The 131,449-nt window shown below is 44.9% G+C and overlaps 1 protein-coding gene across 4 annotated transcripts; it reads right to left on the minus strand.

The window, feature by feature from the left end:
* Nucleotides 1-10,582: 10,582 nt before the first annotated feature.
* psda (pleckstrin and Sec7 domain containing a) lies at nucleotides 10,583-84,358 on the minus strand. Of its 4 annotated transcripts, none has more exons than XM_015945991.3 (18): nucleotides 84,230-84,358; nucleotides 58,636-58,744; nucleotides 51,888-52,162; nucleotides 46,838-47,097; nucleotides 46,401-46,638; nucleotides 46,070-46,332; nucleotides 28,369-28,566; nucleotides 28,080-28,160; nucleotides 26,940-27,052; nucleotides 26,810-26,868; nucleotides 25,969-26,058; nucleotides 18,568-18,611; nucleotides 17,769-17,959; nucleotides 17,037-17,107; nucleotides 16,211-16,368; nucleotides 15,799-15,943; nucleotides 15,584-15,727; nucleotides 10,583-11,033 (listed from the first exon to the last, which is right to left on the minus strand). In XM_015945991.3, the coding sequence occupies exons 1-18, from the start codon at nucleotides 84,341-84,343 to the stop codon at nucleotides 10,740-10,742; spliced, it is 2,847 nt and encodes a 948-aa protein (XP_015801477.3). In that variant the 5' UTR covers nucleotides 84,344-84,358; the 3' UTR covers nucleotides 10,583-10,739. The 4 variants fall into 4 exon arrangements, with proteins under 4 accessions (XP_015801477.3, XP_054606416.2, XP_070398750.1 ...); XM_054750441.2 differs by lacking the exon at nucleotides 84,230-84,358 and adding an exon at nucleotides 83,947-84,035; XM_070542649.1 differs by lacking the exon at nucleotides 84,230-84,358 and adding an exon at nucleotides 64,517-66,981.
* Nucleotides 84,359-131,449: the final 47,091 nt, after the last annotated feature.

Raw genomic sequence — 131,449 nt, forward strand, 5'->3', positions numbered from 1 at the left:
AGTAATGTCTGAGGGGCTTTTACAAACACTGCATAACTAACACTACTGGAGAGGGTATGAATTACACAAAGGCTTCTGGGGAACCCGGTTATGGGGGGGGGTCATTTTGCCTTGGCCCCCAAAATGTCTTGAAACGGCCCTGGGTGTGTGACTGAGCTTTGAATGTGATCAGATGTATAAATATTACATGTGTGTAACTTATTGTTTTATACTGGTAAAAACGTGTAGTGGAGATAAATCTACCTACATTTTACTTTTTGTTTTGTTTTCTTGTTTTTATTTAACTATTTTCCTGTCCTGTCTGTCTCTCATCTTCCTGCATCTCCTCTAAACTCTCCAGAAAAACTGCTGCCTGGATTCTTACTTTTTCACCTCATCAGTTACTTCTGAGCAGATCAAAGGCATCTCCTGACCGCAAAGCGGAGTGCGCGATTCGATGCGTCAGTGATGTGGAGTCACCGCAGCACAGGTGATGAGCTCCGCAGTAGCAGAGCGCTTCAGGCACAAATAAGACAGAAAATAGAGAACATGTGTGGACATGAACGATCGTGTGTTAATTATAGTTTTTTGGTTGCGCCACTTTGAGAATGGACCATGCCCTGGACGCAGCAGCCTGGAGCGCTGTGTTACAACGCGCTGTGCCGCTCTCTGTGCTCTCAGCTCAGAAGAGTCCATAAATGATGTAATATAGGTAGAAAACGTTTTTTCCGGCTCCCCTGGATGTGTAGGATATCCAGCTCCCCCATAATTCGATCCCTGCTCCTGGATGAAAAACCGGACATTTTCATCAATACAAGAACCCCCAGTCCGGACGCCCGGACAGAGAGTGAAAAGAGGACGTATGGTCACCATAGTTTAATATAAAGTGGGAGATTACAGATACAGTATTTTGCTCGTGCCCTTGCTGCCCTGGGCCCTTTAGAGTTTGTGGGCTCTGGGCAATTGCCCAGTTGCCCATATGGTTAATCCGGCCTTGGGCTGAACCCATCTATAAATGTGATTGTTCTGAACCTAACCAACACCTGTGTCAGTACAACATGTTGCCAGTGAAAGATGCAGAAACACTCCCTACTAACACAGAAAGGAACCACAACGTCACCATTGCGACGTTTTGTTTGCAAAGTTGTGACAACTTACCTGCTACGTATAACGTAACACGTTGGTGGTACATTGTTAAAGGTTTCAGCACAACGTCTTCCTACCGTAATTTTACGAGCTCTGTTCAACGTCTCCTCTGTAACGCATCATGCACTGTGAATAAAAACGTTGCTTCTACGTTGTTACAAGGTGATAACTGTATAATTCCAGCTGAATAAATAATTAGAAAATGTTGTCTGATCAGACTAGATTTAGAGCTTCCATATTGATTGTCTTACATGTGTGTTTTGTTTAGATAAAACAAGTTTCACACTTGAACACACACAAAATAAAACACAAAGATTAAATTGGGACACAGACCAGACATTTTTTGGATCCTTTGCCCATGATCGTAGTGTCGCCATGCAGCGCACAGAGAACACGAGAAGGTATTGGGCTTTTATTTGGAGCAATAAAATGTTAAATGCTGAAGCAAATTGTGAATCTTTCTTATCGCAACTCATTAAAGGGGAGAAGGGCAGGATACATGCTAAACAGACTTTGATTGTCTGGCTGAATCTAAACAGAGGACCTTTAGCAGATTCACACGCCACGGTTGCATTTACAGCGATGGATCCTAACAGTTGGTGTAAAGCTGCTATTCAGGTGAAGAGAACGGTTCTTACTCACAGTCTTCTTCAGCTGAATGAAGATAAGACTGAGATCCTCATCTGTGCCCCAGACAAGCTGGTTCCCAAAGTCAGAGACTCTCTTGGTCAGCTTGCTTCCCACACCAAACCTTCTGTCAGGAATCTTGGCCTGACCTTTGACCCAGATCTCACCCTATATTCTCATGTCAGTTCTCTTGTTCGCTCTTCCTTCTTTCATCTCAGGAACATTGCTAAGCTGAGTCCCATTCTGTCCCGATCTGAACTTGAGACAGTTATCCACACCTTCATCTCCTCACGCTTAGACTGCTGTAACTCTCTTTTCACGTGTCTGAACAGAACCTCCCTGAACCGTCTACAGGTGGTTCAGAATGTCTGTGCTCGGCTTCTGACCAAGTCCTCCAAACACACCCACATCATCCCGCTTCTCCTCCAGCTTCACTGGCTGCCAGTCAACTTCAGGGTTCATTTCAAGGTGATCTTCTTAGTCCCTACACCCCCAGCAGGTCCCTGAGGTCCAGTGATCAAAGCCTACTGGTTGTGCAGCGCACCAGGCTAAAGACCAAAGGTGACAGATCATTTGCTGCTGTGGCCCCCAGACTCTGGAACTCTCTCCCCCTGAGCCTGAGATCAGTGGACTCAGTGGACTCCTTTAAAAAGCAGCTGAAGACTCACTTGTTCAAGCTGGCTTTTGTATGACCATCTTCACCACTCTATTCTGCTCTCCCCACCTATTCCACCTTCCTCAGGATCCACTGATTTCCCTCTTTCCTATTCACTCTCTCTCTTTCTTTACATTTTCCATCACAATTGTCTATTTTTTGCTCATTTTAAATATATTTTAATCATTTTCTAAATTCTTTTTTATATTTTTACATTTTTTGTTTTTGTGAAGCGCCTCGTGATTTTTATCTTGAGAGGCGCTATAGAAATTATATTTTCTTCTTCTTCTTCTTCTTCTTCTTCTTCTTCTTCTTCTTCTTCTTCTTCTTCTTCTTCTTCAACTGTCCAGCTAAAGTTCTGCAAAGGAATGTGCTTCATTTTGAAAAGCCTATGCGTGTGGGATTCATGCAGAAGTTTTTATTCACACACACAAAATAGAAATGGGCAAAAATTATTCTACAAATTTTGGTAATGTTGGTAGGTGTTAGGTGGCTGAGTTAGGACCAGACTCTCCGGGAGATCGAGATGACGTGCCATGAGCCGCTGTGTGCGTCTTATCGCCTCCAGCTGCAGCTTACTAGCTGCAGCAGCTAAACCACTGCTCAGCAGCAGCACAGGTTGCTTTTGGCGCTCCCTCAGCCGCCACCTGCTCAGCACGGATGAAGTCATCCAGCACATCCTGTCGCCGGGTTCTTCTCATACGGGGGGTGGTGATGCTAAAATAACAAGATAGAACCCATATTAACTAAAGTCAAATACAGCATTGCATGATTTTTCTAGTGAGGCATCACACATGCAGTTTAGAAACAAATTTAAATTTTACCTACCTGTTCCCTGTGCTCCCGAGCCTTCCACGTCCTCCACCAATGACTGGTCCATCTCGTGCAGATGCTGCTGCATCATCTGGTGGAGGACAGGATGGTGTCTCTGGACTCTCAGCACAATCGGATTAGCAGTGTGACTCAGATGTGCAGTGCCATGCCACTGCACAGGTCCAAATAGGGCCAGTCGAGCAAGCTGTAACCACTCCACTTGATGTAGTTGTGGACTTCGTAGAACTTCTTTTAAATCCTTTTTGTTTTAAAGTAACTTGTTTATAGTCCCTGTTGAAGCCGCGTTCCTGAAGTTCTTGAGACATTCACTCAAAAAGGTGGTGATCCCTCACGGTTCCTGATAACTGCTTGGAAATTTCAACTTCAGCTGTCAAAGCCAGTAGCTCCCGAATCGCTCTGTCCCTCCAATTTGCCATCTCAGTGGTTTGCCAATTAATACGGTCCCATGTTTACCTGCTTTTATTTACTCCATCCAGTTCGGGGTCGCGAAGCCTTTGCCACGTCATTAACACCGCCCTCTGTTGCGGCAAGGCATAATATGCGTTTACAATTCAAACGTTGCGGCATTATTACGGCAGAGAGTGGCAGAATGAATGCCGCAAAATTCCCACATTGCCATGGTGCGTTTATAAGAAACAACGTGGCGGCAGTGTTACATTGAATTGCCGGCATGGTTTGTCCCCTAAACTAGGCTTTTGACACAGATACAGATTCTTTGATGTATTTGCCGTAGTCAACCTTATCACAGGTGAAGATTACTCAGAGTGCAGGCAGTGAACACATGATGTTCTGTACAGGAAGGGTCAGAAAAGAGTAACTGCTGTGGAAACTGTTGTCTTCTGGAGACTTTTTTGACTCACAGGTGGCATCAGACATGTTCTATGGTGTAGTTTGTTTGAGCAGCAGCTCATTTTCAATTCAATTCAAGTTTATTTATATAGCGCCAAATCACGACAAGAGTCGTCTCAAGGACCTTCACATAGTAAACATTCCAATACAGGTCAGTTCAATAAGCCAATCAGAAAAAAGTTTCCTATATAAGGAACCCAGCAGGTTGGATCGAGTCACTGACTAGTGTCAGAGTCTTTACAGCAATCCTCATACTAAGCAAGCATGCAGCGACAGTGGAGAGGAAAACTCCCTTTTAACAGGAAGAAACCTCCAGAGGATCCTGGCTCAGTATAAGCAGCCATCCACCATGACTCACTGGGGATCAAGAAGACAGAAAACACACACACACACACACACACACACACACACACACACACACACACACACACACACACACACACACACGCACGCACGCACACGCACACACACACACACACACACAACATATATACCAAGTAATGTGTCTATAGTTATATTGTGATTTCTTAGTAAATATTTTGTTTGGTGAGAGATAAACTTTATTGTATTTATCCTAGTGGATCTATAATTAAATGGGTAAACTAGTAGTAGCACATCCAACGTCAAGGAAAGCAAAAAGCCATTATCAGGAGAGGGAGAATGTTTAAGTGGTTAGCATCAGTGTTCAAGCCGATGGCCCCCTCCATGAGGCCACCACAGCTCAGCAGAACATAATTGTAGCTTCTTCTGGGGAGAAAAGCACTTACAGAAAAAATAAAGTTAACAGCTGAAATAGCAGGAAATAATACATTTAAAGAGCAGATTGTAGAAGAAAGTAGTCGAGTGTGGAAAGTGGTCAGTATGTCCTCCAGCAGTCTAAGCCTATAGCAGCATAACTACAGAGATAACCAATTGGAACCATAGATATTGTAAAAAGAATTAGGAAACTCCTGCCGTATCCTGAGGACAACCATAGACGGCAGGACGACCCAAACTCTGAGACCCAGATACCATCAGTACCGGGACGCAAAGCATACTTTGTTTCTTTATATTAATATACAAACTGACAATCAAAAAATCACTGATTGTACATTTTCTCTTAGATGTAATGGTCCAAACTTAGCCTAGAAGACATTTATTGCATCCTGTAGGGAAATACACAGAACAGGCTCAGATCCAGGATTTTCCAGCATGCTTTTCCTCCATTCTGGCTTTCACCTAATGTATTTATTTAGAATGCAGGTAAGATTTAACTAGATTTGTTAACAAAGCAGACTGATACTGAGAATTTCTCTGCAGCACTGATTGCAACCTATGTGTACATGTTAGAGATACTACCACAGTTATAGCTAAACACATAGATGTAGGCTACGCATAGCAAACAAAACACGTAAAGTTGTAAGCATTAGAATTGTAGTGATGACTGTAGCAGAAGCAATTGTAGTATTTATTTGATATTCTGTATAAATATAAAATATTACCTTGCTTGATCTTTATTGTAAATATCAGAAGATTATAGAAGTTTTGCTTTATTAGGTAATTATACACAGGGGCGCTGTAAAGCGGTGAAAGATTAGGAAGATTCTAAGGGCCCACAGCTGTCAGGGGCCCAAAAATGTTTCAAAGTTGAATAAAAAAATATTAAGTTTAAAAATCACAAGTACTTAACTTTGCAGTATTTTTTCTCATTTAAGACATTAAACAAACAATATTTTAGTCTTCATGAAATGTATATTTATTCAGAGGTCCCTACTTTATTTTGACTAATTAATTTGATTTTCACAAATCAGAGAAATGTTTCACAAATCCCAAGCAAGGTTGTATGAAACTGCTATTATTGTAGAATAATCTAGAACAGGTTTGAACAGTGTGGGTGTTGTAGTTTTTGAGCTAGAGCAGATTAAAGATGGTCAGAGTAGAGGAAAATTGGGTGTAATGGCCCTTTAGCCGTTTCCTGAATACTCCAGCCTTGTTGCAGCAGGCTGCTGTAAGACTATAATGGGCTCACTTCTGGCTGGCTGCTGTTATTCCAATCCGTCCTTCTGTGACTGCGTTGATGTTGACGGCGTTGGCGCCACAGCAGGGGCCTGGCCTCTGGCTCTGCTGACTCGAGCAGGTTCACAGCTGTCGGACGGCTCCCCGAATAGCCCGACAGAAACTTCTGACGTTGATACTTGATTTTTTGGGTTAGGGTTAGGTTTGTGTCATGTAAAACACCGTAGAATTATCCTACGGGTAGGACATTTTGCCAATGTAGGATGTTTTGTCAGAACACCGGCTTTTTGAAGGCACCATACAAGAAAAAAAAAACCTCTTCATCTACTAAATACCTTGAAATGAAATGTTTTGAATCTGACTGAATTATGGGAGGTTTTACAAGATGTAATTTGTTTATGTAGCTTTTAGAACACAAACCAAAAATCAGTCATTTCCAAATAATTCATCAGAGAGCAAAAATGAAAAAAAAGCTATTGATAATTGTAATAAATAAACTTAATATAACATTGAACACAATAAAATATGATATCTAGTATTGATCGTTATCGAGCATCGTTAATTATATCACTGTAAATAATAAATCTTGCTGTGTACAATCAAGGCTGAATATATTTTAAGCTGTTTTTTTGTTGTTGAGAAAAATGGGTTAAACTTATATACGTATTCATGCAAAGTTGTCCAACTTTAAAATTTTATGTAACCCTAACTGACTCCGGTTTGAACTGTGTGCTTATGCATTTTGTGTAAATGATGAAGCTGTGGAGACTTAATAAAGAAGTCACCTTGTCAGCAGTGAATCCTTAATTTTTGTCAGTCATACAGAAATACTTGATTTCAAGAGGAAAGACAGCTGAAAATGTAGTTATGTAAAGCTTTGACACAACATGGAAATTTAATTAGATATCCAAATTTGAATTTTATCATCAAATAAAATTTTAGAATAAAAACACAAATTTTAAGGGAGTAAAAGGGAAAAGGAGATTAACACCTTTCAGCATGTGCATTTCCTGCTTTTTCCAGCAGTGATATTGCTAATTATGTTGAAGGAAATTCACTGTTTAAAGAGAGCCAGCTGGTGAAAATGATATGTAAATAAGTAAGAATGCATGTAGACCTACGTAATTAAGCAAAGCTGAAACACTAATATAAAGTATATATATATATATATATATATATATATATATATATATATATATATATATATATATATATTCTCCCTTTGAATCTGGGAGGGTGGAACCCCAGCTCCAGCTATGGACGAGCCCCCAGGGGGCCCAACTTGATATTTTTTCTTGGGGCCCAAAATCTCTGGCAGCCCCCCTGATTATACACACCGTTTTTATTCAGAAAAGAGTCAGGTTTATAAAGTAAGAATTTATTTTATAACCATTAAAACACGACAAGTGAACTAAGCATTTACTGTGAGTGGATGAAGCTAAATGTGATGTAGGAACCTATGTGTGAATGCGGTGTTGGTCAGAACTTCCTTATCTCGGAAAGCGACATCTCCTGATGAAAAAGAATTTGGATTGCTTAAGCTATGAAGCTGTTATCGTCAGAAGCACATCAGATGTTGTTGTAGTCTTAACTTAACCATACTTGTAATTGTGTGGATGCAGGTGTGGGACCTTGTCGTCAAAACATGGTGAACACATTGCAGGTTCTATTAGACAACATGATATAACATCCATTCAGCGTGCACAGATTAATGAAGCATTTCATTATACTATAATTATTATAAGTAGCAATAAACAAATGTTTATTTAATGATTATCTAGATTATAAGTCATCGAAGAAGTTCATATTGATTCATTAAATCATTAGCAACTGATTCGAGCTGGAGTTGGAGTCGTCTGTGGAGGCAGACAGACGGGACCTTGTGGAAAGAAAGTTATTGTTTATCTTTCAGACTAGCAGAGTCTGTGAATCCCAGCTGGTATGAAGCAGACTCATTTAAAGGGAACACAAGCAATGTCATGTCTCCTTTCTGACCAGATGTTAAATAGATGGTGAAAGGTCAAACAGTGCCAAAACTGGCCATTGCTGGACGCTACATGGCATATCAAAAACATGGGGAGAAATGTAGTACTTTATTTGTGACTAGAATTTCAGTGTTATGACTTGTAGGAGGTGTCTAACCCAAGACATGCAGAATCAACACGACGACCAGCGTGAGTAAAATAAAAAACAATTTATTATCAAACGGGAACTAAGGGGGCACTGGGAAGTCCAGTGAGTGGATCGCCGACAGGTGTAGGTCCAGAGCCAGAGTCCAGAGAACCAAGGGGAAGGTAGCGAGCCAAGGTGACTGTGGGGTGTAGCGCCATGTTTCGTTCTTACAGGGTATTTGAATCGAATCGGTCTGTAATAAACAATATCATTTTTAAATTGAATCATAAGCTGTGAGTCTAGATTCATATCAAATCATTTATCACAGAGATGTGCAACCCTAATCCTTTGTTTTAGTGAACTTTCATTCCACCCACCTCCTCCTTTCGTGTTTATCTCTGTGTCTGTTGGGGTTTAAAACAACTGAAACCATTTCTACTAAAGTTTTCGTGCCAGGCGTGGTGTTATGGCTAACCACACTGCTCTATCGCTGAGTAAACTGTACTGCTGTCATTTTTATGATAAATTGTGAATTGTATTTAAATCATTATAAAACATTTATTTCTAGGGTCAAAGGTCAGCTTAACAAAGCGTGTTCCGACATTAGGATGTAGAAGTCCATCTGATCAAAGACCAACACTCTGAATTTGGGGATGATTTTATTTTTGCTTCTAAACCTCCAGAACAAAAACCAATTGTGTCACTACAGCAAACCTCACAGGAAGTGACATATGTACAGCAAACCTCACAGGAAGTGACATATGTATAGCAAGGATCGGACATTCCGGCCGCAGCAAAGCCTAACAAACAAAAAAACTAATGTTCACAGGAAGGAGCTTGTCCTGAATAAATTAAGGTCTAAAAGCAAAGTGCAGCTGTATGGCTTCTTCTGCAGATCCAACTTTATTTACAGCAGATGAAGAGATGGAGGACAAAGCTGATAATATGTCGTTTCCATGGAAACGTACCTCAAGAGTTCTTAATTACTCCAGTCTGATTAAATGGAACAGGTTCTGACCCAGAACCTGAAGAGTTCATGTTCTGCCACAGAGCTGCTGTTTCAGGGGGCGGAGCTTCTCTGTCAGGTCGAAGGTTAAAACGACGGGGTCCACTCCGAACCTCACAGGGGTTAGGACCAGAACCAACAGTGAGCTCACGAAGCCAGTGAAACATTACAGGTTCTGATGAAGATGAGGAACGGGTCAGTCACAGCTCTTTAGCTGCAGACACGAGCAGAACCACAGTCGGACCTGAACATGAGGTAGAGCAAGACGGGTGGAGTTAATGGGTCAGAGCCGCCTGCTGCAGCTGGACTTCATAACACATCCTTCTGAGTTTGGCCCTCGGTTCTGTTGGTACCTTTGGGTCTGGGTCTCTGTACTTGGTGCTGGGGGACCGGGTCAGAAACAATCCCTCAGAACCAGCAGAACATGTTATCCTAACCTGAACCCGCTGTTGTCTGCAGATGCTCAGAACTCTCTGCTGTGCCCTGGGGCCGACTGAAGGCCTAACACACCTGGTTCAGCAGGTGGTTCCATCCCGTGTGTCGGAGCAGGAACACAGCTGGAAGGAGGGTTTAGGTGTGAGTTGGGTTGGACCTGCAGGGTTCTCTTACTTCAGCACCAGAGCAGAGCTTTCGCCAGATAGTTTCCACAATTTTCTGACATTTCATGAGAAACAAAAATGAAAACCTGAGGACAGATTTCTGAATGTTCAACTCTGGCGCCCCCACGTGGCTGGAGGAGGAAACAGCACCTTCTTAAACCACAGCATCAGACCCTGATCGTTGCAGCTGCTGGTTTCCATGTACACACACACACACACACACACACACACACACACACATGAACACATGAACACACACACACACACCCACACACGCGCACACAAACACACACACACGCGCACACGAACACACACCCACACCCACACACACATACACCCACCCACCCCCACACACGAACACACACCCACACCCACACACACACACACAGATGTAACTACAGAAGCTCACTTGGGACCAAAAACCTAACACATTATTTATCCAACATTTAGGTTGAGTCTGGTTATTTACTCGCTAACATTTCCCTGGACTCCGGGGTTAGGGTTGGGGGTGGGGGTGGGGGGATGTGGAGGTATCGGTGGTTTAGTCCCGAGATTTCATACCTCCACATATAAAGTGCCTTCCCTTTCGTCTCTTAGCTCCGTCACTATGGCAACACTCCCACACACCTGTGGTCGCCATGGGGACAGGCAGGTAGAAGCAGAATGGTGGCGGTGCAGAAAGTCAGTCTGAGTGGATGAAAATAAAAAATCCTATGATATGTACGGACCACTGCAGGTGACCATTTCCTGTCCACCTTTTCACAATAAAGTGCTTCCATTCACAGCACCTGAACTAACAGGAAATAAAGCTCTCATTGTGAAGGCTGGTAGCTGAGACCGCTTTCTGGAGGAGTCGTCCGTCTGAAGAGCGTCTCCTTTCCTGATGATTCCAAATGTCTCACTGGCGTAAAAGTTTCTTAGCTAATCAGAATTAGCGTTACGCCTCCTCCTGCTTGCTGCTCTGCTTCTGAAGCTCTGCCCTCTGGTTGTTTCCACCGCTGTTCTTCCTGCTGCCGCTCTTTGTTCCCGAGGTCGATGAGGATGTGACCTTTAGGCTCTTGGATGTTTTGGTCCCACGGGCCTTCTCCTTATCCTGAGCTAGCGAAGGGCTGGAGTGTGCCCTCTGCAGGCCGCTGTCGCTAAAAAGCCGAGACTCGAAGGCCGAAAGATCCTCATCTCCGTTTGCCATCTTAGCCCGCAGCAGCATGGCGTACGTACCATAGCGCGTTTTCTAGAAGAAAGGAGACGGGAGGAGGTTAGCCAGATCTCCTGAGCTGATGAACTAGAGGAACCTTCTGACAGACCATCAAACAGCAGAAAAGTCCTGAATAAAAATAAAACGGGAGTGAGTCTAAGAGCTGATCTGAGGACAGAAACCGGCAGCAAACAGCAGCCGGAGCTGAGCAGATCTCCGTGTTCTTGACACATCATGATGAAGAGGAGACAGAAGGAGCTGCAGACCTCACAGACACTTCACACAGCAGGTGACAAGAAGTCATGTGACCAAACACACGGGCCGAATGCAGCTGACAGCAGAAAGCCTTCAGTCTGCTGTTCTGGGCTCCACATTTGTGTGACTCAGCCATTATTTATGATGTTATCAGTGAGACTGTGTCTGAGTGGCGCTCACTTCACCCTGCAGCAGCAGGTCGTTTCCATGGATTCATGCTGTTGGAGCTGAGCGACCATCTGCACGACACCAGCGCTGCACATGTCCATCAGCCCAGAGCTCACAGAGCAGCTCTTCAGTCGGGACAAAACAGCCACATTTTTATTTATTCATCTGTACTAGAGTACAGTGTTGTTTTCGTTAACGGAAACAAGATGCTGACGAGCTAAAAATAGCTCTTTGGTGATTAAAACATGACAAGATTGACGGGAGTTTTTGTTAAAGAGCCGAGAGTAGACGTAAACTACTCTCAAAATGCTAATATGTCCGTCTCTCAGAAGGTAAAGCAACAGCTGCTGACTGCCCTTCACTCAGACCAGCCCAGCAGCTGAGTGAAGCTGGCTCCCACCCATATCAGACAGCTCTAACCACTCTAGAAATGGAAGTCTGATGAGGGTTGGAAGCCAACTTCAGTCAACTAAATCTAAAGCTAAAACTAAAACTAAGACTAAGACTAAAACTAAGGCTAAAACTGAGACTAAGACTGAACTAAAACTAAGGCAAAGACTAAGGCTAAGATTAAGGCTAAAACTAAGGCTAAGACTAAAACTAAGGCAAAGACCAAGGCTAAGATTAAGGCTAAAACTAAGACTAAGGTTAAAAATAAAACTAAGACTAAGGCTAAAACTAAAACTAAGGCAAAGACTAAGGCTAAAACTAAAACTAAGGCTAAAACTAAGACTAAGGCTAAAACTAAAACTAAGGCTAAAACTAAGACTAAGGCTAAGACTAAAACTAAAACCAAGGCAAAGACTAAGGCTAAGATTAAGGCTAAAACTAAGACTAAGGCTAAAACTAAAGCCAAAACTAAGGCTAAGACTAAGGCTAAGATTTAGGCTAAAACTAAGACTAAGGCTAAAACTAAGGCTAAAACTAAAACTAAGGCTAAAACTAAGGCTAAGACTAAAACTAAGGCAAAGACTAAGGCTAAGATTTAGGCTAAAACTAAGGCTAAAACAAAGACTAAGGCTAAGACTAAGGCTAAGATTAAGGCTAAAACTAAGACTAAGGCTAAAACTAAAACTAAGGCTAAGACTAAGGCTAAAACTAAGACTAAGGCTAAAACTAAGGCTAAAACTAAAACTAAGGCAAAGGAGAGGGTGCTCGCTGCAGAACTACAAAGGCGGAGCTGCACCATAAGGTGGAGCTGCACCAGAGTCAGCCCCGCCCATTCACACAAACTCAGCCTAGCCCACTGACTTCTTCTGTTTTTGTTTTTCAACTTTATCGCAAACTAACATGACCCACATGAATTACGGCTGTTACTAGTTTACAATTGTTAATGCTATGTTCTATGCTCCAATTAAGCAAGATAAATATAACTTGCTACATGAGAAAGCCTGAATATATCCCGAAATGAAAAGATTTCTTTTAGCAAATATTTGCCCACAACTGCTTCTACAAAATCAATAAGAATGTTGATGGTTCTGGTAGTCCAGTGGCAAGATCGCTTCACTTAAGTTTTGCTTTCCCCTCTGCTGATGCTGGTTCGATTCTCGGTGGGGTGGGCAGAAATCTATTTAGCCAGCTGAAACATTTAATTTGTTTATAATTTAGTTGTAATGTTTATTTTCTGCAAAATATTTATGTCTCTAAAAGTTCTTTGAATTTGGTCGTTCCTAAACAGCATTTTGGTAGAAACTCTGCTCACAAATGGACTCACACTGGCTAAATAAACTAATAAATTAATAAAAAAACACATTAGTGATTATATTTTAAACGGTATACCAATAAATTGTTGTAAACATAGTACTGGCAAGTGTAGCTAGAAAATAAGAAAAAGGGTTTTTAATTACCTCATGTTTCCGCTACTAGGAGGCGAACCTGCGCAAAACTGCATGTTAAGCTAACTGCATAACCACTTCTCCACTACATCTGATAAAAAGCAGGTGGCGTTACATGTAATTCTGCCATCCAGCGTGTCTTTGTAGATGGGGATGTATGGTTTTTCCGCCAGTGTCTCAGTAGAAGCCATTTCAGAAATAATTTGTCAGAAAATTCACAGAATATCCAGATTTGAGAACCAAGACCAGACCCACTTCGGGGGAGAGGACCAAATTGAAGCTGAGATGGGAGGAAAATGCATGAATGAGGCCAAAAATGGCTTTGGCGTGTTTCTTATGAGGAAATGACAATATAACATGGTAAAAAGTTCCAAAAGTTACATTTTAATTATATGGAACCTTTACAAAAACTGTTCAATTCACTTCTCAACTCCGTCGTCAATCTTGCATTTTAGATTATATTAGCTATAACACCCTCTTTGGTTCCAGAATGCTATCAAGTCTGACAACTGGAAGGAATTGGACTGACTCTGATGGAATGGGCGGGGCTGACTCAGGGCTGACTCTGGTGCAGCTCCACCTTTTGGTGCAACTCCGCCTTTGTGGTTCTGCAGCGAGCACCACTTGGGGCAAAGCCTAAGGCTAAGATTAAGGCTAAGACTAAGGCTAAGGCTAAAACTAAAACTAAGGCTGAAACTAAAACTAAGACTAAGGCTACAACTAAAACTAAGACTAAAGCTAAATCTAAAACTAAGGCAAAGACTAAGGCTAAGGCTAAGGCTAAAACAAAGACTAAGGCTAAAACTAAGGCTAGGGCTAAAACCTACTAAAACTAAGGCTAAGACTGGGGCTAAAACTAAGGCTAAGGCTAAAACCTACTAAAACTAAGGCTAAGACTAAGGCTAAGACTAAAACTAAGACTAAGGCTAAAACTAAGGCTAAGGCTAAAACCTACTAAAACTAAGGCTAAGACTGAGGCTAAAACTAAGGCTAAGGCTAAAACCTACTAAAACTAGGGCTAAGACCAGGGCAAAGACTAAGGCTAAAACTAAAACTAAGACTAAAGCTAAGACTAAGGCTAAGGCTAAAACTAAGGCTAAGACTAAGGCGAAGACTAAAACTTAGACTAAGGCTAAGGCTAAAACTAAAACTAAGGCCAAGGCTAAAACCTACTAAAACTAAGGCTAAAGCCTAATTTATGCTTCTCCGTCTGCGTCAGTGCGGAGACACGCAACGCCATTATCCGTCCTTGCATAGGGCTCCGGCAGGCATGCAAGTACGTACGGAGTCGAGCCCACTTTTTTAAACATCCGTCGAACGAAACGGATTACTCAAGCTTGTGATTGGTCAGGACGCCACTGTTGTTTACAGCGCCGCCATTGCAAAGAGAGCCTAGGATAACTAGCGGCAGACACGGAAAAGCTTGAAGAATACCTCGCAAAAAAACTCTAAAAATATGAACGTTTAATCCTCCTGTGACTGGAGGAGTGAAAAGATGCGCAGCAAGCGTTTTATTTGTGGAAGGAAATGACAGGAAACGTGGGTTTAGAGGTGGGGAGCACATGAAGCGGTGGGAGAATGAGAGACAAATATGTCCGTGTTAAAAGTCTCTTGTATACACAAAAAACACAATATAAACACACGATCTTGGACCGATACATGACAGGATACCACAGAACAGTGCTACGCCCTCTGTTGTCCTGCCGGGCAACTGCTTTGCAACGCTCTCCAGGAGACGGAGAAGTAAAAGAGCAAAACGCTTCCCTCAATCTGTGCGTGTCTGTCCCTTGCGGAGCTGACGGAGAAGCATAAACCAAGGCTTAAGGCTAAGGCTAAAGCTAAAACCTACTAAAACTTAGACTAAGGCTAAGGCTAAAACTAAGGCTAAGGCTAAAACCTACTAAAACTTAGACTAAGGCTAAGGCTAAAACTAAGGCTAAGGCTAAAACCTACTAAAACTTAGACTAAGGCTAAGGCTAAAACTAAAACTAAAACTAAGGCTAAAACTAAAACTAAGGCTAAAACTAAAACTAAGACTAAGGCTAAAATTAAAACTAAGGCTAAGGCTAAGACTAAGGCTAAAATTAAAACTAAGGCTAAAACTAAGGCTAAGGCTAAGACTAAAACTAAGGTTAAGGCTAAAACTAAGGCTAAGGCTAAGCTTAAACCTAAGACTAAAACTAAGACGCTGGCCAAAACCAACGTTCGTTGAGTGTGTGGATTATTTATGAAGTTGGATCAACCCAATTGTATCTTTGAATCTGTCCAATGTAAGGACCTGGGTGCTGCTTCTTCTGAGGTGGAGAACAAGCTGATCCTGGGACTCACCTCAAACTCCAAGTACTCCTTCCTGAACTTCTGCTCCTCCAGCTCACGACCCTTGACCTTTCGGTCGGGCGTGGAAGCCGTGAGTTCCACCAGCTCAGAGGAAACCGCCCTGAACCGGTTCTCATGAGATTTGAGCTGCTCCTCCTGTCAACAATGAAATCCATGAAGCTCGGGGTGCAAAACGATGGAACCCTGCAGAAGGTTTGTGTTTGTACCTGAGACAGTTTGGTATTGGATCCTGGCAGCAGAGGACGGCTGAAACGTTTCTGGGAACCAATCGCTGCAGGGAATGGGGGGGCTGAAAACATGGCTGCCACCACGTTGATCCGTGTGATCCATGACTGCATCTGCTCGGTGTTCCTGCAGAAACACAGAAGCTGCTGTTCAGAGATGAAGACCGGCCAGCTTCAGCCCTACATTCATAGCTGGTTCTGGACCACCTAACCTTCAGGAGAAGGCTGCAGAGGACCCAACTGATACAAGTTAGTGGAAACCCTTAAACTAAAGGCAGAATGAACTGAACTCAATGCACTGATGAGTCGGATCAACTGGAACGTTTCCTCTGAAAAGCCTTCAGACGCCTCTTTATGGAGAAACCCAAGTGAACAAAGACAGGAGGCTTCTTACGGAGCTTGGAACAGAAAGACCCTCCAGTCAGCCGTTCGCAGGTAGAAGACGTTGGGTCTCTTGCTGTAGTCTGCTGCTCTCATGGCCAGAGAGTGATGGATGGACACGGCGTTCCTCACGTCCTCCTCCTTCAGCTCTCGCTCTGAACGGTACTCGTCCTGCAGACGGAGACAAAGACAGTGCAGGAACCCATACGTGCAGTGGTCTCTGGTATAAAGGTATGCCCTGTGAGTTGATCTCCAAAAGGAGAGCATCTGTCCACATGAACATCCAGGAGCTTTTGGCTGAACGGCTTTCCATGGCGAGTCATGTCTGCCTCAGTGATCTCTGGGAATGTAGGGTCAGGTTCTACAGAGCCGAGCAGGTTCTGGTAGCTCTCTGCGTGTTCGCTAGCTAGGATGGATCTCCCTTTCCTTCGCGTAGCTCGGCCTTCTGCTTGGCCGTCTTTGTAAATAAGAACTGTGTTCTGGTTAAACGAAGGTCCAATTAAACAAACGATCCAGTTGGTTGCAACCTTCAGTTTGACCACTAGATGTCAGTACAAATTATTACTGACAAGAAATCTGAAAGTTCCAGTAATCCTGCAGGCGGTCTGTAGGACTGTTGATGCAAACCAGATGAAGTCTGGATCGGGGAGTTTAGGTACTGATGAAACAGCAAGGCAGGTGCTGCACAGACGAGGTAAATCCACGACAGAGAAAACAGGTATAAAAACTACAAAAGTAAAAAAAAGGGAATCGATACACACTAGAGAATATTCATAAAATACAAAAAAATTTAAGTTTAAAGCCCAGAGGAAGAAGATAAACATTGTCAGCTGTCTCACCTTCTGCAGGTAGAGCACCAGACCCTTTAGCATGGCGTAGAACGACTTCCAGCCTCTTTTGCCTCTCGGTGCTACAACAAACAAAGCATCATGGGAAATCAGACATCAGGACACAAACTGTGGATGTCCTGTACAGCAACACTAAGGAGGTTAGGGTTAGTTAGTTGGGCTGCTGCTCACACTAGTGGAAGGTCTCTACTGCTTTACAGCAGTAGCTGTGCCATTGTCTAATATAAAGGCTAGCAGTTAGCCTTATCAGTTTGCAGAAAGTCAGAGGTATTTAGCTTTTTCTGTTGGCATCAGAGCCTGGAAGCTAAAACCAGAGTGAACGTCAGCGCAGCCTACGCTAGTCTGAGGGAGTTGAAGGAGGCTACAAAATCAAAGACTAATGGTGACCTGGCTTTGTTGCTACGGGACTTGTAAGTAATAATATTTGGGTCCAACAGTGTGAATCTTTATACTTGGTGGTTTATCTTGTATCTGCTGCCCGTGCTAGCGTTGTTAGCGCTAGCTACAGCAGGCTGTGGCAGGGTTGTAAACCACTTCCAACCAGTAGGAGGGAGAAGTGGGAAACGTGGGTTTAAAACCATAATAATGAACCTCATGAGGGTTTGTCATCCTAAGGATGCATGATTTAGTTTGTATTTTTTACTATCATCAGTGCCTTGTTCCTCCTGCTGACACCAGAAGTTTAAAACTCAAGAAGAAGACCGTTGCTCATGCGACACATACTTCTCTTCCCATCAGGATCGGCGTGGACTTTGCGAACCAAAAAGCCGCTTTTGTAAAGCTCGCCGTCGGCCTGCTGAGCCACGCCCACCAGTGGGTTGCCACTGCTCCCAAGCCTCTTCATGGTGTGGGAGGCGGAGTCTGTTCGGACTTCGGCCAGCTCTGACATGGACTTCCTCAACTCCTCTTCATCACTTCCAGAGAAACAACAGATTAATAACAAGCCTGCATGAAGATGCTCCATGTTCAGATGGTTTTTATTTTGGTCAGATCAGTTTTTATCAGAATGTCTAATGATCTAAATGAGCATGAAGGTGTGTGTGCTCATCGGCCATTTTGGCATCACGCAGTTTCTGGTTGCTGTTGTTTATCAGAATAAATAACAGATTCCCATCCAATCAGCTTCCAACCCCAAAAATCGTAACAGTCTGTAAACATCCTGGCCCTGCCCACTTGTGGAGGTTCCATCAGTGTTTGTTTCTAACTGTAACCATGACAACTAAAATGCATAAACCTGTACAAAAGCACTGCTTTCAACCAAAACCCTGACTCAGATGTCTCAATGTCACTCTAAACTCCGTCTGGTTGCTGGTTCGTTCAGACTCTAGCTCCTATCGCTGAAGAAAAGCAGGATGTTTGAGCTCCACCAACATTAAAACATCCAGACAGCAGCTGCACACACATCATGCATGGGCGTTGAGAAGCTGACCTGTAATTACTGTGAGAAGTGGTTACCACGGTAACACAAGCTTAAATAAGGGAGACACACTCTTCATGCGCTGACATGCATGTTCACACTTACATGGTCCACTGCAGCTTCTCGTTCTTGATGGAGCTGTACAGAGTCTGCAGAGAGATAACACACACACACACACACACACACACACACACACACACACACACACACACACACACACACACACATGGTTAGGTGAAGGATATGCTGCTGGGTATGAATCAGACTGGCACAGTCTACAGAAACTTTAAAGAGCAAGTCACCCCCTACCAGAGCATTACTCCACTCCCACTTCCTGTTTGAAAAATGCAACAAATGCTGTTGCCTGACAGATCACGAGGGCGGAGTCGTCAAAAAAACACAAACAGGCTCACAGCCACATTGTGGCATCATAGAGTATCAGCTGACATCATAGGGTACCTCTTAGCCAATAGCAATGGCAGATTTAAATTCTAATGCAGTGAAGAGTTTTACCTGAAGAGGACGCAACACTGACAGTTTTAGACAGAATTTTAATTAAGATGCACTAAAGATACACTAAATCTTCTTCCGGCTCTTGGAGAGTACAGACGCTTTTTTTTCCTCCTCTCCCTCCCTCCTCGTCCCAAGGCTCTTTGTCCTGTCTTTGCGTACATGGCGCTTCTGCATTTTTTCTGGAAACTGGAAATTATTAAAAATGGATCTGGTCAGTTGGTCTCTCAACGCGATTGGCAAATTTTTTTCAACGATGAGAACAGGAGACAGATCCAGCTGGGTATATCATGGACTCCTGGAAAAAGTAGAACCTGATATGCCTCTCTCAACTGTCTGTAGAGGATTCTGAAGATGTTTGGATATTTGTCGTCTTGGTGTCAGGATCCCTACTGTTTGGCCTGAGCGGTTACCTGGCTTACCGGAAAATTAACGAGCTTTCGAGGAATATTGGCTCAATCCCGGAGCTCAGGGATGGAATGCATCGTGCTGTGAATGCACAAACTCATATAATTGTCGAGATGAGTCGTAAGCTTGGAACTTTGGCTGAGATTCAGGCTCTGGCACAGAAGGTGGATTCCATCAAGGAGCGAGTTGACAGATCAGCACGGATTGGGATAGATTAATTACGCCATTATTGGATCTAGAGAGGTTGAAGACCAACAGAACTCTAAGGCAGAGAGGAAATTATCTCGGTCTGTCCCCAAACAAGTTCTTATCTGAATCTGGTGCCCTTGGAGCCTGTGAGGCTGAAGTGTAAACTCCCCTCAGAAGAAATGTGGAATGCTGCCGTCGCTATGGAAACTCTTTCTCCCTATCCCAGCCTGGGCGGGACTGCGACCGGTGAAGGCCGTGGAACCGTATCTAGAAGTCAATGTGCCCTCTAACCCATTATCTCCCTCCCCCTTCCAGACGGAGGTGATGAGCGCTGCTCCATGCGGCTGCACGCACAGAAGTGAGGAGAGTCCCAACCCTACCTCCCCACCTAGTGGACACTTATGTTGTGTAATGTCTGAAGTCGGTGTGCATATCTGTCTGAGGTGTGTTTTTGCATAGCAAAGCTGCCCTCTCTGTTGAGGGTAACTCTGAAGGGCCTTTTTTCCCTCCTCCTCACTCTATCCTCATATAAACCCTCTTGATCTATAACGGTAGCACGACTCGGGTTGTGAATGACCACAGTCACCAATTCTTGTCATGTGTCTATGTATGTATGTCTGATCTCAGAATTGTGTGTACTGAAACTCTAATTTCCCTCTGGGATTAATAAAGTATCTTTGATTTGATTTGATTGATAAAGTACCAAACTATTGACTACACGTGTCTACAGCACCGTTAGACACTCTTATTTTGTTTAGCAGCAAAAAGAGTTGATTTGGGGTGACTTGCTCTTTAAATGGGAAGCATCCCTTTACAAAGCTTTTATTTTGAAACACAAACAGGAAGCGCTTCCATCATAAAAAAACAATTGTGTGACATGAGATTGTCCCCAGGTCCTCATCAGACTTAGACTGGATAAAAGTCCAAGTAGGACCACCGCCCCACCCCCAGTGACCTTGGGGGCAAACACTGCTGTTCCACCCTCGGCCGTTGGGGGCTGGCTCCAGAAAACAGCAAGTTCCAATGTAAAAACAGCCGACCTCAGCAGAAATTAACATGTACAGGTGCTGGCCAGTAAATTAGAATATCATCAAAAGGTTGAAGATATTTCAGTAATTCTATTCAAAACGTGAAACTTGTACATTATATTCATGCAATGCACACAGACCAATGTATTTCCAATGTTCATTACATTTAAATTTGATATTCATAAGTGACAACTAATGAAAACTCCAAATTTGGTATCTCAAAAAATTAGAATATTCTGAAAAGGCTGAATATAGAAGACACCTGCTGCCACTCTAATCAGCTGATTTACTCAAAACACCTGCAAAGGCCTTTAAAAGGTCCCTCAGTCTTGTTTTGAAGGCACCACAATCATGGGGAAGACTTCTGACTTAACAGCTGTCCAAAAGACAATCATTGACACCTTGCACAAGGAGGGCAAGACACAAAAGGTGATTGCTAAAGAAGCTGGCTGTTCGCAGAGCTGTGTCCAAGCACATTAACAGACAGGCGAAGGGACGGAAAAAATGTGGTAGAAAAAAGTGTACAAGCTCTAGGGATAACCGCACCCTGCAGAGAATTGTGACGACAAACCCATTCAAAAATGTGGGGGAGATCCACAAAGAGTGGACTGCAGCTGGAGTCAGCGCTTCAAGAACCACCACGAGGAGACTCATGAAAGACATGGGATTCAGGTGTCGCATTCCGTGTGTCAAGCCACTCTTGAACAAGAAACAGCGCAAGAAGCGTCTCGCCTGGGCCAAGGACAAAAAGGACTGGACTGATGCTGAGTGGTCCAAAGTTATGTTTTCTGATGAAAGCAAGTTCTGCATTTCCTTTGGAAATCAAGGACCCAGAGTCTGGAGGAAGAGCGGAGAAGCACAGAATCCACGTTGCATGAGGTCCAGTGTAAAGTTTCCACCGTCAGTGATGGTGTGGGGTGCCATGTCATCTGCCGGTGTTGGCCCACTCTGTTTCCTGAGGTCCAGGGTCAATGCAGCCGTCTACCAGGAAGTTTTAGAGCACTTCATGCTTCCTGCTGCTGACCAACTTTATGGGGATGCAGACTTCACCTTTCAACAGGACTTGGCACCTGCACACAGTGCCAAAACCACCAGCACCTGGTTCAAGGACCATGGTATCCCTGTCCTTGATTGGCCCGCAAACTCGCCTGACCTTAACCCCATAGAAAATCTATGGGGTATTGTGAAGCGGAGGATGCAATACGCTAGACCCAACAATGCAGAGGAGCTGAAGACGACTATCAGAGCAACCTGGGCTCTCATAACACCTGAGCAGTGCCACAGACTGATCGAGTCCATGCCACGCCGCATTACTGCAGTTATTGAGGCAAAAGGAGCCCCGACTAAGTATTGAGTGCTATACATGCACATTCTTTTCATGTTCATTCTTTTCAGTTGGCCAACATTAGAGAAACAAACATTTTTTCATTGGCCTTTAGAATATTCTAATTTTCTGAGATACCAGATTTGATGTTTTCATTGGTTGTCACCTATAAATATCAAAATTAAACGTAATAAACATTGGAAATACATTGGTCTGTGTGCATTGCATGAATATAATGTACAAGTTTCACGTTTTGAATGGAATTACTGAAATATTTTCAACCTTTTGATGATATTCTAATTTACTGGCCAGCACCTGTATACAGGCTGGTTCAAAACCATTCTAGGTTTAATAGATCTAGTTTACAGTCAGGACAACTCTGAGGGGGTGAATGTTTTGTACCTCTTCTGTTTAGATGTAATTATGAATAATTAGGGACGTTTCCTTTTGACTGACAGGTAGCAGATGAGCCGTCAGTGCCAGCGTTAGCAGCTACCATCCTGCTCGCTCCAGGGAAGGCCTCAGCCTCGCTTCATGTTAAGGGTTGCAGGCTAGAAGGCAGAGGGTGGCAGAGCGGCTCAACCTCCTCATTTCTGTATTTTATGGGAGTGATAAAACGACGGTGGTGGTGGGTACTGTCCACTGGACCTCGACTCAGCTCTTCAGAAACCCTCAAATTTAAAAGGCTTAAACTTGTCTCCATAAAAAACCACAGATGGCTGAGGTTTACAGAGATTTCAAGTCTGCTCTGGGTTTATTGCACGCTCTAAGGTCTGATGTTTAATGGAAAGTGCGGTCTGGGGCCGATGGCGACCCTGGAACAGCAGGTCTGAGGGCTCCGGTTGCTTTTCTACTGAAGATTGTTGATGGAGTGATACTTTGTGAAATTTTTATGTTCAGATTTTGATAAAACACCTATGTTGGATGTACTTTGAGGTATATGAAATGTATTTTCGCATAAAACCCCCGCTGTGGCCCGTGAGGACTACCAACGTAACCATATTGTCTCTTGTTCAGAAACTTTTGGACACCACTGATGTAAAGGTTCTGACACAGGGAGCTAAACAAAAGTCCATATTGCTTTCAGGTTCTACCTTCTTCTTCCGGTTCTGCAGGTGGTGCTGCCCATCCTGACTTTTGCCCAAAAGGTCCGGAAAGGCCAGCGGCTTCAGGGAGCGGGACCTGGGAGCTCTGGGGTACCTGAAGGCGTCCGAACCCCTGGTGTCCCGCCCACTTCGGACCGAACACAGGGACCGCGAGCGCACGCGTCCTGACGAGTGTATGCTGTTCACACCGATCATTGTGGTCAGTCAGAACCACTAAGGTCAAAGGTCAGCAAACAACGTGACTGGAGCTGCAGCTTTAACAGGTGGATCAGAACCAGCTGGTTCTGGCCTGGCTGATGGACTCCTGCGAAGAGTCGGAGCGGATGCCTTTGGGTCTCGTCCAGACAGACCCAGAATATTCTGAACTTCAATAGTCTCAGTAGATGTTCAGATGGATGTGTCTGCTGGTTTCTGGTTCGACAACATCCTGGGATTTAAACCCTCTGCAGTAAAAACGGGATTTTAAAAACAAACATCCATTGTGAGTGCTCTCCTTCTTCTCTGCTGAAATGACAAACTACAAACTGTAACAATAAAGCATTTATAGTCTAACTAGTTCAGCTTTAAACAATCCTTAAATGTAAAGATTTTATTGCTTAATTCTTTTCTGACGGATTCAAAGTGTCATCAGACTCTGTGAAGAAGCTTTAAAGGTTTTATCCGTTTGCTGTTGTGCCAATCTGTAGAGTCGACCTTCTCCTCCTCTTCACGTCTCGTTAAACTCCAAAGCATCCCGGTGGAGAATTGCAGTCGATCTCTCTCACCATCCTCGCTCTTCTTCTGATCGAGCAGACAAAAATCACCCTAAAACATGAAGTGGAGCTGCTGCTCCTGACGCAGCGACCAGGAGAATCCCTGCACTGCAAATAAATCTGCGTGACGAAGGAGACGCAGCTCCCTCTCACATCCAGAAAAGAAAAGCGGGGAAGGGTGGGATCACACCCACACAAGCAGACAGGGAGGCAGAGGTGGAGAAAGGGAAAGTTTATCCTGTTGAATCCTAAAAACAGGACCTGTCCCTCCTCTTCCTCAGCTCCTGTCTGTTGTCATCTTCGTCCAGCAGGAGAATCCCCGTCTGGTCAGGTGAGCTCTTCCCCCTCCTCAGACTAACTGTTGAGGACTGTTGGCCCTCCCTCCCTCCTTCGTTGCTCATCTCTCGCAATGCGCATTTTCTCTGAGCTGCAGCAGCCAATCACTGTGCAGCAACAGGAGCCAGAGCCCGCCTCCTGCTCCTGCTGTCAGTCATGAACTGAGAGATGAAGAGCAGTGTGACCAGATGGATGGACACCGTCAGCGCCAACTCAGACGGGTCAAAATGAAAACTCATAACAAATGATTAGTTTTTATTTTGTTATTTGGCTAAACAGAAAAACGAGACCATGCGACTTTTCCATTCATTTTATTGTTTCAATACTTACATTTGAACAGTGAATAATGTTGGTTAGAATGCTTCATGTTTCTCTGGAACATCCATTTAATGTGTTTAATTACTTAAAATAAATAAATCCTTTAGAGGAATAATCTGATCATGTAGGTCTCCATGCCCCCCCCCCCCCCCCCCCCCCCCCCGCTCCTTTTACTAAAAAACACCCCCAGAGCATTTCTTTGGGCTCGTGCATGCGTCTTCTGTCTCAGCTGAACATCCCCTGCTGGCTTGCTAAGCTACTACAAATGGCTGGATGCACCGCTCCTCCCCATCCAGGTGGGGTTGAATCTGGATCCCTCTTCCCCAGGTCCTCATTCACCAAACGTTGATAGAAACCGTCCTAAATTCCTACCAACTGAGTTTAGAATGTTTGTACCAAAATCCTGATTTATGAACCACGCAGTGGCATCTCCCACACGTTCTTCTGCAGTCGACTGATGATGAATCCCACCTGTGCTCATGTCTGTTCAGTCATTTACATACAGACACGCCCTCAATTACCCATATTTGGTCACACCACATCCTCCCCAAAAACGAGATAAGCGAGATGGGGTCCCGAGCAGAAATAAAGAAAAATGGTTCCACGTAAAACTAACCCTAAACCTTCTGTTGTCATTTACAGTTTACATTTAAGGAGTTGAAAATGTTTGTTGCCTGGCAGTCAGCCAGGCTGGTTAGCTAGGCAATGTGTGTGTGATGGGGAGCAGAGAGGGAGGAGGTTCTGGGGGTTTTGTGAAGGCTTGTTTGGACACTGAGCTGTTTGTAAAATATTTTTATTAATAATGTTATAACACTGCTCAGTGATGGTTGTGAGATGCCCCGCCTGTCTGCTATCTCACGTTGGAAGGTCCAGCTGCCAGAAAATCCTTAAGTTCTCAACTATTTAACACAGACTGGGATCAGGACCCCTTCAGAAAGCTAGCCTGGCAAGCAATCCCATACAGAGACGAAACTGTTGTCACCCGAAGCAGAAACCCACAATGGTCACAGGAATAACGTGAGTCTGACAAAAGTCTATACTGATATCCGTCTGAAACAGTTTTTCTGTGGTGTCACGTGTACATGAGCAACAGGTTCTGTTTTGTTTTTGGTTTCCGTTACATAAGGAGATGTTCTTGGAGGTGGTTCTGTTTCTGTTGATAAACACTCAGGTGACAGATCTGCTGTCTGAAGAGCTGCAGAGCATCAGATCCCTTGACAACACGCGGTTCGGTGTGGATTCTGAAAGTTTTGACTTGTAATTTGTGGGTTTTCCAGTGTTGATGGTAATAAGCTGCTGTTATGTTGACGAATGAACCGAGAATAATTGAGGCTGACTACTATTACACATCAATATAAATAAACATGTTAAACACGTGTGAGGGTTTTTGTATGTGGCTGATCACAGCACCCCCTTAGGAAAATATGTTCCCACAGCAATGTATAGCAATGAGGAGCATTCCAGCCTCTCATCTTTGTACGTGGGAGGCTGACTGAATATTTTTGCTCCACTGTGTTTACGAGAGACAGTCGTACCTTCAGCAGATCTTTGGGAAAGTCGTTTCCATCGTTGAGTCCTTCAAGGTTGGAGATGAACTGACTGCAAGACATTCTCTTCCCCACATTCTACACAAAAAGAACACCATTAGACTCTGAAGCAGGTCTTCAGACTGAAGTGTGCTGTCAGACACGATCATCAGGTCTGCTGGGGTGTGTGTGTGCTCGATTTTACTGGTGCCATGGTAAAGATGTTTATGTTTATTCATTTGGCAGATGCTTTTATCCAAAGCGACTTACAATTTATAACCTATAGGGCATGTTGTGATGTCAAAGATGTCACATCACCAACATATCTGTATAAAACCTGAAGGTTTAAGGGACAATTTGCAATGTTTTCTTATTTTTAAATGATCTTCTTGAGCCAGTACGTTTTACAGGGTTAATGAAAGGCTCCCAGCTCCATCGCCGGTCCGGTCTGCTGGGAAATAGAGCTGAGGTACCTGGCGCTGCTGTCTGGCTCCAGCATGTTTTAGATCATGAACACATCTGATTTGGTTCATTTAGTGATGAATCCCTCCTGTAGACACTTAGGAACGCTGGGAGACGTTTCAGCTGGTAGATTCAGGTGTTAAAAGGATGAACCCACAGCGAGTAGACGGTTTCAGTTCTACACACGGACTCTAGCGGGTGCTAAAAGCAAGCTAAACTGCCCAGTATGGCTGTAACCCATTAGCATTCCAGCGTCCCGCTCAAAGTCCCATTGCATCATTTAAGGGGTTAAAGACATTATTCACAGATCTTCTGATCTCACCTGTGGTGAGCATTAGTGAGGTCACGTCTCACAAAAACTAAATATAAATAAATAAGAAGGACTTACGTTTCCATGGAGATCTGTGTTCAGCAACATGACAGCACATGTCAAAGTGTGGACACTATCTAAGGGACAGAGATGTGCAGGTGAGAAACAGGTGAGACCTAACCAGGTGAGAGACTAGTGAAACTGATACCTTCGGTGGACACGCCTTCAGGGTTACACTGTCTGTATCTCCTGGAGAAATGAGCGAGGACTCGTTCTCTCTCCTGGGTTTCTCCCATCAGAGCAAACTGAGTCAAAAACATCCTGGAAAACATCCGATTCAGTTTATTCAAACAAAACAAGTCAAATGTAGGGCTGTGCTGGTACGGACCGAATCCTAACGCAGGACTCGTAGCAGGCTGAGACAACTGTCAAAATAAAAGCTTTTCAAATATCTTCAATTCAATTCAATTCAATTTTATTTATATAGCGCCAAATCACGACAAGAGTCGTCTCAAGGCACTTCACATAATAAAAATTCCAATTCAGGTCAGTTCATTAAGCCAATCAGAAAAAATTTTTCCTATATAAGTAACTCAGCAAATTGCATCAAGTCACTGACTAGTGTCAGTGACTATACAGCAATCCTCATACCAAGCAAGCATAAAGCGACTGTGGAGAGGAAAACTCCCTTTTAACAGGAAGAAACCTCCAGAGAATCCTGGCTCAGTATAAGCAGCCATCCTCCACGACTCACTGGGGATCGAGAAGACAGAGCAGGTAGACACACACACACACGCACGCACGCACACACGCACACACACACACACACACACACACACACACATCTTCCAGGTAACAAGTTGAGAAAAAGTAGAAAGGTCCAGAAGAAACTCTGGTGGGGCCACTGGCATTGGTTAGGAGGCCGGACATGTGGGACACAACCTTATGGAGCCATAAACACACTAATTATTCCATTAGTTTGAAAGCAGAAAGCTCAGAACATCAGAGAGGTGAGGGGGAGGAGCAAAAACATAAAGTTATTAACCCTCCCACTGCAGGGGCGGAGCTATGGGTGGGCCTGGGTGGGCACAGAGTGGCCTACACTCGTTTGAGAGAGCAGAAGGGAAACTCATGGACCGATGGTGACCTGGACTTGTAACTAACATTATGTTTTATCCAACAGAGTGGATTTTTAACTTTGAGGTTTATTCCAGTATTAGTTAGCTCATGTTAGCATTAGCTTGTTGTTAGCTTGTTAGAACAGCTGTACTTCTGCTTTCAACCAGTAGGGGAGAGCAGGAAATGTATCTACAACAAACACAGGTTTAATTTAAGGACCAGAACCGACCTGAGTGCCTGGTCGATGGTCAGGCCGCTGAAGTTAAAGTAGCAGAGATATTCTTGCGCCACCATCTGGCTGAACTCGTTACTGCAGACACGAGAAAAAGAAGAAGGAATAAGAGATGTGAAATAAAACCAGAGCTCAGTAAGTTATTCGGGACATGTAAAGGTGATGATTGTCCTGGTTTTTTAAACATGAACACATACTGGACCATCACTGTCCAAATAAACTAAAATAACAAAATGATCCTTCGCTTAGAAGATGAGCAGAAGGGAAGCTCAGCAGACACACTGACTTCTTGCCGAGGTGTGGAGCGACGTCGGACTTCCTGAACCCATCCAGGTTGTACAGACGTTTGGCGAGACGTTTGGCTGCCTGCAAGTCTGGCTTCATGCCATTGGTCAGCGCGTCGTGGATGCTGCCAAGTGCCAGACGCTCCGCCACATCAGCCTGCGGGTACAGCAGCTCAGGCGGGCGGTTCTCCGAACACTCCCTGAAACACACAACAGGAAGGTGAGTGGAAACTTTCAGATCCGTTTCAATGAAAACTCACCGCTTCCTACTGTCAGAGTTCCTTCTGAAACTCAAAGGTGAATGATTGTTAAAGCACAGGGTGAGAAATCAGGAACAGAAACACAGATCAGAGTAGTAAGTGAAGTTAGAGATCCAGAAACACCGACCAATCTAAAGAACTCTGGTCTTCAGGTTCCTGACCCGTCTGCATCCTGCGCGCAACACACAGATGCATTTATCAGCATCGCCATGGAGACAGGACAAACAGACTGCAGGCAGCTAGTGCAACACCACATTTAACCGGTCGAGATGTTTTAATGGATTTTTCTGGAAACTGAAAGGTTGTTTCAACCTTTAAAATCACTTTTAGTCCTGAAACAAAAACATTAAAGGAATCCAATCCTCCATGGCAACAGAGTCCGCTGACAGGGTCAGTCTCATGACCCTTCGATCCTTCAGACCTCAGGACAAACTGTTAGGATCACATGGTCTGAGACTCCAGATGAAAGGCTCAACGACGTTCCTGAACACTCCCACATACTGCCCGTTAGTAACAAGAAAACCTTCAGACTCCCAACATCGACCAGCCAGATGGTCCGGTCCCATAACACCGTCAACAGCTGCTGATCAGCAGACATGCTCACCATCTCCAGAACCGGTCTGGGTTTAATGCACCGATCTGAAACCAGCTCCGTCTCCATCACCACCGCTCTGTTCTCAAACTGACTTTCAGATTAAAACCCAGAGATTCAGCAGGAAGTGGAAGTGGTTCGGACTGGACCCACTTCCTTTAATGAAGTCCAGCATCTGCCCAGAGCACCGCTGCGGCCAGCTGGGCAAAGACTAAAAGAACTTCTACTTTTCAGATGGAGCTGCTAATAGCCAGTATTAAGGTCAGAACCAGAACCCAAAGAGGCATCTGCATCAGTTCTACAGAACTCGGGATGTTTCTTACTGCACCAAAGCTGAGTTTGTCATTCAGACGACTCAGAGATGGTGGAAGTGTTTCCTGAAGCTTAGAGAAGCACAAGAACTTCTGGATGTTGGTGTTTCCTGCTACAACATCACTGACCCATTCACCCTGGACAGGAATAATCAGCAGCAAAGGATGCCAGCCTCAGCCTGCAGCTGAAAACAGGTGGGGTTCTACACATTTGACCCGTTCTGATCGTATTTCAGCTGGTCAGTAACCACATCAAACTTTCATAAACAATAAAAAGTTCCCCGATGATTCGGTTAGCTAACAGAACCGGGTCGGAATGATCCACCGCCCTCCATCTTTCTCTCCACCAAACTTTCGTTGACGTTAAAGAGCAAGTAACGCCTAAATGAACTTATTTTGCTGATAACCTGTATAGACGAGTGTCTAATAGTGCTGTACACATGTGTAATCATTAGTGTGGCAGTTTTGTGCAACTTACTTTACATTTAATATTTCAGCCCAAAACCATAATTATAACTCCATCTTCAGGTTAAAACTCTGCTCCACATTTATGCAGAACCAGCTGTGGCTGATGGCTAAGCTGAAAAACGGTGTCAGCAGGTTACTACGTGGCTGCACTGCACTGGTCTCCAGGTGAGGCAGCGGCACCTCCTCCTGGCTCAGCCACTCACCTGCTGATATGATACATTAGCGCTCGGAGCCGCTTGCCTCCGTGAAAAAAATGCCCTCCTCCCCCTTTCATCTAATGATCGTGGTTAACATGAAATCCTCCAGAATGCTGCAGAATCTGTGTCTGCTCTTCTCCTGAGCGGTAAGTCTTGTGTGAGTGCGTGCATGGTCGAGTGCGCACGTTAACAACTAGTTTTTAGATTGAGAAACTGACAGCGCACGTGGGGGGTGCGGTCTATCACTGCCTCAGTGCCGCTTTCTCGGCCGGCCCGGCCACGCCTCTTTTGGAAGCATTTTCCCAACAGGAAGTGTGGATGAAACACGTCTCCACCCAGGCCTCGGCCTTCACGTTAAAGAAGAGAAGAAAACCACCAGCAACAGTTATGAAGACTACCAGAGAAATGTAGAAAACGTCTTACACAACCAGCAGGACTACTGGAATTCCACCTCTGGTTGATAACAGATGTTGATTTTAGGGATGTTCTGACCCAAATGGGCCGAGCTTTGATGTTTTACATCTGTTAGATTGTCTCTGACAGCAGCTCAACTGTTTCAGATTTGCTTAGATCGAACTGCTGCTGCAGCACAGTCATCCTGAGAGGTTTACATGAAGACTGATCTTAAAAACGTCTTGCCTCCCATCCCAGACACTCCTTCAGTTCCAAACCTCGGGTTAGGACTGACTGTCCTGCAAGTCTTTTCGCATCTTTTTGTTTAGAAAAAGTTAAAACAAGGTTTTGTCTGAATTAAGACGATGTTATGGTTCCTTTTGTCCCCACCACACACACATTCCTTAGAAATGACTCGGTCCGCTGAAGTCCATCCCACCTGATTCGTTAGAAATGACTCGGTCCGCTGAAGTCCGTTCCAAGTTTTCCTGGTTACGTTGCTATTCTGCACACATGGCGGAAGTGACTGATGGGGTTGCCAAAGTTAAAACATACATAAAAAAACGAACCAAAGTGAAATTTCAGCGCAGACTTGTCAAAGCTAGAAGAGAAGTCTCTATTCTATAAGAAGTTGTTTCCATGTCTGGTATGCCCACAGACAGAAGGAGCAGGTTTTAACTGGCTAGTCCGTGTTTATGAGGCAGACTGGACATGTGGTTCTGATCCAGTCTGTTGCTCCAAAAAACAATAGCTAAACTGAACTCTCACTTTAAACACCTATAATTTAGCTGTTACCAATAAAATGTCTTCTTTTAAAAACATACAGTATCAGTAATTTATCTGAACTTACTAGAACTATTTTTATTTCAGACAGGCAGAAGTTGAGTCTTGTGCTGCAAACCCAACACACATGAATGGGGAATGTGACATCATCTGTCCTAAGAAGAATTACATTCCACTGTTGTTTCTACTGTACATGCACCCTCTTGTAAAGATAATTGATTCTTTTCATAATGTCTCTTATCACCTACATCCATGCCTTTATCTCCTCCCATCTAGAGAACTGACATGAGAATCCAGGGTGAGAGCTCGGTCAAAGGTCACACCAAGATTCCTGACAGAGGGTTTGGTGTGAGAAGCAAGCTGACCAAGAGAGTCTCTGACTTTGGGAACCAGCTTGTCTGGGGCACAGATGAGGATCTCAGTCTGATCTTCATTCAGCTGTAGAAAGCTCCCAGCCATCCAGGTTTTGATAGAGGCTAAGCAGGTGTGTAACAGCTGCAGCTTAGACATCTCATGGGGCTTAAAGGAGATGTACAGTTGGATGTCATCTGCATAAAGATGGTAGGAGATTCCTTTGAAGGAGCTCAGGATGTGCTGAAGAGGAAGCAGATAGAGGAGGAAGAGCAGAGGCACCAGCACAGAACCTTGTGGGACACCATGGGAAAGAGAGGTGGTGGAGGACCTAAACTGGAGACGGCCACAGAAAAGGAACATTCAGACAGATGAGAGGAGAACCACTCCAGAGCCATTCCTGGCAGGCCTACCCAGTCTCTCAGCCTCTCCAGTAGCAGGTGATGGTCAACAGTGTCAAAGGCTGCAGTCAGGTCCAGCAGGACCAGAACAGAACAGTCCCCTGTATCACTGTGGGTCAGAAGGTCATTAGAGACCCTAAGAAGAGCTGTTTCAGTAGAATGAGCTCTACGACAACCTGACTGGAAGCTATCATAGATGTTATGTTCATCAAGAGCAGCTGAGCGAAAGGACCGTCTGTGTTTACAGACTGACTTGATATTAGGTTAGGACTTGTTGGGATGGACTCTTTAGGTCTCTGATGATCTAACATCTCACAACTGGTCTGATGATAATCCAACAAGGACCTACCACATCCTGGATGACTGTGAACCCTCACCAGCAGCACAGGTTCTAATGTACCTTCAGCAGATTGATGATGGAATTAACTTCTTCTAAACGCAACCTCAGAGCCAGAAAGAAACATTTTATCCCAGTTCAAAACAAAACTGGTGTTTTTAAAAGGAAACCAAAAGTAATTCTCAGAATACTGAGTTTTAATCCTCTTTGTTGTTGGGATGCAGCGGTCTACACTTTAATCTAATGACACACCCACACACACCTCTGGGGTGTTTGATCCTGCAGATGAAACCGATTTTAAACAGGTGTCACTGATCAGCAACAAGAAAAATATAAAAGCAAAGATCAAAAATGACCAAACACAAAAGAGAGGTGTGGAGTTCAACAGGGCATGTCATCATGAGAGCAACAACAACCAGTAAAACACAGACATAAAACAGCCAAACTGATTTCTCCACCAGACAAAAATACCTGTTTCTGTCAACAACAAACTACACATTCATGTTCTCTGCTTCAGCAGCAGACTCGCCAGCCAGGATGCTGCTAGGGTTAGGAGGGTCCAACGCAGCGTTCCTAGACCAAACTTTGCAAAGCAAGATTGTGGTCTAGTTCACCAGGCTGACATAACCCAGCAATACTCTAACAATTTCTCACTGTCTACTTAGGACTTAAGTACATCCATGTACTCTTGCAATAGGATCTCGGTAACCCCCAAATTCCACTACCTCCGCTCCGACACGAACGCCGGAGAAAAATCGGTCCCGTTGTAGTCAATCAGAGCAATTCCACTACTGCGGCCGTGCTCCGGCCGTGCTCCGGCAGTGCGGCGCCGTGCGCCGCCCTCTGTTCCGGCGTCCGGCAAAAATAGAATCGATCCTATTTTCGCCGGACGCCTGAGCACCTCCGCAGTAAATGGACAGAAATCACAACCGCCCAACAGGAAAAGGAGCGAGCACAACTTCCGTTTTTCACAATAAATCGATAAACAAAAGGCGTTTTTTGTTTCATATGCACAGGTTTAACAACTTTTAACAACTATCAATGGTGGCTGAAGTTAAATGTACAAAAGTAAGCCATAAATACAGTTTCCACTATCAAAGTAGTCGCACTTTGTTGATCCAAACACTGCTGATCTCTCAACACAAATGATGGGCAGATTAAACAGTTCATGCCGATGCTTCTCCCACACAACGGGTGTTTGGATCTAACTTCCGCGTTTATTGCTCGGACTGCATCGCAAGATCTCGAAAGTCCCGCGCATGCTTGTTTGCCCATTTCAGGTCTCCGCACCGGAGCGGAGCCGTTGTAGAGCGGGTACCAAGAAAAATTGAGTTCGGAAGCGAGCAGCTGCAGAAGGCGGGGGCGGACCGGAGCGGAGCGGAGGTAGTGGAATTTGGGGGTAACACTTTAGTTTAGGGAACACAAATGAACCATTAATTAGCTGCCAATTAATATGCATATTAGTGGACTACTAAGTCTGAACTAGTCATTATTAAGCACTTATTAACAACTTATTACTAAGGCCATAATTCTAACATTAACAGGTCATAAATAAAGAGTCTTATCAAAATAAGCCATTCATAATGGTTAGTGAACTGAAAGTAACTAATCACTAATGTAACTAATAAAACATCATAATTTTAACTTGTAATAATTATTCATTTTAACCAGTATTAATAATCTTTATTACAACATATTATATATATTAATTGTATGCTTCCACTTGGTTATCTTTTATCAGTGTGTTTTACTTAGATTTTTATTTATCAGGTGTTTATGTTTAATTTGATTCTTAATTTATCAGTGTTTCCTCTGTAGAGCTGGCTGTCCCGGGGGCAGCGGCTGGCTGTGGCTGCTGGGGTGCTTCTCATGCCTCCTCTTGCCCGGGCTGCTGCTGCTGGTCCAGTCAGCTCCTTCGATGGGGTTTCCATCTTCTTTGTGCCTACTACATCTGCGCTCAGCCAGCTGTCCTTTCTCTTTTACTTTGTGTGTGTGTGTGTGCGTGCGTGCGTGCGTGCGTGCGTGCGTGCGTGTGTGTGTGTGTGTGTGTGTGTGTGTGTGTGTATCTGCTTGGGATTGAGGGTGGGAGGAGGGAGATACAAAGGGGATCTCGTATGTGAATCTGTGTGGGAGGGGTGGGAAACTGACTGCTGCCTGGTTGTTTTTAATATTGTAAAGCGCTTTGAGCTGCACTTGTATGAAAAGCGCTCCATAAATAAATTTGATTTGAAATAATTGTTGATTGAAATAAAGGATGGTTCATATGCTGCTAAAATGATTCCACTGAAAAATCTGGTTGGATTCCCCATAGGATGGTCATTTAGCATGAGCTGTGAGCTTTGGCAGGACTGGGAAAATAGAAGTGAGTTCATTTTTAATGAGGTGGTTGTTTATAAACTTTGACCAACCAGATGTGTGTAGGTGTTTACCAAGACCCTCAGCCACTCCCCTTTCTGTAACGCTTAGAAAGCTGACTTCATTTATTATATGGATTAATCTGTTAAACATTCATTAGTTAATACACTGACATTATTATGTGGATGTAAATGATAATTAATCATTATTAAATCATCAAGTAGACTCATTTAGTGGATTTAAGATCTGAAATAAGTCATGAAATAAAAAAATTTATGTTGATTAATTAATAATTAAATCTCTTTAGATAGCACAGTCATTGTAGATGATTGTAATCAAATTAAATAAAAATTACAATAAGTCATGAAATAATTCATAATAATAATTTCATAATAATTTTACTCAAGGATTACAGTCTCGTCTTCTGCACTTTGAAGTTACAGCTTCTTGCAAGCGTGGGAGATGACTTTGGCTTAGTTTCCAGATGGTGCCGCTATGGACGGTAGACATGGAACTGTTTTGGTACAGGGAAGAACACACACACACACACACACACACGCACACACACACACACACACACACACACACACACACACACACACACACACACACACAGTACTTGTCATGTTCTGTGTCCCTCTGTCCCCAGCCTCCTCCTGTTCTCCTCCAGCTTCTGCACCTGCCTTCCCTCCAGATCTCACGCACACCTGTCACCTGTTCCTCTGATCACCTGCCTCTGTGTTTGAAAGCCCCGTCTTGTCCCTCAGTGTTTGTCGGTCCATTGTTGTGAGTCAGCGTTGTTTTGTCCCCTCGTCATGTTCTAGTCTTTGTGCTCATAACTGAGCTTTTGTTTTTTGGCTTCCTGATTTTCCGTTTCCTGGATAATACTCTTGCATCTCTAAGTGATTTTGTGTTGCCACCTTAATAAAAGGATTTTAACTTTTTTCAACTGCTCTAGCCTCGAGTCATTCTGGGCTTCTGCATTTTGGGTCCTACCTCCTCCTGCTCAGCGTGACAGTACTTTAGAATTTTTAAGTGGCCTTTGGACAAATATTCTTGAGGACCCCTGCCTTAAACGATGGATAATGACTGATAGTTCCTCCAGCGAGACTGGTTGAAACTGGAACTAACCCTAACCCTAACTCAAGAGGGAAAGGAACTAGGATCTAAAATAGACAATACAGAAATAAAATATTTGATCTGTGTAATTTTATCCAAGAAAAAGATCAAAGAGCGTCACATAGCTGCTGAGACGGTATAATGCTACTGCCATTGCTAGGGTTATGGTAAAATTGTAACTGGCCTGTATTTGTATGGCGCCTTCTTAGAGTTCTACGACTCCCCAAGGCGCATCACAACACAATCAGTCATTCATCCAATCACACACACATTCACACGCTGGTGGTGATGAGCTAGGATGTAGCCACAGCTGCCCTGGGGAGCACTGACAGAGGTGCCACCGGCCCCTCCGACCACCACCAGCAGGCAAGGCAGGTAAAGTGTCTTGCCCAAGGACACAACAGCAGAATTCTCTGGTCAGAGCTGGGATCAAACCTGCAACCTTCTGATTGTTGGACAACCCGCTCTACCTCCTGTGCTGCTGCTGGGTTTACAACACTGGTAAAAGCTCCTACAGTACCTGGGGTCTGTGGCCATTTGTGGAGACCAGACTGCACATGAAGTCAGATTTGGCCAGTTTGACAGAACTCTGATAAACACCCCCGCAGTGAAAGCAGAGATACATGCAGCTGTCCTTTTCCCACTTCCTTTTGGCATGTCTGCAATCACGTCTACAGGCACGTGTGCTGTCATTCAGACAGGACAGACAGTCCAGACTCTTTTCATGTGTCCTTCCACAAATGTGGAATGACCTACCAAGCACTACCAGAACAGTGGCTTCCTTGTTGATTGTCAAGGAACTCCTGAAGACCCAGCTCTTCAGAGATCATCTTCTAAAGTAGCACCTTCCCAGCACCCGTCCCCCCTCTACTGCACACTCCTTGTTAACTTTCCTCTATGATTGATCATGCTGCCTCACTGCCACCTAGGCTTGACTGAACAGTGTTTGTTGTTGGCCTCAAGGGCAACCTGCTGGCTTCATTGTCACCTGTAAAGCGCCTGCTAAAGTGTCACCTGTAAAGCGTCTGCTAAATACATAAACTCAGCCATGGCTCTGGATTTTTCTTAGAGTGCATAGCTTTTCTAGAGGTCACAGCGTCCAGGATGTCCAAACACGTAGAGTTAAAAGAGTCTTCTAGGTCATCATCACAGTCTGAGTCCATAATTCCAGAGGTCAAAAACGCAGCAGAGAAGGCAAAGACAGTCGCTTCATTAAAACATTTTCTCCGTGCTGGGCTTTTCCACAGGGTCGTGTAGATCCAAGGTAAGAAGCACAGAAATGCCCTGGTCCATTATATCAGAAATACTTATATGTAAACCATGTGATGGCCTTTTTCATGAGTTGGGTTAGGGTTAGTAACCCAGTAACCCACTGGGCTAGGTTAAAAGAGTCAGTGATGTTTTAAAACTCCTTAACCAAGAGTCTGGCATTACAGCAGAAATGAATATGCAAATCTCCAATAATCAAAAATGCATCATAGTTAAGAGCAACTCCAGCCATGAAATCAGAGAACTCCTTAATGAAGTTTTTATTCATTTTAGGGTGACGGTAAATTAGAGCGCAGAGCACAGTTGGAGGCAGATGATGCTCAAAGTTGGAGTTCAAAGCTAGAAAACTGCCCAGATTGGAGTGATCTGTGGCAGCGAAAACCTTTTTTTATTGACCGTGGCCAGCCCTCCTCCCTGCCAGAAGTCAGAGGGTATTAAATCATGAGAAGTTAGGAGGAACAGGTTCAGAGAAGAGCATGGTCTCGTCTTGAACCCATGTCTCACACAGAAACATAAAGTCCAGCTGACGCGTTTAAAACAATCATTTAGAATAAGTTTTATTTACCAGCTATCTGGAATTGAGTAGAGCCATCTTGGTCGAAGAGTCCGTATTTATTGCCCGATTTTGGGGCAAGGAGCGGAGATTTGAAAAGACAACGCCACGTCTACCATGGTGCGAGCTCTTTAACCGGAAGGTTGAAATCCACCAGGCCAGATAATCCACCGATTGCCCGCTGGTGAGCTCTAACCTGACGACCACGCCCGAGCACCATCCTCTTTTCTGAGGCCTCTGCCACAGAGCCTACGATCAGATGCAGTGAGGTGGGACTGGCTGAGATGACAAGTGGAGGGGGAATGTTTGAAGACCGTCCTCCCGATGAAAAACCATTCAAAAAAAGATCGTAGGAGTCCTTGATCTCAAAAGGTGACTGGCGATCATAGACAAGAAGGCCAGAAACGTCACGAAATACATTTAAAACATCTAGAAACAGGAAACATCTAAGAGATGAGAGACGTGTTGCCGTTCCCACTGCTGGCACCACCAGCAGACAAGGGGGTCACACGTGTTGCCCAAGGACAAAACAGCAGCATTCTCTGGCAGGAGTGGGGATTGAACCTGCAACCTTCCGACAACCTGCCCTACCTCCTGAGCTACTGCTGCAACACAGATGCAACACCAGCCTGCTACACCTGAATACAGGCATGCCAACAACAGATTAGCGTTGGGACTAACGGATCGGTCACCTCCATACGGAAGAACTCATCTCCAAACAGAATTCCGTTGTCGTATTTTGATCTCGTCGGTTTTATCTCACCTGTTGTCCTCTGGTGTAAAGCTAACTGGTCTGCTGGGCCAGATCATCGTTGGAAATGAGAACCAGTTCTCAATCCACTCATCTGGTTTAATAAAGGTTAAATAAAATAACATTACGGAAGCACTCACCTGTACACTGCCGGGTAGGGCGGGGCATACATGTACCTGTCCTCCAGAGCCCCGCCCCCCCAGCACAACAGGTAGCTGCCCATAATGTTGTGGACCCACCCACTATTGTAGCCTGCCAGGGGTGTCAGGGACCGAATTCAGCCACCAATCATATCACGCCGACATGCCTGAATGGAGAGGAGCGTTGATTTCATCCTAGTATGACATCATCTCCTGAGAGTTTCAGTGGTCCAGAGGTCCTCCCTCCTCCTCGGTCTCCTCTTCCTCTCAGCTTTGTTTTTCCGCTCTTTAAGTGTTTCTCCGTCGGCGTCCCCCAAACACTTCATAAGAACTTTGTCTCACAGCTCAGCGTCCGATCTTCTCCCTCTTGTCCATCAACTGGTTCTGTTCCCCCTCTGAGAGGACGGAGGTATGCGTTTCCTCCTTCAGCTGACCCAGAACACTCCTCCTCCTCCAGGGCCCAGCCCCCTCTGTCCCCTTCTTCCTCTCTTTGTCTCATCTTACCTTCCTTTCACTGCGTTGACCTTCCTGAAGTTCTTTGTGAGGCTTGATAAACATCAGTTACTTTAAAACAAAAAACCAGACCCACTCTACCATTAAAAGCTAACTCAACACAAAAATCTCAGATCCCCAGAGTTGGTTTGAGCTCGTTTTCCTCTTGTATTCCCAGGAAGTTTTTATTACGATCTACAGGTTTCGTTTTTCTCTCTGAGTTTATCCAACAGTTCTCCTCTCTCTTCTTTAGGTTTATCCACAGCTCTGCATCGGCAGCGTGTTTGGTTCAGGGTAAATAAAAAGTGAAGGGTCCCCACCAACTGAGTGAAATCAGGTCAGAGGTCAGAGCAGCGAGACAACAGATGGAAAAGATCCACATGAATGACAGCAAGGAGGAGGAGGGGTGAGAGAGGACAGGACTGGGAGGTCGCTCTCTTTATCTAGTCTCCAAGATGCTGTCTGGATGAACCCAGCTGGAATTTCCCTCCACAGGGCGGTACAATGCACGTGAGCGTGCACGAGTGTGTTGGAGAGAAACTTCAACTGAATCTGGAATGAATTTAACATTCCTCAGATCCTGGGAAGGCAGGACGTCCTCAGTGTGTGTGTGATCCTGTTTTGGGTATCCAGACTCTGCAGCTTGTTCCATTTCCTCCAGCAGACAAAAAAAGCTGCTCTGTGTTTGAGTGAAGGTCCACACCCAGTGGAGGGGTGGAACCAGGCCAGAACCCTCCCTGCAGCTTGTCTGGGTTTCTTCATGAGCTCCACCACCGATTTTAAATCCCTACAGAAGAAATCTTAAAACGATGTCAGAACTGGATCCAGTAGATCAGACTATTGCACCCTTTAACGAATGCCTTTTCCTGTTCAGTTAGCTTTAAACTGTTGTTTCATTGATTGTTTTCTATAAATGATTCACAGGAACCTTGACATTAGTTGGTAAAATAAAGGACTTAATGCTGAATATTTGACACTAAAAACGCTAAATGACTCACGTATCTTAGGTTGAGAGGTGGCCAAACGCTTTACAAAATTGTTACTGTTTAAAGAGTCGGCCTACATCAACAAACAGCTGAAGAAACATAAGTCAACCTTTCTAGAAATGCAGCTGGGACCAAACAACATCACTCAGAAGGTTACAAGCAGCCTTGTAGCTTTGGACTTCTGTGCTCGTCATGAATCGTCCATAAAGATGTTAATGATGATGAAGGTGTCCGCGTGCTCCATGACCGACTTTGTTGTCGTTTCATCTGATCTGCGGGTGAAATGAGGGCCGGTGGTGAGTTGGCTTCCATGATGGGGAGGATGCCGGTCAGACCTGGCAGGCCCAAATGTGTTGTGAGGGTCTGCTGGGAACATCTGGCAGTATCTTTTCAGAAGAAGTTTGAATTCCCACTTCTGTCAGAACTTTGAACGCATCCAAGAGGAGGCGGAGACAGTGAGTCCGAGTGGGCCGTGTCTCCATTATCAAGGCAGCTGACCGGAGCTGTGGCCGCATGATCATCGCTGCCTTCTGTGGCAGCAACCCCCAAAATTGCTGTTTGACACCGATGGGGAGGGATGCTGTCAGGCTGAAGAAAAAGTCCGAACAAGTCCTGTTGGCCTGTGGGACTCTGGAGGCAGCTGACAGGTACCAGCAGTCCAAGCAGAATGTGGTTGGGGTGGATGAGAAAAGTTTGGTCAGCTCATGAAAAAGGACTTCTGTAAGGCTTTGAGGAATTTCTGATCCATCATCTAACATGCTAGGAAAGGGAAGCGATGCAGTACCGACCTGCTGATCTCAACGGGGAGTACTTCAAAGACCTGCTCAAGGCCACCTTCCAGTGAGGAAGCCGGTGTTTTTGCAGATGAAAATGAAGCCAAAATTAAAAACGATCACCTTTTTATCTGAAATCATGAGAATTATATATTGAGATTTTCACTCACAAATTAAAGATGACAACAAAAAATTAGCAGTAACTAAAACCCTATCAGAAAACGGGAATGATGAGAGCCAGACAAAAGAACCAATCAGCAAATGGAACAGGCAAGACTAGACGAGAGCAGAACCAATCAAAGTCCAGAGTCGGCTGCCGTTAGAAGAAGCTCGCGGTTAGTGTTACCATGTTGGTGAGCGTTGCCGAGTCAAGGCGTCGCTGCTGCTGCCAACCTGAACTCACGCAGCGGAGGTTCGTCGTTTTCACGGCGCTGAGTTCTAGCCGTGTTTTTGAGAGCGTTATAGATTCAGCTGTAATCCTACACCTGGCATCTAAAATCTGTTAGAGACGCTGTTGGTTGTTTTTGACTGTGGATCAAAATTAAAAATATTTTTGAATAATGACGACCTTTGACCTTCAACAAACTAATAAAACATTGAGCAGTGATGATTAGAGGTTAATAACTAAGGATCAGACGAAATAAAAGTGCCCATGAAACATGTGAAGTAAATTAATTACTTCAGAATATTCCTTTTCATAACACACACCTGTGTTAATGCTGCCCCAATGTGGCTTACATGTGCCACTGCACCAGGTTTAAGCACAGTTCTGATCAGGTCTTGCTGCTTGTGTGTGTGTGTGTGTGTGTGTGTGTGTGTGTGTGTGTGTGCGTGTGTGTGTGTGTGTGTGTGTGTGTGTGTGTGTGTGTGTGTGTGTGTGTGTGTGTGTGTGTGTGTGTGTGCGTGTGTGTGCGTGTGTGTGTGTGTGTGTGTGTGTGTGTGTGTGTGTGTGTGTGTGTGTGTGTGTGCGTGTGTGTGTGTGTGTGTGTGTGTGTGTGTGTGTGTGTGTGTGTGTGTGTGTGTGTGTGTGTGCGTGTGCGTGTGCGTGTGCGTGTGTGTGTGTGTGTGTGTGTGTGGTGGGGTCAGTGTGTCAGCTGAATGGGGAACACTACTTTAGGCATCCTGGACCCTAGGACTTGGTTCTTTAGCACTGTATAGCCTGCAGACAATGTGGATCAGAACTTAAAATGGCTCCCAGAGATTTCAACAGCAAGATCCAGCTGAACCACAACCGGAACAGCTCCAGTAGAACTGGGCGTGCAGATCTGATGATCAGAACTCTTTTGTGATGATCTGAAAACAGCATCTGTGTGCTCAGCCTCTTAGTATTCAAACCGGGTCACTTGGTTGGGGCAGACACACAGAGGCTTGTTCATGCCGACACGTTGACCCCCTCATTCAGGATTAGAACTTTGGATTGGGGCTGACCAATTTATCACTTGGCTGATTAATCGGGCCGTTATTTAGCATCGGTCGAAGGAAGGCAGGCAATTCCACAGGCAGCCCGCTGCTTGGGATAAGGACCCTGATCCAAAACATCGGGATTATTTTTAGTAAGTAGGTGGATTTTATTTCTATAGCACTCATCACAGACATAGAATCACACATTGCTTCACATTGATCAAAGCAAAATAAAACAAAGTCATAAAATAATAATGAAATAGATTAACATCAGAAAAAATAAAGTCAGAAAATTATAAACTTTCATAAACAGATGAATGATAATTACAAATTTGAGTTAAAAATCAGAAAATAAAAGATTTAGATAAGAGAAGCTTTAAATAAAAGGGTCTTCAGCTGTTTTTTAAAAGTGTCCAGACTGCCAGTGCTTCGAAAGGATAAAGGAAGATCATTCCAAGGTCGGGGTGCAACAGTCTGGAAGGAGCGATCACCTCGACTTTTATATCCGATCTTTGGAACTTTTAGAAGGTTCTGGTGTGTGGACCTGAGGGCTCGGGTTGGAGCATAAGGCTTTAACAGTTCAGTAATATAGGGAGGAGCTTGTAGAGCCCTGAAAGTTCTACTCAGGATTCTAAAATGAACTCTAAAGTTACGGTAACCAGTGCAGAGACATTAGAATAGGAGTGATGTGTGCTCTTCTGTTTGCTCCAGTTAGAAGCCTTGCTGCAGAGTTCTGGACCAACTGAAGGCGGTCAAGGGCTTTTTGTTACAACGTGAAGAGTGTGTTACAGTAATCTAGACGGGAGGAGATAAAGGCATGGAGAACCATTTCAAGTTCATGCTTTGACACCAACCTTCGCAGTTGGAGATATTTCTTAAATGATAAAAACAGTTTCAGACCGATGTTTTTGAGTGACCTTCAAGAGACATTGATTGGTCAAAAACACCCAAATTCCTTAAGTTCGTCTTGATAGCAGAAGATAAATGACCAAGTTGTTGACTAATGAGGTAAACCATGCTTTCAGGGGCAATGATCAGACATTCAGTCTTTTCAGAGTTTAACTGAAGGAAGTTATCTTTTAGCCAGCTGGTGAGAGCTGAAAGACTCTAGTAATTCAGGCAGTTTGTACTCAGAGTCCTTAAAGGAGCAGTACAGCTGAATGTCATCTGCATATACAGTAGGTGATAAGAGACATTATGAAGAGGGTGTATGTACAGAAGAAACAACAATGGACCCAAAACAGAGCCTTGGGGTACCCCACAGAACAGATCGGTAGAATGTGACATCATTTGGTTTCTACAGACACTGTAACTTCTGTTAGAAAGGTAGGATCTAAACCAGTCTAGAACAGTTCCAGAGATCCCCACCGGCTGAGTCACCAAGTCTGCTAATTAAGGTGTTGTGTTCAACAGGGTCAAAAGCTGCAGAAAGATCTAACAATACTAAGAGTGTGAATTCCCCGTTGTCTGCAGCCATCATGTCTTCACTGGAAACTTAAAGCAAAGCTGTTTCTGTTGAACGCTTTTTACCAAAACCAGACTGGAATTTCCTCTGAGTAAAAATCTTTGGTGTTTCTAAACCATACAGCTGTGTATTTAGTGTGAATTAAAAGTAAAATATGAAAAAATACTTAGCTGAGTGAAAGAAAAACGAGCCATTAGAAATGATGGTAACCGACAGAACGCTAGCAAGATGCTTGTTGCCAACTTTACAGACTGTCTGAAACTATTAACTGCTTGTTTGCTTAACATATTAGCTCTAGTGTTATACGTTAAATTGTTCTTTTGTGTAGGAGTCGAGCGCGGAGGAGAGGAGAGACTCGGCAGCTGTTAGCTTGTAGCTCTCTCCTCCTTCCCTGCAGAGTGAGTTCTGAGTTCGGGAATCGGGACTTTTCTCATGTGGGTCGGAGCATGATCATCCGTTTCTGCAGATCTTACGTGGATGACACAGAAAAAGATCGCTATATAAATGCAGCTCGTTTTTCTGTTTAGCGTGTAATCTGTGATCAGAAACAGAGAGACGTGTTCTGACTAAAGACTAGTTTTAATTTGTACATAAAATCTAACATCAGCAATCAGTAGCACTAGTGAATAGTTAGGGTTATTAACAGATGAGTGTTTCTCTGATAAAGAAAACTTCCTTCAGACTCAACTGAAGATGGATGCTCTACACCAGGGTTTCTCAACGGGGGCTGTAGCGCCCCCCAGTGGGCGTTCAGACTACATAAGGGGGCGGTGAAAGTTTTTTGCCACTGAAGGGGGCGCTGAGATGCTAATGGTGGGCGCTAGCAGTACAGAACATTCATAACAGACAATGGCTCAGAATAAAAAGAAGTGTCGACAGTACAATGTGCACTACCTTCGGTATGGACGTATTCCTTCACCCACGAATCCACAACTCCCCATGTGCCTGCTTTGTGAAAAGTTTTTTGAAACGAAACGATGAAATCCTCCCGGCTTAAGGAGTCCAAAATGCATCCAGACAAAGCTTTAAAGGAACTGAACTATTTTCAGGTAATTAAAGAGAGACACTCTAAAAGAGGTAGCATTAGCAGTATGTTTGCTCGAAGCTCAAATTTACTGGACCGAGGATTATTAGCTTCCTACAATATCTTGTTGCTAATAGCTAAAAACACTTTTTATGATACTTTTTTATGACATATTTGTATGAAACAGTTTCAAACTCAAGGCTGAATTGTTTATTTATTTATTTTTTTATTATGATTTTTATTTAAAAAAACTTTCCATTTCTCTGCATGGGACATTGGTGGGCAGTAAGGGATTTCAGCATGACTTGGGGGGGCGTTTAGCTGAAAAAGGTTGAGAAACCATGCTCTACACAAACACTAACAACTGTTTCTCCTGTTTAGTTTCTGTCTGATGTTCTCAATCAAAGTCAGATCCAGCATGGTAGCAAGTCATGGAGCCAAACCAAGGAAAGGAGGTGTGATATCAGCAGGAGGCTGGTGAGCTGGGAGCTGAAGAAGGTAAAAACACAACCTGAAGGTTCCCCATCTCCAGGCTAACACAGAAGCTGCTGCTGAGTCAAGAGCACCAAGGTTAGTTAATACTGCAGCTGTTTTACATGAAGATGTTATTAAACAGTCAGTTAAAAAGACTGGATGAACTTCAGATGTTGCTGGTGTGCCGGTATTATTTATTATTAAATCCTTATATTACACACTGTTTCAGTCATTCTAAAGTTGTATTTATTTATACTTACATGTGAATGTGTACATCCCTATAAAACACCTGCTTAATAAATGCTCTGAAACATTATCGCTGGCATTTCCTTTTGCCTGTGTTGTATATTTAATACTTCATCAGTTTATTGTTATTTTTTATCAGTGCATGGGGTGCAGTTGTTAGCACTGTTGCCTCGCAGCAAGAAGGTTGCAGGTTCGAAACCCGGCTGCAGCCTTTCTGCGTGGGTTTCCTTTGGGTACTCCGGTTTCCCCCACAGATCACAACACGCCCTATAGGTTAACTATTGTACGCCGCTTTGGATGAAAGCGTCTGCCACATAAATAAACATAAACAAAATTAAGATTCAACAGTTGGTTAAATTAAAAACAGATTAAGCCCAGAAATGTTGTGCATCCACAGTTATTGGTGATAATTAAGCATTCAGATAAGGTGCTAAACACCAAGATATCGGCCATCGGCTGACCACGACCGCCTCATATCGGTATTGGCAAAAAACAAAAAAAAAAAAAACATATCAGTCAACCTCTACTTTGAATCTGACCAGAGCTTTGAAATGGGACTCACCTAGTGTAGACGCCGTCTAGAGACGGAACCGAACTAGCCTTCCTGAAACCCTCCTTCAAGATGGAGTGACGCCACGTCTCTCTCACTGAGCGTGACCGGACCGGAGGACCGGACTCATCCTTGGAAACTTCTTGGAACCCTGTCCCCAAGGTGCTGAGGCTGATTTCAGACCGGGACGTCTCAGACCGAGAGGATGTATCCGAGCAGGCCAGTGGAGCAAAGCTCAGCTCCATGATCTGCTTGGCGCTCTCACAGATCTGACTCTAAACACAGAAATGAAGACATCACCTTTTGGACTCAACCTGTCACACATGGTGGATCTATGTCTCACCTGGATCTCTGGAGTCAGAGTAGGCAGGTCAAAGGTGAACACAGATGTTGACCCACAGGTCAGCAGGTCGACGCTGTCCAGGCTGCTGTAGGAAGTGCCTTTGGCCCGGTGAGACTCCATGATGGTCTCAAAGTGTCGGCTAAAGGTGTCCAGGTTGTTGTCTGAGGGCCGGCGGGGGCTACCGATGGAAATCGGGGACTTAAGACCGCCATGGACGTCTGACGATGCCTCCAAGGTTCTGTTCAGGAGGAACACATCGTGTTTCAACAAGGCGTTGTTCTGACCCATCAAACCCCTAACCTCTAAATTAGCCCCGCCCCTTCTCTGTGATTATGATCCTGGGACTTTCACTACTCTAGCTCTTAGATCAAATGGACTACAAAAGAAATTAGAACCTTGGAATTGGACCAGAACTCTGAGACAAAGTATTTTCTCACCCCTTCAGCAACAGACTCAAAACATCCTCTTCCTCCTTGGCTGCTCGCTGTCTTCGTTTATCTCCATGCATCCGGACACTAGCCCAACTCGCCACTCCTTCCTCCTCATCATTAAACTCCTCTCCATTCTCCTCCTTTCCTGCACTTGTCCGAAGTTTGGGAACAGAGTCTTCAGGGCTGATGCTGTTTTCTAAAACGCTGCGATTGCTTCCAAAGGCCGAGTCCACCTCCTCTGCCGACTCAGACTCCGCTCGCATTACCTAAAACGCATCATCATCATCATTATCGTCATCATCATCATCACCACCACCACAATTAATCAATCAAATTTGATTTGTAGAGCCTTCCACTGCCTTTACAGAAGCCCAAGGCGCTGAACATGACATAAAAACAGTAAGAGACAAAAAAGACAGATTAAAAACCGCACAAAAAATGACTAAAATCATAAGTCAGATATGATAAAAGACAAAAAAATCTAAATTCCATATTATTTAAAAGTCAAATGATACAAACGAGTCTCTTGAAGACCAGCAGTGATGGGGACTGTTTGACAGCAAGTGGAAGCTCATTCCATAGTGTTGGAGCAAGGACCGAAAAGGCCCAATCATCTCTTGTTTTGAACCTTGTTCGTGGGACAATGAGCAAATCCTGATCAGCTGAGCAAAGGGAGCATGGAGGGGCATGCATCTGTAACAACTGTAGCGTCCAGCATGGGTCAGTTTGGGTACAGTCTGACCTTTCACCATCTATTCAACATCTGGTCAGAAAGGAGACACAACATTGCATGTGTGTTCCCTTTAAATGAGCCTTCACACCAGCTGGGATTCAGACTCTGCAAGTCTGAATCATAAACAATAACTTTCTTTCCCAAGGTCTCATCTGTCTGCCTCCAGAAGAAATCATCGACAATAAAATCACAGGAGGCAGAAAAATTATTGGAGGGATCTTTCTAAAAACTTCCAGAAAACCAGCAGCCACTTTAGGGGTTAGATGGCATTTCATTACAGTTCTGACAGAGGTCTCCCGCTGAATAAAACTGGTGATGTTAAAAAACACACAATAATGGTCAGACACAGCCAGGTCCACAACAGAAGACAAACTGGTGGACAGGCCGTACGTGATGACCAAGTCCAGGGTGAGTTCTCTGTTGTGAGTCGGTTGCGTGATGTTGAGTAAAATCCATAAAATTCAAGATATTTTAAAAATCTGAGGCTAGAGGATCTAAAAGGTTATCTATGTGTGGATTAAAATCACCCGCTAAAATAATCCTATCAAAGGAGTTGAGTAGAATAGATAAAAACTCTGAAAAATCTTGAATAAAAAGTCCAGTCTGCTTCAGAGGCCTATAAACTGTGACGCATAAAATCTGAGGCATACTAAAAACAGCTGCAGTACACTCAAAAGCGGTAAAATTGTCAAATAAAGCAAATTTAGCAGTAAAGTAATGAAGAAGATATAACAGCTGTTCCGCCTCTCTTTTTTCCATTCCTGCTTGAATAAATAAAACTGAAGTTTGGTGGGGAGGCCTCTGTAAGAACAACAGGAGCATCTGAACTCAACCGTGTTTCAGTTCAAACGAAACATTGAAGATTATTGTCTAAAATCTGATCATTTATAATAAAAGTTTTGTTCAGCAGAGAGTGAATTTAAAAGAGCCATATTAATAGTGGCTATAGATGGAGTAACTGTGACTTACTGAACGTGGGACTCTTGATAACTGTGTGAGATGATTAAGGTTGGGTCGGTTAGATTTCGGTTTGTGTGATCGCTCTCTGCTGATAACAGTGGGTTAGGGTTAGGGTGTGTGAGTAGTTTGGCAAGGTCCAAGTCCAGTATGTGAGTTACTGTTAAAACCAGGACTGGGTTCATAGGTGCCTAGACCGGGGAGGATCAAGACGCGAGGGCAGGAGGTTGGGGTGGGGGTGAGGCTGGAGCTGGTGTGGTGGACAGAGGTGGATGTGGCTCATTCAAAGGTTCCTTTATTGTTTAAATGAAGCCCGTCTGGCCCGAACAGATGCCTTCAGCCCCAAAAAATGTAAAAATCAGCCATAAAACCAAGATGGTGCTGCACAGTGACAGAGGAGAGCCAGGTGTTCAGAGATAAAAGCCTGATAAAACATCAGATTCCTCTGTCGACGGCGGGAATGGGGCCAGAGACAAAAATACACAAGTGTGTGTTTTTTAAAAGACTTACAAGGTGAATAAAACCACGCTTGAGAAGTTGGGACTGCTGCTTGTGAATGTCATTGGTACCGGCATGGATTATGGTTTTACTTCACTGTAGGGTGATGCTGAAAGGTCAGAGATTTGCTCTGCGATGTCCATAAATGTTGTTCCAGAAAAACAGTGAGTGAGGGCTCCTCTCATCCTGACGTGTCTGATGGAGTCTCCAATGGTGGTGTGTGGCGGGTCGGCTGGTTTTGGGTTTTCCAGGACCTGCTGGATGTCGGGCAGTGTTTCCCCGGGACAGCAGCTGTGGGTCATCTGTGCCATGGGCTCCTTTCGTGGGTTTGGTGTGAAGTTCACCACTCCTCGGCAAGATCGAGCTGCTGCCCAGAGTTTGGTGGGACATGGAAGGCCGTTGCCATTCGACTGCTGCTCCTGCGGCGGCTGGGTGGAATGAGAGAACGGTCCCACGATGCGGGGCCCAGACACCATCAGCGAAGGGAAATCCTGCTCTAGGGGCTCGAAACGGTTAGCCAGCGGTAGGCAAAGTGGAGGAGATTGATGGCCAAAGCTCCGAGCCTCCCCGCGTGGCTGGGGCCAACTGTTGACCAGGCACCCTGGAGCGCTGGAGTGGAGCAGAGGGGGACTTATGGCTTAGCTCCCAACTGGAACCAGCACCCCTCCTCCGCAGATGATGTTACACAGACCTCCAGTGCCCCAAGGCCGCTTGAAGACCCAGCGGTGGATCCACCGTCCATAGCTCTGGCGGGCTGACAGGGGATGGTCTCAGCCAGTTGTGTGCTGCCGGCAGCGGTGAAGGTGCGGCCAAAGATGTTGTCCATGTCCGGCTCATGGTCCTGCATATGATGTAGTATGGAGATCCTCTGCTCGAGCTCTACAACCTTCTGAGAGACTTTTTGACAACTGTCACATCCAGGGCTGCAGGTGAGTGGAGGCATGAGGAAGTAAAAAGCAGTCCGAACTAAAGACGGAAGTTATTAAAATTTTACCGGGGTAAAATCGGTTAAAACTAGAGTCCTTTTAAAAGGCAATTAAAAAGAAAAAAGAAATAAAAAGGCAAAAAACCTTTAAAAACTGTTTAAAAACTGTGTTCACTTGGACATCGATCCGACAGGTCTCACAGACGCAGCAACCCAGGTGCAGCCACTCAGTTCACTTTGGTCGATGGTGTTGTGTAGAAAGTGCTATAGAAATAAAACTGGATTGATTGGACTCTGCCATTAATGGGAAATGAGCTAGTCCAGGTTGTTGTAGTTTTATAATAAAAACAGATTAAAGATTCTCTGGGAGGGAAACATTGGTTGGAATTACTAAAAGTACCAGTGATATTTTTGGATTTATGTGTTTTTACCTAATTTTACACCAATATCAACATCCCACTGAAAACCGTTGCCATACTCGGTTTGCAAAAAAAATTTTCTCCCTAATTTTAAAACCAAATAGAAACAAAAGAAAGTTTTTTTTTCAAAAATGTCAACAAATCATAGTAGATATGTAGGGAAGATGCAGAAGGTGATCACTGACTATATCCTTAGATCTAATGTTGGAGCTCTGACATTTTTCTCAGAATTCTAAAAAGAAAAAAAAATATCAATGATTCTATAAAATTTGAACTTTTCTTTAATGTGAAGGGTTTGATTTTCATGTATCTGAAACAACCACTTCAGCACCGTGTCTGTTAAAATCTTCTTTGGGCTTTAGCATGAAGAACCTGTCTAATTACTGGATCAACGTGGTATCTTACCGTGAGACTGGGAACAATGACTGAGAAAGATCACACACACTGTCAGAGACACCCTGAAAGCTTAAATTCACAAGCCTTTTTCTCCACCATGCTCATCGGTCTTACCGCCACAAGCTCTCCAGACCTGGATAAAGCCCCGCCTCCTTGATGGATTGGCAGCCACGGCTTTCTCCTCACAAACTGTTTATGTGAAATTTAAACATGAAACAGAAAACTGTACAGCGCCAGCATATCAGCCACTCAAGGAAGGTGGCAGTCAGAGGCTCATAGCCTGACTCTGAGAAAGGTGAATTGGATCAAACCACTTTTGAGGTGTGTGTGTGTGGGGGGGGGGGGGGATGCTGCATTTTGTTGTTGAAACGTAACGCTTCAACCAAGCACTGTTTGCTTTTTATATTTTACAATTGTCTATAAAAACATATTAAAAATAAACGGTATTAATTGTTACATTTTAGGGGTGCCTGGAGTTTATTTAGGGGTGCTTCGGCACCCCCAGAATGGGCTAAAATCGCTCAATGATTGTCCTGTTTTTATGAAGCAAAGAGCAAGTAGTCACATGAGAGCAGAGAGAGATGACAACAAAAACGGGGTTGGTCTATTTCGGCTGTGTTGTTACGGTAATTTAGGTCTTTCGGCCGAAAACTGAAAATGCACTTTTGATTCATTTTTGGCCAAAGATTTTCGGTGTATCCTTAGTCACCACCACATTCATCATAGCCATCATTACCATCACTATCATCCTTATCCCCATTACCAGCTCTGTGGCCTAGTGGGAGAGTGTCCACCCTGGGGGTTCGGGGTTCAAATTCCGGTCGGGTCATACCAAAGTTTTTAACAATGGGACCCAATGCCTCCCCTGCTTGGCACTCAGCTTTAAGGGTTTTGGATTGGGGGGTTAAACCACCAAATGGTTCCAAGGTGCAGCCACAGCTGCAGCTCCCCGCTCCCTAAGGGGATGGGTCAGATGTGGAGATGTATTTCACCAGTGTGTGATGATGACTATCAGACTTTAACTTTATTACACAAACATCACCATTATCACCATCACTACAACTATCATCAATCCCATGATTATAGTGTTAAAACATGAGGTCAGAAGATTAAAGAGAAACTGCTAACCTCGTCCAGGTCGGTCTCACGGTAGCAGCGCAGTGGCACGGCATCCAGGTCCGTTTCAGAATACTTGATGGATCGACGGATAATGCCAGTTTCGGGGGCAGGGCCTCGGGTAAATGGTGTAACCAGCTCAACCTCAATCTGTCGAACTTCGTGATGTGATGACCTCCTACATTTGCTGTCCCATCCCCTCCTCTGACTGGCTGGCAGCAGGCGGACAGAGGAGGAAAGTGCGGGGCTTGGCAAGCAGCTTGTTGGAGGAGGTGCGGCTGGAGCTTCTGCAGGTAGATGTAAACCATTAGTCAGGACGGACAAAAAGAACTAAACTGACTGCATGTTTATTGAGTGTTAAATATAATGAAATTATAAAAACCAGGGATGAATTGATTCTGATTGTGGAAATAAAACTGAACTAACACAATCAGAAATAAATCGGATGAAGGTAAAATTCATGATTGTGCACGTATCTGCAGCTGCATGCAGCAACTGCTGTAAGCTAGGGCTAAGTTGGACTATTGGTTTCCCAACAAACACTACAAGGACTAGTGAATCTCTTAAATGATCAAAGGTCATTGCAACAACATGCAATCTGCTCTCTACTTGTAAAAACAACTAAATCAATGCTCGGAACATCCATGTTTTCATCCTGCTGATGATAATCAGCCATTTATTATTCAGCAGGTGATGAACTCCATTTTAAAGTTTACATACTGAGCGTTAGAGAAAATATGTGTGACCTGGGAAAAAGATAAAATAAGTAGTAATTTATCAATTGAGATAAATTTCTTCATTACATAAAATGTTTTTTCTTTAAAGGGACTTTACAGAGTTTTGAATTTTTATGCTCGCGATTGCCCCCTCAGGCCAAAAGCGTAACGGCAGCTTCAATGGTAGGCTCGAGCACAAGGCGCGCATGCTGTATGTGCACACTCCTTAACGAAAATAACAGCTGAGACAGTCCCTTGTGTGTGTGTGTGTGGCCTGGGGGACAGAGGACAGGAGAACGCGCAGCTAATTAACTCATTCACTGCCAATGACGACTAAAGTCGTCATTTGCATTTTTTTACTGTTTGAGCATCGGAACGAGCCCCCGCGCTGAGAGAACAAACATCTCAGCCCTGAAGCCGATCTTCATCCGCATACGTCACAGATCACATGATCAGGAAGCAGACCATCCATGTGTTTGGAGATCGTTTTGGGCCGTTCCTGTAAAAAAAGTGAGGAGCGAACCGGAGAAGCGTCTGCCGATCACAATTCGACAACGGATTATGAAAGAACGGATAATGCTCGAAACACACGGCTTCTTCCTGATGTTAGAGGTGAGTCTCCTCTTTGTTTAGGTTGTTTTGGCATCGACATCATGCTAGCGCGCAACGTTCTGTGACTCTTAAAAAAACAGTAAAAACGGTGAAAAACGCTGGCAGCGAAGGCCGTTAGTGATCAGGAAACGGCTGGCAGTGAATGACTTAATTAAATAATTTGGTTCTGTGCTTTCTCTTCAGCACAGCCGACAAAGGTTTAAGATGGGTCAGTCCATCAGCTTCACAGAGCTTCCCTTCCCTTGCTTGAAAAATTGTTCCAAAATGAAAGTTGAACCCACATCTTTGTTATCTGTGAATTCAATGCCGTTCGGCGAGTCTCAAATAAAAATTTGGGCATCTTACTGTAAAAAAATATACCAATAATGTAAAAAATAAATTCTAAATAAATTATGGACACATCCAGAATCGAACCCAGGTCTTCTGCAGGAGAGTAACTTCTTACAAGGTGAGCTAAAGCGCCAGTAACGTATTTCGTGTCTGTAACATTTATATTCTTGATGACACCTGAAACAACGTTCAAAGAGCGGTTCGGAGCGAAAATGGTTATTTTGTTGCTAATTTGCAGGAAATATTTAGAAGAAAGTTGCTTTGGGTCTTCAGAAATGTAGCTAGGTTCATCACTAGGCGTTAGGAACAGCGACAAAGTCGCTGAGTTGAAATTACCTCACTCTCTGCTGCTAAAGCTACTGACAGCAAATGCTACGGGCTATGCCTGAGCGTGAAGCAGCCTGCTCGACCCGAGCAGCTCTCTTTTTCTGTGATTTTACAGAAAAACAGGCAATCACAGTAAAAATGCCAGGGCTCATTCTACAGGACCAGGGCATTGCAGGAGAATGTATGAAGAAGACATTTATTATTTCTATACATGTTTTGGCTGTCAAACTTCCATAATGCCCCTTTAATGATAACAAATAGTTTCACCACTGGCACGTTGATGAACTGAAAGAAAAACATTTTTGATTTAGGATCAGTCAGTCACTAAATCAGAGCAGATACAGTGGGTACGGAAAGATTTTTCACACTCTGTTATACTGCAGCCATTTGCTAAAATCAATTAAAGTTGTTGTTTTCATCATTAATGTGCACACAGCACCCCATATTGTCAGAAAAACTGAATTTTAGAAATTTCTGCAAATTTATTTAAAAAGACAAACTGAAGTATCACATGGTCCTAAGTATTCAGACCATTAGCTGTGACATTCATATTCAACTCCGGTGCTTTCCATTTCTTCTGATTATCCTTGAGATGGTCCTACACCTTCATTGGAGTCCATCTGTGTTTGATTCTTCTTCACGTCAAAATTGACCCTATGATAATGAAACGCCCCGTGTATGTTTCTGACTTTGGTTCCATTCCTTTGATCCTTGGTAACAATCTATTATAGCGCTTTGTCCCTGTTGTCGATCTGGGGTGGGGGAAACTTTGGGTGTGTGTTGAAAACCCCTTGCCCGTTGAGCTCTCTCCTGAACTTTGATCTAAAACTAGTACAAAGTCCTCCAACTCACAAAGCTGGAAAAACACTTGACCTCATTTTCACCAGAAACTGTGCCATTGACACAATCTCTGTCACACACTGCATCTTTCCCATCATTACTTCATCCATTTCAGCACGACTCTACAAGGGAGGTCCACTGCTTCCTCCCCAATGGTCTCATTCAGCCGCAACCTCCGCAATCTGGCACCCAACCACTTCTCCTCTCTTGTTGCCTCCACCCTTCCATCTCCCAGCACATTCTATGCAGTCACTCAGCTCCACACACTGCTCTTGTCTTAACAACTTGTGCCATTTAGCCACTCCAAGTTAACTGCTAGATCCTCTCAGTTGCACCCTTGGCTAAATGATACCCTCCGGTCTCTACGCACCAATCTTAGAGCTGCGGAACGGAAATGGCGGCGGCGCAAAACAAAAGATGCTGGTGATCTATTGAAATTTCAGGAATTACTGTCCTCATTCTCTGCCAGCATCACTGATGCAAAGCAGGCTTTCTACACTGACAAAATTTTCAGCTCTACTGACTCTCAGAAACTATTTTCAACATTCAAAACTCTGCTCGCCCCTCCATCTCCACCTCCTACCAACAATCTATCAGCTGACACCTTTGCCTCATTCTTCACTGACAAAGTGGCAGCTGTAAGCGAACAGTTTACTCAACTGGCCACTCCTGAACATTCATTACCACAAACTCCTTCAAGCCCAACCATCTCAGGCCCTACTGCTTCATTTTCCTCTTTTTCCCCTCTCACTGAGAACTGTGTGTCCAAGCTTCTCACGTGCAGCTGCCCAACTACATGCCCACTGGACCCTATTCCGACTAAGCTGCTCCAAGCTATTGCTCCTACAGTAGCCGCAGCAGTCACACATGTGATCAACGCATCACTGGCATCTGGTACATTTCCCACCTCTCTCAAGCATGCTCAGGTTAAACCGCTGCAAAAAAAAAAAAACATCTCTTCCTCCAAATCATGTGGAGAACTACCGACCTATCTCTCTCCTCCCTTTTCTGTCCAAAATCATTGAAAGGGTGGCTTTCAAGCAGATCAAAGAATACCTCTCACAAAACTGTCTGCTTGACCCTTACCAATCTGGGTTCAAAATGGGCCACTCCACTGAAACTGCTCTGTTAGCAGTGACTGAATCCTTAAAAGAAGCTAGAGTGACAGGAAAATCGTCAGTGCTTATCCTGCTCGACTTATCGGCTGCATTTGACACTGTCAACCATGGCTTCCTTTTGTCCACACTCTCTAGCATGGGCATCACAGAGAAAGCACACGCCTGGTTTGAATCATACCTCACAGGGCAATCATTCAGTGTATCTTGGCTTGGACAATCCTCTACCATGCACCATCTTGCCACAGGAGTCCCCCAGGGCTCTGTACTAGGACCTCTTCTCTTTGCCATATACACCACCTCACTGGGTGAGATCATTCGATCACATGGCTTCTCCTACCACTGCTATGCAGACGACACCCAGCTCTATCTGTCAATTCCACCGGACGACCACACTGTCTCTGCATGAATATCAAACTGTCTCTCTGACTTATCAAAATGGATGAAATCCCACCATCTCCACTCAACCTCTCTAAAACTGAACTACTTGTCCTCCCAGCAAAACCATCCATACAGCACAATATCTCATTCCAAAATGACTTCCTATCTCTGGCTCCTTCAAAGGTAGTTCGAAATCTGGGTGTTGTGATTGATGAACACCTGACCTTTAAAGATCATGTTGCCTCCGTTGCTCGTTCATGCCGCTTTGTGCTGTATAACATACAAAAGATCAGACCATACCTAACACAACATGCCACCCAGCTCCTGGTGCAATCTACTGTCATCTCCCGCCTCGATTACTGCAATGCCCTTCTAACTGGTCTTTCAGCCTGTACTGTGAGACCTCTTCAAATAGTCCAGAACGCAGCGGTGCATCTGGTCTTCAATCAGCCAAAAAGAGCACACGTCACCCCTCTGCTCATTGAGCTCCACTGGCTACCGCTAGCAGCACGTATCAAATTCAAATTGCTAACACTAGCATACAAAGTCCGAGATGGTACGGCTCCCGTCTACCTGAATCCTCTTGCAAAGGCTTACGTCTCGGCCCGGCCGCTCCGGTCATCACAGGATTGTCGGCTAGCAGTGCCTACCCCACGCTCAGGACAATCCAGACTTTTCTCATGCATCGTTCCACAAATGTGGAATGACCTTCCAAGCACTTCTAGAACCGCGGCTTCCTTTTCAATTTTCAAGAAACTCCTGAAGACCCTGCTCTTCAGAGAGCATCTTCTTAACTAGCACCTTGCCTGCACCCGTCCCCCCTCTCTACCGTCCACACCTTGCTCCCTACTTTCCATGACTGATGTCAATGTTGTTGTTGTTATTGTTGTTGTAAGCCTCAAGGGCAATATGCCGATTATCACTTGTAAGTTGCTTTGGACAAAAGCGTCTGCTAAATACATAAACATAAACATATGCAGGTAGCGGCGCTGCGGCTGCTTTATATAGCGACTAGTTGCATTCTCCCTCAAACCAAATCCTCGGATCACGTATTTTAGCTAAAACGCTAACGTTAGCTTGCCTTGCGTTGACTGTAGAGTTGTGGGTGATGGTCCCGCAGATGTGTCATGAGATTTGAAGCGTCGCTGCCTTTCACAGACACTTTTTCTGCACGTGCTGCAAACAGGATAGCAGTCTTCTATCAACTGTCCCTCGGCATTCTTCAAATATCTAAAAAATGCCCATACTTCCGACTTTGTCTTCTTTGAGGGATAAAAATGTCCACCTGAGCACTGCCGTCTCCTCCTTTGGCCATTATTTCAACTTTAACTTCAAGAAAGTTTTGGTTGTAAACAACAAAGCGCGCATGTGCCGCCAGCAACTTCAGCAGATGATACGGTGGCTGGTAAGGGTCACCGCGCCTACACCGCAGCCACGGTAAACCCACCGAGATAATATAGTTTTTTTTAAAAACAAGACAGTTATTATTATTGTCAACTTTTTTACTGGGGTATATCACTACACCGGTTACCGTGACAACCCTATATGAATGCATACAATTTTTATAGCCACTTTTACCATCTGACTTTTTTGTCCTCTAAGGTCACAAGAGTATAGTAAATTAAAGGGACACCTTAGGGTTAAACCCAATTGAGTATCTCAAGGCAGACCTAAAAATCACTGTCCAACAATATTTACCATCCAACCTGACAGAAATAGAGAGGATCCGCAAGGAAGAATGTCAGAGGATCCTCAAATCCATGTGTGAGAAACTTGTTGCATCTACCAAGAAGACTCATGGCTGTATTAGCTCAAAAGTGTGCTTCTACTAAATACTGAGCAAAGGGTCTGAATACTTAGGACCATGTGATATTTCAGTTTTTCTTTTGTAATAAATCTGCTTACATTTCTAAAATTCTGTGATTTTCTGTCAATAAGTGTGTCTGCAATTTAACAAAGAGTGAAAAATGGACTGAGGTCTGGATACTTTTTGTACCTACTATGAGTTGAATATTGGATAGTATCAATCATCAGCTGATTATTTGGTGAATCTCTAAAAAATACTTTACGGAAAATGTTTCAGGTCATGTTTTTCCTCAGCTATCATGAAACCAACACCTTGAGGTTAGTGGGTCTCTCCAGAAACAGGCAGAAAAACACTCAAAAGACAAATAGGAAGTGGTGCTGCACTCTGTAGGAGCCCATCTTATGTCTGCTAAGCTTCAGCTAATTGGCTCACAGAAAGCTGCAGAAGGCTGAAGCTGCTTGTTTACTTCAGTTTAACCAAACTGTCTAAGCTTTAAAGGCTTTGTAAGTTACTACAGCAATAAGGGAACTGCAGTTCTGTTATTGCAGTCATTTGGCTGAAAAAAATCCCAAATTGTGCCAAACTCTTTATCTAAACATGACTGAATCGTGTCTGAACACAGTCATCCGTACCTTTACTACGAGGGACGTCCTCCACCTGGCTGCCAAACAGGAAGTCCCACTTTGCTTGTGCTATCTTCTGTGATCGCGATGATGGAGTCGATGTTGAGCTGCTGTCCAACTAAATAACAAAATAAAATAATTAACCAATGTCACTGTAAAATCCAAAAGTACTCATCACTTGATCTAGACAAGTTACCAGTACTACATTGTACTACAAACTAGATTTTATAAAGTAAGCATTAATTGAATATCAAACAAGTACATTCCACTATTTATTCTGAGTAACTATGGCATGGTGTGAGTTTCTTCTACTAGCACATTCAAGTTAATTGACCTTCACAGTGTATAAGTTATTGTTACACAGGGTTAGTTTTAGTTACCTGCTAAAAGCAAGTACCAAAAACTTTAAAGTGCATGCTGCCCTCACTTACATTATACACATTTAAAAGTGTGAATTTTGGGGTGTTGGTCAAATTTAACATTGAGAATAGTTAACTTAACACTAAAAAAGTTATATAGTTGATATGTAACACTGACATAAGAGTTAAGCCAGAAACACTGTAGGGGTCAGTTTGGAAAAAATAACTCCTGAAAATCCAACTCTTAACTCCCACAGCAGCTATAACACCTGCAGACTCCACCCCTTTATTCTAAAAGTTGGACTGGTAGCAACTGATTGGTTGCAGAGAGCTACAGTGGGCAAGGTGCATTGTGGGTAGTCATGTTTTTAGTTAGTTCTATTTTTGGGGGTTGTTATTCGTGTTTATTTTGGGGGGATTGTGATGTTCTTAGTTATTACTTAGTCCACTGTTGCAAATGTGGCTTTACTTGTTGTGTCATGTTGGTACCATAAGTGAGGAGGCTGGTCACAGGAATAGGGCTGCTGTGCCGCTGTTACAATAAAAACGTGACGCATGGTTCACAGTAAACGCTCACTTTTTGTGTCCCTCTCACTGGCTGTCCACAGTCATGAGAGGTACAAGGCATGCGCTAGCTGGTGTTTTTCAGTGTGGCTGTTACACAGCGTACTCAGCTTAGGCTACTTTTGTCAAGTAAGTGGGACTAAGTTCTAACTTGAAAAAAGCATACAAACCGACTGCACTTAAAATAATAAGTACATGGTACTAGATAATTTTGTTTTGACGCTCCTTATGTATACAAAGTAAAACATACTTAAATGCAATGAACTATTACTAAGACAAACAAGTTCAGTGTACTGACATTTTTGCTTGCAGTTTATTAAAGCTTAAGTATATACAACTAAGAAAAACTAGTTCAGTAAAAAGTCTAATGAGCTTTGAAAGAAAAGCGTCTGGACTTCTTTGAGTTGCTTGAAGACGTTTCACCTCTCATCCGAGAGGCTTCTTCAGTTCTAAGGTCAAATGGTGGAGAGTCCCAGATTTAAACCCAGTGGGAGTTTACCCCCGAAGAGGGAACAGAAGACCCCCTGATGATCTTCTACATAAACACATGAGCCAAGGTGTGAGGGTGGGTGTGGGTCCTATTCAGCCAGAGTTTCGGGTGAGCTCATTGTGAAGCCTGGCCCCACCCTATCATGTGAATTCCTGAGGTCAGGTGGCCCAGGATATGCATGGGCGTTGAGGCATCTGGGAAGGGATCTCAAAGCAGGTCTTCAAGCAACTCAAAGAAGTCCAGACGCTTTTCTTTCAAAGCTCATTAGACTACAATGGCCTGGATGACTGAGAACCTTCACAGACATATTGCCGTACATTTTGGGAGGAACACCCTTCAACTGGTGCGGGAATATGAAAGGGAATCTAGAAAACTAGCGGATTACAGGAACCACGTCCGTTTCAACCTGAGATGCAGACAAAGCAGAGTTGTTCCTAAGAGCCTGCATCTAGGATCCACTGTCAGAGGACACAGAGCAGACTTAATTCTACAAAGAGCACAAAATCAGCTTCTACGTGAAAGGATAAGACAGGTCCATTTCACTATAGATGCCCTCCAAAGCAAGATTAGCGAGACTCTGCAGGAACTGGAAACCCTTCTACCCTCTCCAATCTTAGAAGAGGTTTACAAGTTTGTGGAGAAGGCTCAGTGGGCCCAACACTCCAAAGGAAATGAAAGACAATGCAGGAAATTCCACACCCTGCTTTCAAAAACACTCACTCCTCAGTCTGAATCTACACAACGCAGAGAAGAACTTACACCAGAGGACAGTCGAAGAAAATGGGTGAAGAACTTTTCAGACCGGAATCTCACTGAACCTGAAATGAATGTATTAGCCAAAGGACTCAATTTTGCCATTGTTCCGCAACAGTTGCCCATAGTGGACCTCATCACAGCCACTGAAACTGCCATACGGATCAAAAAATTATCTCAGACAGAAGCAGAACAGATCAGGATGAAAGTCTCAGCCACCCTCTCCAGTGCCAAAGTCCCTCCGCCTAACCTCACGTTACAAGAAAAGAAGGTAGTTGCATCACTGAGCAAAGACCACACCATCACTATCTTGCCAGCTGATAAGGGAAGGTGCACCGTGGTCCTAAACACAACAGATTACCACGCAAAGATCACTACTCTCCTCAGTGACAACAACACCTATGAAGCCTTAAAGCGAGACCCCCACAAGCAGCTACAAAAAGAAAGTTATAGGTTGCCTTCAATGCCTTGAAAGGGACAAAACCATCAACCGCCTGACATATCACCGCCTTTATCCAGGAGATGCCATACACTGCATCTACGGACTTCCCAAGATCCACAAGGAAGGTATCCCTCTCAGACCCATTGTCAGTAGCATAAATTCAGTCACCTACAACATTGCGAAACACCTTGCTACTATCCTTGCACCTCTGGTGGGGAACACCCCACACCACATCAAGAACTCCACCGACTTCACTGACAAGGTCCAGAAACTTACCCTGGATCCAGATGAAACCATGGTGTCCTTTGACGTAGTCTCCCTCTTCACTTGCATACTCACTAGAGGCAGTGGAGACTGTCAGAAAACAACTACAAGAAGACAGCACCTTGGAGGACAGGACCAACTTCACACCCGATCAGATTTGCACACTGTTAGACCTCTGCCTCACCACTACATATTTCAAATACAACGAAGGTTTCTACAGACAAAAACATGGCTGCGCCATGGGCTCCCCCGTGTCACCTATTGTAGCCAACCTTTACATGGAGGAAGTGGAAAGAAAGGCTCTTGGCTCTTCTAAAGGGAGAGCACCCAGCCACTGGTACAATATGTGGATGACACCTGGGTCAAAATCAAAACAAAAGAAGTGGAATCCTTCACTACGCACATCAACGCCGTGGACAAAAACATCAAGTTCACCAGGGAAAACATAAAGGACAACTGCTTGCCTTTCCTGGACTGCGCTGTGCATTTTGAAGAAAATGGCAACCTCAACACTGAAGTGTACCGGAAGCCCACACACATGGACAAGTACCTCCTCTTCGACTCACATCACCCTCTGGAACACAAACTTGAGCCCCCTTCAGACAGGCCATGAAAAACGGAAATGTTCCGGAATCTGTCCGTAAGACCTTTCTGTCTGAATACAAACATCCGGATAACGTGTTCCGGAATTTATCCGGACGAAGCCCCTAGTAACAGGTCCGGACTTGTTACGGATAGGGTGGCTGCTTCAGACTGGTGAGGTTAAGTTCCGGACAAGAGGGAGGGGGAGGAGGAGGGGACCGGGGGACGCTGTGCGCACCTATATAGCTCGCTGCTGTAGCATGCGGCAAACCACGGCAGCTCGCCTCCTACGGTACCGTCTAGACGTGCGACGGAGCGCTTCACACCGCTTGTGATTCCTTTAACCATTGAGCTTCATCATCCAGGTCTCTTATGCGTCTTCGTGTGCGCAGAATTATGCTTAAGCGCCTCGTGATTTTTATCTTGAGAGGCGCTATAGAAATGATATTTTCTTCTTCTTCTTCTTAACATAAGTCCGATCCCCCCCACCCCCCGCCGCCGTCAGACATCTGGAACGTTTCCCTGCTGTGTGAACGCAGCCGAAAGGATAAGTTCCAGTACAAAAGTGGTGTGTCTGAAAACACAGTTCCGGTTAAAAACCGGATTGAATTGTCCGCAAATGTTCCAGAATGTCTGTCTGAAAAGGGCTTTGGAGTAATCAAGACCTTACACCACCGGGCAGAACATGTTCCCTCTAAGCCGGAAGGGAAAAAGAAGGAACACACACACATAAAGGAATCACTTAAAACATGTAGCTATCCTAATTGGGCGTTTATAAAGTCAGCAAAGATGCACAGAAAAGAAGACCAGACACCAGCGAGGGAGGATAAGAAATACCGACGCAACAACCTTGTCATCCCCTATGTAGCCGGTGTATCAGAGAAACTCAGGAGGGTTTTCTCCAAACACAACATACCAGTGTACTTCAGGCCCAGCAACATACTCAGACAGAAACTGGTTCACCCGAAAGACAAAACTCCTAAACACAAACTGAAGTATGTGGTGGATGCTGTACAGTGCAGCGAGGAATGCCCAGACCTCTACATCGGAGAAACCAAACAGCCACTTCACAAGCGCATGGCACAACATGTAAGAGCCACCTCCACGGGACAGGACTCAGCAGTTCATTTGCATCTAAAGGACAAAGGTCACTCTTTCGAGGATGCCAACGTTCACATTTTGGACAGAGAGGACAGATGGTTTGAAAGAGGAGTAAAGGAAGCCATTTGTGTCCACTGTGAGCAACCATCTTTGAACAGAGGCGGTGGTTTACGACACCAACTGTCTGCCATCTATAATCCAGTTTTGAGATCCCTTCCCAGATGCCTCAACGCCCACACATATCCTGGGCCACCTGACCTCAGGAATTCACATGATAGGGTGGGGCCTGGCTTCACAATGAGCTCACCCGAAACTCTGGCTGAATAGGACCCACACCCACTCTCACACCTTGGCTCATGTGTTTATGTAGAAGATCATCAGGGTGTCTTCTGTTCCCTCTTCGGGGGTAAACTCCCACTGGGTTTAAATCTGGGACTCTCCACCATTTGACCTTAGAACTGAAGAAGCCTCTCGGATGAGAGGTGAAACGTCTTCAAGCAACTCAAAGAAGTCCAGACGCTTTTCTTTCAAAGTTCATTAGACTACAATGACCTGGATGACTGAGAACCTTCACAGACATAGTTCAGTAAACAGATTTCCAAATACTAGTTTGACTTAATGTAACTTGTAACATTTAATTTTACTTATAAGTATTAGTAGCTCCAACACATAATTACCTAGTCCCGTGTACTTAGTATTTTAAGTGTAATTGGTTTGCATGTTTTTTTTTCCAATTAAGTAGAACTAATCAGATTTAACAGTGTACTGAGGGGCAAAAACAACCAAAATGTGTTCCTGCCACCTCATTTTCTTCAGGTGGAGAAAAATAAATGGAAACTTCATACGTTTCCTAAATCTGTGGGCCTTTGAGTAAATTCCAAGAGGAAACAAATGGGTTTGCGAGGACATTAGTTGTTTAGGTGTTGGCTGCTATTGGAGACTCCCAGGTTTTGGTGCTACAGAACTTCCTGAAGGTTCTAGATTTTTCTTGGGGATTTAGTTTGTTGTAAGAAGATAACAGAAGAAACTTTAGAATGCTGCCAAGTTCCTTTATGGAATGTTGTGATTGAAATATCTAATTTAAAGAAAATACAATAAAATATGTGCATGATGCTCAACTTTAACATTTTTATTTTTGAAAAAATAAAATAATAATAACAACAGGGTTCTGAACACATCAGCAGTTCAATGTGATTCTCAAAGACATGAAGACATGCAAGTAGAGGTTTTTTTTTAAACTACAGATTAATTCTAATCAATGGTCATGTGGTTTGTGACATATTCATAGGACTATTCATCTCAGCCCACAGTAGCATTCCTGTAAAACCAGCCAACCTGAATCCCAGAACTGCCATCCGCGGTACCATGGCTTGACTGGCTTGAGGTCTCCAAGGACAGACTTTCATTTTTGTCCAGCTGCAAACTGATATCCAGACTGCCTGTTACCCCAGTGAAGCTCTGGGAGGTAGACCCAGAGCTCCCACTAGGATCCTGGACCTTGCTCTTATCTGTGGACTTTTCCAAACCCAGAGTCTGGTACTCTGGCGCTGAATGTTTTTGAACTTCTTTGCTTCGTGCATCCCTTTTGCTTTGAATGTTAACTCTGGCAGATGTCTGACGGCAGGTTCCTTCACACGTTTGGCCTCTGTCCTGGACTGGTCCAACCTCTTTCCACTCCCACTGCTTGGAGGTCCAGCCAACAGGCAGATCTTCAGAATTTTGGCTGGATGAGCATTTTTTGTTAACCTCAGGGCTGGACCTTGGTGATCTGTCAAACAGATGATTGTGTTTCCTGTGCTCCAAGTCAGGTAATTTATGGTCTCCACTGTACTGTAATGGCTGGTAGCTGTGCAGTGTGTTGTTAGAAGGTGAAGAGTTTCTTTTGTTTTGGGGGTCTAGGACAGGGAAAGGAGAGGCAGGCACATGCCTAGCTGATACAGCAGGAGATGCTGGCGCAGAGGGGCTTTTCTGATACATTAGAGGAGAAATGCGTCCAGGTCTGGTCTGAGTTATTGGTTTATCAATTGTCCTGTGGTTCTGGTTTTCTACCTGCAAGGGATCAGTGGAGCTTTCCCAATGAAGAGATTTCTTTGGAAAAGAGCCCGAGCTCTTTGGACTCTCAGACCTCAGAGATTCTGCATGAGAAGGACTTGGAGACGGAGTATGGCTGCGTGGTAAACAGCTGTACATCTTGTTTGACTCTGCAGATACCTTGCAGTCTAATTCAGACATTACAGATGGGGAGATACTTCTGCTTCTGCTGATAATGCTGTCAGCATCACTAGTTCTGCTACTGCAACGTGATGATGGGTAGTGACTCTGAGTGTTCAGGTACTCATTAGAACTGAAGCCTGAATAGTCTGTGGTGTTAATGCTATTAACACTTACAGGACCAGTCTCAATTTGATACTCAGGCCTTGAAGAGAAAGTTCTTGTTGGAATCTGGTGCTGGATGTCGGTGGGTCTCCCCGCAGGTAATGCAGGGTGGAGCTTGTTTGACAAGCTGGAGCTGTCTTCAGCCACCCAGTGCCTCTGTTGGTTTTGAGTTGGGCTATGGGGGAGGGGCGCTGATGTTGAAAAAAATGAGTGGGGTGAGTCTCCAACTTGGGCACATAGGTGATCAGAAGCAGGACTTCTGGGTAATCCATTAATTGAACTATTCCATACATTTCTGTTCACTTGTAAGAGTTCAGTCTTAGATGGCAGAGTGTGAGTGCTGCAAGGTGGGACGGGTGATCCACCCCACGACCGGCAGTGAGAAGATTGAGAGTGGTGAGGTAAAGTTGGACTGCAGCTCTGTGAACTGTGACCTGTAAATCTTCGCCTAAGTTCCGGAGATCCAAACTCCTCCAAGGCTCGGTGGGTGGCATTTCTAGCAACTGCATCCATGGTGGCCCTTGATAAATAAGGTGAGCCTCTAGGGGTATCTGTTCTGGATTGGTGGGGGTGATGATTGAAATTTTCATCAATTGTTGGACCATTATTGTATGACACTGGATCACTCATCCTTTTCTGTAGATGAGCAGGTAGCCCCTCAAATCTGCTAGTGTCATTGTGCTGTCTAGCCATGCTGCTGACACTGCCTTTCTCTATGTACCCAAAGGAAACCACTGATGTCCTCCCCTTCTCGTCAACCATCTCTGGGTCCTCATAAAAGCTGCAGTTGCTGTTGGTTGGAGAGGGGACTGTCAGCCAACGGCAGGATGAGGAAGATTGAGATATAGGAGCCTTTCCATGGTAAACATCCATTTCAGGGGAAGTAGTGCATCTATCTGAGCCTTGATGACTGGAATTGGATGCACTGGGAGCTAAGGCTTCAAGTAATTGACCAAAGCCATCGTACAACACATCTTGCTGCTGGAAATGGGATGGAGACCCTGAAGTTTGAGGGGTTTGATGTTGAAAGCTAACTGATTGCCTTGAGGACAAATTTGAGGGAGGTAAGCTGTGTTTTCTGCTTCCTGAATGACAGGTCATCACCGGGGAAAGATTTGGTCTGTGGTTAGGACAGGAGTGGAATGAGTTTCTCTGAGTGTTTGTGAGGACTTCTGAACACTGTAGCATCAACTGATTAGTCCCATTATCTCCTTGACTCGGCAACTTCCCATCATCCTCAGAAACAGCCCTCACCTCCATGTACAGGTGGAGGACTTTCCCTGGCTGAGACATGGCTGTTCTTTAAAGGACTTTCTTTCTGTTTCAGTAGTTTTCACAGTCCATCTCAACTTCCTGGTTCTCAACCTTACTCATTAAACAATTGTGATGATGATCTGAGGCAAAACAAGAGCAACAGGTCTATCCTCAATCGATTTGTGACTTCTTAAACCTGTGACAAGAAGCAGAAACAAAGACAAAGTCACCACAAAAGTCGACAATATAGTAGAGCTTTTAATTCTACATAAAAATTCATACCACATTCAGCTCAGTCACACGCAAACACACATAGATTGTGTGTGGGGTCAGAAAACCAAAAATATGGGGAAGCAGGGTTTCCCCCAGCGCTTTATAAGCCTGGCGGCTAGAGCCCTCCATCAGCAGATACTGGTGAGAAACAGCAGCGGAACGTGTGCAACTACGCCACCCCCACCCCCGCCCTCACAGAGGAGTGCTGCGGGATGCCCCCCCCACGACCTAAGCCGCCAGACTTAACTCATTTTCTGGGGGAAACCCTGGGGAAGTGTACTTTTTTCCCAGCACTGGCATGCCCTTGTTTTTTTATATGACTCTAAACCACCACCCATTTCATAATTTTTTCTGATGTTAATCTATTTCAGTTTTGACATCATGATGATTTTATGACTGTTTTATTTTGTTTTGATCTTTGAGAAGCACTTTGTGATTCCATGTCTGTGATAAGTGCTACATAAATAAAATGTACTTACAAATTTGATTAATTACACAGCCTTAGTACAGCAGAAGGTGGGGATAATAAGGTTTAATGATCTGAAGCATGATTAAAAGGTTTTCTACCCTACTAACCAAACACCTTCAGGCTGGTGATCGTGTTTGACCTTTTACACTTCACCAATTTCCTCAGAGTCTAACATGTAGGTCAGTGAATGTGCTGAAGCTAACTGGATCAGAAACCAAAGACCTTTTTTGTTTTATTCATGACCGAAGACAATTCACTTCATAATATGAAGCAGTACAAAGAGCTGAACTCTGCTCAGGCTTTCACAACCTGCAGTATCACACGAAGAACCCTATTGTAGTGAAATTCTAAGGACATTGAGTTCTACCTGTCATTGTTTCATTGCTTTAGTCCAAAGCTGGGGTTCAGTCACATTTATTGTGAGTGTATAAATCACCAGACTTAAAACACTTAAAGTGACTACATTAAAAGACAATTCAAGTAAACAAGCATCAATTAACATTCCAGTGAGAATTCTGATCTGGGGTTTGTTGAACAGAGTTACACAGACAAGTACCAGCCACAATGCACAGACAAGTACCTCAACACAAGTACCTCAACGCACAGACAAGTACCACAATACACAGACAAGTACCACAATGCACAGACAAGTACCACAATACACAGACAAGTACCACAATACACAGACAAGTACCAGCCACAATACACAGACAAGTACCACAACACATCCTGTTTATCTTGAAAACGTTTAACCTCTCATCCAAGAGACATTTTCAGCTCTGAACCCTGGGTTGTGAGCAGGAGGCTTAGAAATTGTGGTCAAAAACAAACACACTGATTATGCTGCAAGTCATTTTTTTCTCTTTAAAAAGTAAAAAAAAATGTTGTCTAATTTAATACAGGCCCTTTAAGGTGATGTTATTGTTCTTTTATTCCCGGATCATGTGCCCTGTAGCACTCATTAAAACGTCATAGAAAATGTATGGCCAATCCATGTGATTGGTATCGGTGTTCAGCACTTTTGGAAATCAGTATTGGTGATCGGAAGCAAAAATCTGATTGGAGCATGCCTAGTTAATCCTGTAGAGATGTCCCAATCAGGTTTTTTGCCCTCGAGTCTGAGTCATTTGATTTTGAGAATCTGCCAATACAGCGTCCAGATCCGATACTTTCGATACATAAAAAAAAGAATACAGAAAGTGAAGAAACAGATCCAGAGTGTTCCTCATTCTTTATTTAATTAACTTTATTTTGAAATTTAACAACTCTGTTAACAAACAGATCACTTCTGTGAGATAACGTGAACAATCAAGTAATATATAAATTCTTCACTTTTACACTTTATTGCGAATACAAAAAGTCTCATATAAAACAAATAGCACCTTAACTTAAAATACCAGGCAGGGGTCTATTTTGCCTCAGCCCCCAAAAAGCCTTGATACGGCCCTGGGTGTGGGACTGAGTTTTGAAGGCTATCAGAATTGTATCAAATATATAAACATTACATGCTGGTAAATTATTGCTTTAAAAACGTTAAACATGTAGTGGCATAAATCTACCTACATTTGACTTTTCAATGACTGTTTTGTTTTCGTGGTTTTTATTTTCCTATTTTCCTGTCGTGTCTGTCTCTGAATTTTCTGCATCTCCTCTGTCCTCCAGAAAAGCTGCTGTCTGCCTCCTCCTTGATCACCACATGAGTTACTCTTGAACTAAGCAGATAAACTGGACCTACTGACACAAAAATAGCAGAGTGTGCGCTGTGCTGACTGGCTAGGCCAGTGACTTGGAGTCACTGGACCACTATGGAGAGTGATTTCTGCCATGGATTACCAGCCTAAGGAGAACAACGTCATACATCAACATCTGAGAAGCGCTGGGAATAGCACGTTGCCTCTGTAACGTGTGGAGAAGTGCGTCTTCGGCAAGCTGTAACGAATATTTGCCACTAGGGGTCAACATCGGGCATTTCAGTGGGTTTTTGCAATCTTCTGTTTATTTGTAACAACATAAAATAAACTAAGAAATACCCTCATGGAATTAACCTGTTCTTTACATACATGATATATTTTCACCTGGGTTTTTCCTGGCTCAAACTGAGGCAGAGGTGGTACCATCCTGACCGTGCGCCAGCACATGCATACTCTGTGCATTCAACTGCCTCACTTTTTTAAAGGCAAAATAATTTTTCATTAAGTGTTATAATCTAAGCTTCTGTTGATTAATTGAATATTCCACTGAGGGACTGTCTCAGCTGTTATTTTCCTTAAGGAGTGTGCACGTACAGCATGCGCGCCTCATGCACGAGCCTACTATTGAAGCTGCCGTTACACTTTTGGCCTGAGGGGGCAATCGCGAGCATAAAAATTCAAAACTCTGTAAAGTCCCTTTAAGTATTTGACCTGCATTTCAGTAACATTTTAGGTTTGTATTAATAACACTCATCTTAGTCAAAACAACACATAAATATATCCAGTAAAATATAATGCATTTCATTAACGTGCATTTGTATTGAAAATGGTAATAACATTTAATTTCTGCTGCTAACAATGTAATGGTGGCATGTATATTAAGTACAGGTTGGCAATAATCCAGTTTAAATTATGTTCAAAGATAGAAGCGTTTGTGAATTATATACTACAACAGCTTGCCATACTTCCTGCTCCTGTGTGTGGAGCAGACTTGTAGCAGTAATGTGACTCGTATCTGTAGCAGTTCTGATCCATAGCACTGCAGGATGCAGAATTAACAGGATGGTGGGGACTTTTCATCCGCTTGTAGAGTTTAGTCTCTTACCCCCAAATTCCACTACCTCCGCTCCGGCACGAATGCCGGAGCAAAATCGGTCCCGTTGTAGTCAATCAGAGCAATTCCACTACTGCGGCCGTGCTCCGGCAGTGCGGCGCCCTCTGTTCCGGCGTCCGGCAAAAATAGAATCGATCCTATTTTCGCCGGACGCCGGAGCACCTCCGCAGTAAATGGACAGAAATCACAACGGCCCAACAGGAAAAGGAGCAAGCACAATTTCCGTTTTTCACAATAAATCGATAAACAAAAGGCGTTTTTTGTTTCATATGCACAGGTTTAACAACTTTTAACAACTATCAATGGCGGCTGAACTTTAAATGCACAAAAGTAAGCCATAAATACAGTTTCTACTATCAAAGTAGTCACACTTTGTTGATCCAAACACTGCTGATCTCTCAACACAAATGATGGGCAGATTAAACAGCTCATGCCGATGCTTCTCCCACACAACGGGTGTTTGGATCTAACTTCCACGTTTATTGCTCGGACTGTATCGCAAGATCTCTAAAATCCTGCGCATGCTTGTTTGCCCACCTCAGGTCTCCGCACCGGAGCGGAGCCGTTGTAGAGCGGGTACCAGTAAAAATTGAGTTCGAAAGCGAGCGGCTGCGGAAGGCGGGGGCGGACCGGAGCGGAGGTAGTGGAATTTGGGGGTTAGTTTTACGATCATCATATATTTTTCTGTGCGCCACTTGCTCGTGAGACTGCTACCCGTTAGCTTTAGCATTAGCCAATCTGTGTGTAGCTGCACTTTTGATCCCAAACTTTGGACCGGTTCAGCCTTTGTGCCTTTGCCGTTTCTTTTATTTTCCTCCACTGCTGCCAGATGACCACACTGTGCGCCAGTAAAAAGCGTTTTTCTTACACGTAACTTACTTTGGTTCAATTAAGTTCTGGGGAAAATAGTAATTCAAAGATGTAGCACCGGTGATACGTTTAAAAATAGACAGAGACGCACAGACAGTTTTCATCGTCGCACTGTACAGCCCTGCTCTGATATATATATGGAAGAGCCTGGGGGAAAATCAGGACGTCAATAGCACCAACCATAGCCGTACCAACTAGCGAGAAAAGCAATATTTCATATTCTTTTTCTGAAGTGGTTTTAGCGCTTTTCGGTGCACCGCTGCTGATACAGCACCCCTGTAGTGGTGCAACGCTACAAATGCAGTTAAAATAACATCAATATAGCTGGGGGCAGAGTGAAATTAGGCTGGGACAGCACAAAATTAGCTGGAGGCGGGCGCCACGCAAATTTGAACGCAGGAAAAACCCTGATTTTCACATCAGAAATACTTTTCAGATTGAAGACCATCCAACCACAAAACTGCTGAAAAGGCTGCATCACCATCATTTGTGGAAATTAAGATTCAGCCATGTCTCTTAGAGTTAGTTCTTATACTCTATGGTCCAAAAGTGATAGAAATGATCAGTGGGCTATTCTGTGATGACACATTTTTGTTTTCTCTCTCTTTAAAAGTTTTTAGGTTTCAAAAAGGGGCAACCAGTCACCTGCTTAAAACATTCGAATCGGGTGAACCATTTTTCTGGAGCTGGTGGTGAACAGAGGAGCTTGCTTTGAACATGTGCTCTGGCTGAGCAGTTGGTGTGCTCTTGTAACAGCGTTCACACTCCTGTTATAATATTCAAACATGTTCATAATCATAAGTTAAGCACATATTGTATAGTTTTTATTTCTATCAACAGACTCCAGCAGTGCTAGGAACCTCAAAGGTGTCTGGCATGGCTGTTGACTATGTCTTTCTGTTGGAGATATCTCTGGCAAAGACTTGTACTGGCCGCATGTGCCTCTTTGTCCTTTGACTTTTTGCCACAACAGAACCCACACAGTTTAAGCTCAAGTGAAATATCCAAAGAGGTTCGAATGAAGGCACTGGATGACGAAGAACTTTCAGCTCAAGTGAAATAATTTCATAATAAACTAAATCTATAAGGGAACAGTTTGTTCATTTGTGTTCAGTAGATAAAAATGAATTTAAGATTTAAGGGATAGAAGAAAAAAGTGTCATTGGAATTTATACTTATTTGTAACAAATAAACTAGAGATTGCAAAACCCACTGAAAAAAACGTAACGACCTTTACCATGTACAACGAGACCAAAGCTAAAGTAGAGAACACATTACTGCCTGTGGAATGAGTGGGAATAACTCGTGATGGGTGGACTTGGGGGGCCAAAGTGCACTTTATTAACAATGAGTGGGAATTGAGAGTCAAAACTGGAGTGAATGCTCCTCTTTGAACCACCACCTTATCGTGGTGGAGGAGTTTGAGTGCCCTAAAGATCCTAGGAGCTATGTTGTCTGGGGCACTTTGTGCCCTTGGTAAGGTCACCCATAGCAAATTGGTCCTAGGTGAAGAGTGAGACAAAGTGCAGTTCAGATGACTCTTCATGGAAGTGAGATCAAAGAGCCAGAGTACTTGGCCCGGAGGGTTACCGGGTCTCACCCTGGAGCCAGGCCTGGGGTTGGGGCCCATGAGCGAGTGCCTGGTGGTTGGGCTTTCTTCCATGGGGCCAGGCCCGGTGGCTGGGCTTTCTTCCATGGGGCCCGGCCGGGCCCAGTCCAAAACAGATACATGGGCACATCCACCTTTGGACCCACCACCTGCAGGAGGAACGTGAAGGGTCCGGTGTAATGTAGATCGGGCAGCTGACCAAGGCGTGAGCTTTGGCGGTCCGATCCCCGGACACAAAAACTGGCTATTGGGACATGGAACATTATCTCTCAGGCGGGGAAGGAGCTGGAGCTTGTGGATGAGGTTGAGCGGAACCGGCTAGATATAGTCAGGCTCACCTCCACACTTAGCATTGACTCTGGAACCCAGGCCCTTGAGAGGGGTTGATCTCTTTTTTACGCTGGAGTTGCTCAGGGTGAGAGGCAGAGGGCTGGATGTGCTTTCTATTAGCCTTAAAACTCTCTGCCTGTATGTTGGGGTTTTCTCCGGGGGACAAAGGGGTAGCTTCCCTGTGCCTTTGGGTCGGGAAACGGGTCCTGACTGTTGCTTGTGCTTATGCACCAAACAGCAGTTCAGAGTGCCCACCCTTTTTGAAGTCCCTGGGATGAGTACTAGGTGGTGCTCCGACTGGGGACTCCATTGTCCTGCTGGGGGACTTCAGTACTCACGTTGGCACTGATAGCGTGACCTGGAGTGGCGTGATTGTGAGGAATGTCCCACCCAATCTGAACTCGAGTGGTGTTCTGTTATTGGACTTCTGCGCAAGTCGCCGTTTGGTCATAACAAACACCATGTTCAAACATAAGGATGCCCATCGGTATGACTGGTACCAGGGCAGCCTAGGTCAGGCTGTTAGCTTTGGCTGTTTTCATCCTAGCTGTTGAAACTGTGGACCAACTCTACCCTTGCTAGGGTGATGGAGGGGTCATGGGAGTTTGCCCAACCAATCCAAGTGTTTTGTGGATTTGGAGAAGGCTTATGACCATGTCCCCAGAGACACCCTGTGGAGGGCACTCCAGGAGTATGGGGTGGATGGTCTTTTGCTAAAGCTGGGCGGACACTGTGCGACTTTTTCACTCGTAGCACTCAGCTTCAGCTCAAACTGTACGACTTCCTCGCAGGGCAGATCTTACGAGTCATGTGCTCACACTGTACGACCAAGTTCTCGGATGCGACCTGACTGCTCACACTGTACGTCTGGTAGCAACACGTTGGACCTAAAAAAATATGCTAAAAATAGCCGTTTTTACAAAACACGTTAGATTTTTTTGTCTTGTTTTGCCTGTTGTCCTTTGGGAGTGCTGCAGGAAGACACACAAGGATTTATGGGGGTTGGATGGGGAAAACATGAGGATCAGCACCTCCAAGTCTGAGACCATGGTTCTCGACCGGAAAAGGCGGCTTGCCAACTCCAGGTCGGGAGAGAGGTCCTGCCTCAAGTGGAGGAGTTCAAGTATCTCGGGGTCTTGTTCACGAGTGAGGGAAGGAGGGAGCAGGAGATCAACAGGCGGATTGGGACAGCATCTGCAGTGATGCGGACGCTGAACCGGTTTGTTGTGGTGAAGAAGGAGCTGAGCCGGAAAGCAAGGCTCTCGATTTACCAGTCGATCTACCGCCCAGTCCTCACCTATGGTCATGAGCTTTGGGTAGTGACCGAAAGAACAAGATCACGGATACAAGCGGCCGAAATGAGTTTTCTCCGCAGGGTGGCTGGGCTCAGCCTTAGAGATAGGTTGCGGTGCTCGAACATTTGGGAGAGTCAGAGTAGAGCTGCTGCTCCTCCATATTGAGAGGAGTCAGTTGAGGTGGTTTGGGCATCTTGTTAGGATGCCTCCTGGACACCTCCCCAGGGAGATGTTTCAGGCATGTCCTGCTGGCAGGAGGCCCCTTGGTCGACGCAGGACACGTTGGAGAAGGTATGTCTCCAAACTGGCCCAGGAATGCTTTGGGGTCCTGCCGGAGGAGATGGTGGAGGTGGCCGGGGAGAGGACGGTCTGAAACTCCCTAGTTGGGATGCTGCCCCCGCAACCTGGACCCGGATAGGCAGAAGAAGACGAGACAGGAGAGACTGGAGTGAATATAGCTGAAGCGCTTAAGAGGGTAGTGAATGAATGAAAACTTGAAAACAAGAAGCCAGTGGTTGTCACTGATAATGCCTCAAACATGAGCTTAGCGATTCAGCTAACTGGCTACCAGCATGTATGATGCTTCGCTCACATTCTGTACCTTGCATCACAGCGTGCTCTGAAAGTTCCTACTCTTGCCAGGCTGCTTGCAAAAGTGAGGAGAATCACCATCTTCTTTCACAGAAGTACAGTCAGGGCAGAATCACTCATGAAAAACCAGAGTCTCTTCTGTCTTCTTGCTCACAAGCTCATGGTAGACGTGCCAGTTCGTTGAAACAGTGCCTACTAGATAGTCTCCAGGTTCTTAGAACAACATCCAGTCTCCAGGTTCTTAGAACAACATCCAGCAATCTGTGCAACACCTGAAGTGTTGTTTCTACAGATGCTCCGATCCGATCACGTGATCGGACATTGGGCCAGATCACGTGTTTTTGGAAAGGATGGGAATCTGGAGAAATAAATCAGATTTAACCTTTTAAAACAAAAAACTTGACTTTTCATCCTGAGATAGAGCTGTTCAGATTGAATAATTCAATATTTGTTTCTTGGAGGAAAACAACACAGTAACAACACACAGTTTACGGCAGGCAAGGACTCTGATCGAGGTTTCTAGTTTTCCTACAGCACCGAAGCTTTATACGCCCTGCGGCTGGCTGGACCCTGCTTCCGGCGCTGCAGCTACAGGTGTTATGCAGAGAATGGTAAAATGGCCTGTATTTGTATAATGCCTTCTTAGGGTTCTACAATCCCACAAGGCACTTAACAACACAATTAGTCATTCACACCCTGATGGTAGGGATGAGGTACGATGTAGCCACAGCTGCCCTAGGACGCTCTGACAGAGGCGAGGTTGCCATACACAGGTGCCACTGGTCCCTCCGACCACCACCATCAAGCAAGGTGGGTTAAGTGTCTTGACCAATGACAAAACAACAGCATTCTCTGGTCAGAGTTGGGATCGAACCAGCAACCTTCCGATTATTGGACAATCTGAGCTACAGCCGTCATGAAAAGTTACACTGCCTGCCTGCCGAAGGCTCCGCCTGCCTGCTCCGTCACATGAACACAGCTCACAGCTGCATATTGAAGGAGTAAACAACTTGAAATAAGAGCAATGCTGCTACTGTTAAGTATATTCACAATATAAACAAGTTTTAATTTAGTGTACTTCCCAAATTCAATTCAAAGATACTTTATTAATCCCAGAGGGAAATTAGAGTGCAACTTAAATGAAAGTGAAACTTAAAGGACAGTTGGGATGTTTTCTTCTTATTTTAATGCTATCCTGGCAACTAGATTTCTTTGGTTTCTTGAAGACCTTTCGCTTCTCATCTGAGGAGCTTTGTGAATTCTGACTGGAATATGGGAAAGTCATGCTTTTTGTAGCTGTCTGTTGTTATTTAACGAGTCCAGCTGCCTTCATGAACCCTTTGGATTACCATGACCTGGATGACTGAGAACCTTCACCAGCAATATGAAGATGCTCCTTCTTTGCCTCTTCATGAGGACCCTCTGGTATGGTGGAAATCATAGGTTAACCGCGATTGATAGTAAAACCAGTTAACCCCTGCAATCCTACTCCGGGCAACGCCATTTTCCCAGCGTTGTTATTCAAAGGGTGTGTCTCAATGCCAAGGAACCTTGCCTTGATGTCTTGATCACGCTCCGGTTGCCTAGGAGATATGTCATGAGAAACCGCCAAGACGTGTTCCAATGTTCATGTTCTACCAAGGCGTGTGTTCTCCATTTGTTAGCCGTTTAGCTAGCTGAGCAAGGATACACGGGAGGTGTCTTGTAGCCTAGCCTTGGTCAAAAATTACCCAGAATACACCGCTGTATTTTCAAAAGGACGGCGGATCAGAAGCTGGCAGCTACTTTGGGGGCAAATTTCAAGTTTAAAAGTAAGTCAACTAATTTAAAATGTTTTTTTTTTAGACAAATAAGTTATCTATGGTTGGTTACTTGCTTAGTAGTTGCAGCTTCGGTGGCTAACACCAGAATAAACACCCCAAGGCTGCTTTTATTGTTGCTGGCGACTTCAACCACACCAACTTAAAGACAGTCCTCCCCAGATTCCACCAGCATGTCTCCTGCCACACTAGAGGAGACAAGATTTTAGACCATGTTAATTCCAGCTTGGCTGGAGCCTACAAAGCAACACCCCTCCCCCACATTGGACAATCGGACCATCTCTCCCAGTTCCTCACACCTCGGTATTCACCACTCATCCAACGTGTGAAACCTGCTGTGAGGACAATTAAAGTGTGGTCAGAGGGGACTAGGGCTGCACGATATTAGGAAAACCTGCGATATTCGATAACAGTGCTTAATATTGCGATATCAATATTACTCACGATAAATGAACAAATACTAAAGTATGCAGTGTTGATGTTGTCTGGCGTGTGATGTCTGCTCTGGGTTCAAAGCAAACAAAAACTAATGCATGAATTCCATTACAACATAACATTTTTATTGCTCAAATATGCAGCTGCACCTGCTACTGTATTAGCAGCAAAACAACAAACTGCATGCATGCAGTTTCTCAGTGACTTTAAAACATCACCTCCACCATAAAACTTTTTCTGATGCTCCAAATACAGAAAAACATCCCTTACCAGGGTTTTTTGAATAAATAAAAAAATCTGAAAATATGTTTAAATGTTAAATAATAGTTAACATCACTTAAGTGCAACAGCAAAGTCTCTCATTGCTACTGAGCATTTTCTCCACTTATGTGGTTATGATATAAGGCTGTTGCTGTAATTGGGAAGTGAACTGTGCTGGGCCAAACTAGGAGAACATTAAGATTTTTTGAGGGAAAGAGAAAAACAATTGTCTACCTTTCAGAAGAGGAGCTGGCAAAAAAACTACACGGAAAATATGTGAAAACGTTTGTTTTTAACCCCAAATTGAACAAGTTTACCTAGATCTTAAAAAGCAGCTCAGATGATGAAACTGCAACTATGATTCTGATAACAAGCTAACAAATTGAACTAGCTCCTCTTAAGATAACCGGCTAACAGAGCTTCTGACTGACAGTTTATGTGCAGCAGCAAATCAACGATCCTGATTAACAAGGTTATAAAAGCTCATAAATGAAAAATCACTTTGATGTGTGGGGGAGCTTTTCCAGGCCCTCTTCAGCAGGTTGGGACTGGGAGGAGAGTGCTGTAGCCTTTTAGCTGGAAGCTAACCGGAGCCTGGGGCTAACGGTGGGTTGGTTCACCGGCACGTGTCGGAGTCAGCCCGGTTATTATCAGCTGCTTAACGACACCGAGCGGACTCACGTTCATGTTTGAAAGCAGCACCGATTCCAGAAACCTCAGCACAAAGTGCGTTCGTTAATCTGAGCCAACATGACGAACAAGGGAAGCGAGCGGCAGCGGAAAGCGGGGGCGGAGCAGAGATAGTGGAATTTTGGGGTAAGGGTCTACGTAGGGGTGGGCGTATTACGTGAACGGACCCATCTGATTGGCTGCATATCAGAAGGGCTGCATTTGATTGGTCAAATAATACTTCCGCGTAAAAAAACAGAGCTGGTTTACAAAAAGTTGATGTATGACACGAATGGAAATGTTTGAACCAAACATTTATCGCCGTTTTTGACGATGAGCGATGAGCCTATCGCATGTCCTGTTATCGCGATGACGATAATTTTTCGATATATTGTGCAGCCCTAGAGGGGACAGACAGGGTGCTCCAGGACAGATTTAAAAACACAGACCGGAATATGTTCACCAACACAGACCTGGACCAGTACGCCTCATCTGTACTGGATTACATCTCCGTAACCACAGACAGTGTCACCACCCAGAAAAGGATCACCATGTACCCCAATCAGAAGCCTTGGATGAACCGAGATGTTCATCTCCTACTGAAGGCCCGCAACACCGCTTTTAGGTCAGGAGATGCACACGCCTACAGTACAGCCAGGGCTAATCTAAAGAAGGGCATCAAAAAAGCCAAACACCATTACAAAAAGAAGATAGAAGAACACTTCTCCAACTTCAACCCCCGACGCATGTGGCAAGGACTCCAGACCATTACAGACTACAGGATCACCAAGCCCTCCCCCGCATCCTCTGATGTTTCCTTCCTCAACGAGCTCAAGAACTTTTATGCTCGTTTGGAGCGAGGGAACCTCACAACCACAACCATAACAGACCACCAACCTCTGACTCTCTCCCCCACCGATGTACGAGCGGTGCTGAGCAGGATCAATGTCCACAAGGCTGCAGGCCCACATGGCACCCCTGGGCGTGTTCTCAGAGCGTGCTCTGGGGAGCTCGCAGGAGTGCTCACAGACATATTCAATCTGTCCGTGGCCCATGCTGTGGTACCAGCCTGCTTCAAATCCACCTCCATCGTCCCGATACCCAAAAACTCCAACCCATCTAGCCTCAATGACTACCGCCTGGTAGCAATCACCCCCATCATCACGAAGTGCTTAGAGCAGCTGGTCTTAACACACTTCAAATCCTGTCTCCCCCCACCCTGGACCCCCACCAATTTGCATACCGCCAGAACAGGAGCACAGAGGATGCAGTCTCCATTGCACTGCACTCTGTCCTCTCACACCTGGACAACAACAACACCTACGCCAGAATGCTGTTTATAGACTTCAGTTCAGCATTCAATACAATCCACCCCTCACAACTCATCAGGAAAATGACAGACCTGGGGATCAGTTCCCTCACCTGCAAATGGTTACTGGACTTCCTGACCAACCGCCCTCAACATGTCCGACTGGATAACCGCTGCTCATCAACAATCACAATGAACACTGGTGTACCACAAGGCTGTGCGATGAGCCCTTTCCTCTACTCCCTTTTCACCCACGACTGCAGACCTGCTGATGGTTCCAGCACCATCATTAAGTTTGCAGATGACACCACGGTGATAGGCCTCATCAGTGACAACGATGAGACCGCCTACAGGGAGGAGGTGGACTGTCTGACTGAGTGGTGCGACACAAACAACCTGCTGCTCAACACTGACAAGACTAAGGAGCTCATCGTGGACTACAGGAGGAATGCTGACCCACATCCACCCATCCACATTAAGGGGACGGCAGTAGAGCGTGTGAGCAGCTTCAAGTTCCTGGGAGTCCACATCTCCGAGGATCTCACCTGGACTACCAGCTGCTCCAAGCTGGTCAAGAAGGCTCACCAGCGCCTCTTCTTCTTGAGGACCCTGAGGAGGAGGAACCTGTCCTCAGACATCCTGGTGAACTTCTATCGCTGTACCATCGAGAGCATCCTGACCAACTGTATAACAGTCTGGTATGGGAACTGCTCCGCCTCGGACCGGAAGGCGTTGCAGAGGGTCGGGAAAACTGCCCAGCGCATCGCCGGAGCACCACTTCCTGCCATAAAGGACATCTACAGGAAGCGGTGTCTGAAAAGGGCTAGGAAAATCATCAGAGCCCAAAGTCACCCATCACATGCACTGATCACCCTGCTGCCCTCTGGGAGGCGCTACAGGAGCCTCCGGACTAAGACCACCAGGTACCGGAACAGTTTCTTCCCAACAGCTGTCAGACTCCTGAACTCTGCCTCCTGACATATGACCCACGTTAAACTCATGGACTGCTTGTATTAACTACAGCCTGTACATACTTATAGTCATAGAATATTCATAACATACTTCATACCGTGTACATTATAACATACATAACTGATCAATTTCTGTAATATACTTACACATCTATATTATTGCTAACATATATTGTAATACATCTATATCACGGCTAAAGCATTTCTGGATGGATGCAAACTGCATTTCGTTGCCCTGTACCTGTACACGTGCAATGACAATAAAGTTGAATTCTATTCTATTCTAGCAGGTAGTAACTCACTTATATATTTAATTTATCAAATATATACACAATTTAAGGCTTGTTATATATTTATATTGAAACTTATACCTATAAAATGTGTTATTTCCCGTGTCATATGACGCTACATGACTGCCGCAGAAGCCGCTGTCACGCGATGCAAGTCTGTTCCATTTAACGGTTTTCTTTGACCAAGGAAGGACAGCGTCCTCGTAAGCAAGGCGCCTTGACATTGACAAACACCCCAGGTATTTTTCTAACAGGAAGTCTGGTTGAAAGAAGTCTCCACCCATGCCCACGTTAAACAAATCAGCCAAAACCTTCAGAGAGTGTAGAACAGTGAAGGCCTTTATTACTTTAACTAATCGTGTGATCTTCCAGTTCTATTTGTGCTTCAGTCAGAATCTTTGATATTAAGATAAAGCCTGAGAGAAACAGTTCTGACTGCAGTGTGTGTGTGTGTGAGCGAGCGAGCGAGCGTGTGTGTGTGTGTGTGTAAGAGAACAGACTGATAAGGACTGAGTTAGTCCTACTTTTCTTAGACTCTGCTAATAGGATTCCAGGACAGTCCCACCCCCACAACCACATGCACTGCTCCACCTGTGCATGCACACGCACGCACGCACACACACACACACACACACACACACACACACACACACACACACACACACACACACACACACACACACACACGCACGCGTATGTAACTGTACACACAAATGTAACCTTACCTGGGTGTCCTCTGTCCTTGTGCTGCAGCTCTGACTCTCACGTTGCCGTGGTAACCACCTCTTCCTTCCTGCTGTGTCTGTAACCTTGTTTTATCCTCCTTTTCCTCTCTGAGCACTTGTTGTCTGCAGCAGAGCCGGCTCATTGTGGATTTACCGACTCAGCTCCTCCTCCTCCAGTCTTGATCAGCTGCTAGCTCCGCCCCACTTCTCCTCCCAGCCAATCAGGTGCTGTGCTACCTCCATCAGCCAGTGATTGGCAGCACAGACAGGCCTGTCCAGGGTCAGAATCACAACAGTTACACACTAATCAATGAACAGTGACATCAAACTGAATTGACACATGATTGGCTTATATTAAAGACCATGACATCATCAGAAGGCTAACCAACAGCTGAAACATGTTTAAACATCAAAGAAAAAACTGTTTCAAGGTTCCAAAAACAAAAAACATCAAACTGTTTTAATCACGAAGAGAAGCAAGGGTCCTCTCAACAAACACACAACCTCCTGCACAAGATTCAAGATGAGGCAGTCAACCAGAACCAAACCGGACTAGGCCAGGGGTTCTGGACCCGGTCAGGGGTTCTGGACCCAGTCAGGGGATCTGGACTTGGTCAGAGGTTCTAGACTGGGTAAGGGGTTCTAAACCGGATTAGAGGTTCTGGAATGGGTCAGGGGTTCTGGACCCAGTCAGGGGTTCTGGACCGGGTCAGGGGTTCTGGTCTGGGTCAGAGGTTCTGGACAGGGTGTCAGGGGTACTGGACTGGGTCAGGGGTTCTAGACCGGGTCAGAGGTTCTGGACTTGGTCAGGGATTCTGGAACGGGTCAGGGGTTCTGGAACGGGTCAGAGGTTCTGGACTTGGTCTGGGGGTTTGGACCAGGTCAGAGGTTCTAGACTGGGTCAGAGGTTCTAGACTGGGTAAGGGGTTCTAGACCGGATTAGAGGTTCTGGAACGGGTCAGGGGTTTTGGACCAGGTCAGAGGTTCTAGACTGTGTAAGGGGTTCTAGACCAGATTAGAGGTTCTGGACCGGGTCAGGGGTTCTGGGTCTGCAGAATGAACATTAATGAGTTTTCTCACCAGTTTCAGACGCTCTTCTTCATCAGGATCATCAGGCTGAAGCTCTTTGTCCATGAATGTCTCTAAACTCCTCTTCAGGTCCAGTTTCGGGTTAAAACCAGAACTTTGGACCGTTTCGGATTTTCTTCATAACGAGTAAAACAGACACAAACATAACGAGTCGTAGTCCCAGTGTGACTCGGCAAACCGGCTGCTAGAGAAGGTCTACGTTAGTCTCTGGTTCTGACAGACAAACCCATGAATGTTCATGCTGATGATGGTTGATTTAAGCGTTTTTTGCTTTACACACGTTTTCTTCTCACAAATTCACTCAGAACAGGAACAAAAACCACAAAGAGACACTAAAGAAGTAACACACAACAGATGAGCCTGATCAGAACCTCTGGCTCGGTTCTGGTCCATTTAACAGCCTTCACTTTCTCACTCATCTAAATTTCTACACCAGGGCCAGTGTCCAGCATGTTTTAGTTGAACCCTGCTCCAGCACACCTGTTTATGGTCAGCAGGTGATTGACAGGCTTCTGCAGGGCCTGATAAACTGCTGCACAGGTGCATTGGAGCAGAGAAACCACTAAAACATGCTGTATACCGTCCTCCAGGACCCTGCTCTACACTTAACAGAAGCCGGTGAATAACTGAAAACGGTCACTACTTCCGGTTTGGAACTCGCTAGAATGTAACTTTATTCTGGTTTCTGACCCCAACTCGACCTTGTTGCTCCAGATCCGGATCTCATGGATGGAGCAGCTTTCTTTTGGCTTTTCCTTGAATAAAATCATCGTTAAAATCCAAAAACATCCCCGTGTTCTCACACACGTTCGTCCTGGAGATAAACATCGGCTCTTCTCCCTACAACGCTCGTTTTCTGCCGCGTTTCAGCGCAGATGCCCGCTATTCCCGGCAGCAAACTGAACGCCTGATCTCCTTTAGGAAATGATCGTTTCCCTTTCTTTCTGTGCTGAAGTGGATATTTGGCACCCCTCTCTGTTCCTACACAACCCCCGGTGTTTTGGAAGTGTGTTTTATTTTACGGCTCGTGAATGCTGGCGGAAGTCTTGCCTGAAATCTCGTGTTTTCCCAGGAAGCGGTGTAGCTGTTGGCGGCGCTCAGCGGGGTGGACCGTAACCAGAAGAACACGGAAGGCTGTGACATTAGGAACGTTACCGGAGAAGGAGGCTGCTAAACGGACCCGTGTGTGCGCCGACTTACTCGAGTCACACTTTGAAACAAGGAAAACCTCCCGGTGCCGGTCTGGGTTCACTTTCCTCTCATCAAAAGTAAAATGAATCTTAATCTGGTTGTGTTTCTATTGGGTTTTGCCCGCTCTACTTACCTCCAGGAGCAACCGGATGCGTCGGGTTCTGCAGCCTTTAGCGACCCCTGAAACACAGCTGCAGCGCCGACGTGGACCCACCGGACCGGTCCATTAACGGGCACGCTGTCGGTAACGAGTAGCTGGAGGATAGTAACGGTAGCGCCCAGCAAAGTAATCTCATTACACAAAGCAGCAGTGACCGCGGTGCTGCTTTCGGTTCGTTTCTGCTGAGCCTTTACTTGGTTTTATTTCATTTTTAATTTATTTAACATTTTTTGTCAGCTGCTGAACGTTAGTTTACCTTCTCCACAGCGACTTCCACTTCCGCATCGCCTGGGTGACGTAACGGTGACGCAAGCACGTCAGATTTGATTTGACCTAGCTGAAAAAAAATCAATTCAGAAACACTTGTCATAAAACCAGAGAATAGATCATTTTAATTTTGTAAATGTACAAAACGTATATGTTTATAATGATTTATTATTATTATTATTATTATTATTATTATTATTATTATTATTATTAAGTTACTTTCCCCACTGTGGGATTAATAAAGTCTATTTTATTATTATTTTTATTATTACTATTGGCCTGGTCTTTCTAAATTGTCATCAGGTGGGAGTGAGTGCAAGGTTAGAATTTTACTTTAATTCTATTCTATTTTATTTATTTTTAAAAACAGTCACCCTGTTGTATTAAAAATGTGTCCTTAAACCTCTTACATCATAACAAAAATTTTAATTCAATTCAAATTAAAAAATACTTTATCAATCCCAGAGGGAAATTAGAGTTTCAGTACACACAATTCTGTGATCAGACATACATACATAGCAGTGATGATGATGTGAAGCCTTTTGAACCAACAAAGCTTTACAATCCAATTTAACTGAAAATAGGTTCAAGGGTCAATGCTTCAAAACTCTGTGAGGACATCTGCTGGTAAATGTTTGTATTTCATTGTATTGTTGTCAGCCAATTCTACTGAAAATGAATGGTGTATTGAACTTTATGGACAAATAAAGCATTAAAAAGCTTCCTCAGGATCATATAATAAAAGTATCTTGAATTTGAACATTACATTAAATATAATAAAATTGCTTTTCTTGGTGTGAATACCTGAAATGAAATTATGTTTATTTGGGACAGTGCATGTTAATGGACATACATGTAGGGATAACATGAATGTAAACAGGCCAGATTGTAGCCTAGGGCTGATTTCCATCTGTAGTCCCGAGGACTTCGTGAAGGTGATTTTGGTGAGGGGGGTTGTGAACAGGTGGTTGTGCTTGGTGACAATATGGGGATCAAATGTCATTTTTATTCAAAAACAGAATTTGTTCAACAGTTCCAGGGTTGAGCCTATTTCTTTTCTTGCTGACAACCTCCCCAGCTTTGGAAAAAACCCTTTCACAGGGAACAGAGGATGCTGGGATGCACAAAACCTCCTTGGCAAGTACATATAAACTAGGGTACACATGTTTCTGTAAGAGGGTGCTCCCCTCTTGGAATGTTTGGTTCCACAAGATATCGCTGAACCTCGACTGTGGCTTTTGCTGTGGCACTGGACACCTTCGTTTTCTCTGAGACCTGGCTGTCCAGCAAATCCCACAGGCCAGCCACTGAAATAATCAAAAACAAAGTGTCAGAAAAGGGCACCATATGCATGAGAACTTGAAGCTGTTACCTGAGGATTCTGCCGATGAGGAAGCTGCAGGCTGTGGTGGGTCAAGGGTTGTGCTACTGTTTCGCAGCAGAGTGGCACATTTGGCGGTCAGTCTTTTTACCGCAATCTCTGAATTTGTAGCATTACAAAACCCCCTCACCTGGGGTCCAGGAGAGTGGCGAGAGAATGTTGACTGGCTGTCTCATAGTGGCTAAGCTTTTCGTTCATAAGCTGCACAATGTTACTACACAGTTTGCTGGCCACAACACCCCTGACCTGCCTCTGCTTTGAGGTGATGCTGTGCCTCAGCATACGAATTAAGGGTATAACTTTTGACCCTGACACGGATTTCTCTGCCGACAGCTCCACAGTTGCTTCTTTTAAGGGTGACAATACCTCAAGGCATTCAGAGATGGCGTCGTATTCTGCAGAGGTCAGGGGAGCCACATCAGTATGTTGTTGCAAGTTTCTGCGGGTCAAAAACTGGTGAGAAACGAGGATCACAGAAGGGTTGCAGAGATAAGAGATCAGAACTTGCTTCCGGGAGCAAAACTGGGCAGAAGGTCAAGAAGCGTCTGACCCAACCTTCAGCAGGAGAAATGGGACTGAAGGAGACAGAGTGAAAAGAGCTCATCAAGAGCTCATCAGGAGACGGAAAGCCTTCATGGAGAATGCTGGACTTCGGGAGAAGACATCTAATGGCCTGTGTTAAGCTAAAAAGCCTTCATGAAGGATCCTGCATGTAGCAAAAATGACACCAAATGTCTTGTGTTGAGCTAAAAAGTGTGTAACTGGTAAATGACCCCATGACCTTACTGTCATGAGGTAATGATATATGTGTAACTAGAAAACGTTTTACCTTGTCTAAGCTGACCCTAGAAGAGTATAAAAAGAGCAGCTAGAAGCAGAGCTGACACACACAGTTGGGGCAGACGACAGTGAGAGACAGAGCAGATTTGGGATAGAGGAGGTCATCCTCTGGACGGAGGATGACAGGTCAGTTTTTGGGAAGGAGCAGCAGGAGAGAGTTAGTGAGCGTGTGTTAGAGGGCATTAGCCTGAAGAGAAGAAGATTTAGAGTTGGTGTAAGCCAACTCATTATTCTTAGTTAATTATTAGGATTAATCTTTCCTTGGGGGAAGAGATCAGTTTTATATTTACCAATTTTTTGTATTTTTTGATCTTGTAATAAACTTTTTGGAAAAAGAATCCACATCCATGATTCTTCCAGGTCCTTTTTAAAGGTTAAAGTGGGAGCCTCGACCTATCATAAGGAGAGGTAAGCACATTAATTATAGGTTCCTGAATTATCAGGATTTGCTTTACGGTTTGTGACAGATTAATAAAAAGAAACCTTAAGTAAAGAAGCTTGTCTTCTCCTCTCCTGTGAGTAACGAGATGTCTTAAGGATGATAAAGCCAAAACATTAGTAGGTTAATTTAGGCTCTGTTTGCAAGTGTGAAAAAGTCTCCGCCAGCATGGGAAGGTTGGATTAATTAGATAAATTGATAAATCTATGTTAGCCTGATCAACTAACAAGAATCATTTTCTAGTTACCAACTCCCACAAAAGCTGACAGAGGCGCAAATTAATCCTACTAACCCAAAGAATTGTCAGCGACGGATGGCCAACCGCTGAACTTTGCCCTAGTATCTAAAACCACTAGATAACGGGAGATATTAAAAGGAAGTGTGCTATCACAAAGAAACAAGTATGGCATATCATTTCTCCTTAAAATAGGAAACTGATTCTAATTGAGGGAGTCCAAACCAGGGTCTAGTACAATAAAACTCACCGACGCCCCACGAACCCTGAGAACGCAGCGCAGTCTTATAAGTTCTAATGGAACTAGGTTTTAAAGGAACCGACAAATAGGACGTGCTCGCGACAATGTAAGGACACCAGAGCTGCACTTACTGGTTCACGCTGCTCATACAGCCTGGACAACATATCAAAAGTGCTGTTCCATCTTGTGTCCACCTCCTGAATGAATTTATGGACAGGGGCCACTGCCTCCATCTGCCTCTGTAGGAAAAGCAGCCTCTCTCTGGCCAAAGTACTGGTCCTGAAGTAGGCAGCAACCTTTCTGGCCTTGCCCCTCATGTCCTCAAGACCAGGGGTCAAATCAAGGGCCTTCCTTACTTCTAGATTCAGGGCATGTGCAATGCAGTGACTGTGCCTTGCATCCAAATTATTTGCACATGCCAGCATGTTTGCTGCACCATCAGTCACAAGGCACATAAGTTTGGACTGTATGTTCCATTCCTCCATCAAAGTAGCCAAAACTTTAGCGATGTTAGCTGCTGTATGATTCTCAGGAAAATTCTGAACAGCCAGTAACATAGAAGTTAACTCATCACTTTCATTAATGAAATGGCAGGTTATGGCAAGGTAGGATCCATGTGAATAGATGTCCACATGTCAGATGTCAGACTAACTGCAGGGGCTTTCTGAAAGATTTCCTTGGCCTTCTCTTTCTCCCTCTTATATCTGGCATCAACCATGCTCTTCAGTGCCAGCCGTGATGGAAGGACATATGTGGGATCCAAAAGGCTTGCAAAGGCTCTGAACCCTTTGTCATCCACAATGCTAAAAGGCTGCAAATCTTTAACAATCATACTGACCAGGGCCACACCAATGTTGTGTTGTCCTTTCTGCTGTCTTCAATAAAACAAAACAAGTTATTTAAACAGATAATGTGACATTAAAACACATACATACTGACATTTACCCTGACTGCTGGCTGCAGCTCGAGCAGAAGTGTCGTGCTTGGCACGAAAGTGCCTCAACATTGATGAGGTGTTGTTATTGTAAGCCAGTTGTTGGTTGCAAATAACACACTGCACCTGCAACACATAACAAATATTATTGAAACAATACATTTTTATGGGATACGTGATGAAATATATCTAATTTACACATATTAACATTCTCTACATATTCAAATATTTTACTTTTCACATTTCTATTGGATTATTAGGCAGGAATAATTAGCTCAATTTATGTACCTTTTTAGAAATAGAGTAACAAAATGAAGATTAGAAAATTCACATAAGGATAGGACAAACTACATTCCATTACACACACAACCAAACTGAAAAGCTCATCAACAATTATATTAATTACCAATAAAAGAAGAAAAATCATACCAAACTGGATTTTTATTTAATTAAAGGAAAATGACAGACGGTCTAAAAGATACAGCCCTACAATATGCACCAAGTATTACTAATATAAAGATAATTTACTAGACTAGACCAAATACATTTTCAAACCTTATTTGGAGAGAATACATTGAAATGTTCCCACATCTCAGAACGCCCTCTTTTTGCTACAGGATCCATTTTTGCGACTCCGTGTTTAATCACTGAATACTGAATCCTAAACCGTCAATCTCAGTTCATACAAACCTGCGCCTCTCGGTTTGCATTGCTTTAAATGTTTGAAACCGCATGTGAAGCAGTCACGTGGGTGGAAGGGTGAATCGAAGCGCCGTCGCTCATTGGTCACGTGACTTTCAGTAAACAAATCAAGCTCCGACACAGTGCTTTGCTCTGCGGTGGTTCGTTTTGGTGATACAAGCTTCGAATCCTGCGTTTCACATTTAACATCACTAATACATAGACACATGACAAGAATTGGTGACTGTGGCCATTCGCAACCCGAGTTGCACCACCGTAGTAGATCAAGAGGGTTTATATGAGGATAGTCAGGGGGAGGGAAAAAAGGCACTTCAGAGTTGCCCTCCACAGAGAGGGCAGCTTTGCTATGCAAAAAAACACCTCAGACAGATATGCACACAGACTTCAGAAATTACACAACATACCGTAAATCCTCTAATACAGGCCCAGGCCTGTATTTGACTCAAGCTCATCAAGCTCCAGGCCTTTATTGGAAGGAGGACCAGAATTAGAGGTAGGCCTCAATTTCTATTTGAGCAAAATGAACTAATGGTTCACTGGAGTTTTTGACAATTAAAATTGCACCCACATTTTCAAAGTTAAACACGTCTCTTTTAACAACGGTAGTTTCTGCATCTTTACTGTTGCCCTGCTTCAGCCCTCTCCCCCTCCCCCTGCGCAGCGGCCGCAAACTCACTGATGCGCCTGCAGCCTCTCGGAGTTCCTGCTGCTCTAAACATTAAAATAATTATTTCATTTTCTGTTCCTCACTTCTGATTACCTTCAATGTTGTCTGTTTGTTGCAACCACCAGGTACAAAAACTAACTTGTTTTTATTTGACTATTTTTCTGTCCTGTCTGTTTATTATCTTCCTGCATCTCCTCTCAGTCCTAAAGAAAAACTGCTACCTGCCTTCATATATATTCACCTTATGAGTTATCTTTGAACTGCAGTTCTAAAAGATCTACCGACTGCAAAAACAGCGGAGTGTGCTGCTTGCCGGCCACATCAGTTACGTGCGTCACCGAGGACAAAACAGGCGATGTGCCCCGATCCACAGCAGCAAAAAGCATCAGGCACAAATAAAAGAATAAAAGACAGAAAACATAAAAGGAAATGAGCCGACATGAACGATTGCGTGTTAAATTAGTTTTTGAGGTGGCGACACCTGATTTGATAATGTTACTGTGGCTGTGCTCAGCACGCAGATGTCTGGAGCGCGTCAACAATCAGAGCTTTGCATGCACAAGCTGGTTAAGGTTAGGATGGGGTGAGGGGAAGGTTAGATTGCAAGAGGGTAAACGTCACAATTTGGTTAAATGTCCGTTTTACGGCGGGTGTCAGTACCGAGGCTCTGGCACAGCGCGTTGCCTCACGACACGCAGGAGCTTGTCACCTGCTGACAGCAGGCTGCTGTCTTTTCCGTGGACTGCATCTTGCCGGTCATTATCACGTGACAGCGACTAGTTGATGACAGGCATAAAAAGTCACTATAGAGCGGTGAAGTCGACTAGTTCATACAACCCCTACTGCTCCCCAGAGTGTTCTGCAGCATAATCAGCACGTTCTCTTTGAACTTGATATCAAATTTTCGCCTCCTCTTCGTCTCCGCACAGTTAAAGTTACCCTCGCAGTCTATCACTGGCAAATCAAAAGTGAGACGGATGACACAACCCCCCCACCCCCCCATACTTGCTTGTTACCACATTCCACCCGGCCACAATAAAAAACCGGCCATTATTCACCTCTGCCGACTCCGACACCGGCCAAAATATGATACCCGGCAGTTAATTAAACACAGGCTAATATTAGAGGATTTATGGTAAGTGTCCACTAGGTGGGGAGGTAGGGTTGGGACTCTCCTCACTTCAGTGCGTGCAGCCGCATGGGTCAGCGCTCATCACCTCCGTTTGGACAGAGGAGGGAGATAATGGGTTAGAGAGCACATTGACTCCTAGAGACGGTTCCACAGCCTTCACAGGTCACAGTCCCACTCAGGATGGGATAGGGAGAAAGAGTTTCCATAGCAACGGCAGCATTCCACATTTCTTCTGAGGGGGGAGTCATCACTTCAGCTTCAGCCTCACAGGCTCCAAGGGCACCAGATTCAGATAAAAATTGTTTTGGGGACAGACAGAGATAATTTCCTCTCTGCCTTAGAGTTCTGTTGGTCTTCAACCTCTCTAGATCCAATAATGGCGTCATTAATCTATTCCAATCCGTGCTGATCCATCAACTCGCTCCTTGATGGAATCCACCTTCTGTGCCAGAGCCTGAATCTCAGCCAAAGTTCCAAGCTTACGATTCATCTCGGCAAGTATATGAGTTTGTGCGTTCACAGCACGATGCATTCCATCCCTGAGCTCCAGGACTGAGCCAATATTCCTCGAAAGCTCGTTAATTTTCCGGTAAGCCAGGTAACCGCTAAGGCCAAACAGTAGGAATCCCTATACCAAAACGACAAATATCCAGACATCTTCAGAATCCTCTACAGACAGTTGAGAGAGGCTTATCAGGTTCTACTTTTTCCAGGAGTTCATGATATGCCCAGCTGGCTCTGTCCCAGAGGGGCATTCGGGAGCCCCTTCTCCCGTTCTCATCGTTGAAAAAATGTTGTCAATCACGTTGAGAGACCAACTGACCAGATCCATTTTTAATAATTTCCAGTTTCCAGAAAAAATGCAGAAAGCGCCGTGCACACAAAACAGGACAAAGAGCCCTGGGATAAGAAGGGAGGGAGAGGAGAAAAAAAGTGTCTGTACTCTCCAAGAGCCGGAAGAAGAATAGAAGATGAAACTGACCTCTGAAATATCTGCTTTAAACTTTTGACAGGAACATTATTTTGTTCATGTTCTCAGCACAGCTTTAGATTATGTCCAGCAGGTGGCACATCCCTACTTGATAGGTTATGTTGTAACCAGTGGCTGTAGAAAGAGAGGTTGTAGTTGGTAAATCTAACTTTGCTGCACTGTATTTGTGTCCATCAGCAGCCCTTCCTAGTCAGCTAATGTTAGCTACATGCTAACTGCTGCTGTCTCCCTGACAGTGAAGCTAAATGAGACTTTATTAATCATGTATTCCTAAACACTGACTTATATTACAGCTGAAGCAAGAATGTAAGTAAGTACATTTTATTTCAATTGCACTTATCACCAAGCCCCCACAATGCGGTTCAAAAATTGACGCCCACCCGGAAGTACCTAAAATTGCAATTCCACCCTCATCCGCTGGGGGCTGGTGTCAGAAGCGAGCAAATCCTCATTGACTCCCATGTTAAAAATACCAATTTCACAGCAGAAATAAACATGTTTACAGCCTGGTACCAAAACATGTTCTGGGTTTAAATTATCTAGATTACACTCATGGCAACTCTGAGGGGGATGAATTTTTTTTCACACTCTTCTGTTTAAGTGTATTAAAAGCCTAAAATTCTGTATAATTAATGAGCATCAGACCCACGTGACCACAGAGCTAGCTCCGTGGAAAGGCCTCAGTAGAGCCTCGGTCTGACTTGGAAACTTCCGGGATTTTGAGTCTCTGTGTTTGTGTATTCTGTTTTGGATATTATTTGTTCAATTGTTGGACAAAATGACTTGCTGTGGCATTAATTGCACTAATAGAGCGTCCAAGGAGTCTCCACTTCATTTTTTTCAGTAAGTAAAATTATATTTATGTATTTTAGGTCACTGCCGAGCTGAGCTTAGATTTTAACATGTACTGTTTAACCATGAAATTTAAATGTAATAAGGTAAAACCCAGTGCATTTAACATAATGCTGCACTTTAGAAAATGGGTTGAAATATAACATGTTGGTGGAGCTGGGTTCCGTCTATCGGCTTGTGGAGCTCTCGGGAGGCCGATGTTTTCCACCCGGTTCTCCCCTCCCCGCAGCTCGGTGCATCTCTGTCTGATCGCGGCTTCTGTCTGCTGCGCGGGCTGCCGGCTTTCAGCAGCTTTCGGGAGACCTCTGTGTTCCACCCGGTTTTACCCAGCGGTCAGCCCAGCGTATCTCTGACTCAGAAGCTCTGGTGTTGTGCACAGTTAACTCCGGTTGTAGCTAGGTTGCTACCTCCGTTAGCTTAGCTCCCACCTCCGCGTTAGCTTTGGGTTAGCTTCAGGTTAGCTTGTAGCTAGTTCGGCCGGGTGTCGTCAGTTGATCCCAGCCTTACAGCCACACCCTCAGCTCCACCTCTCTTCCCTTTTGTGGAATTGTCTGGGCTTGACAGAACCTGTGACACGGTCAAAATGGTGGTGGTGGCCACCTCCCATTTTGGCACAAAAACGTGTTATTGGAGCCTATGGAAATGAATTGTCCAGTATATATGTTGATGCTTATCACAGACATAAAATCACAAAGTGTTTCACATAGATCAAAATAAAACAAAGTCATAAAATCATAACGATCTCAAAACAGAAATAGATTAACATAAGAAAAAATAAAGTCATAAAATTATAAAATTTTATAAACAGATGAAAGATTATTACAAATTTGAGTTAAAAATAAGAAAATAAATGATTTATGTAAAAGCAGCTTTAAATAAAGAATGTCCTCAGTCACCACGACTTGGTTGTGGCAGACAACTTGTTTCTTTTAATGAAAACGGGGGTTCATCCTACTCCTCTAAAAGAGAGTAGTCTATCTCAGGTGAGCCCCGACCTCCCTCTGACCGATATTAACCTCGTCGTGACCGCAGGGACTACAACAACCCTGTCCCAAGGCCAAGATCTGGTTCTAGGAGCGTGTCTCCCGGAGCAGTTTGCGCCGCATTGTGATCTGCATTTCCTGTCCTGGAGAAAGACCCGGTGGCATGTAAGACGGTTCTGTCTCTCTTTGGCAGAGAAATGTACACACCCTCCTCCACCTCCTGAACCTGTGCGTGACTCAGTTGTAGTGGCGGGTCCTGCAGAGGTAAAACATGCCACAACGGCGCGTCTGATGACATCTGTGAACCCTGCGAGGTCTGGTGTGGTCGCTTCCGTTAGTGCTTGCCCTCTAGCATCCACAGCACCTGCCACCAAATCCGGTAGTCCTTGCTCACTGGGCAAACCTCCACTAAGGTTTCTCTGCGATATCGCCTGTGAGGGTCCTATAGCCTAGTGAACTAGACCAAATTCTTGCTTTGCAAAAAATGGTCTAGGCATGCTCCATTGGAACCTCAGCAGCTCCTACCAGGACTCTGGCTAGCCAATCACAGCTCTCTAGAGGGGTTTCAAACACATAAAGAGCTGTGATTGGTCCATAATGGTGGGCCAATCATAGTGCTCTATTTGCTTAGTGAACAAATCACAGAGCTTTATCTGCTTTGTGGGCCAATCAGGGCACTCTATATGCCTGATGGGTGGGATGATGCAACAGAGTGAAACAAGAGTATGTCACATTCATTGTCCAGTGGAATGCGGAGATCATTTGAAAGACAACGGTAGAACCCGCCCCACAACCGAGAGCCGTCAATGGAGCATGGCCAGACTAAATAATACATTTATTATAATACAAAATACTATATACTTTATAATACTAAATAATACATTGATTTAGTCTGGCTTGCCAGGCTAAGGGTCCTAATGAGAAACCTCACATTCTGGTGACCCTGGAGGGGTTGCTTGACTGTGAGGGCATCTTGGACTCTGGTTCAGACTTCACCATCATGTCCTGTTCTCTTTGGGTGCAAGTCCGCTTGACTGCGGCTGGACATGGACGTGTCTCAAAACTCACGCCCTGCGCTGTGGACATCAGTCCTTACTCTCCAGGCCAAATGACCTTGTCGTCTGTGGTGTTCCTTACAATCTCGGTGGGTGGCATGTCAATGAGTCATCCAGTGTTTGTGTCTGACATCGAAGCTTTTCCTTTCTTGTTGGGGGAGGGCCTTCTTAGTCGCTTTAAATCTGTCATTTCGTTCGGTGACAACCATAGAGTCTGTCGTCTCTGCAGCAGAATCACTTCACCCTGCGGTGGGAACATAACCTACCCAAGGAGGAGTTGACGGTTGCAGAGGCACTCCACTTGAGACTCTGCACCCTGCGGTGGGAACACCACCTGGCAAAGGGGGGGGGGGGGGGTTGACCCCAACAAAAGCCCAGTGCCCTGCGGTGGGGACGACACCTGCCAAAAAGGGGGCTGATGACATAATTAATCCTACACCACTGCAGCTGGTGCTGGTGACCTCTAGCCCTGAAGTGGGTGACATACCTACCGAAGGGGGGGTTGACTGTCACCCTATACCACTACTGGCCGACCCTGGTCTCTCTGACAGCACTTGCGCGTCGACCGAGGGCCCTTCAGAGCGCACACCTGCGCCAAACCCTCAAAAGGCCGCGCCTGCACCAGTCTACAGTCTAAAGCGTCCTTGGTTTCAGTTTTTGAGGCTGACTAAGTATCTTGTGCTAGTTGTGTGTGTCTGTCTGATGTCAAACGCCGCTAAGCTTCCTCCACAGCCTCCCCTAACACGACTGTACGAACCTGGGCCCTTTTCGGGTATCACGCTACGAGAGCACCCAGGCCTATTGATGACTAACTACCATCTGTTCACACAAAAAAATTTTGTTAAAATTGAATAACAGAACTTATAGTAGTTCTCCCAACATTTGGCTGCACCCTTCGACCAGCCTTGGCCATTGTGAGGCCATGGTTCATCACATGATCCACAAGTGTTGCCCTGATTTTGTCAGGAATCTGTCTGTGGTTGGCCTTTTTCTTCCCCGGTTTTGTCCCCTTCCTCCACGCATCCTCACCCCTCTTCCACAAGGCTGACCTTCCATGTTCTGCAGTTTTGTAGATACAGTATGCACCTCGTGCCAATCCTGTGTACTGGTTTACAGTATATACATATTTGTAAAGTAGGGGTTAATGCGATTCACCTGTTAGGGACTGTGTAGAAAAGGTTTTTCATTGTTTGCAAGTAATAGTTCACACACCTCTTTTCATTAGTGTAAGATAAGGTTCACCTGAGAAAAGTCATTCATGGAGATTTTCATGGAAACTTTAAAAATAGGGTTATCAAAATGGGTGTACAAGATGTTCAACAATTCTGAGTGCAGTAGCACAAGCATTGAAATGAAGATTATTAGTTGTATGAACGAAAGCAAGTCAAAAGTAACCATTAAGATATTTGGACTCACTCAACTGGTTCATGTCCAAAGGCCTATGCCTTAGGATGGAATGAACAGGAAACCGCCACTAGGTTGTGCCAAAACAACAACATGTTGTGGAGGTTGAACTAACTGTTGTGCAAAGTTTAATTCTGTTGTGAGAAATACTCCAAAGTGACTGAGGAAAAACTGTGAGAAGGATCTTTCCACCAGCACTTACACTGAGACTCCTGAAAAGACCTACTGTAAGTATCACATGTATGCGCTATTAATGATGGTGGGTTGCTCGCTACTCACTAAGCATACTTTCTTTCAGAAATTGTTGCCAATTGATGAGCTCTTCCTTTTTCTGAACTACTTGGCAACTGAGTGTACACAGCGGAAACTCAGCCACAGGTTCAACATCCACGAGCTACTGTCAGTAGAATACTTGTGACATGGGCCAATTTTCTCTACACTCTCCTTGGGTCTCTCTCCATTTGGATGTCCTCCGATGCTGTGAAGGTAAACCGTCCAAAGGACTTTGATGGAGTGTATGAAAATACCCAGGTCATCCTTGATTGCACAGAAATGAAGTGCCAAACACCCTTGCAGAGGTCACCACTGGCCACTAGGGTGTGCTGCGATCAAGCCTCGAGGGTGTGCTGCGATCAAGCCTTGAGGGAAAAAGGTGTATTCACGGACGTGCCGGAAGTCACGTACATGTGACGATCCCTCACTGTACATATGCTGCTTCTCATTTGGGTTACTGCTTCTCAACCATCACACTGCTGTCTATCCATGCTACTGCTGTCTATCCATGCTACTGTTCGACTTGTATCTGTAAGTCTTCACCTGCTTGTTAAGCTAATGTATGGTTACATTGTCAGTATACACGCTAAGCCGCGCTGCATTTATTTACCCATTTTGTCGCATTGCTTAGCTTTGGTCTTCAGCCCATGCTGCTGATTCACGCTGCCGTTAGCTTCTGCTCACTCAGCTTTGTATGTTGCCGCAGGGCCCCTCCATCCTTGTCAATAAAACCATTTGACATCGAGGAGTGTATTTCTTCATTAAGGAGCCATGGTGGTCGTCAGATGCTCCATTCCAGCCTGCACATTCGCCACCGACGACGTGTCTGAGGCTCTCACCGTGGCGCTGCTGGCAAACCATGGCCTGGCCCATCAGAGCCGGACCGAACCCGCTGCGCCCGTTCGGGCCCCGGGCCTGCCTGGCCCTGCGCAGGATCGACCGAGAGTGGATGTCGGCATGTCCATCGAGGAATGGAACGTCTTTACACGCCGCTGGGACCTCTTCCGCGCTGGCTCGGGGCATAGGCGATGCCCAGGCCCCCTTCCAGCTGTTTCAGTGCGCCGGCCTGGAACTTGGGGACAGTTTGCTAAAGGCTAACCCGGATGCTGCTACTGGACCAGTTGAGACTCTGCTGGCTGCCATTCGCTCTCTGGCGGTGATACCGGTTGCCACATGCGTTCTGAGGACTGAACTGCTTCAACTACGCCAGGATCGTGACGAGCCCTTTCGTGCATTTGCCGCCAGGGTGCGTGGCAAGGCAGAAACCTGCGCCTACAACGCTGTGTGTGGATGCGGGCAGTCAGTTGACTATTCTGATCATATTATTTGTGATGTACTGATTAATGGGATTAATGACTCTGATATACGAAGGGACATGTTGGGGACTCATGATGTTCTGTGTAAGTCTGTTAATAATATTATATCACTGGTGGAGAACAGAGAAATGGCTCGCAACGCCCTCCCCTCCTCCAGCCTGTCAGCTATGTCCTCGTTCAGGCGCAGACAAGCGATGCTACCATCAGGGCCTGCTTCCTCTCCGGCCCCACCAAACAGGTCTGCTAAGGCTATATGCCCTGATTGTAAAATGTCTTTCTGTGTTTTTTCTGAGGGATCTCGGGGCTGGAACACCAAGCCTCATCGGATGTGTGCAGACTGCTTCCGGGCCCGGAAGAGACGGGCACGGCAACAGCCACACATGGACGGACAACAAGCTGCTGTAGGCCATGACGTGATATTGCAGGTCTCATCCGTCACGTCGGGCGTCTGCTCTAATGGACGCCGCAGAGACAGGCACCGACCACGCACCTTGGGGACGCGTAGCTGCAGTGATGGGCCCACGCCGATCAGGCTCAGCCATCACATCTTCTCCAAGGGCGAATGGCGGCGTGCAAAGCTCAGGGACCACCCCCGAGTGCCCATCTCCATCCAGATTGATGATAAGGTGAGGTTCACTAGTAGAGCCGGTGCCAGATGCCCGGCTGCAGAGGCCACCGTGTCCGCCATTGCAGACACGGGGGCTCAGTCGGACTTGTGGTCCCTGGAGGAGTTTCTGGCGTGCGGTTTTGCGCGCAGCGACCTCCACCCGGTGGTCCTAAACCTCTCAGCGGCGAACAGCTCCCCCATTGACATTGAGGGCGCCTTGTTTGCCAAACTATCCACTACTGCCCCTGGTGGTGAGGTGGTGTCCTGCCACGCAATGATATATGTTAGCAGGTCAGTACACGCGATGTACCTCTCGTATGACTCTCTGCTCAGCCTCGGCCTTCTGCCTAGTGGGTTCCCATCGTGTACGAGTGGGGGCAACTCGCCAGTGGGCCATGACCTTGAAGCCGCCAGCCGTTGCGGTGGGCACACCAAAGTTTCATGCCTGGGAGAAGTCTGTGACGGAGGCATGGCTTCCCATTATGTGGCTTGTTGCTCATGTCCTCAATGCAGCGCCCCGCCTCCGTGCCCCGCGGAGCTGCCATTCCCATGCTCCCCAGAGAATAATCACTGTATGAAGGCATGGCTGCTTGACAGGTACGCACCTTCAACATTCAACACTTGCCCCCATCGGCCACTACCATGCATGGAAGGTCCACCCATAGAAATACACGTTGACCCGGTGGCAACGCCAAAGACGTGCCACACCGCAGCGGCCTTGCCTTTACATTGGCAACAGAGGGTACATGATGACCTACCTCGGGACGAGTCCCTGGGCGTCATTGAACGTGTCCCGTATGGCGAACCAGTGACCTGGTGCCACCGGATGGTGGTCACCCAGAAGCACGACGGAACCCCCCGTAGGACAGTCGATATCTCACCTCTTAACAAATTCTGCAAACGTGAGACTTTCGCAACCGAGTCCCCATTCCACCTGGCGCGCCGGATCCCGAAAGGGACCTGGAAGACTGTCACCGACGCCTGGAATGGGTATCACAGCGTGCCCCTGTGCGAGTCAGACCGTCATCTCACTACCTTCATCACTCCCTTCGGCCGCTGGCGTTACACCAGGGCCCCACAGGGCTTTCTGTCGTCTGGCGATGGCTACAATTGCCACTTTGATGCGATCCTCTCCGACTTTGAACGGAAGGAAAGGTGCGTGGATGATACCATTCACTATGACACCGACCTTAACACTCATTGGTGGAGAACAATCGACTTCCTGATGCACGTTGGCCAATCCGGCATCGTGTTGAACCCATCGAAGTTTCAATTTGCTGAGAGGGACGTTGATTTTGCTGGTTTCAGGGTCCCTGATGCTACAATCGAGCCCCTCCCGAAGTACCTGGCAGCCATCAGGGACTTCCCCACGCCTACTTCGACCACGGACATCAGGAGCTGGTTTGGTCTGGTCAATCAGGTGGCCAACTACGCACAGCTGCGTGACATAATGGCACCATTTAAGTCCTTTCTGAGCCCTCGATGCAGATTTGTGTGGTCACCCGAGTTAGAGGCAGCATTTCAGGCATCCAAGTTGGCCATCGTGGACTCTATCCGGGCAGGCGTAGAGATCTACGACATGGAGAGGCGCACTTGTCTCCGCCCAGACTGGTCCAGGCGCGGCATTGGATACTTCCTCCTCCAGCAGCACTGCACCTGCAGCTCCGGTGTCCCTGGCTGCTGTCCGGATGGATGGAAGATTACTCTGGCTGGCTCACGCTTTCTCTCCTCCGCTGAGCAGCGATATGCCGCTATTGAGGGGGAGGCCTTGGCTGTAGCATGGGGTCTGGAGCAGACCAGATACTTCATGCAGGGGTGCGATAACCTGGTCGTGGTCACCGACCATAAGCCCCTGGTGAAGATCCTTGGGGACCGGACATTGGATGAGATAACTAACTCTCGCCTGTTCAGGCTCAAACAGCGCACACTCCCATGGCGCTTTGACATTGTACACTTGCCTGGCAAGAGCAACTGCGCTGCCGACGCAGCCTCCAGGTATCCCTCGCCTTCTGGCTCTGATGAGGGCCGCTGCATGGGCGCATGGAATGTGACAGATAGCGAGGAGTCGGGGCATATGGCGTCCATTCGCAGCGACGCACTGGAGTCTGCTGCCATTGCATGGCCACTCCTTGCACAGGAGACCGCCGCGGACGCATGCCTCTCCCACCTCCTGCACCTCATTGAAGATGGAGGCAGCATTGACCCAAAGGACCCGGCGCTGGCCCGACCTGTCTAAGGTCTGTGAGTCAGTGTATGCGCAAGATGGGGTCCTGCTGTATTGTGACCGCGTCGTTGTCCCCACGTCCCTTCGTCGTGCGGTACTTCAGCACCTTCACGCCGCCCATCAGGGCAAGTCGGCAATGGAACGTCGGGTCTGCTCCATCGTATACTGGCCTGGGATGTCTAACGACATCCAGTTGACCAGGGAGCGATGCGCAGACTGTAACCGCAATGCCCCCTCGCAGGCGGCCACACCGCCCATGCCGGCATCACCGCCATCCACGCCATTTGAGGAGGTGTTCGCAAACTTCTTCAACTACAGGGGTCACCACTACCTGGTCGTTGGCGATCGCCTCTCCGGCTGGGTGGAAGTCATGAGCTCTCCCGCGGGCACCAATCTCGGGGGCTCCATTGGGCTTATCCGTCACTTAAGGGCTTTCTTCACCACGTTTGGTGTGCCCGAGGAGTTGTCAAGCGACGAAGGTCCGGAGTTCTCAGCAGGGCGCACAGCGGACTTCCTCCGCTTATGGTAGGTCAAGCACCGCGTGTCCTCGGTTGGGTTCCCCCAGTCTAATGGAAGGGCGGAGGTGGCTGTCAAGACGGCGAAGCGCCTACTAGTCTCAAACACCGGCCCAACCGGGAGCCTTGACCATGACCGCTTTCTGCATGCGATGTTGCAACTGCGTAATACGCCTGACCCCGACTGTGACCTGTCGCCCGCGCAAATCATCTTTGGTCGCCCCCTTTGGGACTCACTGTCATTTGTTAATAGGCTGGAGAAGTTCTCTAGCCCTCACATCCGTCCGCTCTGGCGTCAGGCATGGGCGGCGAAGGAAGAGGCCCTCCGGACTCGGATGGCCCGTACCACTGAGTCTCTGAGAGAACACGTACGACCGCTCCGCCCTCTCGTAGTCGGGGAGGCGGTGTTCCTCCAGAACCTAGTTGGCTGTAGCCCGCGGGCATGGGACAGATCTGGGGTGGTAGTAGAGTCACTAGGACATGACCAGTACCGTGTCAGGGTCGATGTGTCTGGCCGCCTCACCCTGCGCAACCGGCGCTTTCTCCGCGCCTTCACCCCAGCGACCCCTCGCACTCACCCGGAGAGCGCTGCGCCGCTGCCTGCGTCCAACACTGCGTCCAACGACGAGACACACAACTTAGGTCCCACCAGCCCGGGGTCAGCGGGACCCCTGCCAGATCAGTTGCACACACCACCCGAGCCCCGAGGCACAAACCCCGGCACTGCCCACTCGGTGCCGAATCCTCCAGACGAAGCCAACTGGAACGCTGCCCCAGCGGCGCAGACCCCGGAACAGTGACCATCACCCCCCTCCTCCCAGCCAGCGGGCTCCGGTAGAGTAAGGCGGCCACCCAATCGGTATGAACCTGAAACTGGCCAGTGGGTTAGGTCATGAGTCCACTGCGCCGGTGTGTCACATGGCTTCCTGGACTGGGGGGGATGCAGAGGTCACTACTGGCCACTAGGGTGTGCTGCGATCAAGCCTCGAGGGTGTGCTGCGATCAAGCCTCGAGGGAAAATGGTGTATTCACGGACGTGCCGGAAGTCAAGTACATGTGACGATCCCTCACTGTACATATGCTGCTTCTCATTTGGGTACTGCTGCTCAACCATCACACTGCTGTCTATCCATGCTACTAAGTTCGACTAGTATCTGTAAGTCTTCACCTGCTTGTTAAGCTAATGTATGGTTACATTGTCAGTATACACGCTAAGCCGCGCTGCATTTATTTACCCATTTTGTCGCATTGCTTAGCTTTGGTCTTCAGCCCATGCTGCTGATTCACGCTGCCGTTAGCTTCTGCTCACTCAGCTTTGTATGTCGCCGCAGGGCTCCTTCACCCTTGTCAATAAAACCATTTGACATCGAGGAGTGTATTTCTTCAACCCTCATCTCTTTTACTTCAGAGCAAAGTATTTTCTAACTACAAACCCCATTGCACCTTCAAAGCACTTATGGTCATGTCTCCTTATGGTGCTCTAACTTTTGTATCTGTACTGTTTGAGGGTTTCATTAGTGATAAAGAACTATTCCGTCATAGTGGTATAATCCCCCTTCTGATATCAGAGATGGATCTCATGGCGGACAAAGGATTCGCCATCGATGAGCTGGTGTCTGGGAACGTTCACCGACTAGATTTCATGTCCAAGCAGGCACAGATGCCTGAGGTTGATGTTCTCAGGATACAATCTATTGGACTCCTTAGAGTCCATGTGGAGAGGCTCATAAGAAGAGTCAAAGAAAACAAGCTTTTTGACATGATCATCCCTCTTTCCATTTCAGGAAGCATAAATCAAATATTTACAGTGGCGTGTCCCTTCACAAATGATCAGTATGGTCGTCTAGTTAAAAAAATGGATATAAAAACAACTGAAGAATAAGTCCTACACTTAAAAAAAAGGTTCAGTCAACTTATAAAAGCAACCAGCTGCACACCTTTTATGAGTTTTACGTGTACAAAGTATTAACAATACATATTACTTCTACTCTTTACTTTGAGTGGAAAGAATCCATGTTAAGTGTATGCATGTTTTCACTATCAGAACTATTGTACAGGATCTTTTCCTTTTAGGGGAATTTCATGGTCCCGGTCCTAAGGATCGCAACTCCATTACAGTTTTTCTCAGTTGCTAAAACACTAAAATCCATTGACTGAAGAAAGTTCTCAGTTGCTTGAATTCATTAAGCTAACTGTTGAGCCTGTTGTCAAAACCTTCAACCATTTCACACGGTTTAGCAAAACTCTAAACGCATTCTCATTCTTAAAACACACTGTGCACTCTAATGTATATGTCATCCATACTGGTAAACACAAGTGGCACACATTTACCCATAACAAGAGCACAAATGTAATTGATTGAACACAATCAGTCAAATAGATTTCACTTGTTTCAAATGATGTGACAACCAATATAAGCAAGTTCAGAGAACAAACAGGTTTGTGAAGGTGGGAATGAGAAAGTGTGACAATGGATAGAATAATTCATGTGAGAGGACGAGGACGGGTGCGTATGCGAGGTGGGGGACAGGGAGGAAGGCAAGAAAGCAAAAGAGGAGGACGAAGAGGAAGAGCAAGACAAAGAGTGGAAATACCCAATGAAATTCGAGCAACAATCATAGACGTTGTTGTCCATGGGCTGACAATGAGGGAAGCAGGACTTCAGAGTGCAACCCAATGTGAGCCTCAGGAGGGAAAATATTACATGTGATGTCAATGAAGTGCTGTGGCCTGACCCAGCCTGCAGACAAGAAGAGGCCCATTGATAACATGTTTAGTCCTTTGATGTTTTTCATTTCATGTATATTTTTTTTCACTGTCATTGTAGACTGTAACACAATGGACTGCAGGCTGTATATGGTACAATAAACAAACTGTATGGCCCTGAACATTGTGCTTTCTATTTTTTGGTGTATTGTTTACTGACTGCTTGACAGTGTATGTAATTTTGAGTAATTTGTTTTTGATTTGAGAGTAGTGCTTGGTCTGATTATTTCAGAGTTGGAGCTGTCGTGACCAGCCGCTTGATCTCTTCCACAGCGGCGTCATGCTTTGGCAGCCAGTGCCATGGGATGTACCTGTCCAGCAGCCTCCGTAGTGGCTCGCACGCCTCCGAGAGATGTGGAGTGAATCTCGACAGGTAGGTCACAAAGCCTATCAGCCTTTGGACTGCTTTGTCTGTGGGGTGAGGCATCTCCTGAACCACTCTGACTTTCTCCGGGTCAGCCCTTGGACCATCTGCTGATAAAATGTGTCCATGAAACTTGACCTCCCTGACCTTGAACTGCAGTTTTTTTAGGCTTAGTCTAAGCTTCACCTCCCTGCATCTGTCCTTGAGCTCCAATAGTTTCCTATCATGGTCTGCTGCGGCTTACCCATCTATATCCCCACATCTCACTACCAGGATACCATCTGCAATAGGTTTTACCCCTCCAGCCGTGCCAGAAGCTCATGCTGTTTTCGCTGATATATCTCTGGGGCCACAGACACACCGAAAGGCCATTTCAACTAGCGCTTCCTGACCCAAGGTGTCCAGAATGTTGTTGCATAATTGCTGTCCTCATCCAGCCTACACTGCAAAAACGCATCACGCGCATAAACAAGAGTGAAAATACGGGCCTTGGGGAGTTTGTGTAAAAACCCAGTGTGGGCATTATGTAGTGGGACCTCTTCAGAGCTAGGTTTAGTGACGTGGGGTCTATACAAATCCTTAGTTTCTCGGGCTGCTGGACTATCACCATGTAGTTGATCCAATCTGTTGGTTCGGACACTGAGGCTCTCTTAATGTTTGTCCAGTTGAGCTTTAACAGCCTCTCTGAGAGCCACTGGAACATTGCGTGGTGAAGCCTGCACTGGCACTACATCCTTATCCAACACAAACAAACTTCACCTGGGAGCGCTTCAACTGGCGCATTAAAAACATCCTCATAGGTGCTGATCAGATGCTGCTAATGGGCCTGAACTGCTGTGATCTACCACAAGTAGTTTCTATGGTATGGTAAAGTGCATTAATCCTAGACCTCGCAGGTGTCGCCTGACAACAGGGGTCTCTGACTGCTCCTCACTGTTTCAAAGCTCAGCTCGTGGGTTTTTCCTCTCGCTACACACTCAGTGTTAAATATGCCTATGGATGACATGTCTTGGCCTGTATATAAAACTAGTCTGGTCTGGCTTGGTAGTAACTCAGCCTGGGGTGCCAGTCTCCTAATATCCTTCAAACTCATAACGTTGCAGGTCGCCCCAGAGTCTAGCTGGCATCTCTGAAATCCCCCATTCATTTTAATATTGGCAAACCATTTTTCCTATACCTCTACACTGCCCCAATGCTCTCAATCAATCAATCAATCAATCAGATTTTATTTATAAAGCGCTTTTCAAGCAAAGTGCGACTCAAAGTGCTTTACAGAATTAAAATTACACCAAATTCCCATAACAGTTTAAAAACATTAACAGACATATGCACACACACACACACACACACACACACACACACACCCAATAGCATCAGTAAAAATTTATATTCGGCTGAGTCCAGATGAGCCAAGTAAGGTAAGGCAAGGAAACGCCATCAGAGGAGCCATCTGCCCCGGCAGGATCAGGTCTTCCACAGCATCTAATTCAGGCCGCTCAGAGGAGGGGGAGCATAGACCCCCACTTCCACTTAAACACTACCTGTAGAGCGCCCAGGAAGCAACAGTTGAACGCTGCCCCTGGGGCAGAGGGCCCCTACAGGGAAAACACTGGATTAAAATGAGTAAAAGTATGAAAATAAAAGAACTAATATAACTGACAAAAGTAAGAAAGTAAATAATAAATAAAAACATATGGAAAGTAAAATTATAATACTATTAAATAATGAAATTGTGCTAAAATATAATCATTGGCCTGCTCTTCAGAGAGCATCTTCTAAACTAGCACCCTCCCTGCACCCGTCCCCCCTCTCTACTGTCCACTCCTTGTTCCCTCCTCTCCATGATTGATGTCAAGTTGTTGTTGTTATTGTTGTTGTTAGCCTCAAGGGCAACATGCCGATTATCACTTGTAAGTCGCTTTGGACAAAAGTGTCTGCTAAACACATAAACATAAAACATGCAAAGCCAGTAATAAAATATAATCATGTAAAACGAGAAATAAAATAAAAAGCAAACCTAAATAGGTGGGTCTTGAACCTGGACTTAAAAACATGAACTTTATCTGCGGCCATGAGGTCCTCCGGCAGCTCGTTCCAGAGGCGAGGGCCGTAATACTGGAAGGACGCCTTGCCGTGAGTGTGTGTCCTGACTTTAGGGATGACCAGGAGACGCCTGCCAGAGGAGCGCAGAGGCCGCGAGGGTTCATATGGTAAAAGCCGTTCTGAGAGATAAGAAGGCCCAAGACCATTAAGACACTTAAAAACCATTTGAAGAACCTTAAAATTGATCCTGAACCATGCGAGGAGCCAATGCAATGATTCTAAAACTGGTGTAATGTGCTCCCGCCTCCTGGTCTTCATCAGGACACGTGCTGCTGAATTTTGTAGAAGTTGTAAGCCTGAGATGCTCTTTTTGGGAAGACCAGAAAGCAGGGCATTACAGTAATCTATTCTACTGGTGGTAAAAGCATGCATCAACGTTACCATATTGGCCCGAGAGAGAATAGGGCGGACTCTGGCAATGTTCTTTAGATGATAAAAACCTATTTTAGTGATGTTTTTAATGTGTGGGATAAAAGTCAGCTCAGAGTCAAAAATCACATTCAGGTTCTTCACTTGTTCAGAAGGATTAAATGACAAAGATTGTAATTTTGCTAAAAGTTTCTCTCTCTGGGCCTCAAGACCGATGACTAAAACTTCAGTTTTGTCCTGGTTGAGCTGGAGAAAGTTCTCTGCCATCCAGGATTTGATGTCTAAAATGCAGTTAAAAAGTGCACCCAGTGGCCGAGAGTCATCAGGAGACATGGAGATGTACAACTGTGTATCATCAGCCTAAAGCCTGATTTATGCTTCTCCGTCTGCGTCAGTGCGGAGACACGCAACGCCATTATCCGTCCTTGCGTAGGGCACGCAAGTACGTACGGAGTCGAGCCCACTTTTTTAAACATCCGTCGAACGAGACGGATTACGCAAGCTTGTGATTGGTCAGGACGCCGCTGTTGTTTACAGTGCCGCCATTGCAAAGAGAGCCGAGGATAACTAGAGGCAGACACGGAGAAGCTTGAAGAATATCTCGCGAAAAAACTCTGAAAATATGAACGTTTAATTCTCACGTGACTGGAGGAGTGAAAAGATGCGCAGCAAGCGTTTTATTTGTGGACAGAAATGACAGGAAACGTGGGTTTAGAGGTGGGGAGCGCATGAAGCGGTGGGAGAATGAGAGACAAATATGTCCGTGTTAAAAGTCTCTTATAAACACAAAAAACACAATATAAACACACGATCTTGGACCGATACATGACAGGATACCACAGAACAGCGCTACGCCCTCTGAGGTCCTGCCGGGCAATTGCTTTGCAACACTCTCCAGGAGACGGAGAAGTAAAAGAGCAAAACGCTTCCATCAATCCGTGCATGTCTGTCCCTTGTGGAGCTGACGGAGAAGCATAAACCAGGCTTAACTGTGAATATTTACCCTATGTCTCCTAATGACACTGCCAAGAGAGAGCATATAAAGGTTAACCCTCTGGAGGCAGGCGTTGCAGATTTGCAACGTTAAAACCTACCTACCTGGTTACTCCACATACGTATTTCATGAACATTTTTTAACTCAGAAGTACCCCTGAAGGACTTAGTTGTTTGTCCTTTTATCAAAACTTATTTTGAGCCTGAGAGGGTTAAAAAGCACAGGGCCTAAAAGTGAACCCTGAGGCACACCACATGTAATCCCATGGACCCTCAAAGAACAGTTATGGGCCATTCCTATCTGTACTGGGTCGGCCCGGGCCGGGTAGCGTAGGTTGTTTACATATCTGGGTGACCTGGTATTTTTCCAGGCCAAGCAAGGCTCATTCTCAGCCCTCTTCTCGAGGGGGTCTGCTTCAGGCCGACCAGGGCCAACACACCCACTGCTGACAGCAAATTCACACCTTCCATTAGAGCAAGCCTCTGATTGGTGGGTAGAATCAGCCCACATGGGCTTAAGACAAGGATGTGTGGAATCAACCGGACCAGGCTGGGGCCGACTGGGGCTACCCGGCCCGGGCCGACCCGGTACAGATGGGAATGGCCCATATACTCACCATAAAAGTCCTGTCTGTGAGGTAGGATGTAAAACATCTGTGGACAGCACCAGAGAGGTTGATCCATTTCAAACAAGTTAAAAGAATAGTGTGGTCTACAGTATCAAAAGCAGCACTTAGATCCAGTAGAACCAACACAGTCACCTTCCGTTTATCATAATTCAATATAAAATTATTTAAAATCTTCAAAAGGGCCGTCTCCGTGCTGTGGTTCACCCTAAAACCAGACAGAAATTTCTCTAGGACTTACGAGTGTTTATAAAATCATTTAGTCTCTGTTGTGTATATGTGTGGCTCCGTGTCAGATGGGCTCATGTCTTCTGGGCATGCGGGTTCTGCAGCATCCACCTGTCTACAGGTCAGATCTCTCTTCATGCACAGTTTTGGTTTGCTGTTCCGCAGTGGCAGCAATTCTTTCCATATGCAGGGCATATGTAATCTTCAAACTCCAATCTGAATTTGTCCCAGTTGTTTGCAAGTTCGCCGGTCATTTTCGTCTATCCCGGTGGTGGCATCGTGTTCGCCATCGTACTACTGCTGAAGTCTCCCCATGTAGCTCCGCTTAGCTTCTTCACTTAGGCCCTGTCCACACGTAGCCGGGGTTCTGCCAAAATGTAGATATTTTTCTACGTTTTGGCCTGTCATCCACACGAAAATGGAGTTTTTTCACACGAAAACGGATCTTTTTAAAAACTCTGGCCAAAGTGAAGATCTGCGTTTTCTCCGTTTTGGGTGTCTGAGTGTGGACAGACAAAACCGGAGTGTTAAGGTCCGCAACGTCACTTTCCGCGACAAAAAAATGCTGACATCACATGTGCAACCTGTGTTTACATCATGGTTTACACTAGCCGACAGCATGGATGCCCTCAGAGCTGCGCTCGCTTTATTGTCCAAGCGCTTTTTGCTTGTTTGTTTTTTGCAAGCAGAATTACTGCTCCTCACGGAAGACCACAGACGAAGGACGAGGTTAAGAACGGGGGAAGTACTGCCGCCTACAGGTCTGGCATGTCCTTAACAACGTATTTATCCGGGTACGTGTGGACAGTTTTTTTTTTTAACGAGGTGGTGTGGATGCAAGTTTGTGGAGGGGCGGATATTCGTTTTTTTAAAAACCCGGCTACATGTGGACTAGGCCTTAGTCACTTCTGACACCATGTTTGTGTGTTAATAAAAGATGGAGCGTGTTTAACCAAAGAGCTGTATTCAGATAATTGGCACCAATACAATAATTGCACTTCACTTCCTAACTTGGGCCATACCATTTTATAACGCAACACAGGAGAGAGAGGGCACTAACATTAACTGAACACGTCATCCCATAACAGATCTCCATTCAAACTAGCTCGTTTTCTCTTTCTAAACAACAGAACCGGAACTCTCCACACAACCGGCCAAGAACACCCCCTTCAATATAAAAGCCCAACGATAATAAATCGTAACCTGTTACACTATTGTAAAGCAATGTAAAGCGTGAAATATATAGCCTACATTTGCGCACTTATACTAGCCATAATTGTAGTTTTAAATTAATTAAAATAACAAGAAATGATTACATTTTACTTTATTTTGAAAAGCCACTGGAAGGTAGCGCGACTCATGTTGCGAATGACCGCAGTCACCAATTCATGTTATGTGTCTTACCCACGTATGTCTGATCTTTGAATTGTGTGAGCTGAAACTCAATTTCGTTTCTCTATATGTCCTGCACATGTGGTAGAAATGACAATAAATGACTTTGACTTGACTTGATTTTTCCTGTCTAGCTGCAGCGCTTTGGGTGTGTTTCGCATGAGACAGTCCGAAGTAGAGGAGAAAAGTTTGTGTTCCACCTTATTGACAGTCCCCCGTTTCCAGTTTAATTTAATTAATTTGTAATTTGTATAAACTGTGGATAAAGCAAGAGGCGGGACTTAAACGCAGGTTTGGGTTTGGAGAGTGTGAAGCGCACTCACGTAAAACCAGCAACACAACATCAAACGGCAGGGTGAGCACAGATGATCAACGTATAAAAAAGATGGAGAAAAGATAGATGAGCGGAGAAAATATCTTATTTTGAAATATCGGAGGTGAAGTAACATTTCAGTAGCGAATAAGAAGAAGAGGGCGTTCCCGTTGGGGAGGGGGCGTTCTTGTGTACAAACCAAAACGCCCCTTTTAGCGGCTGGCCGAATGATGTTGGTATGTGCGGCTTCCTTTTTGTCTATGGTTGTCGGCGAACGGGAGAGGTTTTTACTGCGCTCTGATGGCACATCACTTTCTTTCTCCCTGGACAAATGAACTTATATAAAGCTGTAATTAAACTAGAGGTTGCATGTCACAATATTGCGACGATGGCTCCTAAAGAGATTTAACAAAACAATTTTGAAAAGCCCCAACTTCCGTTTGAGCTAGCTAGCTAGCATAACATTGGTGTGTGCTCACCTTCGTAATTGTGCACGCACTGGGACATATAAAATTTGAACCCCTTTTACTGTTTACTTTGTGGAGCAGATGTAAAGTGATTTACAATGCGATGGACATCATCCACTGAAATTCTCTGTAAATTTCCAATGCATCTTCTACAGGCTCCATCCATTTTGATAGCGCCATGGTGACAACAGGAACTGCAGGTTCAAGCCAAGGTTTATAAACCGGAAGTAGCATTTGCTAATGTGAGGGTCTGAGTTTAACAGATCTAGTTTACACTTATGCCAACTCAGAGGGGGTGAATTTTGTTGTAACTATTCTGTTTAAGTGGAATTTAATGCTTAAAATTCTGAATAATTAATGAGCATCAGAGCTCCAGGGAAAGGCCTGGGCCTCACGTTAATAGATGTTTGGCCATTTTGACACTCTGAACTTTAGTTGTGTTGTCTGTGTGTGTTTGTGTTTGGATGTTAATCATGGAGTTATCTGGACAAAGAGGGCAAGCTGTGGTTATTGACTGCACTATCAGATCATCTAAGAAGTTTCTGCGTCTTTTTCAACAGTAAGTAAAATTATATTTCTGTACTTTATTTTGCTTTATTTTGTTTAACTGCTTGGTCAAACAGGTTAGTGGGGCTGCATAAACCCTTTTTTCCAGGAACACCACTCGGAGCAACTCGGACCAATGCAGCTCAGGCCGACCCCTGTTCCCAAGGGCACGGTTCGCTACTTTTTTCCCTATTTTTCTGGGCCATTCCCATCTGTACCTGGTTGGCCCGGCCCGGATAGCATAGCTTGCATTTTCAGGGTGCAACAAGACTGTTTTTCAGCCCACATTCTGAGGTGGTCTGCTCCAGACTGACCAGGGCCAACACACCCACTGCTGACTGATAAGCTGGCTTATCAGTCAGCAAGTTCACACCTTCCATTAAGCTTGGTTTATGCTTGACGCATTCACTTTCCACTTGGTGATGCGGCTTGAAGACGGAACGAGCTTCACAACTTGCAGCGTTTATGGTTCATGCGGCTTGTCTCTGCGGTGAGCCAATATTCTCCCAAACTGGACAGGGCAGCATGGAGCTCTACGGCATGCATCCAACACTACACTAGCCTAGTGAACTAGACCAAATTCTTGCTTTGCAAAGTTTTTATTTAGTCTGGCTTGCCAGGCTAACACTACACCATAGTAGAAGTAAAAATGACTGTTGTTTTCAACATGGCATTCCAGCATTTTTAACAGCGTCCTCATCTTTTCCGACAGTGCGAGCTATTTCTCTCCAAGAATTATTAACAACATGTTGATCACGGTGATCTCTGAGAGCTGAATCATACAAATGTCTGTATTTACAAACCTCTGCCATACTAGTTCTTGCCAGTCCGCCATGTTTTTCCGCGTCCGACCGTCCGCGTGGTTAGAAAATTTCCTAGGTGCGCGGTGCGGAAATTTTGGGCCGTGCGGAGGCGCGGTGGAGGGGCGTGGTTGTTAAAATGACGCAATTTCGCCGTGCGGACCTCGCGGACGCGTCAGGCATTAACTAACCATTAGAGCAAGCCACTGATTGCTGGGTAGAATCAGCCCACATGAGCTTAAGGCATGCACAATTCATTGTCATTCATTATCATGCTGATTACCTAGAAGCTGAAAATGTCTCTGACTGCATTCCTTGCATACCTAAGCAAGGATGTGTGGAATCAACCGGGCCAGGCTGGGGCCGACTGGAGCTATCTGGGCAGGGCCGACCAGGTACAGATGGCAATGGCCCATTAGTCCCTGCTCCTTTGAGGTACCTGGCAAGACTGAGTCGGGATGGCAATGTGATTCAGGCCGCTGATTGGCTAGGGGGTGGAGTCACTGGTTGCTCTGGAGTTTTCTGTCTTCCACTTCACTGCCTGCAGCCATTTCCTGGTTCAGAGTCTGACAAAAAGCCATAAAACTGAGCAGAATGTCCAACAACACCAACGTTTTTCAGCTGAGTTGTGTTTCTGTGGAGCGTACACTTTACCTCACACTGTTTACTGATCACCTCATGTTATTTTGTCATGAGTAAAAATTGTGCCGGGCATTACAGTGGTCTAAAATTGTGCCTGCTTTCTTTCCCATTCTGACATTCAATTTGGAGTACAGGAGATGGTCTTGACCAGGATCACACCCCTAAATGCATTGAAGCAACTGCCATGTGATTGGTTGATTAGATAATTGCATTAAGGAGAAGTTGAACAGGTGTTCCTAATAATTATTTAGGTGAGTGTATGTTATATCTCCACAGGCATTTAGATGACTACAGCCTCACACGGGAGCCAGTCACCTGTGCAGGTGGGCTACCCCAGTCCCCAGAGTCCTTCTTGGGTTAGCTAAGTTAGCTAGTAGCTACACTGGTTTATTTGTTCCAACCCTCTACCAACCGTAACAGCCCCACCTTCAGCTCCACCTCTTTTCCCATTTTTGGATTATCTGGGTGAGACAAGACAAGTGACACGGTCAAAATGGCAGTGGTGGGAACCTCCAATTCGTAAAAAAAACCTTATGATTCATGGCTATGGAAATTAAATGTCCAGTATATATGTTGATGATTTATAGTCAGTGTGGTGGCGAACTAGCTGGATGAGCGCGTACCTGCGTTGCTGGATGATATTTGGTTTATTGAAATCCAAAAATAAATAAATAAAATAAAAGGAGGAATCCAAAATGTTCAAAGTGTTAGTCAGATATGCCGATCGATTTATTGTCCTGAAAGTTGGAGTAATGATGAAAAAACTAAGATTTTATATAAGTACAAGCATGAGAATGGTCAAAAATGTTTGTCTCTTTTCCTCACATCTGAACCTTAATTGCACATCCTTTTAACCCTTTTTTGACAAGGGCGCCCTCTGTGGCTAATGGCTCCACCAGTCATCCATTGATCATCTAAACCCGCTTGTCCACATAGGGTTGCAGGAGGCTGGTGCCTATCTCCAGCAATCTCTGGACAAGCAGGTAGGGTACACCCAGAACAGGCTGGCAGTCCATCGCAGGGCAACCACTGACTGTAGAAGAAGATGGACAGATAAAGCCCTCTTCTTTCGGTCGGCCTTTCTGAGGCTTAGAGGAGGCGGTTCCTTTCATTCCTGTCTTGGCCGTGTAATTCGCTTAATTGGAAACATTTTAAAATGGGCAAATAAGTGGAGCTGAGGGTGGTGCTGTGAAGCTGAACTGATTAGCTAAGATGAGCCCAAGCTAGCTGCGAAGCTAACAAAGCTAACCTGGAGCGAGGAATCTAAGCTGAACCTCACATGAAGTTTGTAGCTGACGGTCGGGCAGGGCGATTTTGGCAGCATACACAATCATCTAGAAAATAAAAACCATACCCAATCGGGAAGTTAATATGTAAAAATGTCCTTTTGCTTTATGATATGGAAATGGTTTTCTGTGTGTTGATCATTGCTGGTGAGCTGCTACCTGCTTTGACAATCTCAAGGGTTTCTGTCCCTGGTTAAATAAGGTTAAATGATAAAAGTAAAAAGCCAATTTTCCCATATTTTTACTTAGTTATAAGTGTTAGAGATACACAAACAAGCTTAAACTTATTAAAGTTAATTTATTAATACTTATCTCCCATTAAAAAACTGTTCTTACAAGTGAAGCAGCATTTGTTCTGTACTCTTAGCAAGGCAAGGCAGCATTATTTATAGAGCACATCTCAAACACAGAGGCGATTCAATGTGCTTTACAATTATCAGGAAAAACACATAAAAACACTAATTAAAATACACACAGGTAGAATTACAGTTTAGGGTTAGTGGAGATGACGCATGATAAGAAACAATTCATGTAAAGGCTGATGAGTACATTAGGGTTTTTAGGTTTAAACAACACTAGCATCGGGGTACATGTGAGGTCATGGGGGAGCTGAGCTGCATAGTAAAACGCATCTCCACCATGGGCGTTTCTAGCCCGGTTTTTTTTGGGGGGGGGGGGGGGCTGAAGCACCCCGAAATTCATCCCTAGCACCCCTAAAGTTAGACATTTTTTTAACTTATCTACCTGTTTTTACTGTTATTGGTGATTTTTAATACATCAGTAATATATTAAAAACATACAATAGGTCAAAATATTAGGTTTTAAAACCAATAATACAGCTAATCTCCCCTGTCTCAAAAATGGTTTGATCCTGCTCACCTCTCCAGATTGAGCCTCCTGACTGGCTGATATGCTGCCATTAGAGAGACAGAGGTTCCTGCTTTCTGTGGGACAGTCCTGAATCTTCATTATTTTCCACATGTCCTGCTAAGTGAGACTCCGTCCACAATTTCTGACTGTCTCCCATTTCATATTTGAATCTTGTATAAACTGATTGTGAGGTGAAAAAAGCAGCTATCAATCAAGCTAGGGGGTTCTTAGGGTTAGACTGAAGGGTTGAAGCTGCTCAATTCCACAGTAATCAGACAGGCTGTTGCTACAGAAGCCCAATAATACGACTCGAACACAGACACGGTGTTGTTTCATAGCCAAACCCTTTAGAACAACATGAAATCATTTAATTAAAGCCTTGATTATTTATTCTGAGGTAAAAAGTCAGAACATCAAGTTTAAATCTAACTTTTGTCAGAGATCAAAGTCACTGATGTTGTTTTCTCTCCCCTAAATATCTGCTGTAGGAGAAAAAACCACCATTTTGTTTTGTTGATGTAACCCAGAAGCTAGAACCTTAATGAGGTATTAACTAATTGGCTTACTAATATGATCCATCCTCAATTTAGATAAAATATAAAATATAAATTAAGGAAATTAACAATACTAATTAATAGATATCTAATTAACTAATAGATAATTTCATAATGAATTATTGGAAGGGTGAATAACTAAAATAACGAGTTTAATATTAAACATCGGTTAAAACAAGAATCTTGAACATCACTAACAGAAACAGAAGAGGAAAGCTGTATACTATTGGTCCAGGTGGGAATCTGAAATTTCATTGGCTGAGAGAAATAAGTCCCGCCTCCGCGAAATAAAACCGTGCGACGCAGCTGAGCGAGAGGAGAGACAAACGGCTGTGCAGCACGCAGATACAGAAAGCAAAGACTGAGCGGTTAGAGAGAGAGAGAGAGAGAAAAAAAAACAACGGTCGAGGCCGTGAAGAACCCTGATTTGGGTGCCGCATAGATAGAGGGAGAGGCGGACTTGACTCCTTCTAATAAGAGCTAGGAACTTGGAACCAACGCGGTGAGTAAAGAAAAAAGAAGAGAAAAAGCTAACGATGCAACTTAAAAAAAAAAAAGGAAACTTAAATAGCTTGTCAAATTAATTCCATTCTTATAGATTTGTGTGGAGACGACAGAGTGAACCAATCCTCTGTAGGAGGGAACCGTTGGAGCGCGTTGGTGAGTGAATGAGATTAAATTCAGTAAATTATTAAATTCAAAAAGCTAATTACAGCAACCGAGGTGACAGCAGTGGGCTGCTAGACGTTAGATCCCAGGAGTTAACATCTCAAACTACCAGTTAACGGTGGTAGGGCATATAGGAGTTAACGGCTCAAACCGCCAGTTAACGGCGGTAGGGCATATGGGATTCCCAGGAGTTAACGGCTCAAACCGCCAGTTAATGGTGGTACGGCCTAGATGTACAAGGTCCTCAGGGGCGTTATAGCTAACGCCATAGAATTAGCAATGCGTCCCTTAACCAAACATTTAATAATAAAAAAAAAATAGATAAATAAAAATAAATAAAAGCTAACTGATTAGGGAGGAATTATTTTACAAAGGTGGACCAAAGGACCAGAATTTATATTTTGTTGAATTTTGTTATAGAACATTTTATTTATTTATTTATTTATTTATTTATTTATTTATTTATTTATTTATTGTGTTACAGATATACAAGGTGTCACAATGCTGTATAGAAACACAACTAAATGTATCCTTGTTGTCATGAATGTATTTCTTGTTGAATAGTGTAGAGTAATAGAATCTAACTGAGCCTATTGAGCTGAACAATTGTTGTCATATGTAATTATATTTCCAGAGCTACTGAGAATTATTTTAATAGACAATCAAATTGATGTTATGTTAGTTGAACTGTGAACCCAAACATGATTGGCTATGCCAATAGAGTGAAGCATTTGTTTAAGTCTGTAAGACTTTATGCTGTGATGTGACGAGAAGGGTCGATGCCAACTCGCTAACAGTCCTGTTGTTTACAGGCTGGGTTTTTTTTTTTCCTTGGGTTTGATCCCGACTCCTATGATCACTCACTTGGAACGAGAACTGGATTTCTTCCTGACGAGGGAGATGGCGAGCCTTAACCACTGAACGAACCAGGACATCTCAAGTAACTGAAGAGCAGACTGCTCTCTTCTGTGAACAATCTCAACGGTGCGGTAGGAAAAAATCGCACCACCGGACTCTGACTTTCACCCCAAGCGTGGGGATTTGACTTGACGCCGGCTGACTTGTGACTCATATGATCAAATCTCATACCGACCATTTTACTATTGTCGATTGTTTTCATCTGTTTTTGTGTGTTATCTTTATGTGTTATATTTCCCATTATTATTAAAATTTAGTATATAAACCGTTTCATGCTATACCCGTGACTCCAGTCATTCTTAAACAACCTCCAATTCTCCCCGAACCTAATTATTGGCCCATTTGTTTATTTTTTCTTTTAATTATCTTATTGTATCCTGTAATCCGGTTACATAAAACTTGGCGAGCCAGCCAGGAGAATTGTAGAGTTGTTACCTTAGCTAACCATTGACTGACATCATAAGAGTGCCTGGAGGTCACAGTGGTTTGCCATTTTGGCATTATTGGTACTTTTGAGTGTTTTAAAATGGAAGTTGTGAAAACAGAAAAGGTCAAAGTTTCAAATGCTGTTTTAATCAGTGGGTTAACTGATACAGACCTTGATAACGAAGTCTTTGGGTTTATGGAAGGATTCGGACTAGTTAACAGGCGCATTAAGTTACCAAACTGTGATCAGATTATTGTGGAGTTTCAACATGAAGCCACTGTTAAGGAATTAAAGAAACAATGTTTACCCTATGACAAACCTTGTACTAGGAACCCAGATGTTTTCTTCCATATTCAAGACCTAGCCAGCGCGTACAGTCTAGAAACTAGCACATCTGCCACTGATGCCTATCTGTCAGAGCTCAGGGACATAGCTGCGCGTAGCAATCAATCATTTAAAGACCTTCTAATGGAGGAACTGGCAAAAATTGGGGAATCTTTAGGAAGGGATACCCATGCATCTGAACCAGTCACTGAACCAGAGCCAATGCACCATAGTGACCAAGTTACATATTCCCTGCCTTTAACACCAGAAGTTAACTATATGAACAACTCAAAGGACAATTGTCCACCTACAGAGACTGGAAAACAAAACCCTTGCATTCCACCAAATCTTTTAAACACACCTGAGGTTCAGCGAGTTATTGTGGAACACATTGTTAAAAGCAGTGAGGTTATCCCTCCGCCTACTTCACAATACAGACTAAAACCGTTCTCAGGGCGAGTTCCACACCCTTCTTTTGAAACTGACTATGATACTTGGCGTAGTAGTGTAGTGTTATGCATAAATGATCCTTCACTCACCAAGTCCCAAATTGTACGAAGAATCGTGGAGAGTCTGTCAGCCCCAGCAGCGAGCATCGTTAAAGCTCTTAGTCCAAAATCCGACCCGGAAACGTACCTTGAACATCTCGATTCAGCTTACGCAGCTGTCGAAGACGGCGACGAGCTCTTTGCTCGCTTCTTAAACACAAACCAGGACAGTGGTGAAAAACCTTCCGATTACTTTCAGAGGTTATACACCTTGTTAAACCTAGTTATTCAGAGGAATGGAATTTCCTCCAGTGACGCCGACCAGCAGCTGCTCAAGCAGTTTTGCAGAGGCTGTTGGGACAGCTCGCTGATTTCAAACCTGCAACTCGAACAAAAGAAAGACAACCCGCCTCATTTTACAGCACTTCTCCTCAAACTGCGCACTGAAGAAGACAAACAGGCTACTAAAGCAGCACGCATGAAACAACACTTAGGGGCACAACGAACTAGAGTGTATTCAAATGTGCAAACAACATGCTCTCAGAGTAAAAACACTTGTGAACTGGAAATAGATGATAACTGTGATGACTTACGCAAACAAATCGCTGAGCTCAGGAGCCAAATTGCACAGCTTAAGGTTAACAACACAGATAAAAAGGCAAAGAAAACTCAAAAAGAGTCAAAACCCCGTGTGGGGACTAAAATTCCAGATGAGCCCAAACAGATTCAGCAGATAACAGCAGTGGTGCCCAGACCAAAGCCTGGATACTGTTTTAAGTGCGGAGAAGATGGGCACATAGCTTCTAGCTGTAGCAACGAGCCAAATCCAGCACTAGTTGCAACTAAAAGACTTGCTCTTAGACAGAAGCAGCGCGAGTGGGAGATGTCAAAGCCAATTGCTCAGTCTCCTCCTTTAAACCGGTAGAAGCTCCTATCGTGGGACAGATAGGTGCTAAAGTAGAACCAAGTCCCTCTAAGGAAAGGACAGAGAGACTTTTTTGCAAGCCAGTTCATGCTCATTCAGTGCCAAAACTTCCCAAAAGATTAGTGGGTGGGCGATGCACAGCTACAGTCTCAGTTAACAGTGTTGAATGTAATTGTTTACTGGATTCAGGGTCCCAGGTAACCACCATTGCCAATTCTTTTTACCAAGAACACTTACCTGACCTCTCAATTAAACCCATCAGTAATCTGTTAGAAGTCGAGGGCGCAAACGGTCAAGCAGTTCCTTATTTAGGATACATAGAGATAAGTGTCACATTTCCAAAAGAGCTCGATCAGTCTGGACTTGAGTTACCTACCCTTGCGTTAGTGGTTCCGGATATAAGCTCAAACTCTGATACACCACTACTCATTGGCACAAACACACTCGATCCTTTGTATGAGCAATTGTCTGCCAATAACTTACCTGATTCCAAGGCACTCTCTTATGGGTACCAACACGTGCTAAAAGCCTTAGCAGTCAGAAAAAAACAAAGCAAAGATGGACGAGTTGGTGTGGTGAAGCTTCGAGGGAGAACCCAAGAAGTTCTCCCTGCAAATAAAAAACTGTTACTAGAAGGGTTTATGCAACCCAGCCAAAACAAGCATGAGCCTTATGCACTCTTTCAACAACCCACCAATGGTTCTCTACCAGGGGGTATAATTGTAGACTGTTGCCTCATTTCCTTACCTTCACATGGTCCATACAAAGTACCTGTTGTACTAAGAAACGAAACTAACCATGACATCACATTACCCACTAACTGTGTGATCGCTGAGTTAGTTAAAGCCGATCGTGTTATGCCATATCCAGAACCTGACAAAAGTGATCAGAAAGTACTTGCGGCGTGTAGTTCGCAGCAACAGACTTCACCTTCAAACCCTCCTCTCAGTTTTGACTTCGGTACTTCGCCCTTGTCCGAAGAATGGAAAGGGAGGATCACCAACAAACTTAACACTTACTCCGATGTGTTTTCGCACCACGATCTTGATTTTGGTCATACACAACAGATAAGACATCACATCAACTTAAAAGACGAGACCCCATTCAAACAGAAATCTCGGCCGATCCATCCACATGATTATGAAGCCGTGAGAAAACATTTGGAAGCCCTCTTGGAAACCGGTATAATAAGAGAGTCGGAGTCTCCATTTGCCTCACCAATAGTGGTAGTTCGGAAAAAGAATGGTGAGGTACGTCTATGTATAGACTATAGAAAGCTTAATCTGCAAACCATTCGCGACGCATATGCCCTGCCTAACTTGGAGAAGTCCTTTTCTGCTCTCGCTGGATCACAGTGGTTTTCTGTGATGGACCTCAAGTCAGGTTACTATCAAATAGAGATGTGTGAAAAGGATAAACCTAAAACTGCTTTTGTTTGCCCGTTTGGGTTTTATGAATTTAACCGTATGCCACAAGGAATAACAAATGCTCCAAGCACTTTCCAACGGGTTATGGAAAAGTGTATGAAGGACATTAATCTGAAGGAAGTGTTAGTTTTCCTAGACGACTTGATCGTCTTTTCCAACTCCTTGGAAGAACACGAAACCAGACTTTCTCACGTTCTTGAACGGCTTAGAGAATACGGACTCAAGCTATCACCAGATAAGTGTCGTTTTTTCCAGACATCTGTGCGTTATCTTGGACATATAGTATCTCGAGATGGCATAAAAACCGATCCAGATAAGGTGGAAGCACTCAAAACATGGCCGAAGCCTCAGACTTTGAAGGAACTCCAATCTTTCTTAGGATTTACCGGTTATTACCGACGCTTCGTTAAAGATTACTCAAATATTGTCAAGCCACTAACATCTCTCACGGCTGGTTATCCACCCAAACGGAAAAACTTTAAAACACCACCATGTAGATCAAAGTACTTGAACCCCAAAGAACCCTTTGGGAATCGTTGGAGCCAAGACTGTGAGAAGTCCTTTCAAACTATTATTGAAAAACTTACCACTTCGCCAGTTCTTGGCTACGCTGACGCAAAACTCCCATATCTAGTACACACAGATGCTAGTACGACCGGACTCGGTGCAGCGCTATACCAAGTGCAAAACGGTGTCACACAGGTAATCGCTTATGCAAGTCGCGGTTTAAGCTCTAGTGAAACTAGGTACCCTGCACACAAGTTGGAGTTTCTAGCCTTAAAGTGGGCCATAACAGATAAGTTTCATGACTATTTGTATGGGAACACATTCACTGTCATTACTGATAATAATCCGTTAACTTACCTCTTAACAACGGCAAAACTCGATGCAACGAGCTATCGTTGGCTAGCTGCGTTGTCCACCTATAATTTTGACATCAGATACCGTGCAGGTACACAGAACGTTGACGCGGATGGCCTGTCTAGGAGGCTGCATGATAAACCTGAAGACAACTCAAAATTCACTGAGGAATGCCAACGACTAGATGAGTTCCGATCTCATCTTTTATCCTCTGTCAAAGAAGTCGAGCTTCAACTTCAAGCCGAAGCAGTGAAGGCAACATGCCAAAAGCACATGGTCTTGGATGAGACTGATTCTCCTTGTGGTTTAGTTCAGTCACTTGCCATGTCTGCAGCGGCCATTCCAGACCTATTCCAGTTGGAAGACAATAGTGACAGTTTCTTTGCTGTGCCCAAGTATAACCATGCTGACCTTGTCTCCTTGCAGAGGAAAGATCCAACCATTGGCCGAGTCATTCAGCTGCTTATGACTGACAATAAACCGCCAACTGATACTATTGCAGAACCCCCGGTGGTTCTTAACCTTTTGAGAGAGTGGAAACGGTTTGAGTTTCAAAATGATTTACTGTACCGGAGACGCCAATTAGGACCAGAGACATCATTGCAGTTAGTCTTGCCTGATTCATTACGTTCAACAGTCATGCAAAGCCTACATGATGATATGGGGCATCTTGGGGTTGAACGTACGACAGATCTCATTCGGTCCCGTTTTTACTGGCCAAGAATGGCTAGTGATATCGAAATCAAAGTTAAAACTTGCGAAAGATGTATCCGTCGGAAGGCCCTCCCTGACAAAGCTGCTCCAATGGTGAGTATTACCACCACCAGACCTATGGAGTTAGTTTGCATGGATTTTCTCTCCATAGAACCAGACAGTAAGAACACTAAAGATGTCTTAGTGATTACAGACCATTTTACAAAGTATGCAGTGTCCATCCCAACCAAAGATCAGAAAGCCACCACCGTCGCGAAGAACCTGTGGGAACATTTTTTAGTCCACTACGGGTTTCCTGAGCGTCTTCATAGTGATCAGGGACGGGATTTCGAATCACGTACAATCAAGGAACTTTGTTCTTTACTTGGTATCCGTAAAGTCAGAACGAGCCCTTATCACCCTCGTGGCAACCCCGTTGAACGGTACAATCGTACATTACTCAGCATGTTGGGAACTTTACAAGCCACTGAGAAACATCACTGGCGCGATTTTGTAAAACCACTTACTCACTCGTACAATTGTACAAAAAATGACGTGACGGGATACTCTCCCTACGAGCTAATGTTCGGTAGGCAGCCTCGGTTGCCTATAGATATTGCCTTTGGGTTACCGCATTTGAACAAGCCCTCTATAACTCATTCTCAGTATGTTAAAGAACTGAAGAGTCATCTGGAACAGAGTTATGACATTGTCATAAAAAACTCTCAAAAAACAGCGAGGAAGAACAAAGAACGGTTCGACAGAAACATTCGTGAGTCCACACTAGGTGTGGGAGATCGTGTTTTAGTCCGAAATCTTCGCTTAAGAGAAAAGCATAAATTAGCAGACAAATGGGAGCAAACAGTGTATATAGTTCTCAAACAGATGGAAAACTTGCCAGTATACACTGTAAAACCAGAGAACGGAGAAGGACCCAACAGAACACTCCACAGAGATCTTTTACTGCCTTGTGGTTTTCTCTCTTCATTAGAAAATGAAACAGAACGCGTTACGAAACCTAGCAGACCTCATACAAGACAGAGTTCAGCCTTAGAACCTGACCCAGATGAGCCACTTGACGAAGAGGTAGATGAGTTTTATTACTCTGATCTTCCACAAGTGCTAAACCGACCATCCTATCAAATAGCGGTCACCTTGCCAAATAGGGAACTCATAGCAGATTCAGGACCGGTAAATAATATTCAACAACAAAACACACTATCCTTACACACAGGGGATCGCAAGGAACCAACCTTAGCTGGTAATGAAAATGCTGAATTGTCCTTACTTGACAAAGGCATCAACACCGAAACATTCTTACCTGACAGAATGAGTGAAACTGCGACATTCTTACCTGAAAGAGTGAAAGAAGCAGCAACATACTTACCTGAAAAAACGAAAAAAAACGAAGTATACTTACCTGACGTAGAAACGGGGGATGAAACTAACACAAACCTACCTCAATTGGATGGTGTCCTAAAGTCGCAGCAACGTGATGTAAGTTTTGAACCCATCATACACGATCAGACACATACATCTGAAAAGACCAAAGTCTTAGAGAATAGCTCATCAGCTCTGTCGGAAACAGAGAGCTCACTTCGTCCTGTCTCAGTTGAGAATCAAACCGAAACGGATGAGCATGATACTGTGCAACCAGAGATGTATGTCAGGAGATCTGAACGAAGTAGTCAGCCTCCTCAAAGACTAACTTACTCTCAATTGGGCAATAAACTAGTGACCGTAGTTAGGTCCCTTTTCCAAGGACTTAATAAAGCTTTTATTGACTCTCTTACTCAAGAAGTTGTGTACCCCGTAGAAACAATGCACAGGGACGTGCATGATATTTAATGGGGGAGGATGTAACCCAGAAGCTAGAACCTTAATGAGGTATTAACTAATTGGCTTACTAATATGATCCATCCTCAATTTAGATAAAATATAAAATATAAATTAAGGAAATTAACAATACTAATTAATAGATATCTAATTAACTAATAGATAATTTCATAATGAATTATTGGAAGGGTGAATAACTAAAATAACGAGTTTAATATTAAACATCGGTTAAAACAAGAATCTTGAACATCACTAACAGAAACAGAAGAGGAAAGCTGTATACTATTGGTCCAGGTGGGAATCTGAAATTTCATTGGCTGAGAGAAATAAGTCCCGCCTCCGCGAAATAAAACCGTGCGACGCAGCTGAGCGAGAGGAGAGACAAACGGCTGTGCAGCACGCAGATACAGAAAGCAAAGACTGAGCGGTTAGAGAGAGAGAGAGAGAGAAAAAAAAAAACAACGGTCGAGGCCGTGAAGAACCCTGATTTGGGTGCCGCATAGATAGAGGGAGAGGCGGACTTGACTCCTTCTAATAAGAGCTAGGAACTTGGAACCAACGCGGTGAGTAAAGAAAAAAGAAGAGAAAAAGCTAACGATGCAACTTAAAAAAAAAAAAAGGAAACTTAAATAGCTTATCAAATTAATTCCATTCTTATAGATTTGTGTGGAGACGACAGAGTGAACCAATCCTCTGTAGGAGGGAACCGTTGGAGCGCGTTGGTGAGTGAATGAGATTAAATTCAGTAAATTATTAAATTCAAAAAGCTAATTACAGCAACCGAGGTGACAGCAGTGGGCTGCTAGACGTTAGATCCCAGGAGTTAACATCTCAAACTACCAGTTAACGGTGGTAGGGCATATAGGAGTTAACGGCTCAAACCGCCAGTTAACGGCGGTAGGGCATATGGGATTCCCAGGAGTTAACGGCTCAAACCGCCAGTTAATGGTGGTACGGCCTAGATGTACAAGGTCCTCAGGGGCGTTATAGCTAACGCCATAGAATTAGCAATGCGTCCCTTAACCAAACATTTAATAATAAAAAAAAAATAGATAAATAAAAATAAATAAAAGCTAACTGATTAGGGAGGAATTATTTTACAAAGGTGGACCAAAGGACCAGAATTTATATTTTGTTGAATTTTGTTATAGAACATTTTATTTATTTATTTATTTATTTATTTATTTATTTATTTATTGTGTTACAGATATACAAGGTGTCACAATGCTGTATAGAAACACAACTAAATGTATCCTTGTTGTCATGAATGTATTTCTTGTTGAATAGTGTAGAGTAATAGAATCTAACTGAGCCTATTGAGCTGAACAATTGTTGTCATATGTAATTATATTTCCAGAGCTACTGAGAATTATTTTAATAGACAATCAAATTGATGTTATGTTAGTTGAACTGTGAACCCAAACATGATTGGCTATGCCAATAGAGTGAAGCATTTGTTTAAGTCTGTAAGACTTTATGCTGTGATGTGACGAGAAGGGTCGATGCCAACTCGCTAACAGTCCTGTTGTTTACAGGCTGGGTTTTTTTTTTTCCTTGGGTTTGATCCCGACTCCTATGATCACTCACTTGGAACGAGAACTGGATTTCTTCCTGACGAGGGAGATGGCGAGCCTTAACCACTGAACGAACCAGGACATCTCAAGTAACTGAAGAGCAGACTGCTCTCTTCTGTGAACAATCTCAACGGTGCGGTAGGAAAAAATCGCACCACCGGACTCTGACTTTCACCCCAAGCGTGGGGATTTGACTTGACGCCGGCTGACTTGTGACTCATATGATCAAATCTCATACCGACCATTTTACTATTGTCGATTGTTTTCATCTGTTTTTGTGTGTTATCTTTATGTGTTATATTTCCCATTATTATTAAAATTTAGTATATAAACCGTTTCATGCTATACCCGTGACTCCAGTCATTCTTAAACAACCTCCAATTCTCCCCGAACCTAATTATTGGCCCATTTGTTTATTTTTTCTTTTAATTATCTTATTGTATCCTGTAATCCGGTTACATTAGTTTTTTAAATCAAAAGGGAAAAAAAGAAAATTTATCAAAGAAAAAGTTTGGATTTATTTTCAAGGGAATGTTTATCACTCCTCCTTGAACCGTCACCTTATCGTGGTGGAGGAGTTTGAGTGCCCTAATGATCCTAGGAGCTATGTTGTCTGGGGCACTTTGTGCCCCTGGTAGGGTCTCAAATGACAAATTGGTCTTAGGTGAAGGGTGAGACAAAGAACGGTTCACAGGATCTTTCATGGACGTTAAAACAAAGAGTCAGAGTACCCAGTCCGGAGGGTTACCGGGTCCCACCCTGGAGCCAGGCCTGGGGTTGGGGCCCGTGAACGAGCGCCTGGTGGCCGGGTTTTCACCCATGGGGCCTGGCCGGGCCCAGCCCGAACCGGATACATGGGCTCATCCAACTGTGGATCCACCACCTGCAGGAGGAACATGAAGGGTCCGGTGCAATGTGGATCAGGTGGCAGACCAAGGCGGGAGTCTTGGCGGTCCAATCCCCGGACAAGAAAACTGGTTTTTGGGACATGGAACGTCACCTCGCTGGCGGGGAAGGAGCAGGAGCTTGTGGCAGAGGTTGAGCGGTACCGGCTAGATATAGTCGGACTCACCTCGACACACAGCATTGGCTCTGGAACCCAAGTCCTTGAGAGGGGTTGGACACTCTCCTTTGCTGGAGTTGCTCCGGGGGAGAGGCGGATGGCTGGGGTTGGCTTTTTGTTAGCCCCAAGACTCTCTGCCTGTGTGTTGGGGTTTACCCCGGGGGACGAGAGGGTAGCTTCCCTGCGCCTTCGGGTCTGGGAACGGGCCCTGACTGTTGTTTGTGCTTATGGGCCAAACATCAGTTCAGAGTACCCACCCTTTTTGGAGTCCCTGGACAAGTGCTAGATAGTGCTCCATCAGGGGACTCCATTGTCCTGCTGGGGGACTTCAATGCTCCCGTGGGCAATGACAGCTTGACCTGGAGGGGTGTGATTGGGAGGAATGGCCCGCCTGATCTGAACTCGAGTGGTGTTTCATTATTGGACTTCTGTGCAAGCTGCAGTTTGGCCATAACGAACACCATGTTCGAACATAAGGATGCCCATCGGTACACTTGGTACCAGGGCAGCCTAGGTCGCAGGTCGATGATAGACTTTGTTGTATCATCTGACCTGCGGCGGTACAGTATGTTTGGGACACCCGAATGAAGAGAGGAGCGGAGCTGTCAACTGATCACCACCTGGTGGTGAGTTGGATCAGATGGCAGGGGAAGATGCCGCGTAGACCTGGCAGACCCAAACGCATAGTGAGGGTCTGCTGGGAACGCCTGGCAGAAGAACCTGTTAAGACGGTCTTCAACTCCCACCTCCGGCAGAGCTTTGACCTCGCCCCGAGAGCAATGGGGGACATTGACTCCGAGTGGGCCTTGTTCCACTCTGCAATTGTTGAGGCGGCTGTTGCTAGCTGTGGTCGCAAGGTGGCGCTAGTCGTGGTGGCAACCCCCGTACCCGCTGGTGGACACCAGAGGTTTGGGGAGCCGTCAGGCTGAAGGACGCCTACAGGGCGTGGCTGGTCTGTGGGTCTCCGGAGGCAGCAGACAGGTACCGGATAGCCAAGTGGGGTGCAGCAGTGGCAGTTGCCCAGGCAAAATCTCGGGAGTGGGAGGAGTTTGGTGAGGCCATGGAGAAAGACTATCGATCGGCTCCAAAGAGGTTCTGGCAAACTGTCCGGCGCCTCAGGAGAGGAAGGCAGCAACTCGCTCACACTGTTTACAGTGGGGAATGGGAGCTGCTGACGTCAACTGGGGCTATAGTCAGACGGTGGAAGGAATACTTTGAGGAGCTCCTCAATCCCATTCCATTCCAAGGAGGAACCAGAGCCGGGAGACCTGGGGATGGACTGTCCAATCTCTGGGGCAGAAGTTGCTGAGGTAGTCAAACAACTTCACAGCGGTGGAGCCCCGGGGGCAGATGAGGTTCGTCCTGGGTATCTCAAGGCTATGGATGTTGTAGGGCTGTCATGGTTGACACATCTCTGCAATATTGCGTGGTCATCGGGGGCAGTTCCTGTGGAGTGGCAGACCGGGGTGTTGGTCCCCATCTTTAAAAAGGGTGACCTGAGGGTGTGTTCCAACTATAGGGGGATTACACTCCTCAGCCTCCCTGGAAAGGTCTACTCCAAGGTACTGGAGAGGAGTGTCCGATCGATAGTTGAATCTCAGATTGAGGAGGAGCAATGTGGTTTTCGTCCTGGCCTTTGAACTGTGGACCAGCTCTATACCCTTGCAAGGGTGATGGAGGGGGCATGGGAGTTTGCCCAACCAATCCACATGTGTTTTGTGGATTTGGAGATGGCTTATGACTGTGTCCCCAGGGGCACCCTGTGGGGGACGCTCCAGGAGTATGGGGTGAGTGGCTTTCTGTTTAGGGCCATTCAGTCCCTTTACCAGAGGAGCGTGAGTTTGGTCCGCATAGCCGATATGTAAGTCGGACCTGTTCCCGGTGAGGGTTGGACTCCGCCAGGGCAGCCCTTTGTCACCGGTTCTGTTCATTACCTTTATGGACAGAATTTCTAGGTGCAGCCGTGATGTGGAGTGTATCAAGTTTAGTGGCAGGAGAATCTCGTCTCTGCTTTTTGCGGATGATGTGGTCCTCCTAGCTTCATCCAGCTCTGACCTTCAGCTCTTGCTGGGTAGGTTCGGGGCCGAGTGTGAAGCGGCTGGGATGAGGATCAGCACCTCCAAATCTGAGACCATGGTTCTCAACCGTCAAAGGGTGGCTTGCCAACTCCGGGTTGGGGTAGAGGTCCTACCTCAAGTGGAGGAGTTTAAGTATCTCGGGGTCTTGTTCACGAGTGAGGGCAGGAGGGATCGGGAGATCGACAGGCGGATTGGTTTGGCGTCTGCAGTGATGCGGACACTGAGCCGATCTGTCGTGGTGAAGAGGGAGCTGAGCCAGAAAGCCAGGCTGTCGATTTACCGGTCGATCTACGTCCCAATCCTCACCTATGGTCATGATCTTTGGGTAATGACCGAAAGAACGAGATCGCGGATACAAGCGGCTGAAATGAGTTTCCTCCGTAGGATGGCCGGGCTCAGCCTTAAAGATAAGATGAGGAGCTCGGACATTCAGGAGGGACTCGGAGTAGAACCGCTGCTCCTCTGGATCGAAAGGAGCCAGTTGAGGTGGTTTGGGCATCTGGTCAGGATGCCTCGTGGACGCCTCCCTGGGGAGGTGTTTCGGGCATGTCCTGCCGGCAGGAGGCCCCCGGGTTGACCCAGGACACATTGGAGAGGTTACATCTCCAATCTGGTCCGGGAACGCCTTGGGGTCTTGCCGGAGGACCTGGTGGAGAAGGCCGGGGAGAGGAGGGTCTGGAGCTCCCTAGTTGGGATGCTACCCCCACGACCCGGACCCGGATAAGCGGAGGAAGATGACGACGATGTTTATTAGTGGAAAACTATGTGAAAATAAATGGATCTAAACATATTACTGGTAATTTTAGTTTCATTCTGTTGTGGAAATTCAGACAAAGCTTCAAAAACAGGCTTCAAATTCAAGTTTTCTAAGATTAAAGGCAATTGCAACCAGTTTTTCCACTCATAAGCGTCTTTAATCTGCTCATATTTTAAAACTACAACATCTGGACCAGTGGTTCCCAACGTCCCGGGCTCTATTCAAGAGATCATTATTTCTTTTTCTTCTTCTTCTTCTTCTTCTTCTTCTTCTTCTTCTTCTTCTTCTTCTTCTTCTTCTTCTTCTTCAGCATGTTTGTGCTGAGATGGTGAGGCTACCACTCAGCCAAGGGATGCTCAAGGACAGAAGATTAGGAACCTCTGACCTGGACCAGACTCTGACCTGCTACAGTGTTAGCACAAGCTGTTAAACATACAGACTGTGATGTGTAAACAGTAATATGATTAGTGACAACTGTGTTTTTGTTTTCTTTCATAAATGTGAAAATTAAATTGTGTTAAAATGTAGAAATGCATCTTGCCTGACAGGCAGATCCCGGTGCTCAGCACCCCAACCCTCTGATGCTAGAATCACCCCTGCTTCTCCGTCTCCTGGGGAGTGTTGCAAAGCAGTTCCCCTCCAGGACACCAGAGGGTGTAGCACTGTTCTGGGGTATCCTGCAAAGGTGTGCCCAATTCACTGCCTTACAAGTCACAAGTCAAGTCTCGAGTCACAAGTCTTGGGTCAAGTCCAAGTCAAAGACAACCAAGTCCAAGTCAAGTCCAAAGTCAATGATGTGCAAGTCCAAGTCCTTAACTTTGAATTTTCAAGTCATAATCAAGTCATCTGTCCAACTTCAATGTAATGACGATAATAAAGTCCAGAAATAAAGCTTTTTTAAAGCTTCATTTATTTGCTCTAACAGAAAGTGATTCTAAACAAAGAGCTGCTGCATTTAGCAGAAGATCACACCAAGAAACAAGAATGATTCATGATTTCTGTCCATGTCACGTCACTTTTGAGCTAAAAGATCAAATATGCTCAAGTCATCATCAAGTCAACAAATGCAAGTCAATTCAAGTCACAAGTCATTGGCGTTCAAGTATGAGTCCAGTCATAAGTCTTTATAGATTTTGACAAGTCAAAAGTTATTAAAATGATGACTCAAGTCTGACTAGAGTCCAAGTCATGTGACTCCAGTCCACACCTCTGGTATCCTGTCATGTATCCGGTCCAGGAGAGTGTGTTTATATTGTGTTTTTGTCTTTCAGAGACTTTTTAACACCAACACACTAGTCCCTCGTCCTCCTCCACCTCTTCATGAGCTCACCACCTCTAAACCCATGTTTCCAGTCATTTCTGTCCACAGCTAAATGCTTGCTGCGTCTTTTCACTCCTCCAGTCACAGGGGAATAAAACGTTCATATTTTTATGAGTTTTTCCACAAGGCGTTCTATAAGCTGCTCCGTGTCTGCTGCTAGATATCCTCGGCTCTCTTTGCTTTTGATGGTTCAATGGCAGCGCTGTCGATGACAGAGGCTCACAAGCTTGCATTCTCCGTCTCGACGGATGGATGTTTAGAAAAGAGAGATAGACTCTGTCCTTGTGAGCCTGCTGGAGAGCCCTTGAAAGGACGGATAAAGGCGTTGCGTGCGTCCGTCCCGACGCAGATGTATAAGTTAGGCTAATGCACCGGTGAGCCTGGTCAGGAGGGCCGGGACAGCGTGTGGGGCTTTGGACGGCTGGTATTTACTTGGAAACGGGCAGATGGTTTTTCATCTTCAACTAGTAAATGACCAGAAAAACCACTGGTGGTCATCGTACCCTGGACAAAAGTCCCGGTACGCTGAGAGATAGAAATAAGAAGTGTCGATGCTCCGTAGCGGCCCGCCTAAAGCACTGGACGACACAAAAGAGCCTCCGATAGCAAAAAACCAAACGTACCTCCCACAAGGATCAAAGTTACACCACCAGAGGAAGGGACATCCAAAGCACCCTAGCTATGACGTAACTTAAGTTTTACTGTGAATCACTGATCAACATGGTAGGACCTATACTT

Source organism: Nothobranchius furzeri, chromosome 12 (genome assembly GCF_043380555.1).
Source record: "Nothobranchius furzeri strain GRZ-AD chromosome 12, NfurGRZ-RIMD1, whole genome shotgun sequence".
NCBI classification, from domain to species: domain Eukaryota; kingdom Metazoa; phylum Chordata; class Actinopteri; order Cyprinodontiformes; family Nothobranchiidae; genus Nothobranchius; species Nothobranchius furzeri.

Coding starts and splice junctions, on each gene's coding strand:
- psda (XM_070542649.1), bottom strand. CDS start 66,850: ATGTCTCAGCCAGGGAAAGTCCTCCACCTGTACATGGAGGTGAGGGCT. Junction 27,053..28,079: donor ACCATCGACCAGGCACTCAG/GTCGGTTCTGGT, acceptor GATGTTTTCCAG/GATGTTTTTGACTCAGTTTG. Junction 15,728..15,798: donor CCAATACCAAACTGTCTCAG/GTACAAACACAA, acceptor CATTGTTGACAG/GAGGAGCAGCTCAAATCTCA.